The 134,696-nt window shown below is 42.5% G+C and overlaps 2 protein-coding genes across 2 annotated transcripts; both read right to left on the reverse strand.

Annotated features, from left to right (window-relative positions):
• Window positions 1-2,213: 2,213 nt before the first annotated feature.
• LOC115208318 (integrin alpha-5) lies at window positions 2,214-58,851 on the reverse strand. Its single transcript, XM_029776270.1, has 30 exons — window positions 58,474-58,851; window positions 32,514-32,644; window positions 27,449-27,549; window positions 26,959-27,082; window positions 26,631-26,692; window positions 26,127-26,172; window positions 25,370-25,495; window positions 24,845-24,889; window positions 24,253-24,296; window positions 21,470-21,526; window positions 19,733-19,785; window positions 18,772-18,983; window positions 18,314-18,505; window positions 18,144-18,189; window positions 17,792-17,905; window positions 15,993-16,048; window positions 15,437-15,597; window positions 14,752-14,889; window positions 12,579-12,646; window positions 8,571-8,721; window positions 8,198-8,290; window positions 7,801-7,880; window positions 7,439-7,519; window positions 7,062-7,167; window positions 6,730-6,888; window positions 6,295-6,405; window positions 4,555-4,668; window positions 3,863-3,964; window positions 3,540-3,662; window positions 2,214-3,048 (listed from the first exon to the last, which is right to left on the reverse strand). The coding sequence occupies exons 1-30, from the start codon at window positions 58,680-58,682 to the stop codon at window positions 2,965-2,967; spliced, it is 3,189 nt and encodes a 1,062-aa protein (XP_029632130.1). The 5' UTR covers window positions 58,683-58,851; the 3' UTR covers window positions 2,214-2,964.
• Window positions 58,852-75,825: 16,974 nt separating this feature from the next.
• Window positions 75,826-107,706, reverse strand: LOC115208320 (bridging integrator 2). The gene is made up of 12 exons (XM_029776271.1): window positions 107,371-107,706; window positions 105,203-105,283; window positions 99,743-99,797; window positions 96,721-96,815; window positions 88,179-88,274; window positions 87,888-87,995; window positions 87,707-87,792; window positions 82,408-82,483; window positions 82,113-82,195; window positions 81,183-81,867; window positions 80,965-81,057; window positions 75,826-76,259 (listed from the first exon to the last, which is right to left on the reverse strand). The coding sequence occupies exons 1-12, from the start codon at window positions 107,461-107,463 to the stop codon at window positions 76,188-76,190; spliced, it is 1,623 nt and encodes a 540-aa protein (XP_029632131.1). The 5' UTR covers window positions 107,464-107,706; the 3' UTR covers window positions 75,826-76,187.
• Between the last annotated feature and the right edge of the window lie 26,990 nt (window positions 107,707-134,696).

Below are 134,696 nucleotides of genomic sequence, written 5' to 3' on the forward strand. Positions count from 1 at the left end.
ATCAAAGGAAATTGGATGCACCTGAGCTCAATTTGGAGTGTCATAGCAAAGGGATGTGAATACGTCTGTAAATTTCATATTTCTGTATTTAATTTAATACATTTTTACTTTGTCATTATGGGGTATAGTGTGTAGATGGGTGAGAAAAAAAATCAGTTTAATGCATTTTGAATTCAGGCTGTAACACAACAAAATGTGAAATAAGTCTGAATACTTTCAGAAGGCACTGTACTTTTGCTGTGGTTAATTGTTATCCGCTCTTGTTCCTTCTGATCGTGAGAGCTGAAGCAAGGTGCTGCACTATATATTCTGAGTTAAGTTTTTTTTCTCTCACTATAGCTAGTTGTTTCTAACCAATAACAGTGTTGCCATACAAAAATCCAATCCAGGGCAGGCTTCTGACCCATCCACAACCAAAAAAAGTAAAGAAAATGTCATTTAACTTGCGTCCCTATTAAAAAAGCATTGGATTGTTGTAAGCATTGGCTGGAGGGAGTTTCCAACATTGTTAAATCTTTGACGGGGAGAACGGTAGGCAATCGGAACACAGGTACCATGTAAACACAGGTACCACCCTTCACCCAGAAGTATGCACTTCTTCCATCCCGCTCAATGCAACTAAAGGCACACTAATAGGTCCCGTGTGGCTCAGTTGGTAGAGCATGGTGTTTGCAAGGCCAGGGTTGTGGGTTTGATTCCCACGGGGGACCAGTACGGAAAAAAAAAAAAAATGTATGAAAACTTATGAAATGTATGCCTTCCCTAATGTAAGTCGCTCTGGATGAGAGCATCTGCTAAATTACTAAAATGTAAATGTCTAATAAGTATGGTGAATAACACTAGTGTTCTTGCTTTCAGAAGCAAGCACATTAACATTTATCTTCTCAAAAGTATTTGGATAGGGTTATATAAAATGGTACATTTATTTCAAATCAACTTATGAAAAAGATATGACAACTCCCAATATGGGAGAGAATAGTTTTACAAAAAAAAACATATTTCCACTGCATTTTACATAGTCTTCACGAAATTATAAGTGTACAACTTCGAAACATACACCCCCCCCCCAAAAACAACAACATTTCCTTAAGTATGACCAAGTTCCTTTTGTTGAATGCACAAAAAATGGGTTATAAATAGTGATTAGTGGATGCGAGGTTATATCTATCATTCAACTGTAATAAGTATCTAAAAAGCTCTAGCAGTGTATTTACAAATGTGGTCAAGTTGCACAGTAACATAATGCATCAGGAAGTGCATGACAAATGTAATATATATATATATATATATCTAAGCAAAAAGGCCATTTTCATTTTCTCAACAACATCAAAAACTCTCCAGCTAACAACTGGTGGCTATGAGGCAGCACACCACTGTCGGCAAGCTGATATTGCACCCGTGTTGACAGATATGGCGGTATATCGCCAGCAGCCCAGCAACGCAATGACCAACTGATGGTCAACATGAAACTGTTAGCATTGTCAGCTACTGCCGACTTTGTCGATGGTGGGCCACCGTAAGCTTGGGCCAAAATAAGGCAACTCGGAGTAGCAAACTCTCCTTCAATGTGGGGTCTTTCCATACGTCGGGAGGATAGAGGGAGTTTTGTGACATTAGGAAAACATTTATCTTGACTGATACCCTTCCATGTGTCATTTTTTGCTCCTAGCATTCGGAGGTATTTGGCTGTTACCGTTATGCCGCACACTGATTCCCTTCAATAGCACACTTTCTTCAACATTCTCTCCTCATTTACCGGTAGGTAGGTAAAATGTCTACCACCGTACCTGTAATTCTTAAGCAGTGGTGTAAAGTACTTAAGTAAACATACTTTAAATGACTACTTAAGTAGTTTTTGTGTATCTGTATTTTACTTTACTACTCATATTTTTGACAACTTTTACCTTTACTCCACTACATTCCAAAAGATAATAATGTACTTTTTACACCATACATTTTTCCTGACACCCAAAAGTACTTGTTACATTTCGAATGCTTAGCAGGACAAGAAAATGGTCCAATTCACACACTTATCAAGAGAAAATCCCTGGTCATCCATACCGCCTCTGATCTGGCCGACTCACTAAACAAAAATGCTTTGTTTGTAAATGATTGTCTAAGTGTTGGAGTGTGCCCCTGCCTATCCTTAAATAAAATAAACTAGAAAATCGTGGCGTCTGGTTTGCTTAATATAAGGAATGTGAAACCAAATATTTTAGACTTTTACTCAAATAGTGTTTAATTGGGTGACTTTCACTTTTACTAGAGTCAGTTTCTATTAAGGTACAGTATCTTTACTTTTACTTAAGTATGACAATTGTGTACTTTTTCCTCCATTGTTCTTAAGTATATCTTTGTATGTATACGCATAGATTCCATTTGGATTACTGATAGTGTTATTATAAATGGATTCATTCTGCCATTCGTGATTTCTTGTTTCAAGTTAATAAAATGTAAAAAAAAGGTACTTGTTTGAAATTTTTGCTGCACTGTTAGGAGCTAGTCACACAAGCATTTCACTGCACCCACTATAACATCTGCCAAACTGTGTACGTGACCAATAAACTTTGATTTGATTTAGGTAAAGATGTATTTGGTGAATTAAACAATTGAATGAATGCTCCATTGCCCCATCCAGTGTTGCTACTTTGATGGAGATTTTCCCAAAGCAAAAATCAGGATTTTAAAGACATTATTGTCCATTCAACCATGCCAGAAAATATTTTTTCAGGATAGCTCTTGTTGTAGTTTAGGCCAGACATCTCATTATGTGTTTGCCTGCTTGAGCATTTCAATGTAGTACGAGGCTGAATACCAGTGAGGTCCAAGTAGTACTCATCCTATTGATATTAGTTGAAGACTGCCCTTCATGCATGAGTATTCTGTAGTTCATTTGGAGTTACAAGTTCAGTCCAACGCAATGACTTTCCAGTTTTCAAAACGACGTCTGGGATGGTCCATCATTTAGGCCTCCGAAGAAGCCTGGGGTTTGAGTTGAGCTTTCTCCATGGCTGTACCATAGGGATCGGATCTTTTGAAGAAGCCCATCTGGAAGGATGGAAAGAGAAAGGAGACTTATTACAATTTCAAAGGCAATCATTACATGGAATAGCCCTCAGATGTCATAGTACCAGTTCAGTTAGATTGCATTTCATCGTTATTTGCTAACATACGCTTTCAAGACTGCACATTTTGAACACTTCTAATCTTGATATTATTTTATAGTTTTTAGATATTATTTTAAGAATGATATGCTTCTCCCTAGCTGGCAAAACCGGTTGCAATGATATCATGATGACCTCTTATGGGACTTCATGGTCAGGTTGTATACTGGTTGGAAAAGGATTTTCTATATGTATTTTTAGCAACCAGACCCAGGTTGTAATAGTATGACGTCTATCCTATGACAACATCTTTATCTGGTTATATAATGTATTCCCAACCATAAAAACAGTTTACAAACAGAACATTACGTCATTATGACGTAACATGCATGTGATTTTGCCCATTGGGTTTATTGTCCTTTACGCTACACTTACCTTGTATAGTACATATATGAGCAGGGCGAGCAGCAGCAGTCCAGCCAGTATGGCCAGAATGATGATCCACAGGGGTACAATGTACTGGCTCTCCGGCTTGTTCCACATCACTGGAGTCAGGACCTGCAACGCAATGATATGTTGTTACCGTTGGGGAGTGAGAGGTCACTTGGAAAAATTGTGACATTACTCATAAAAATGTTTTTTTTTTTTAAATGTTTTGTGTGCACTTCTTCAAACGATATCCCAAATCATACAGACAGGACCGGTCTAAACCATCAAAAATCTAAAAATGAACCGTTTAATAAATAAATTGCACTTGCCTTCGTGGATCCACTGGGTTTGAGTTTGGGAGCGATGGCATAGGGCATGTTCTTGACTCTGTACTGGGCAGAACACTCCAGCACATACTGCTTGTATGCCCTCTGTAGCATTAGTTCAAAGAAAAGAAATCATGAGACAATAGATCATCTGAACTACTTAGCCAAATATCGCCAAAGTGTGTACAAAAAAATCCAACACCTTTCACTGTAAAAACAGACACTCTAAAAAAATGTTTTATATGTTTTACAAATGTACTACAAGGAGAGGGCAACATTGTACCATCGACTAGCAGAACCTACAGTGCCTTCACTTATGTAAATTAAATATTTATGTATTTCATTTTGAATAGATTTTCAACAACAAAAAAATAATTATGGGGTATTGTGTGTAGATGGGTGAGATAAAAAACAACAACTATTTAATCCATTTTGAATTCAGGCTGTAACACAAGAAAAATGTGGAATAAGTCAAGGAGTATGAATACTTTCTGAAGTAGCTTCATTCTTCATTTGAACTACCAATAATAGCAGTGGTATTATAGTACTAATACTACATAAGGATTGTTAGTACCAAGTTAAATTACATTTGATCTACATAACACAATATACATGTCCTATCCAAATGATCATTTAATATAAACAGTACTGCACGGTACATGACAGTAGTACAAACTACAGTCACGCTCTCTCACCTCGATGAAGGTCTCAGCCCAGATGCGTGAGCGGACTGTCAGAATGACACTGCTTCCTCTCTCCAGTAAACCCACATGACAGTGCAGCCTCCAGCACTCCACCGTAGAGCATGACTACGGAGGAAGGAAAACAGTAATCAGTACAGACCACCAATACATGACATTCAGTCAGTCTCACAAACAGTTATAGCTAACAATCTGTGATTATGAGCAGTAAGAGGCTATTGTGAACTTTTGCCTTTGGGGCATCATTCAAGCCAACGTTTTTTGTAAACAATGAGCAACTAAACTTAGTGCATCTTCAAGTTTTCCATAAAGAGCTAATCCCTTTGCTTTTAATGAAAGGGAATGATACTAGGTTATAGTTTTGTGCCCTTTGTGAAAAGTGGGGAGCCATGGTTAATTTGTTGTAAAACGTTTTGTGGTCATTCGTTTATTTTGAAGTGAAAGAATACTGAATGACGGGGAGAGAGGGAATGAATAATGACTGAATAACAATGGGTGGAGAGCATAAAGGAAAAAAAAAAAAAAAAGAGAACCGTTTTGATTTGACAGCTGTTTTGAGAAGTTTATTTCACATACAACGACGCTATATAACTTATAATTACGAGCAGATCTTATTATGATAGATATCCTCATATCCCTTTTACGAGAGAATCATTTCCTTTCAGTTGGTCTTTTGTGGTATTAGCGAAGCCACGGTTGGTTCTTAGTGTTTTGTTTGTGGTAATTCAGCTCATAAGGCTATCGTTAGGACATGAAACGAAAGCCTAGACTCAAAAAGAGACTGAATTACAATGAAAAACAACAAACAAAGTAAAAAGAACAGACAATGACTTCAAGAGAGAAGAGGTTAGGCAGGCCAATAAACATGACTGCTGCACCAGCAGCGTTCGAGGACAGTCTATTTAACAAGCTAGTGAACTACAGGCCTCACATAAGAAACTCATTATTACCCCTTAACTCTCTAATCTCTGTGCTCCCGGACTATGTGCCAAGTGACTTCATTTAACAGTCGGTATCTGCTGTTTTACTGTTTTTAGAGTCAACAGACCTCAGCGGCCGTGTGTCACTGTTCACTCCACATGGGGTTAAGCATGTCGAGTCCCTAAACAAGATGAGTGAGGGGAGGGGGAGAGAAGAAAAGGGAGAGAAAATAAGGAAATATGATCAATAAATAATGAAGAAATGAGAGAAAAGAAAAGGTAAAAAGGAGAGAAGATTAAGGGAAGAAGGAGAGAAAACATCTCCCGGAATCTTCATATGGGGATCAGATGAACAGCTCTCGAGAGGCACTACTGGCTGGCTTTATAATGCTGTAGGGACTGAGAGTGTGGTCAGTACTGTCAGTGGATGACTGTGTGAGTGCGTGCATGGTCATGTTTCCATTTGAAGAATTTGTAGCTACAATGAGTTTTGTAATTTATGGGTCTGGGCTGGTGGTTTCCTTTCAGCCATACATGTATTCACTCTCACAGTACAAGCCAACAACATCACACTAACTCCACTACCCCCCCCCCCCCTTCCCCCTCTAAAAGCTACTCCAAACATGAGGTGAAGCTTCTCCCTCTAAAAGCTACTCCAAACATGAGAGGTGACTGTAGAAACCAAGTTGACCTGCTAACCCTTTTTTACCTATTAAAAGTACCACTAACGGGTCACAACACACACACACACACACACACACACACACACACACACACACACACACACACACACACACACACAAGGCTGTCTCACCAAGTTGCTTTGTTTGGCCAGAGGATCCCTGTAGACCTCTCTCCTCTGGATGTGGTGTTCAGGGCTGACCGTCTGTGAGGAGGGAGGCTGTTCTGTTGTAGGAGGCTGGAGCTGGCAACACACACAGAACACTACACATGTACCATTCCACTCATAGACACATAACACAAACTCTCATATGGTCAATGTGACTCATAAACTTGGGTAATATTGGACTACTGCATATCCTTGGCGTAAATACTGCGAATGATTATGTGACACCACACAAAATAAATGACAATGTATTCGGGTTGGGTATACAGTATCTGGGATGAGTGTCTGTGGATGTAGATTATGAGCAAGCGTGTGCATCCAGTATGATTGTGTGTGCATGTGTGTGCCTGCCTGCATGCATCTATGCATGTGTACATGTGTGCATGTAAGTGTGTTCCTCACCTTGAGTTTCAGTGCATTGAGGGTGTGGTTGGAGCTGCAGTTAAGTGGTCCCTGAGTGATGACCTCCACAGGGTACAGAAGGTCGTGACCCTGAGCTCTCAGAGGGCATCGCAGCTCCAGCACCGACTGACTGATCATACTGGGCCCGTTGTTCACCAACTTACAGAGAGAGAAAGAGAGCAAGAGAGAAAGAGAAAGAGAGAGAACCCATGTTAGCATACTGTGCCAGGAAGCTGAGATAAGCATTTGTTCAACCACCTAACCCTACAACTCCACTTGACCCCACTTAACAAAATAACACAAAAGCAACTCTAGTGGCACATGTTGAGTACCTCGTAGACATGCTGGATCTCAGACCCAATGTCCTGCTCCTCTCGGAGGCTGTGGCTCATCCTCCAGTTTGGGGGAGGGAAGAGGAGCTTGTCCGGACGAGAAACGCTTCAATCGAGAAAAGGAGAGAGAGTAACACCGTAGGACAAAGGACAAAACAGTAAAAGGACGCAGTGCACATAACCAACAGAACGTGGTACCGAAACATTATTTCAAATGTAATTGGGGCTGGGGCTGTTGAAGTCCAATATATTGGTACCCAGTCACTGAGTGTAGCTAAACAGGGAATATGTCATTAGTATAGTGATGGAGACCACTAATTCATTTGTTTGTTCGTCCATCCATCCGTCTATCCATCCATCCATCCATGCTGACTCACCCCTGTAGGATAACATCAGCTACCACAGCCACCTCAAGATCATAGAGCTCAACATCACTCTGGGAGCTATTCTCATTTTTACTGGGTGGAGAGAGAACAGAGAAGTGTAACACTTCATTTAGATTGTACCAAAAAGATGGTTTGTAGATGTTCACTTAACTGTCGACAACATTATACCTAACTATCCACGAACCCTAAGCTTAGCTCAAGTCAGGACACGTAAGTATGGAAGTATTTAGGAGGATTGAGGTACAAAAAACATTCAACCTCACACCAACATTTAACTAAATATTAATACAGTACACAGTAAAGTGATTTATAGTTTCTACAATTTCTGTTCTGAAGGTACAACTGTGACTTACCTGCGTATCTGGAGCTCAAACTGCACCGTATTGTAAGTGTCCTTCAGTCGGGGCACAGTGAAGCGGAGGCCTGCCCACAACTGTGAAGATCCACACAAAAGACACACGATCAACCACAAAGACACTAGAAATACACTGACCTCAGATCTGTCAGAAAGACAGTCCGTCATAAACACACACACACACACACACACACACACACAGTCATTAACAGGATCAGTCTTGGTCACACAACATCACTCGTAAAGACAGATAATTGTACAGACATACAGAAACCCACAATCAGAAGGACAGCAGTACCATATTGCTTCAGCAACATTGGAAGTTCCTTTCCTAACGATAAAGCTCTATTTGACTTTGAATTTAAGAAACAGTTAGTCCATGATGGTCCACTTACACTTGTGCCAGACTTCATAGGGTTTCCCAGGTCACAGACCAGATAGCGGGTCTGATTCTCTGCCTCGTAGCTACAGGTTAGCTGAGTCAGACTCTGCTTATGAGATCCAAGCACAAACATGGAGAGGGAGACATAGACTTGACTTCACACTATTTGCAAATTCTTTCTAACCATTTATATCATTACCATCGTTTTAGTCATCAGGCCATCGTTAGTATCAACATTATTACATTGATATTACTTCAATTATGGTCATTGTCATGTGGATATTTATTATCTTAGCATTGTCATTTTTGTTAGAAATATTAGCCGTAGCATCGTTTTGAGTTAGCATTTCCCCTAAGAGGGACAAGACAGACGGTTGGTCCCTCACCGCATTGTTGCGGGCTATACCACTGTAGTCAGCCTCTGGGGGAAGCACCATGTAAAGCTCTGCCTCGTAGGCCCCGCCCTCTCCCTCGTTCCTGGCATTGAAAGTCAGGGTCAGGGAGTTATCGTCACCCAGATATACCTCTGTCCTATCGCTAAGGAAACCACAAGAAAATACAACAACGTAAAACAAAGCAACAATAAACATGTCATCCCCCATGAATGATGCAGCGCCCCCCTTGGGCCAATCAGTGTAACTAATGTAAATGACAAATCTTTATGACAAGATGCATTATTCACCAACGTTTCGTCACAATTGGGCCAGTGGTGTCTGTGATATTGCATGTGACTAATGATTACTATAGCTCCTCCCTTAGGCCAATCAGTGTCATTTTGTAAATGCCAGATATTTATGGAAATACGCATCAATTGCCTAAGTTTCACTAAAATCAGCAGAATGGTGTCTGAAATATCGTGTGGGTTAGCTAGACTCATATCCCTGAGCATGTGTGCCAAATTTCATCACTCTGAGTCAAACAAATCAAGAGATATATACCTGTTATAGCACTACCGTAGGTCGATATGAATGTTCTTGCATATGTTGAGTTTTGACATTGTTTGCAACATGTGTACCAAATTTTGCATAGAGAGACCTTTGTCCATAGATGCCACATATCAAGTTTTGTGCAGATCGGTCAGTGTTTTTCATAAAATTCTAATTGGCGGAAAATCCATAATGGCGGACCTTATGGGGTCCCTGAGGCAAATTTGTTCCTTGTGAGGACAGGGACCTATGTAAAAAGGTTTAACGAAACGCAGAGGAGGTGATAACATCGCTACTCTATCACTGCAGACTTCAAGAGAGGAGGAAAAGTTTAAGGTGGTGGGGGAGAGGGAGTTTGAATCAAATACAAAGCTTTTAAGATATTATCAGATACAGACAAACATGTATATGAAATGTAATCAATTTATAATTGTTTTTTAAATTATACGAGCAAAAAAATATTCAATTTAATTTGGAATGGCAAGCCAGACAAAATTAAACAGGCCTATTTATATAATGAATATGAATTCGGAGGACAGAAATGATGAACTATTAAAGCCTCCCTAAAGGCTTCAGTCATACAAAAGTCATACTTAAATCCGAACTGGTTCTCTAGCAGATTAGTAAGAATGTCTAACCCCATGTTCAAGAATGGCCTTTTCCCCTTTATTCAGATTACAACCTCTCACTTTTGGTTATTTGAATTATCTCCAAAATATTGCTATTTTTAAAACAAGCCATAGAAAATTGGTTGCAATTTCAGTTTAATCCACTAGATAAGACAGAACAAATATTACAACAAATATTATGGTTAAACTCAAATATAGAAATATAATTGATAAAAAAGACTTCCTAGAACACGATGATCACTCTGACAGAGCTCCATAGTTCCTCTGTGGAGATGGGAGAACCTTCCATAAGGACAACCATCTCTCCACTCCACCAATCAGGCCTTTACGGTAGAGTGGCCAGACGGAAGCCACTCCTCAGTAAAAGGCACTTGACAGCCAGCTTGGAGTATGCCTAAAGGCACCTAAAGGACTCTCAGACCATGATAAAAAGTATTCTCTGGTCTGATGAAACCAAGATTGAACTATTTGGCCTGAATACTAAGCGTGATGTCTGGAGGAAACCTGGCACCATCCCTACGGTGAATCATGGTGGTGGCAGCATCCTGATGTGGGGATATTTTTCAGCGGCAGGGACTGGGAGACTAGTCAGGATCGAGGGAAAGATGAACGGAGCAATGACAAGAGAGATCCTTGATGAAAACCTGCTCCGTAGCGGGGTGAAGGTTCACCTTCCAACAGGACAACTATCCTAAGCACACAGCCAAGACAACGCAGGAGTGGCTTCGGGACAAGTCTCTGAATGTCCTTGAGTGGCTCAGCCAGAGCCCGGACTTGAACCCGATCTAACATCTCTGGAGAGACCTGAAAATAGCTGTGCAGGGACGCTCCCTATCCAACCTAACAGAGCTTGATAGGATCTGCAGAAAAGAAAGGGAGAAACTCCCCAAATACAGGTGTGCCAAGCTTGTAGCGTCATACCCAAGAAGACTCAAGGTTGTAATCGCTGCCAAAGGTGCTTCAACAAAGTACTGAGTAAAGGGTCTGAATACTTATGTAAATGTGATATTTCAGTTTTGTTTCATTTTATAAATTTGCAAAAAAACAAAAACTGTTTTTGCTTTGTCATTATGGGGTATTGTGTGTAGATTGGTGAGGGGGAAAAACAATTTAATACATTTTAGAATAAGGCTGTAACGTAACAAAATTTGGGAAAAATCAAGGGGTCTGAATACTTTCCAAATCTACTGTATAATTGAACCCAGAGGATGTACTACACAAAGTACCAATAATAAAGGGCATTTATCTCTAAGACAGGCCTCAAGGTTGTGAACACAAAACAACCTCACGCATGGGAATTCTCGGGAAGCAAAAAATGTAAGTCCTAAAAAACAAGCTGTGTATTACATTCCAATGGTGATAGGTCGTCGAAGCGGCATAGTGAAAGTACTGAATCATAGACGCTTTTTTGACTGACTTGGTCTCGTGGAAACAGAAAACACACATTCCCCAATTTTCCATGGGAAACTCTTAACTTGATTGTACTCTGCCGCTAATAAAAATCACATGGCGAAGTTCTGCAATACACAACTCAAGACAGAACAAGAAAAGAGCTAGAGCTACTAGTTTGTGAATGGCCCCAGTTGTTCCATTCAGCCTATAGTGCAACATACCCTGCTGTTGTCCACACTCAAACAACAATGATTAACCATTAATAACCATGAGCAAGTAAAGAGTCGTGAGGATATGAGTTACTCTCCTTGGAATAAAAGTGCATTTCTTAAATCAAGGACAAATAAACATACATGTATATCAGTGACCACCAAAACAGTCGATCACGATCACGACTGGTCGATCTCCAAGCCATTCCTAGTCGATGACTAAACATTTCTGTAAAACCCCCAATGATAAAGCCTTGCATTCCTATTATTATAATTTTTTATTTTTTTGCTGTTGGCGTTAGGTGCACTTGATTCAGCTACCCTAGGCAAAGTGTTCCCATTATGAACCATTTCATGTGTTTGAAGGTAGAACTCTGCCTACCTGGCAGTCCCAGAGAGCAAATCAAGTGCACCTACTGTATAGGCCTACTGCTGGCCAATCAGATGGCTCAGATCACCGTGTCTGCTCAGTTTCCTCGCACCATAGACTGTAAAAAGAAGCCTCAAACGCACAGCAAAGATGATAATGTGAGATTTAAAAACTTTTAAAACCATGACTAGAGAGAGACTCAACGAATCCTGCAAAGAATTGCTGTTTTTATGAGTAAGTTCATGTTTAAGTTATTCAGCACTGTCAATACTTTGTTCAACAGTTTTACAAGTCATTAAATGCATATTTTCCCTACTTCCACTCACGCTACAACCAGCGCTGCAGCTGCAAAGTGTTTCGATAAGCTATTATTTGTGGCTTGTGTCTTTTTCAATATCGAGGAATATTTCACTTTCTCTGGTCATGGGAGAAACAACATGAATTGGTGCATGAGGCAGAAATAATGCAGGGCGACTTAAGTTTCGCCAACAGCTGGAAGATTGTGTCCCCTTTTCTCAGCGCAGGGAGGGAGGGAGAGAGGAGGGACGGTGAGACGTGTAAAGAGGCAGCCTCAACGCTGCTCCCTCCCTCCCCTCAGACTGACCATCAGGAGCAGGCCATCACCAGTAAAATAAAAAAAAGCAACCTTTAACACAAAAGCCCAACTATAGACCTCTCAACAGTCTGTATTAAATTGTTTCTTTCCTATTCTTCTTTCTTGGTTGACACTGCTTTGAGAGGACATGACAGGTGAAAGCAATAGGCTGAAGACCTACTGAGGCCTTTCACCTATCGATAGGTCAAGAGGGAGAGGGGAGAATAACAAGGTAGGCTATTCCGGAGTAATGGAGAGGGGACTTCAGCTCACCCATAAACAGCCAGTTTGAGGTCAGGGACACAGATGTTGTCCTCACCACAGTCCAGCTGAATCTGGGCCTGCAGAACAGAAGTGTGGAGAGAGAGAGAGAGAGAAATGTTAATGGGAGAGAGAGGGAGATATTTCGATTTGGAGAAGAACTTTATTGGCACAATTCAGTTAGCTCCTCATCTTAGAATGCAAAAAAAATGCACTTCTACTGAAAGAGAGAGAGAGATATTTAGAGAGAGCAAGAGAGTTGTGTAATACCAAGAAAGACATTAATACAACTCATTAAGATTTTCAGCTTATTACGTACTACCAGTATATTTTCTTAAGACTGCAAAAACAGCATACAGTTCTATGACAATTTACATTGGTTTTTGAACAACCACTGGTAAATTTACCACGGCAATACAGTTTTATGAAGACTAACGCCTTAAATGAGAGAATGAGGGGGAAAGGTAGAGGAGTGAGAAGTAAGGGAATAAGTGGAGGGCAGAAAAAGAGAAAGCAAATGAGGGGTGAAAGAATGAACGGAAACAGTGTTTTGTTTTGGTGGAATGAGGAGAGCAATGATGTTCGAGAAAGGTAGACAGACTCCAATGTGAAGAAAGGAGGGATTGGGAGAAAAAAGAAAGTCTTGCTGCTTAGTGAGGAGAGGAATTGGTCTCCTAAGCAATTTGTCACTGAAGTGTAAAGACTTTACAAACCACAGTAAAATATAAATAGAATATGATTAGATTAGACCGTATTCCCCTTCCCTCTCTTCCGCCTCTCTCCTTCTCCAACATTGCTCTTGCTCTGTGCACTGTGAACCCATTGTTACAATACTACCCCATCCCGGGCAGCAACATGTGGAAAACATTAGACCCAAAAAGAATTCTACAAGAGTGCAGAGTCGGCATGGCGGTCACTCACTCCGTATCCATGGCGATGGCTCATTTAAAGTCCTCAATGCTATCGTTCACTAAAGTCCATGTGGTAATCGGTCAGTCAGCACAAGATCACAAGACGGAGGAGCGCACGGGGACTAGTAATGTTCACACAGAAACACCAAGGGTTGCCCTTCTCTGCTTATCTTCTCCCCCACTTACTCACTGTCATGTTCTTTCATCCCTCCATCTCCGTGGGACAAAAAGGGCGGTAAAAACTTTATTGTTGAGAAGTGCAAGAGAACGAGGTAGAGAGTGCAAACATATTTCTGTGTAATAATGTAAGCATGGAAAGTCTGAGCTATTCCCAAAAGCTGTTCTAGCTAAGTTGTATTGGTTTCCCTGCCAATAAGTGAGAGGCTCTGAGCACACACAGACTTTTACACAGACACACATGTGCACACACACATGCTTATACTCACACACACACATAAACACATGCACATGCCCCAAGCCTGGCTCGTCTGGCTCGCAACATGGCGGAGACCAAAGGCTACATACATAAACAAACCACAACCAGATGGCTAGCCCCAGTGCTCCACCCAGAAAGAGCTGTCAGTTCTCCCTCTGTTTAATCACATAGCCGTGACTCAACCCTGAGGATTCTTTTCTCAATTCGGAAAAGCTACCACCATAGAATTGGAAAGAGGGCCCACCACGTTCTTTGCCATTATCGCATATGTGACAGCATGGGTAGTGCCATTGAAGGCTTTCATCTTAAGTAAAGTAAAAAAGGCTTTGTAGCAAGTGTGCCGTCTATCCAACTCTATGGCTGCCACATATTGTAATTCTGTGCTTTGTGTATCAGGACTAACCCCCAACCTTTAGACATATGGGGACCAGCACTACTGAAGAGTCGTCCATATTTAAACTGGCCACTTATGCCTTTCTACTTCAACAAGTCTTTATGGCGCAAAATGTAGATATTGGGGGATTTAGACATGGTGCACAAATGTGCAAGTCTGATCGTGGTGAAGTCTGATAGTTTTGGACTACATTGTTCATAGTGCACCTATGTTCATACCCTCTATACGTTGTGTGGACTGGCGTTTCAGTAGTAGTGTCATGTACATACCAGCTCTGAAATGGAAGATATGTGGTCTGGTAAATATGATGATATTCTGGAAGTACACGCTCTCTGCTCTATAAGGTGTGATGTCTGGCAAGGTTGGGGTAAATTCCAGTTCAATTCAGTCAATAAACAGAAATTCCAAAATGTTTGCTAATTGAATAGCGTAGTTAATACATACCTTCTGCTCTATAAGGTGTGTTGTCTGGTATTTTAGAATGGGTCTCAGGCCATGGAGGTCCAGTGGAGCGAGAGGGTCCAGGCTAAAGTTGAGTGTGACGTAAATGGGGGAAAGTTTATCCCTAAACTCCCCTTCACTCTGCAACACACATGGGGGAAGAAGGGCAATGGCATCAGCAACACACTCAAGAGGAAGTGAATCGGTGTGACAGTGACTCATGTTCATGATGTGTAAAATAAACTGTTACTTTACTTATTGTCAACTAACTGGTTGAGATAAGACACCGTGTGCCTCTAGATGTTACAGATCAGAGTTACAGATCAGTGTAAATGTACAGCGTAAGGGAAAATGTTAACTTTCAGTCATATTGAAACTATAATCAAAAAAACAATTAACTGTAAAATGTAACATTAAATGTTTCAATTTACTGGCCTTTGAAGGCTGGATTCGAAATAACTAGGCAACATTTTCCCACAAACTTTAAGTCCACCTTGAGAAGAGTTCATTGGATCATTGTCGTATTTATGAACGGGCAATTTTTCCAACGTGTCTTTGAACAATTCTGTAACACTTTACTTAAAGCCTGCAGGTTTAATGCTTTATAACTTGTTTTAAGCACGTCCGAGTCTTTAAAATGTCTTAGCAAGGTCTCCCAACATTTCTTTGAGTGTTTGAAGTGACTAACGCGCAGGTAGACGCGGGTGTCGTGGCACGTTCGTCCTCCGTTGGCCATGGTGATGGTCTTCAGTAGGCTGGGCTGGTGGCTGTCCAGGAACAGAGTTCTCCTCACTAACGACTCCTTCTGGGTCTGCTTCAGATGGTCCAACTGTACCTCCACCACAAAACCTGCACCACACACACAGGGTGGGTTACATACACATGCACACACACACACACGATAGAACACAGAACTATACTCACAAAAACAAACCCATTGAAACACACATGCATTTAATTACATAGTCAGTTATTGTGGATACACTAACACAATACACACAATTACAAATACCCATTCCCAAGTGCAGACACACACAATCACACTCCCACATACTCAAACATAAACACACACATACACTCACAAACCTTGCAAAGTTTGCCCTGTACTTACTCTATTGTCTTTTTATCTTAATCTTAACTGCTAAATTGACCACAGTGAGTTCAGGCATATTTGTGGCCACACAAGGGAAGGTAATAGGGAACAGCTGTGTTGGGGTCTTTCAAAATGAAAACACTGGGCTCACCTAGATCAGCAGGGAGGTGCTTCCCATTGGCCGAGAGGCAGAAACTGAGGTTGACACTGGAGGGGGTGAAGACAGAGAAAAAAATAGTAAGGGGGACTATTTCAGTATACGGTATATTCAATCGATCCATATAGAGCTCTGATACATACGGTGATAATATACAATACTACTGCATTTTGAATGATGCATTCCATGTAAAAAAAAAATGCTACATTTGAATAGATACCCTGTAATGGAAATCTATTAATCTTGTAATCAAGTTTGAACATATGATCAAGTAATAGGACTGGGCACCCCTCAGAGCCTGGTGCTTCTCTAGGTTTCTAGGTTTCTTCCTAGGTTCCTGTCTTTCGAGGGAGTTTTTCCTAGCCAACATGCTTCTACATCTGCATTGCATGCTGTTTGGGATTTTAGGTTGGGTTTCTGTATAAGCACTTTGTGACATCTGCTGATGTAAAAATGGCTTTAAAAATCTATTTTATTTAATAGTAAGAAATCTCGGAGAAGTTTCATCTTATTGGTACATGCCCATCTAAACCCGTTGAATGTAAATGCGCTCAATCTTTGCACAGAATTGAAGCCCAATTCAACCTCTCCCCTTTAATAGAAATTACCCAAACTTTACAAGCAGAGGCAGAGAATGTGTGTGTTTGATTATGAGAGTGTGCATGCACATACAACATCTATATGCTCCACTGTAAATCTGTGTGTGTGTGTTTGAGTGTGTGTGGCCAATGGTCATCTGCCTGCGCACGTGTGAATGTGCGTGTGTGGGTGTGTCACCTCATGCATTCTGTGTCCTAGGCTGGTGTGCCAAATAATATGTCATTCAAAGTGAATGCCAACCCTCTCCACCCTTTCCTCTGTCCACAGCACCCCACCTCTACTCCTCCCTCTGCCTCCCCAAGTCTCCCAGCAACATAAACGGTAATCAAGACACAAACAAAAGCGACTTGTTCTGTACTAAAGGCGGATACCAAGATACCAGCCACTAGGCATAACTTTTTTTGAAGAGTCTAAAAATAATTAATGTTTTACTTTAATTTATGGAAGGAATTTTTGTGAGACTAAAAGCAGGGAAATGTTCCCTTGGCTTGGGCTCAGAATATAGACTTCGCCATTAAACGCTCACACTGGACCGGAGACTGGAAAAGCTTGTCAAACATGGTGTCATTTGACATTCTCAAGTGGTGAATACCGGACGTTTTGTCCATTGACATGGTTTAAGAGTGGAAAATGTACTACATATGTCTAGCACTTAAATTTATATTGTTGCTGAAGACAGTTTCCCTCCTATCAAGGTTGGTCTGTATGAGGCTATAGTAATATCCTAGTCAATGATAGTGGTGGTGTCCGGAAGTACAATTGACATGTTACTGATAGCTTTTGCTGTACAAGGGGACTCTCAAAATGAAGTGTTACCGGCTAAGCTTGACTTCACAAAGATCTTAACCCATGGAATATCAGCAGTGTTTCAACCAATCAGATTTATTTGAAAAGGAAAAGGGATGTACAAATTTGTTATCTTAATTTGATCAATCTGTTGTCACACAGAATCTTCCTGCGCAGCAGGAAATACAAATTGTAGTGTATTCAAGGTTTTAAAAGGCTTCTAAAGGGTGCAATTTACACTTTAACATTTCATACTTTATTTGCCCTAACGAAACATTTATCAAACTCTACAAAAATGTCCATTAATTATAATCCACATAATAATTTACATTTCCCGTTACTGCAGGATTATTTTCCTGCTGTGAGAAGCAGGGTCAAATTAAGACAGAACATCTGTATCAACATACCAAGAAACAGAAATAGTCTCGTTCCCATTGGACACCGTACAACTCTTCTCCTCTGGATTGATCATGGTAGGTTGCAGCGTAAGAGAAGCACTGGCAATGACAATAGGCCGAGCCCTGATAGAAGAATAGCAACCAATTGGAAGATGTGATATGATTGCCTTAATCAAAAGCTTTGATTCCAATACTAAAATAATTGTGTAATTCAAAATTGCACAAAGGTCACATATTAAACAATAGTTTGAGATGAAGGTACATGCTTAATTAAAATACAAATACAAAAATGGGGTGTAATTGGTCACCTAGCTAATTTGCATGGGCAATGAGCCAATAATGTTCTGGTGAGAGGATATACCTGTACAGAACAGCCTTGTCAGCCCCAAAAGCACCTACGATGAGATCTGCACAAAGATGACCCCAAGATTAACACTAATTCAAGAACAATGTGATGCCTTCTGAAATAGGAAAAGGCTAAATAATTTAAAACAAAATTGGGCAATTGGACTAAACCATTTTCTCTTTTACCTGGGTAGCCATTATGATCCAGATCTTTATTTCCGCGGAGGGCGTAGCCAAAACTGGCGGGAAAGGTGCCAGAGGCCCATTGGCCAGATAGAGTCTGAGTGGGCATGTCCATCAGTCCACTGGCATGTCCATTATAGATGAGGACCAATCCCTGTTGGTCGTCTCCTCCAAAGGGACAGCCGATGGCAATATCTAAGTTAATCAACAGAGTTATGACACTTCAGGATAATGGTTTATCCCCACTCCCTCCGCCCTGATTTTAGTTATGTTCTTGCATGAACGATTGAAATGTATCACATATTGTTATGTGCGGCCTTTAGGCATCAAATGGGAAAAACTAAGGAAAGGTACTAACTGAACTTGTTCAATATGAAATCCTTAGCTTCAATTTCTATTGCAAAATGTTTTGCTACAGTGTTCATTAATGAATATGACCCAAGATTTTCCAGAGTTCTCACCGTTGAAGCCGTCCTGGTTGAGGTCTCCCAGTGGGGCCAGCGAGCTGCCAAACCTCCCGAAGGCCTGGCTCCCCCCCAGGTGGGGCAGCCTGGGTTCAAACAGCAAGGGTCGCCGCTGCAGGTACACATAGACACGGCCCACCTCCTCCCAACGCAGTCCGTCGGAACCCCTCTGCATGAACATGGGAGCTCCCACCACAAGGTCTTCCATCCTGGGGTAGAGAGAGGAGAGAGGAAGAGATGATGTGTGCTCATTCAGTCAGCTGTTCATAAAAATATATATAGCGTCGTCCGGGTTTGGCCGGGTTAGGCCATCATTGTAAATAAGAATTTGATCTTAACTGACTTGCCTAGTTAAATAAAGGTAAAATGGAAAAGATATATATATATATTTTACGGTTATGAATGTTATTTTATTTTCACGACGGTCTTCATCCAAAACCGTCGGTTACACGGTTATATGGTAATTGTGCCAGACCTAGAGAGGAGAGATAAATAACTCTTTACTTCTCCTGATTTAAAATGGACTAGTACTTTAGGTCAAATCAAGGCCTCTAAAGTTGAGCTAGCATGCATTAGTGTAGTAAGTGTGATGTCCTGAGTTTCCTGACTATGAGTCTAATAGGATAGGGAAAGCGGAATTGGCCAATAGAGAACCTGAAAGCAGGAGAAAGGAAGTGTAGGAGTAGCTACTGTATGACAAGGAATTTTCATGACACATGACAGAGGGAAATTCATGACAATGGGATCTTCTGACATACTGTATTTCACCTCCTCGCTCTCCATCTCTCTCTCCTTTCTCCCTTGTTAGCATACATTGTCCGTCCAAGTCTGCCTGTCCAAATCTTGCCATACCTGCCTTCTTTTTGCACACTTTGTCTTTCTCTCTTTATCGCTCGCCCGATTTTTCTTTCTCTCTCTTTCCATCTCTCTCTCCTTCTCTCTATGCTAGCTCACTCACCCGTCGTTGTTGATGTCCGTGGCTGCCACGGCGTAGCCGAAATAGGACCCCATCTGGAAGACATTAGAGCAGACAGAGTTAGCGTGTAATCACTCCGGTGGGCATAGTATCGCTCTTTCTTTCTCCTTCACTCTCTCTCTCTCTCTCTCTCTCTCTCTCTCTCTCTCTCTCTCTACTTCTCTCTCTTATATCCCCTCGCCCTAGAAGCCTCTTCAATCGGGCCCCCCAAATCCATCCCCCTTGGCTCCCTCTTTCCTCTCTGTTTTCTCTAAGCTCAGTGCCAGAGCTTCTGTAAGTTACATGAGAGGTAGGAGGTAGGAGTTCGGAGGAGGTGGGGGACTCAAGCCGCTATAGGCATCTCAGAGAGAGAGGGAGGATTGGTCACTCAGTGTCTATATTATGCCATAAATGATGGACTGTTGTCAAGAGTTTTATATCACAGCTATTATCCCCTGGTGAATGACTTCACCAGACTAATCGACAATGTACAGTATGTTGGTCCTTCTATAAAGCTGAGAGGTAGTGATGTTAGAGCTACTGTAGTGTAGCTACCGTAACCCAACACATAGCGACCTCGTCAAAAGGTTTGGATCTCTTGGCGTAAATCAGCTAAGGTGTTGGGTTAACAGTCCCTGGACCTGGGTTGGAGTTCCCGGTCTCAGCTAACCCCGAATTCGCAGCAGTATACTCGAACCAGCGAGATCAATTTCACGGTATGACTACTTGTATAGAGACATGTAAAATGTACGGCACGGAGACATTGTTGACACAGCTTTGTTTACACAGCTGAGTCCGACGGTGCAGTCCAAAGCACTCATGTGGAGAGTAGTCAACCTAAAGAGACCGTCAAATCAAATCCAACCAGGAGTTCATTTCAGATCGTTCTCACTATGCAATAAGCAGTTAGCAGTCCGTTAGCAGCTTACACAGAAAGTATACATACAAAGCACACATACGCACGTACAATAGTAGTTGTCTTGTTCATCAGCCATGGAGAATTTAGAAGACTACAGGAGTAACATGCAATAAACCATGTCACATAATTAAAAAAATCCAGCAATTTAGCCAATGAGGAATCCAAACCCTTTGGCACAATGGTGGGTTGACATAAACAAGCTCCCCACCCCCTTATTTTGCAACACAAAATCCTGAGTCAACATGCAGCTGTAATACTGTTTGTGTGTGTGTGTGGACGTGTTTAATTATACTTGTGGAGACCAGTAAACAAACCAAAATTTGACCAACTGGAGACATTTTGTTGGTCCCCACATGGTCAAATGGTATTTCTAGGGGGGTTAAAAGTTAAGGTTAGAATAATTTTTAGGTTTAAGATTAGAAGCTAGGGTTAGTTTTAAGGTTAGGAGCTAGGGTTAGGGTTAAGGTTAGGTTTTGGGTTAAGGTTAGGGTTAGAGTTAGGGTTTAGGGAAAATAGGATTTTGAATGGGACTGAATTTTGTGTCTCCACAAGGTTAGTACAAGACATGTGTATACACACACACGTGTGTGTGTGTACTTGGATGCATTCGTGTGTGTGTGTCTACGTGTGTATGTGATTGCGTGATTCACAACGTATGGAACACATAGGGCTTTGTGGGCTCACCTCTGACCCAGGGATAAAGCGTTATCTCCTGGGGGCAAATTCCTTCAGCCCCCCTATATATACCCACATATCAAAATAGAGGCGCCAAAAGTCCAGTATAGCCTAGCCCCCTTGCTGTTAAGTAGATTTGCACCAACCTGTTCTCCGGTTAGGTTCAGCATGGATGTCAGGTCTGTTCCATTGAGTATGGACACCTGCATTGAGAGAGTTTCGAAAAAACCTTCAGTTATCAACCATGATTGTAGGAGAACCATCATGAAAATGACATGCAATACTGTTGGTTGTATCTAGGGCTGTGGCGGTCACAACATTTTGTCAGCCGGTGATTGTCAAGCAAATAACTGCTGATCTCACTATAATTTACCTTTAATTAACATAAACACATTTAGCATCTCCTGTATTCCACGCATAGCCTACAAGCCACTGATGCAGACCTTTGGAACATCTACATTTTAAAAAGTCTAATAAATCCATGTAATATAGCCTACACCTTCACAATAAATCCATTATTTATTTGAGAGAGGTCTAAAGAAACATGATATGAAGAAAATGTAGTCTATTTCAGAAGAACAGAATAGCATACTCTGCATTGTCCATATTTTAGGCGGTGATCTGACTATGTCATATTGCTGTGGGCTGTGGGCTACACTAGTTCATTTAGCAGACAAGATTTGCTTAGAATTCCGTGGAATTATTTTATAGTATGAAGAATACAATTGAACATAGCTGAATAAAATACAAAGGATATTTTCTCCAAACGACTTGAGGGAGTGTGCACATGAGGCTATTCTGTGTTGAGAGGTTAACAAGGAAACAGCTACTCCTATAAACTTCATTTAGAGTTATTTATGTAACTTTAGTTGTGATACCAATGTTGGGCTCTATGTTTAGATTTTAATACATTCTAAGGCTGCATGATGGGACTCTAATGATGATTGGAAAAAAGTTGCATGAAAGGCATGAGCTCTGCTTTGTTTTTTGCACAGGCTGTACACACTTGATAATGCACTTGATAATGCCTCGAATTTCCCGGCTGCATCCCCTTTGTGTGGCCATAATCCCCTTAAACAAATCTATGCCTTTTGCGGTCAGTGGCCGTTATGCCCTTGGGCTGAATATAATCATTATAATTCCTTTCTCCCCACTGCTTGCCGAAGCACCTCTCACTCACATGGCTCTCAATCAAGTGATCGGGTCTTTCTCACAGGCTACAAGGGAAGACAGACACATTTGGTACGCAACTGTCCTTCTCCAATTCCGAAGCACATATTGAAGATATTGGAAGAACTGTCCACATTTACTTTTTGTCAGCCAACAAGATGAGTAGGCCTAACGAACACCAAAAGCACTAGCCTATGTACATAGTACAAAAGTTGACCTATTTTATTCTGTGCGAGAAATAAATATTCCAAGCATAGTTCAGGACAGTTGTGGGATGCGATAGATCCCAAATTAACACAACCACTAGCATCAAAAAACCTGTTTTAAGCAATGAGCCTGACGCAACAGATTAAAACGTTTAGCTTAAAATGTTGATAAACTATTAGGCTATTTCTTCACATTATAAGCGCAGCAATGCGCACACGGCGCGACTGTTCCATTTACAGGAAAATACCATTCTCAAAAGTGACCACAAATGTGATTTTATTATAAAGGTGTATTTTTATGGTAAAAATGATCTTCTCCAAACTTGAAACTCACGTGTTGCGTATGTATGCCAGTTTGGCTCTACAACCATTGTAAAGCGGATTAATGTGCTTAATTTTAAGAAGTTATTTGGCCACTTTAGTTGTGATACAAACTTCATCAAAACATATAGGGCTATGGGCTAGGCTACATGAGGTGTGGGACTATGATTTGAAAAAGTCGGAAAAAGCATGCGCTGTTTCTTTTATGCTGGGCATCATTCACAAGTGATAATATATCATTCACAAGTGATAGGCTAATATTGTCACCCATCACACTATTCTTGATTTAATCTTGTCTTTACATATACTAAATATTATAAGTGTGAAATTTGTTTTGATTTAGAATGGACCATTATTTTGCACCTGTCTCGAAACAGGGGCAGGGGAAAAAAATACATGTAATCTATGTACTTAAATAGAGAATGGAGGATGCTTTTCCCATGGTTTATATACATGCCAGCCAGGTAGGCTATACTCCTGTTTTAAAAAGAAGCAATGTGCTCAATATTAGGAAGGTTGAGAAATAAATATAGTAGGCCTTGCCTATAGAAAGCTGATGGGATTCTCCTCTATTTAATAGAGGCCATCACTCTATTTTCTCACTCAATTGCATAGCCTATAGCAATGTTGCGCAATATAAGCTCATGGGCTCTCATGAAGTGTTTGATTAGATTTTCGATTACATTTGCGTTGATGTCAGAATGATTAGAGGGACAATAGAGTGCGGAGTACCAGGCAGTTAGCAAGTTTGGTAGGCTACTAATGACCATCAGCCGCATCAGAGCTTGGAGAAGCCTAAATACCGTGACTCAACGGTAACATGGATTTTGACTGCCATCTTGACTTAAGACGGCTAGTGTGGCGGTAATACGGTCACCGGAACAGCCCTAGTTGTAACACATGCATTTATGAATATGTATGCACGTCTGTCTTGTATAAGAACATCTTTCTTTAAATCCCTCTCTTAATTCACTTCCAGAAGTATTACAATGTTATTGATTAAAGCATTGCTGCGGTTAGAGCTTGCAAGAAAGGAATTTCACTGTACTTGTGCATGTGACATTAAAACTTGAAACTTTTCCCGTTTCATATATTGGCGTTCTCTCACCCCCTCTTCTTCTTCACAGTAACATTCCTCTATGTCATCCTTAGGTCATCCCTATGTCACCCCTCATTAACTTTCATCTAGAATGAATGATGAAATATGTATAAAATATGTGAGGACTCCTTACTAAACCATACAACATGAGTCCCTTGGGGACTCCCGTGACGAAATCTGCAAAGACAGAAAAATGAGAAAGAGAGAAAGGAAGTTCAAGAGTTGAGGTCAAGCTAGGGCTAGGACTCCAGGCACTTCCAAATATGAACAACCGAGGGGTTAAAACATCGCTGATCATAAGCAGTGTTTAAAATATGAAAAGCTGAGGTTTGCTTGTTGCAGGTCTGTGGCAATAATTTCATTCAATCTTAAAAGCTCAAGGAACTGAAGTGATACGGCAAAGCACACCATGCAAGTTTTTCATTTATTTTCAAACAAGCAGAACATCTTCATGTTGTGGCCTTGAGTGAGCTACTTAAGTACAGTCGACTCCAATGTCATGTAATAAGTAGGTTATTACATTGTGCTCTGACATTCTTCTGATATACTTGTGTCCTCTAATGACTAAAGCTCTAATGATTAGAGCACACGAGTATATTAGTGCATAGGGGACTTTAGATGGACTTCCGATAGTTAATAACTATTAGACAGAATTATGGGGTAAGCAAACCCTAAGCCCAATCATGCGCAAGCCAGTCAGTTGGCACTGTAAATATGACCCTCACCTTCAATGTTATCTCCACTGAACTCCCCGCCGGCCACAGAGTAACCTGGAGAGAGAGAGAGAGAGAGAGAGATACAGACAGACAGACAGACAGAGATACAGACAGACAGACAGACAGAGATACAGACAGACAGACAGACAGACAGACAGACAGACAGACAGACAGACAGACAGACAGACAGACAGACAGACAGACAGACAGACAGAGATACAGACAGACAGACAGACAGACAGACAGACAGACAGACAGACAGACAGACAGACAGACAGACAGACAGACAGACAGACAGACAGAGGAGAGGGGGAACAGAGAGCGAGAGAGAGGGGGAACAGAGAGCGAGAGAGAGGGGGAGAGAGAGAGAATGGGAGAAAAATTATGGGCCAATAAGAGGGAGTAGTGCAATGCGAAATCGGGTAAGGCAACTACTTAGTGCTCTGGTCAAAAGTAGTGCACTGTGAACTGAATAGGGTGTCATTTCAGACGCAACTTCTGTCTAACTCCTATGAAGAAGTGGACCATGCTCACCCAGGTAACTGTCGTCATAGCTCCCCTGCACCTGATGGGTCTGGATCTGTCCGGTAACAGAGAGCAGGAAGTAGGAAGGGTAGTAGGCCTTGACTATTTCCTTTGTGGTGGCTAAGATCAGCTGACCTGTGGGAAGGACGGATGGGGATAAGGGTCAGAGGTAAAGACGAGCTGTGACTTTTGAACTTTGTCTTATGGGGTTTTAGCTGCAGTAAAATGACTGTTGAAGTTTGGCTCTGAGGATGGTCTAGGGCAGTGCTTCTCAAACCTCTCCTTGGTGACCCCCAGACATTTCACAATTTTGTTGTAGCCCTGAACTAGCGCTCCTGCTTTACCTAGTCAAGGGCTTGATGATTAGTTGACAAGTTGAATCAGGTGTGCTATCTCTGGAATGGATTAAATACATGGAACGGCTGGGGATCCCTGAGGAGAGGTTTGAGAACCACTGGTCTAGGGGGTAACCTCGCCGCTTGGCAACCATATGTACGCATCTGTGCAGGTTTTAATCCCTCTCTGTCGTTATGCTGACATAAATAATATCTCTCTCGTGTCTCTCTACACTGTATCTGTCTAATAAAAAGGAAACGTTTGAAAGAATGGGAATTCCTAGTCTAAAGAAAAGGGGGGAAAAACGAGTTGATGTATGGTTTTCTAGGCTAAACTGTATGCTATCTCTACGTCCTGCAGTTGAACCAATTCATATAAATCCACATATGGTCCCAATAGGATCCTATCATAAATCCAATAGTGCACTTACCTTGCCAGTAAAAGCTTCCTGGTCCTCCAAGAACAATCTTCCCATCCTGAAACAAACAGAAAAACAACCACTCTGATGAGAACCTTACCTATCAAGCAACTTTTTATCAAGAATATGTATAAGGGGCTTTCAGATATAACTACATTTTAAGTCTTATGTCGCTAAACATACAGAATTCATACAGTGGGGTGTTCCAGAAAGCAGGATCCTTCAGTTAGCCAGCTAACTTTGATAAGCAGTCAAATATATCTCATGATTTGCTGATTCATTTAGAAAGCTAAACTTGAATATAGGTTGTTGGCTGTCGAGTCAATTACTCCATGCTAATTTCAAGTATATATTTCTCAAAAGGATTAAGTTATATCAGAATTTCTGGGACAGTTAGCTGGCTCATTGATCCTGATTTCTGGGACAGCCCCCAAGACATAAGCCCCCATATAAAAAGCTCCCAAGATAATCTATTTTGAATTGTTAATGAATTGTTCCTTTTCCTCTTGAACATACCTTGGTGAAGTCAGCACTGAACCCGCCCTGACAGTAGCCCTGTCCGGCAGGACCATGTCTCTCTGAGGTAAACGGAAGAGAAGCAGAAAACATTGACGAGTCACACTGAAAGGCTACTACCCAAATGGGCTAGCCAGAGCTGTATCATAACATGTGCACACACAAATCTCCAATTGACATCAGTGGTCAATTTACAAGAAAGTTCAAGTTGGAGTCAGGATTCAGCCCTCACACAACTCAAAGTCGTGGCTGCATGCCTTGGCACTACTTCATTCAATTGACTTCAGGTACAGTATTTTGGATCAGGGTGTCATTTGCAATACTGTACCTGTGCGACAGGGTGCGTACTCCACAAATGTCTTGAGGTTGTCCACGGAGAGGTAGCAAGTTCCTGTGGCGTCAGAGAAGGGGTCGTCGTGTTCCGTTCTCCAGTAATACCTCGGGGCACAAGCCTTGGACACATTCAAGAGAAGGGTATAGGGGTTAGACAGGGTTAAAATTCAAAACAACACATAAGAAACTCAACTGTCAACTGTCAGATGCATTGTCTTCCGTCAGATGGCGTCATTCTAAAACCACCGTTGCGCTATCTGATGGAAGACAATGCTGTCAGATGTTCATAGGCATCAGTGACACACTGTGAAAAGCTTTTCATGACTGGGGCTATGGTCGACTTGTGACAGTAGTCAAATAATAAACAATATCAAAATACACATAAAATCATCAAATCAATCAAGTCCGTATTGGCTTTCTGATGATCAATTCTAACTGGAGAGCTAGACCTAATTCTCTCTATCCCACAGAACATAGTATCTTACCAGGACAGTGTTGCCATGGGAACGCACTGTCGCCCCAAACCACTGATGGGACTTGAACTCCACCTGGACGTCGACGTCGTTGACATGGAAACGGCGATCTCCTGGAAGATGCCAAAGAAACGCACCTTTACATTTATAATACAATACTTCTATGAATTTAATAGCCTAAAACAGGGATGTGTGACTTTCATGGGTTGGGGGCATCAAAAAAATGTAACTCATTATGAGGGGCCACAGTGGCTTGCGGGTCTGCATACTCATTTCCATACCCACACACGCAGTCATAGCTGGCCCTAGCCTTTTGGGGGCCCTAAGTGAAAATTTGTTGGGGGGGGGGCACCTTGCGAGCAAAACATTTTAGCGGCTCCCTTCTTGACAGCGGAGAGAAATGTACATTTTAGAGTTAATTTTCCTACAATTTTACTCATTTTACCATAGGGCGTAGAGAAAAAATTGCGGTTTAAAATATCTGCATTTTCCCACTAATGGTATGTTTCCACCAAATGGACTAGCTGCAGACAGAAATCAGTGCATGATGACGTAGTGCACACAAAATGTACCAAATAAAAATATTAAGTTTAAATTGTTTCCATCGCATTTTCAACTTTACCGATAGTTTTGTCACAAAAACAGTTGCGTTAAATAGCAAATGTGCCTATTCTGGTCTTGGCACCTGTGCTCTAGCCAATAGCTCGCAGATACAGTGCGGGTGGACAGTTTGTGTTGTCTAGTCTACATGATGAGATTATTATGGATAAAAGCGACAATAGTTTTATTTGTCAAATGGCAGTCAAGCATCGATCATCGTGTCACCAGAATAGGACCCCTCAATATTTCTTGGAAAGCAGCATCTAGCTAATCACTGTGCACTTTCATCACCCTGCGAAGTTCATAACTTATTTCATCTGTATCCTAATAAACTGCATGGTTTCTCGAGTCATAGTGGAAGGACCACACACCATATCATCGCGTGACTCCTTATTTGAGAGCAAAACTTCCAAACAACCATAGTTATGTCTATTGTAACTATGTCTCCACATGATCCCCCATGTCATCTATGTTTGATGTTCCTGTTACATGTCAGATGGTTCCATGTGTGTCCTTGGGTTATTTGCATTGATGTTTTTATAACCTCCGTCTCCAGGCCTCAACTCTTAATCCATCCACCATGCTATTGGCAAACATCAAACTGTTCAGCAGGACTTGGAACGCGTTTTTACTGTAATCGAAACATTTGTCCTTCGTAGTCTGGTCCCGGTTTTATGAAGGCGTGGGGGGTAAAACAGTCTCCTGTGACAGACAAAAACATTGAGCAGCTGGCTTTGGGAGAGTACACCCAACATTTCTGGGTGGTAACATTAGGTCAAACTTACAGTATATATTAGTGATGTTGAGAGAGAATGAACACGAATGAGGACAAGCCTTACTATGAACACCCTTAAATGTTCCTTAAAAGGGATAGTTCACCCAAATTCATTAAAAAAGCATGTGTCGTCAACTGCAGACAGTCAATCTATAACGACACAGGACAAGACCCAAATGCAGACACAGGAGGCAAATGGTTCGAGTCTCCGATATTTATTAATAGACAAGGGGCAGGCAAGAGGCAGGTCGAGGACAGGCAGAAGTTCGTAAACCAGGTCAGAGTCAGATGGGTACAGGACGACAGGCAGGCTCGATGTCAGGGCAGGCAGAATGGTATGGCAGGCAGGCTCAGGGCAGCCAGAAAAGGTCGGAACCGGGAGGACTAGAAAACAGGGACGAGGCAATCAGGAGTACGGAAAACTACGCTGGTAGGCTTGACAAGACAAGACAAACTGGCAACAGAAACAGAAACCACTGGTATAAATACACAGGGGATAATGGGAACAAATGGGAAACACCTGGTGGGGGATGGAGACAGGCACAAGACACGTGAAACAGATCAGGGTGTGACACAATCCTGGCCAATAGACTACTGACAAGGTAAGAAAAATCTGAACAAATTTTGAAATGTGGATGAACCATCCCTTTAATGCAGTAGACTTGGGTGTGTGGTTTGAGTCATTTGTCTGACTCATGGACTTGACAGGTGACATTAACCTTCCCTAACCACTGCAATGCCCTATGTCTGTCTGTCTGGCTGGCTGCTGGAGTCTGTACACACTATGCCTTTTGAACCCTGAGACCTGCATGGGAAAAGCTGCACTGCACAAAACCGGGAAAGGAAGTGTCTGGGGCAGTGTGTGTGTGTGTGTGTCTACTGTACCTGTCTGTCTGTGTAAAACGGCTGTCAGCTAATTTCCTGAATTCACATATCACATCAGCTGTACCTTCAATTTGGAGAGTGTACATATTAGGGGGTGTGTGTGGGCATGACTGCATATGTAAGCCTGTGGATGTGTACATGTTTGTGTACATAGTTTGTGTTTGTAAGCAGTGCATGTGTCTATATTTGTGTACTAATAAACAGTTTAGGTACACGAGAATGCATGCATCTAGTTTTTGTGTATGCATGTTTGTGTGTCTGAATATGTGTATCCAGTGTCTGTATGTGTCTATGTAATGTACAGTATGTGTGTATGTGTGTGCACATGCATTTGTGGGTGTGTGTCAGTATGTGTGTATCCAGTGTGTGTATGTGTATATGTAATGTGTAGTATGTGTGTGAGCGTATGCGATAACGCACGCTCTCTGATCCTCAAACTGTGGACCTTATCACTTCCTGCTTATATCTGATGTGGCTGTGACCGCTTCACTGGCAGGCAGAGCTAGGGCAGGCAGCCCAGGGGTCCTTGTCCCCATAATGACTTTGGCCCAATGAAGTATAATAACAACTGGAGACCCAGTCCAAGATGTCCGCCCGCTGTTCTCAAAGATATCTACTCATGTTCGCATTCGCTGATTCATAGACCGTTTATATCCGGGTTGCATCCAGTTTATACGAACCGACATCACATGCACTCATTGTGCAGAGTGCGCAGCGCGAGCAGCAACGGCGTAATCATGTCATCCAAAAACACGGCAGACATTGGATGAATATAAAAAATGTATATCTTCGGGCTGTGAGCGATGGGACAATAATGAGCCTCAGCAACAATTATTTGAATAATTCAATGGATGTTTTGTGCACAAAGGAATTTTCAAATCTGATTTCTCTATGTGGCCGTGTATGGAAATTGTCTTCCTGGTCTGGGCGTCAGTAAACTGCAGTACCAAAGCAAAACTCTAAGTGCAGTCGTAACCGTGTTTCTAGACCAGAACCCTGGCCCATTGCTTTGACCTAATTAAAGTTACAATACTGGGCTTCAATCCAGCCAGGCAGGAAATCAACCAAAATCCTGTGGAGACTGGATGTAGTGGATACAGAGCTTTAACTAAACTTTACCTCAAACTAGGGGCTTTAGAAAGGGGGAAGATGAGACAGGGCTCACTCACTACTAAGCACAGGAGGAGAAACTTCAAAGAATGGTTTAACTAAAGACAGAGCACCGTTGGGGAAGAATCTCTAAGCCTTGACAGAGAGGTTTGCCATTATAACCTCAGGGTCATCATAGCCAGTGAGCTCACTAATAGAAGCCTTATTCTTTAATGGCTGAAGACACATTTTTATGTATATGCAATCCAACTTTAACTGGAGGTATGCTATGAAAGCCTTGCGGTATACATTCTTTGTAAAATGTACGTATGAAACCTTTGTGACACCTGATGTTAACATTGTTAATCGGGAAATTCATTAGACGTTTGTATTAGACGTTTGTACAAGGAAATACACATTATGGCAGCTGAGGTAAGCAGTTGACATAATGCTGGGGCGGCAGGTAGCCTAGTGCTTAGAGCTTTGGACTAGGAACCGAAAGGTTGCAAGATCGAATCCCTGAGCTGACAAGGTAAAAAATCTATCATTCTGCCCCTGAACAAGGCAGTTAACCCACTGTTCCTAGGCTGTCATTGAAAATAAGAATTTGTTTTTAACTGACTTGCCTAGTTAAATTAAGGTCAAATAAATAAAAAAAAGTAAATGTTGTAACCACTAGTTAAACAACACGGCACAAGAGGCAGTGCTGTATCATGAATACAGTCACAGGTAAATGCCGTTGTTCTGCCCGACACGATAGCGGAGCCTTGCATACATTATCACTTTTATAAAACTGTTACCAATATATTAAAATAACAATGAATTACATATTTTTATTAGAACTTTATTTTGATAAGTCAATTGATACAATTTCATTCTTCCACCAAAATATAGTCCGGACAAAAATCTGGTTGTTAGTTCTTTTGGCCATATCGCTACAGACGTGAAAGGACTGGTCGTCCGTACTAAACAAAATGGTTGCTATGCAGGCTGGATAACGTTCTTGTCACTTGCTAGCTAGCCAACTTCAGCTAACTCAGTCACGTCAAACACTGAACTTGGAATGACAGTACACAAGCTGAATTTTTGTTTGTTTGAGCTTTTTTTCTATTGGTATTTACTTGGATATATCCATGATAATGTCGTTGATGCGTGATTTCGACTGGCTTAGAAAAAGTTGTTTTGTCTCGTCTGAGCACCGTTCACTCTATGTACGGTACTACAGAGATCCGAAATTTCAAAAGTGAAACATGGTTTCCGAAGTCGGACTTGCAGACAGTGAGGCTTATATTAACCCCCGCTGTACCAAAATAAATGCTAGGCTGGAAGCAAGGGGAAATTATGTGCGAGTTGAAATAAATACAAGAGACGATTCAGACAGCAACATGAACATGACATTTTGATAGAGGTGCAGTGATCATTTTCAGATGGAACTGTTAGCAGGCATAGATGTGTCAGAACGCTGCTCGTCCAATCAGCATCCAGGATCCAAACAACCAGTTTTATAATGAATGGTAATGTTACTTGTTTTCTTATGAAGGAGTAATAAAGTAATTCTCCTCATCCCCTCAAACAGGTTAAATAATCAACAAATTAATTTACTCAAAGGCTTTGATCTATGATGGAATAGCTGAGAGAATCACACAGTGGATAGTTGACACGTTAGCTCTACGGTAGTGCTACTCATTCACTACTAATTCCACCAGGTTATTCAGCCAGGTACCTTACCTTCATTGTCAAAGTGGACGACACTGCAATTAGATTGGCCCTGGCTCCAGGGACATAAGTACACAGATCCACCTTCGTTGACATTCGGTTGGCTGGTGTTAGCTTTGGGAGCACCAATCAGAATGCTGACACTACAAAGTTAAAATAGAACACAAAAACACAACATTAGTGCACAGTTAGGCTAAAATACAGCATCCAAAAATAACAAGTGGGAGTACAGGAAGCATTTACATTTGAGTCATATAGCAGACACTATTATCCAGAGCAACTTACAGGAGCAATTAGGTTTAAGTGCCTTGCTCAAGGGCACATCGGCAGATTGTTCACCTAATCGGCTCGGGGTTTCAAACCAGCGAGCTTTCGGTTACTGGCCAAGCACTCTTAATCGCTAGGCTACCTGCTGCCCCAAGTAATTATTTTTTATTGATTTGGCTACTCTCCCTTCATGGATCCGTGCATTCAGAAGGTATTCAGACCCCTTCACTTTTTTCACATTTAGTTATGTTACAGCCTTATTCTAAAATTGATAAAATTATTGTTGTCACGGCTGTCGTATAAAGTGGACCAAAATGCAGCGGGAGTCTGTATACTCATCTTCTTTTTTATTGGCAGAAAGAAGGAAAACCAAAGCAAAACACACGTATACAAAAACAACGACGACAAACAGTCCTGTATGGCATACAGCTATACACGAAACAACTACCCACAAAAACCCATGGAAAAACACCCCTACTAAATAGGACCTTCAATTAGATGCAACAAGGAACAGCTGCCTCCAATTGAAGGTCAACCCAATAAACTAAACATAGAAATAGAAAAACTAGAACGAACATAGAAATATACTAACATAGAACATTAACCAAAAAACCCCGAAACACATAAAACAAACACCCCCTGTGTCACGTTCCTCGTATTCTCCCTCATCGGAAGATATGTTGAAATCACTCGATGACCAATACGCAGCGGGTTGACTGTTCCACATCATATTTATTATAGATGGAAACGACAAAACAAAATAAACACGCAAAGGAGAAAGGTGACAGTTTCACAGGTGAAACGAAACACAGTGCAAAATACAATTACCCACAAACACACAGACAAACACACCCTACTAATATAGGACTCCCAATCAAAGGCAACTCAACACACCTGCCTTCAATTGAGAGTCCAGCACCCAACCTACACATAGAAAACCTAACCTAGAACCTAAACCAACACTCACAACCCCACTATACCATAACCAAACATAACTCTGCCACGTCCTGACCAAATATAATACAAAAATACCTAAGTATATGGTCAGGGCCACCATCTCTGCAGCACTCCACCAATCTGGCCTTTATGGTAGAGTTGCCAAACAGAAGCCACTTCTCAGTAAAAGGCACATGACAGCCCACTTGGGAGTTTGCCAAAAGGCACCTAAACGACTCTCAGACCATGACAAAAAGAATTCTCTGGTCCTGATGAAACCAAGATTGAACTCTTTGGCCTGAATGCCAAGCTTCACGTCTGGAGGAAACCAGGCACCGCTCATCACCTGGCCAATACCATCCTTACGGTGAAGCATGGTGGTGGCAGCATCATGCTGTGGGGATGTTTTTCAATGGCAGGGACTGGGAGACTAGTCAGGATTGAGGGAAAGATAAATGGAGTAGAGTATAGCGAGATCCTTGATGAAAACCTGCTCCAGAGTGCTCAGGACCTCAGGCTGGGGCGAAGGTTCACATTCCAACAGGACAACGACCCTAAACACACAGCCAAGACAACGCAGGAGTGGCTTTGGGACAAGTCTGAATGTCCTTGAGTGGCCCAGCCAGAGCCCGGACTTGAACCTGAACGAACATCTCTGGAGAGACCTGAAAATAGCTGTGCAGCGGCGCTCCCCATCCAAGCTGACGGAGCTTGAGAGAATCTGCAGAGAAGAATGGGAGAAACTCCCCAAATACAGGTGTGCCAAGCTTCTAGCGTCATACCCAAGAAGACTCAAGGCTGTAATTGCTGCCAAAGGTGCTACAACAAAGTACTGAGTAAAGGGTCTGAATACTTATGTAAATTTGATATTTCAATTTTTTAATTTTTTATGTGCAAACATTTCTAAAAAACAGTTTTTGCTTTGTCATTGTGGGGTATTGCGTGTCGATAGATGAGCAGGAAAAAACTATTTAAGAAATTTTAGAATAAGGTGTTAACGTAACAAAATGTGGAAAAAGTGAAAGGGTCTGAATACTTTTAGATAGGTCAGAAATCCAATCCCACCCAAAATACAGTTGTAAGCTTTTCACAAAGCCTTTTGAATAGGTATTGCTGATCTAGGATCTGGTTCTCGCCTATATTTTTCATTATGGTCTGAAAGGCAAAACTGATCTTAGATCAGCACTTCTACTCTGAGACAATTTGTGAATACAAGGATCCTCTCTATGCAGTGTGAGCATCACCCTCATTTTAGACGTCCCCCAACTCTCATTTTAGAGGTGCCCTATCATTATCATCATCATCACCAATCTGTCCTAACGTTCCCCATTAGATCCGTTTCAGGAAATAGACTTGCGCAACTAAGGTTATCATTTGGGAGGTTGTTCCTCTGAGCAAAAAAGAAAGAGCAGATGATGACGGTACTGAATCTGGGGAAAAGATAAAGGATAAAGGGCAGATCATAGCAAAGGCTAGTTCTTATCTCCATTGACTCTACTGGACTGATAGAGGAAGGAGAAGGGTGAGGGGGTAGAAGAGAGAGAGAAGCATGGGAGCGAAGGTGGGAGAAACAGGAAACCATTTTTGGGGGGGGGTAGATCAGCTTTAATATAACTTTAATATTGCAGATAGATTGTAGATTCCATCAATGTAATTGTCTGCATCATTTCCAATCCCCCATATATTTTTGTGTAAATATATACAGTACCAGTCAAAAGTTTGGACACACGTACTCAATCAAGGGTTTTTCTTTATTTTTTACTATTTTCTACATTGTAGAATAATAGTAAAGACATAGAAACTATGAAATAACACATATGGAATCATGTAGTAACCAAAAAAGTGTCTAAATATAATTTACATGTTTGATTCTTCAAAGTTGCCACCCTTTGCCTTGATAACAGCTTTGCACACTCTTGGCATTCTCTCAACCAGCTTCCTGAGGAATGCTTTTCCAACAGTCTTGAAGGAGTTCCCACATATGCTGAGCCCTTGTTGTCTGCTTTTCCTTCGATCTGTGGTCCAACTCATCCAAAACCATCTCAACTTGGTTGAGGTAGGGTGATTGTGAAGGCCAGGTCATCTGATGCAGCACTCCATCACTATCCTTCTTGGTCAAATAGCCCTTACACAGCCTGGAAGTGTGTGTTGTGTCATTGTCCTGTTGAAAAACAAATGATAGTCCCACTAGGCGCAAACCAGATGGGATCGTGTATCGCTGCAGAATGCTGTGGTAGCCATGCTGGTTAAGTGTGCCTTGAATTTTAAATAAATCACAGACAGTGTCACCAGCAAAGCACCGTCACACCTCCACCTGCATGCTTCATGGTGGGAACCACACATGCGGAGATAATCCGTTCACCTACTCTGTGTCTCATAAAGACAAGGCGGTTGGAACCAAAAATCTCACATTTTGACTCATCAGACCGAAGGACAGATTTACGCCGGTCTAATGTCCATTGCTCCTGTTTTTTGGCCCAAGCAAGTCTCGGTTTCTTATTGCTGTCCTTTAGTAGTGGTTTCTTTGCAGCAATTCGACCATGAAGGCCTAATTCGGTCTCCTCTGAACAGTTGATGTTGAGATGTGTCTGTTACTTGAACTCTGTGAAGCATTTATTTGGGCTGCAATCTGAGGTGCAGTTAATCGCTGTTTTCTGAGGCTGGAAAATCTAATGAACTTATCCTCTGCAGCAGAGGTAACTCTGGGTCTTCCTTTCCTGTGGATGTGTCCTCATGAGAGCTAGTTTCTTCATAGCGTTTGATGGTTTTTGCGACTGCACTTGAAGAAACTTTTAAAGTTCCTGAAATGATAGACTGTCGTTTCTCTTTGCTTATTTGAGCTGTTCTTGCCATAATATGGACTTGGTCTTTTACCAAATAGGGATATCTTCTGTATACCAACCCTACCTTGTCACAACACAACTGATTGGCTCAAACACATTAAGAAGGAAAAAAATTCCACAAATTAACAAGGCACACTTGTGAATTGAAATGCATTCCAGGTGACTACCTCATGAAGCTGGTTGAGTGAATGCCAAGAGTGTTCAAAGGTGTCATCAAGGCAAAGGGTGGCTACTTTGAAGAATCTCAAATATAAAATATATTTTGATTTTGATTTGTTTAACACTCTTTTGGTTACTACATGATTCCATATGTGTTATTTCATAGTTTTGAAGTCTTCGCTATTATTTTACAATGTAGAAAATAGTAAAAATAAAGAAAAACCCTTGAATGAGTAGGTGTGTCCAAACTTTTGACTGGTACTGTACATATCTTTATAAAATATATTTTCCTTTATTATTTTCCACTAACCCTACCACCCCTCCCTTAATTGTAATAAACTAATGAACAACAACACTTAGACTTCTACTTCCAGCTTATACATACATATACATTTTATGGACACAAGCTATTTTACAATAGTTATATTTTGTTTGTTTTTAGTCCTCTCCTTCCTCTACCCTCAACCTCTCCCATCTATTTCTGATGTCCATTCAGTTTGATTTCTATTTGCCATATATTTTTAACTGTGCTGTTTCCCAAAAGTTCTGAACCTTTGTATGGACACAGTATATTTTACATTAATTATCTTGTTGTTATTAGTCCCACCCTTCAGCTCCATTCAACCTCTCCCATCTATCTCTTAACACCATCCCTTTTGGATTTCTATTTGCCATATATTTTTCAACTGTGCTGTGATGTTTCACAAAAGTTCTGAACCTTTCTATTCTTAGTTTTTACAGATTGTAAATTAAAGATAAACAATTTTGCTAAAAGTATTATAATATTATCCATCGATTGACTATGACTTTTCAAATCACCCAGTAGTGCTATCTGCAGAGATAGCTCCAGGTAAATGTTGCAATTCTTCAGCCATTCCTGGACCTGTGACAAAAACAAGCTACATATGGACAGTACCAAAATAATCTAATGACTCTGGTCTCTTCACAGCAAAATTTGCAGAGCTGGGAAGGTTGTATCCCCCATATTTATAATATTCTATTGGTTGCAATAATTTCATATAATAATTCAAATTGAAAAAAGTTTTGAAACTGCCGTTGTTTTGCGTATCAGTTCATAAACCATGTGCCATGGAATCGGTACATCGAAAATCTCTTCCCAACTATTTTGCAATCTATATGGCACAGCTGTCCATTTTTTGGTCCCAACCTCTTAAGGATCTGACCCTTTTTTTTTCGCCTAAAATGACATACCTAAATCGAACTGCCTGGAGATCAGGACCTGAAGCAAGGATATGCATATTCTTGATACCATTTGAAAGGAAACACTTTGAAGTTTGTGGAAATATGAAATGAATGTAGGAGAATATAACACATTAGATCAGGTAAAAGATAATACAAAGAAAAAACAGGATTTTTTTGTACCATCATCTTTGAAATGCAAGAGAAAGGCCATAATGTATTATTCCAGCCTCTATGCAATTTCGAGTTTGGCCACTAGATGGCAGCAGTGCATGTGCAAAGCTTTAGACTGATCCAATGAACCATTACATATCTGTTCTAAATGTTGTATCAAGACTCCCCAAATGTGCCTAATTGGTTTGTTAATACATTTTCAAGTTCATAATTGTGCACTCTTTGACTGTAATAGCTACTGTAAATTGGACAGTGCAGTTAGATTAACAATAATTTAAGCTTTCTGCCCATATGAGATATGTCTATGTCCATTTTCAAACAGTCCATTTATATTTTCCAATGGGGCTATACATTTGGGTGAGGTTTTTTTCTCACCTGAGTTGCCTCGTTTCACTGCCAAACATAAAATTAAACCATCTAGTGTTCAGCGAAATAATAACACAATGTAGCCTAGTCAAATACAGGTAGCCTAGTCAAATAATTAACATCCAATCACATTAACCATTACTCTCTCGGGAATTCCACTAACGGTCCATATGTAGCCAAACGTAGCTGTGCTCTGCCCCTGATGGCACAAAAGCCATGACAGGGAGACATAGTGGAGTGGTAACGCGCGTGCAAACAGTTGCTCCCGACGCCAATTGGGTACACTGCAGCATCCACCGAGAGGCTCTTGCTGCCAAGGAAATGCCTGACAGCTTGAAAGATGTGTTTTGGACACTACAGTGAAAATGGTTAACTTTCTTAAAGCAAGGCCCCTGAACTCATGTATTTTCTGCGCTATGCAATGATATGGGCAGCGACCATGTAACGCTTTTACAACATACAGAAGTGCGCTGGTTATCAAGGGGCAAAGTATTTACATATTTTTTGAATTGAGAGACGAGCTTAAAGTTTTCTTTACTGACCATAATTTTCACACTTACCACTTGCATGATGCGCGTTTCTCACACAACTGGCCTATCTGGGTGATGTTTTTTCTTACCTGAATGATCTGAATCTAGGATTACAGGGACTCTCCGCAACTATATTCAATGTGTGGGACAAAATTGAGGCTATGATTAAGAAGTTGGAGCTCTTCTCTGTCTGCAAGGACAACACACAGGTCTTTCCATCATTGTATGATTTTATGTGTGCAAATGAACTCAAGCTTACGGACAATGTCAAATGTGATGTAGCGAAGCACCTGAGTGAGTTGGGTGCGCAATTACGCAGGTACTTTCCCAAAACGGATGACACAAACAACTGGATTCATTATCTGTTTCATGCCCTGCCTCCAGTCCACTTACCGATATCTGAACAAGAGAGCCTCATTGAAATTGCAAAAAGCGGTTCTGTGAAAATTGAATATAATCAGAAGCCACTGCCAGATTTCTGGATTGGGCTGCTCTCAGAGTATCATGTGAGAGTGGATTCTCGGCCCTCACTAGCATGAAAACTAAATACAGGCACAGACAGTGTGTGGAAAATCACTTAAGACTTGAGACTCTCCAATACAACCCAACATTGCAGAGTTATGTGCATCCTTTCAAGCACACCATTCTCATTAAATGTGGTGAGTTATTCACAATTTTCGATTAACAAATAAGGTTTCATATGTAAGATGGATAAATAAAGAGCAAAATTATTGATTATTATTATATTATTATTTCTGCCCTGGTCCTATAAGAGCTCTTTGTCACTTACCACGAGCCTGGTTATGACAAAAACTCACACTCATTCTTATTTTTAATAAATGTATCGTATAGTGTCTATGTGGCAGGCTTACAATGATGGCAAAGAACAACATTTGAGAGTGCACTGACCCTGGTGCTAGAGGGGGTACGCAGCTGGAGGTTGAATGTTTGAAGGGGTACGGGACTATAAAAAGTTTGGGAACCACTGTCGTAGAGGAAACTGGTATACTTTTCTATTTATTACAATTTTCTTTAACCAATTTTGGTCTTTAATGCAGGGCCGACAGACAAGTTCCTTACTTTTCCCCCCTTCCACTTGTCTCTTCCATTTTTGTGGTAATGCTGCAATTAGTTGTTGAAAAATCATGTGTTTTTAATCAATTAGTACATTTGAGTTTAACCACAATATTTGTTGTATTATTTGTTCTGTCTTTTCTGGTGGATTAAACTGAAATTGCAACCAACTATATGGCTTGTTTTAAAAAAAGAGGTTGTGATCTGAATAAAGTGAAAAGGCAATTTTTGAACATGTGGTGAGACTGAAGTAACAGGAAACCCATTCTAGTCCAGTCTACTTCCAGTGGGCTCAAACATCTTTCCACAATCAAAAAGACTACATATGCAACATTAAGTTGTTCAGATAGTATTCCACCGAAGAAGCTAAACACGGCACATATTTCATTGAGGTATTGGGCTAAAGAGGGGCTGGGGTGGAGGGTTTTGGGTTTGTGGTTAAAAAGTATTTGGTTTCCGAGGGTATGAAAGGATAATATCTAGGATCTCTGGATCCATCTACCCATGCCTGAGAAATAAGCTACTGAATCAAGATTTGATTCTGCCCGACAGGACTATCAAGTGTACCTAGACTGAATTCACTGGGCAAAAACGGTTTGAATCAACGGTGTTTCCGCGTCATTTCAACCCCCCAAAAATCAATGTGATGACGTTGAATCAACACGAAAACTGGTTGGATATGCAAAACGTAATCAACGTAAGTGTCACGCCCTGACCTTAGAGATGTTATTTATTATCTATGTTTGGTTGGGTCAGGGTGTGACTCGGTGTCACGACTTCTGCCGAAGTCGATGCCCCTCCTTGTTCGAGTGGTGCTTGGCGGTCGACGTCACCGCTCTTCTAGCCATCATTGATCAATTTTTCATTTTCCATTGGTTTTGTCTTGTCTTCCTACACACCTGGTTCCAATCCCATTAATTACATGCTGTGTATTTAACCCTCTGTTTCCCCTCATGTCCTTGTCGGAGATTGTTTGGTGTTGTGTATTTTGTATAGGTGTGCGACGGGTTAGTTTACCCATGTTTATTTTTATGTATGTTGGTTTCTTGGAGTTTGTTTTATATAAATTAAACTACTCCAGTTACACCAAGTTGGTTTCTCCTGCGCCTGACTTCCCTGCCACCTACACACACGACAATGACAGAATCTCCGACCGGAATTATGAAGTCAGCAGGAGAGAATACCCTGGACATGGAGGTGGAGGAGCGCGTCCAAGAGCATGCGAAGAAGCTTCACCATCTGTGCGCCGCCATGGATTGCATTGTCCAGAATATGGACCGCTGGGAGAGACAGGGAGTTCTTCCAGTGCCTCCATCAGTCCAACCGGGGTCTATACTGAGAGCCCCTTCTCAATCTGAACCCGTTGGAATCCGTATATCCATGCCTCAGGGGTACGACGGAAATACTGCCGGCTGTCAGGGTTTCCTCCTCCAATTAGACCTTTATCTGGCCACGGTCCAGCCAGTTCCATCAGACCGTGAGAAGAGTTTTGCCCTCGTCTCGTGCCTCACCGGGAGAGCCCTGGAATGGGCCAGCGCTGTGTGTGGAGGAGGAAATGCGGTGTTGGACCGTTATGAGGAGTTCACCCGCCGGTGAGCGCCTCTACCATCTGAGGCAGGAGACGAGGAGCGTCCAGGATTTTGCCCTGGAGTTCAGGACCCTGGCAGCCGGTGCGGGATGGAATCACGGGGCCCTGATCGACCATTACCGCTGCAGTCTACGTGAGGATGTCCGTCGGGAGCTGGCCTGCAGAGACACCACCCTCACCTTTGACCAGCTGGTGGATCTGTCCATCCGGCTGGACAACTTGCTGGCTGCTCGCGGACATCCAGATTGGGGTCTGGTGGTTCCATCCTCCCGCACCCCCTCGCCTATACCCATGGAGCTGGGAGAGAGGGTGCACAGGGAGACCGGAGGGGGTTCCCGCTCCTGCACCATCTGTGACCGCAGAGGTCACACTGCTGGTCGGTGCCGGGTAGGTTCTTCTGGGAATCGAGGTAGAAGGCAGGGCGCTTTGGCGCCACCCCAGGTGAGAAGGCACCATTCTCATCCAGAGCCCTCTGTTGCCCATATATTTGTGTCGTCACTTTTCCAGATTTTTTTCCCCCCGCGTTCCCAGCATAAGGCGCTAGTAGATTCAGGCGCGGCTGGGAATTTTATTGATCAAGCGTTTGCTCATAGTTTAGGGATCCCCATTGTACCCGTGGATGTGCCTTTCCCCGTTCACACATTAGATAGTCGACCATTAGGGTCAGGGTTTATCAGGGAGGCCACAGCTCCTTTAAGTATGGTGACACAGGGGGGTCAGAAGGAAAAAATGTGTCTTTTCCTTATTGACACTCCTGCGTATCCCGTGGTGCTGGGTCTACCTTGGTTAACTTGTCATAACCCCTATTTCTTGGCCACAGAGGGCTCTCACGGGGTGGTCGTGAGAGTGCTCAGGTAGGTGTGTAGGGGTTTCCGTTGGTGCTACTATGGTGGAAAGTCCAGACCAGGTCTCCACCATGCACATTCCCCCTGAATATGCCGATTTGGCTCTCGCCTTCTGTAAAATGAAGGCGACTCAATTACCACCCCATCGACAGGGGGATTGTACGATAAATCTCATGGTAGACGCTGCACTTCCCAGGAGTCACGTGTATCCCCTGTCGCAAGCAGAGACGTTGGCTATGGAGACATATGTCTCCGAATCCCTGCGTCAGGGGTGCATTCGGTCCTCCATTTCACCCGTCTCCTCGAGTTTCTTTTTTGTGAAGAAGGATGGAGGTCTGCGCCCGTGCATTGATTATCGAGCTCTCAATAAAATCACGGTGGGGTACAGTTACCCGCTACCTTTGATCGCTACGGCGATTGAGTTAATGTACGGGGCGCACTTTTTCACCAAACTGGATCTCAGGAGTGTGTATAACCTGGTGCGTATCCGAGAGGGAGACGAGTGGAAGACAGCATTTAGTACCACCTCAGGGCATTATGAGTACCTCGTCATGCCGTACGCGTTGAAGAATGCTCCATCAGTCTTCCAATCTTTTGTAGACGAGATTTTCAGGGACCTGCATGGGCAGGGTGTAGTGGTGTATATCGATGACATTCTGATATACTCCGCTACATGCGCCGAGCATGTGTCCCTGGTGCGCAGAGTGCTTGGTCGCCTGTTGGAGCATGACCTGTATGTCAAGGCTGAGAAATGCCTGTTCTTTCAACAGTCTGTCTCCTTCTTAGGGTATCGCCTATCTAAGTCAGGAGTGGAGATGGAAAGCGACCGCATTGCAGCCGTGCATAATTGGCCGACTCCTACCACGGTGAAGGAGGTGCAGCGATTTTTAGGGTTTGCCAATTACTACCAGAGGTTTATACGGGGTTTTGGTCATGTAGCTGCTCCCATTACCTCACTGCTGAAGGGGGTCTGGTGTGCTTGCAGTGGTCGGCTGGGTCGGACAGGGCTTTAAGGCAACTGAAGGCTCTGTTTACCATCGGTTCCTGTTTTGGCTCATCCGGATCCCTCTTTGCAATTCATAGTGGAGGTGGACGCGTCTGAGGCTGGGATAGGAGCTGTGCTCTCAGCGCTCGGGTACGCCACCTAAGCTCCACCCCTGTGCCTTCTTCTCTAAGAAGCTCAGCCCGGCGGAGCGAAACTATGATGTGGGGGACCGGGAGCTGTTGGCTGTCGTCAAGGCTTTGAAGGTGTGGAGACATTGGCTTGAGGGGGCTAAACACCCTTTTCTCATCTGGACTGACCACCGCAATCTGGAGTACATCCGGGAGGCGAGGAGACGGAATCCTCGCCAGGCAAGGTGGGCCATGTTTTTCACCCGTTTTGTGTTTACCCTCTCTTACAGACCAGGCTCCCAGAACGTTAAGGCAGACGCACTGTCCCGGCTGTATGACACAGAGGAGCGGTCCATAGATCCTACTCCCATAATCCCAGCCTCTTGTTTGGTGGCAGCGGTAGCGTGGGAACTGGATGCGGACATTGAGCGGGTGTCACGTGCAGAGCCCGTTCCCCCTCAGTGTCCAGCTGGGCGTCTGTATGTTCCATCTGCTGTCCGCAACTGATTGATCTACTGGGGTCACACATCACCCTCCTCTGGTCATCCTGGGATCGGTCGGACGATGTGCTGTCTTAGTGGGAAATACTGGTGGCCCACTTTAGCTAAGGATGTGAGGGTTTATGTTTCCTCCTGCTCAGTGTGCGCCCAGTGCAAGGCTCCTAGACACCTACCCAGAGGTAAGTTGCACCCCTTACCCGTTCCACAACGGCCATGGTCACACTTGTCGGTGGATTTCCTAACCGATCTTCCACCTTCACAAGGTAACACCACGATCCTGGTCATTGTGGATCGTTTTTCTAAGTCCTGTCATCTCCTCCCTTTGCCTGGTCTCCCTACGGCCCTACAGACTGCGGAGGCTCTGTTTACACACGTCTTCCGGCACTACGGGGTGCCTGAGGATATAGTGTCTGATCGGGGCCCCCAGTTTACATCAAGGGTCTGGAAGGCGTTCATGGAACGTCTGGGGGTCTCGGTCAGCCTTACCTCGGGTTTTCACCCTGAGAGTAACGGGCAGGTGGAGAGTTAACCAGGATGTGGGTAGGTTTCTGAGGAGCTTGTATTTTGTATAGGTGTGCAACGGGTTAGTTTACCCATGTTTATTTTTATGTACGTTGGTTTCTTGGAGTTTGTTTTATATAAATTAAACTACTCCAGTTACACCAAGTTGGTTTCTCCTGCGCCTGACTTCCCTGCCACCTACACACACGACAATTACACTCGGGTGGGAATATGTATGTTTTCTATTTCTTTGTTTTTTTGCCGGGTGTGGTTCCCAATCAGGGGCAGCTGTCTATCGTTGTCTCTGATTGGGAATCATACTTAGGCAGCCTGTTTTCCACCTGAGTTTTGTGGGAGGTTATTTTCTGTTTAGCATATGTGCCTGATGGAACTGTGCATTTTGGTTTTTCCCTTTTGTTATTTTGTTTGAGTGTTTCTTGAAAATAAATATCATGAGCACTTACCATGCTGCGCTTTGGTCCACTTCTTCACCTTCAGACGACCGTTACAGTAAGGGTATTTCGTCTCAACTTTTAACCTGAATCCTAAATCCATTTTTTGTTCATTTCATGTTTCAGATTAGTTGACAATTTAACCAAATGTAAATCAAAATTAGTCATTGAACTGACGTCTGTGTCCAGTGGGAAGCATGTCTTTTTGGGAGTTAGCAGGTTTTTATGACTTTGCAAGATGGTAATCGTAGACACAGTGAATATTAGGCATTGGGGATCCTTATAGTTTCCTACGAATGAGAATGGAAAATGTTAAATGGGAAAAAGTGGGACTGAGAATTAACTGAGCTAACGGTCTGAAAAAAAAGAGTGTGTGGGGGGGACAGAGACAGAAAGATAGAGCGAGAGAGACAATCCGTCTACCCTTTCAAGGCAGCCACACAAACAGCCGAGCACAGGGGAATTGCAAAGCTTTAGATGTCAATGAATGATGACATTAACAGAGATCAGACAGCCTCCGAGTCAAGGGGCCCCCAAATGTCTGGCGAGCATAAGAGGAATATTTACACGGCAGGATTAACTTTCCTATAAACCATTTACTATGCAGTCGCTCACTCTTGAGGACTGCGTTTTTGGGAACCGTTCTCTTTCAGATACACTCTCGAGCTCCCCTGTGATTTCTCAAAGTGTTGAGTTGCTAAGTGCCCTTTAAGTCAATGATATACAACTAAAAAGAATATGAAAACATACAACAAAGGAAAACCATACCATAGAGTAACAATGTCAGAGTAATGACACATGAATGAGTCAACTTGAATCTACTGGCCAAACATATAGCAACACAGTTATGTTATCCACCTCGATTCAAATAATATGGTTTTCTTTCAAGTACTTTGAGTACTTTGATTGAGCTTGCCTGGAGTGCTATATGGGTAGGGCTTGCACCTTTGAGTCTATTCCATTGGTTCCATGGTGCCAGGCAAGCCAAATCCAGTGGTGTAAAGTACTTAAGTAAAATACTACTAAGTAGTTTTTTGGGGTATCTGTACTTTACTTTACTATTTATATTTTTGACAACTTTTAGTTTTACATAAAATGATGTACTTTTTACTCCATACATTTTCTCTGACACCGAAAAGTACATTTTGAATGGCTAGCAGGACAGGAAAATGGTCAAATTCATGCACTTATCAAGAGAACATCCCTGGTCATCCCTTTTTCCTCTGATCTGGTGGACTCACTAAACACATATGCATTGTTTATAAATCATGACTGAGTGTATGAGTGTGCCCCTGGCTACCGTAAATAAATAAAAAAGTAGAAAATGAATATAGGGAATTTTAAATGATTTATACTTTCAATGATTTATACTTACATAAGTATATTTTAGCAATTCCATTTACTTTTGATACTTGAGTATATTTAAAACCACATATTTTTTTACTTTTACTCAAGCAGTATTTTATTGGGTGACTTTCACTTTTACTTGAGTAATTTTCTATTAAGGTATCTTTATTTTTCTCAAGTATGACAATTGGATACTTTTTCCACCACTGGATAAATCAAGTGCAACTAAAGCATTTGAAAGAAAACAAGTACTATTTGAACCCAGGTCTGGTACATAGGAATGGTTAACCCCCTCCCCTTCAACTGATGTCATCTCAGGGTGTTACTGCAGTTGTTGCTCTGCCTAAAAAAAGAAAATCTAAGGGAAACACTGCATTAACATTGCTTATTCACCAAAACCATTCTACAGCTACTGCTCGTTACATATTATTGCCCGACACCCTCTTTACCAAAACAACGGCCTTCTATTTTCACCAGGCTTATTGACTTACACTGTGGATGTCGCCGATACACAAACAACAGTGGCATGCTGAAAAACAGCAAACTCTGGATAATGCCTGTATGGCAAAACAATCTAATATGTGGCATGCATGAAATTGAGCAGAACATTTTCGGGCGAGTGTGTCACTCTTTGTCTCTCTACGACCGCAACTGCTCCACCTATCCCAACTTGATTTATATGACCCGAAACAAGACAGACGCTTTTGCAACAGGCATATGATAACATTTGGGAAATCAAAACAGCAACAATAGCCAGCTATTCAATAATTTTCTTTATTTCAGCATAAAGACTAACATTGTCCAGTCCTAACCAGTGTCACGTCTACTCCCGCTCATCCCCTCCTGTGTTCGACGTCGCCGGTATACTAACCACCGGTCCTGGGATCCATCATTTCGCATACCTGGCATCAATCATTACGCGCACCTGCACGTCATCATGAGGCACACCTGGACTCCATTACCTCACTTATTACCTCCCCTATATCTGGCACTCCCTTAGGTTCTTTCCCCAGTCAGTATTGTTCCTTTGTTTGTGTAGACACTAGTGTTATGTTGACTCGGTCCATGTTTGTTGCTAAACGTTTCACCTGCTTCTCAATTCTCAGCATCTCTGTTACAATGGAAGCAGCAGGAAAACAGAATATATCCCAGACGGTCGACAAGCAGGGATACCTTCTACGTCAACACCATGACCAGCTGACACAACTGGGGACGGTTATGGAAGAGGTTCTTCGCAGTGTGCAACGTCTCAAACATACCCGGGAGGAGTTGTCGTCAACTAACGGAGGATACTCTACAACCAGTCGAGCCAGCACAACAGCCCATTCAGCAACCAGCTCAGGTAAGTGATACCCGTTTGTCCCTCCCGAATAAATATGATGGCACCCCATGTAAATGCTGTGGCTTCCTACTTCAGTGCTCCCTCTACTTTACGCACCAGATGGTAGCACCCACCACCGACAGGTCCAAGGTTGCCACGGTTATTTCTCTGCTGACTGGGTGGGTGTTGGAATGGGAGAGAGGAGGAGCTAGATTCATATGAGGGGTTCATGGCTCTGTTCAAATGCATCTTCGATCATCCCCCGGAGGGCAGATAGGGGGCTGAGTGCCTACTCCAATTATGGCAGGGGGACCAGACAGCTGCCGAGTATGCGCTCACCTTCCGGACAGTAGCAGCATCCAGGGGATGGAACAAACCGATGCTTTCTACGCTACTCAGAAGCGGTCTGCACAAGGAGGTCCAGACGGAACTATCCTGTCGGGACGACAACCTCTCCTTGGACGCACTCATTGCAATGGCCATCCGTCTGGATAACCTACTTCAGAAGCACCGGTACTCTCATCGCTTCTCTCCCTCCCTGAGTGAACACTCCGGATCAGAGCCTGAACACACGCCTCCCAGCGGAGTGCCGGCGACAGCCGGGGCTCTGTCTGTAATGTGGTCAAAGAGGGCTGCAACGGTGTCAGGCACTTCCTAATCCGGGATCCACAAGAGCAGAGGGACAGTCATGCGATTTATTTTTTTATTTATTTTTTTTTGTATTTTTTTAAAAATTATTTATTTATTTTTTTTTTTTTTTAAATTCCACCTCCTGGGGAAGGAGTGAGTATTCCATCTTTATCACTTTCTCTTTTTGGTGTCCATCACACTAGTTGACTGTCCCTCATGTACTGTGTCTACAGCGTTAGTGGATTCTGGTGCCGCGGGGAACTTTATTGACTAGACCCTTGACTCCTCTCTTAACATCATCATACCTGCTCTCCTCTCCTTTCCCAGTTCAAGCCCTCGATAATCGGCCACTAGGATCCAGAACCATCACACATCACCCAACCACTCACCCTCACCATGGAGTCCATTCATCAGGAGAACATCCCCAGTTCACAAGATCGGCCTTTATGGCTTCAGTGCCATAGCCCCACCATCTCATGGTCGAGGATGAGAATCAGACTGGTCACCCGAATGCCGGAGGACCTGCTTCCCCCATCTGCTGTGGTTCCACGTTGATTGAGAGTCCTGTGGTTGCCCTTCAGCCCAACATCCCGGAGGTATACCAGGACTTGCGGGAGGTATTCTCCAAGACCCGCGAACTGTGCCATCGAACTGCTTGCAGGGTCTGTGCCTCTGCGCAGACGCATCTACCCTCTGTCAGTGGCTGAGACCCTGTCCATGGAGCATTACATCCAAGAGGCACTCCAACAAGGTTTCATCCGCACGTCCACATCTCCTGCGTCGATTGGTTTCTTCTTCGTAGCCAAGAAGAATGGAGGGTTACGTCCATGTATTGATAACAGAGGACTCAATGAAATCGCCATGAAATACCATTACCCTCTCCTGTTGGTGCCGGCAGCCATTGAACAGCTCCGCGGGGCCCAGTTCATTACCAAACTGGATCTACAAAGTGCATACAATCTCATCCGCATCCAGGAGGGGGGATGAATGGAAGACTGCGTTTAGCACGATGTCTGGCCACTACGAGTACTTAGTGATGCCATTTGGCTTAGCCAATTCTCCGTCAGTGTTCCAGGCATTCGTTAACGAGGTGTTCAGGGAAATGCTGGGATGCCAGGTGGTCGTGTATATTGACAACATCCTGGTCTACTAGGCTACCCTGGAGGATCACATCACTCACGTTCGAGCAGTCCTGGAAAACCTGACTAACCACCTGTTCGTCAAGACTGAGAAGTGCCAATTTTAGGCTACCAAATCAGCCTGCAGGGAGTGTGGAAGGACGACAAGAAGGTAGATGCAGTCAGGTCATGGCCAGTCCCAACCACCATAAGGGTTACAACGGTTTTTGGGGTTTGCCAACTTCTAATGCCGTTTCATCAGGAATTTCAGCTCTGTCGCCTCACCTCTCTCCTCAAGGGTGGCCCCCGTAGGTTGGCGTGGAGCCCAGCAGCCAACGAGGCCATCGCCCCATTGCTCAAACACCCAGATCCCAGGATATAATTTGTGGTGGAGGTGGATGCTTCAGAGGTGGGCGTAGGGGTAGTACTGTCTCAATGACAGGGTAATTGACAGAAATTGTATCCATGTGCATATTACTCTGTCTCCCACAGAAAGGAATTACAACGTCGGTGATTGAGAGCTCCTGTCGGTGAAGTTGGCATTAGTGGATTGGAGAGACTGGCTGGAGGGAGCCAAGGAACCATTCGTCATCTTCACTGACCATCGGAACCTGGAGTACATACGGACAGCGACGAGGCTGAATCCGCACCAAGCAAGGTGGACCCTTTTCTTCACGAGGTTTGACTTCACGCTGACCTATTGCCCAGGTTAAAAAAACACCAAGGCCAATGCCCTGTCCCTTCTACGATTCGGGAGAGGGTCCTGTCAAAAATCCACCTATAATGTGGACATTCGCCAGACGGGTATGGAGAGCCTATATGGAGAAGCTTGGGGTCACGGTCAGCCTCACTCCTGGGTATAGGCCTTAGTCCAACGGGCAGATGGAGAGGATGAACTAGGAGCTGGGGAGGTTCCTGAGGAGTTGCTGTCAGGACCGGTAGGGAGAGTGGGCTCGATTCCTTCCATGAGCAGAGTACGCCCAGAACTCGCTACGTCACTCCTCCACTGGGTTAACCCCCTTCCAGTGTGTTCTGGGTTTTCAGCTGGCCCTCCGTGGACCCCAGGCCAGACCGAAGCCCCTGCGGTTGATGAGTGGTTCAGGCGTGCACTTGAGAACCAGTGTGCCATCTACTGTCAAAAGGGGCAGGCAGACCACCGCAACGCGAACCCCCCCCAACAAGGTGACATATAGGTTACAGCTTCACAGTGACTACTGTGTCTCACCTTTTCATGTTTCCCTTCTCAGGCCGGTGGTTCCTGGTCCTCTAGCTGATGCTGTCCCCCACGACACCCCTCCGCCCCCCCGGACATCGATGGGGTCCAGCCTATGCCGTCAGATCTCTACTGGACTCCCGACGTTGTGGGGGTTGGCTCCAGTACCTAGTGGACTGGGAGGGGTATGAACCCAGAGGAGCGGCATTGGGTTCCAGTGGAGGACATTCTGGATCCCAATATCATCCTTGATTTCCACCTTCGCCTCCCGGACCGGGATTCATCATTACGCACACCTGGCATCAGTCATTACACGCACCTGCACGTCATTATGAGACACACCTGGACTCCATAACCTCCCCTATATCTGGCACTCCCTTAGGTTCTTTCCCCAGTCAGTATTGTTCCTGTGTTTATGTAGATGCTACTGTTGTCTCGTTCCATGTTTTATTAAACATTTCACCTGCTTCTCAACTCTCAGCGTCTCCGTTACAACCAGATTAAAAAATGCACCATGGGGGGCAAAAAGAGCCAACTCCTACAAGGCGACTGAATCAACATTTTCATAATGGCTCCACAACACACATTCTGCCCCCCAATGCTTAACTAAGCAAACAGAGGGAGACTTAAGCAATTTCCTTCCTGCTGGTGTCAGACAACGTGTACATTTAAGTCAATGGCATAAAACCAGTTCTGCCTCAGAGGATGGTAGAAGGGGCACTGTGACAGGCGGAGTTGATATAGGCCTCTATTTGTTTAAACATCACTCAGCTCAGCCCCTATGCCAATATTGGCTCAGCCCATATGGTGACCCTCAGATTTGAGTAAATGGGTTGTCCTTGACAATTAGTGAAATGAGCATTTGCAACAAGTGACCTAACCCTTGACTTACATGATAGGCCTAATGATAATGTCACAGCTAAATCTCTAGTGGTCCCATTGTAAACTAGACCAACATAACTAACTTGATGCCCTTTTCTCAGGATTAGTCCAACCATAGTATGACACTGTAGTTGTTCAAAACCTAGGTCTAGGGTACGTCATCTCTCACTTTTTGACCAAGCTGCCTACATATAACCTCATCCTCACGCTCAATTGCTACCATGAGATTAACCTACAGTACATGTACAAAGGCCGTGCTTACTCCCTGAGTAATAGTGCAAGATGATACTTCAGTTCAGTCAAAACCATTGGACTTCCTCTCTGCTGATGGTCTCCTAATGGTAATTTAAAAGAAAAAGGAGTTGAAGTTCACTATAATAGATGCCTTCCGGCCCATGCCCTTTTATCTTCAGCTGCCATGATGCTGTTGATGACGATAGTCGTTCTAAATAGTCTGTGTGTCCGACCTAAAATGTAGGATAAGCCTTTGCCAAAATTGCTGAAAAGCCTATTCATTAGAATATTTTTTTTTATCAGCATAGGCCTGGAAATATTTGAGTTTTTAGGGGAATGGTGTTAAAGTTTCATGACATTTTTCCTTCTACTGTAGCCTATATCATTTTATATCAATGAATCCGTAAATATGACAGAATTAATGATAAACAAGTGAACTTGAAGTTTAATGCATTTGTCTTGAAAGGATCGGGATGGGGTAGGGGTGGTACAGCAGCGATGCGCACTTGTCAAAGTGTTTATGACAATAACAGGCCTACAATGCACTGCGTCATTTGTGTACATGTGATGTATGAGGTGCGAGCACATTACACAAATTCAGTTGTTGATTTGATCCGTGAAGGTTGTGGTACCACTACATTCCTATAACATTAGTTGGACAAAAATAATGCAACTCTTGAGTACCTAATTTTATGGGCTAAGACAAAAACCCATTTCAGTTGGTAGAACAGGCCTAATTTTGTTACTTAATTTCAGCTGTGAATGCTAAGATTTTTCTTTTAGTAAAAGGTGGAAAGTGGTGTTACCTGCTGTGGGCATCAGCTAAGTAGGCCTAGCTACGTGTTTGAATCCTATTTAATCTCACTCACCAATTAGTAAAACAGCAAGGGGGTCCTTCTTGTATTTGTCAAAGTCAATGACATCCCTATTCACCCAAGGATTTGAATTTCCTCTTAATATATATTATCCAACTCCCACAAAATGCTGAATATGTATGTGTGTAATATATCACAAAATAATAGCTGAATAATGACAAATGCTCAATCTGGTACAAGCCTAGTTACTGATCAGAGGCTCTGCTGAAGAAAGTGAACATCTGGCAAATAGCTTTCTTAGCTGAGTTATACAAATTTCAGAAAGAAAATGTGATATATTACCTGTAAAAAATGTATGCCAATATTTATATGACCCTCTTTCAAACAGCCCCTTATTTACCGAGTGATGCAGTGGTCTAAGGCACTGCATCTCAGTGCTAGAGGCGTCACTACAGACCCTAGTTCGATTCCAGGCTGTATCACAACCGGCCTTGATTGAGAGTCCCATAGGGCGGCGCAAAATTGGCCCAGAGTCGTCCGGGTTAGGGTTTGGCTGGGGTAGGCCGTGATTGTAAATAAGAATTTGTTCTTAACTGCCTTGTCTAGTTAAATAAAGGTAAAATAAAAATAAAATACCACTTTCTTGTAGGTATAACCTTTTATACATATCAGTGGGTAACTGGCAAATTGTTTTTTTTGTTTTTTTTAAACCGTGGGGGCTGTTTGCATTTTAAATTAGGCAGGTGTTAAACAGTGGAAGTGTTATTGAATGTACAGACCCGATACCTGTATTTTGATTACAAGGTCTGTGAAAATGCAGGAATCGTGATTAGGTCTTTAGGTGGATTTTAATTTGCCATGTGTTTTACCCCTTACCCCGTTCAGATAGATCAAAAAACAGGCAAAAAGAAGCAGGAATGGTAAATGTGTGGGATTTTGGTCTGTGTATGAAAGGGATATTACAAGCAAAGACAAGGTTCTTCAACATTTTCAGGCAAACTGGTGACCCAGAAACCACCATCATCATACGTTAGCAGAAGAAAAAAAAGTATCATCAGGTGAATGATAATGGTAAGGAGAAGTAAACAACATTTTAAAATTAATTGTTTTGGTCGATAGCTTTACATTATTTTGACCTCTCTACATCATAACATAGTCTATTAGCTAGAAAGGAAACTCCAAACACATTTTCGCTAAGAGCAGCTGTTACGCCTCGATCCCACCTACAGCGTCATTGCAATGTGTGACATCAGGGTCAACATTTCTAAATGGTTTGATATACATTTAAAGATGATTTTCTTTCCGTTTCAAATGTGTAGTTACAGGAATAAGAGTCCAGATAGGCTCAATGAGACCATAACTCCTAGCAAAACAAAACATCTACATGTCATTAAAAATGTCACATGAAACATGGACACTGCATCTTTCTTTGTCATGCCTAGTAGCCAGGTCTGTTTGTGCTTTAGTCAACTTGTCAATCATGTATAGCCCTTTTGAATATTTCAGAAGAATATAAAAGATAAACAACAGGATTTCTATATCTTTTTAATAGTTGATATAAGAATTGAATACATTAATATAATACAATGGGTTCTGTCAACAAAATCATTGACAATAATAACCAATAATGAAATCATTATAATCAGTAAACCATTGAAACCACACACCCTTGTTTCAATCCAAATACCGTAATTTACGGACTATTAAGCGCACCTGAATATAAGCCGCACCCACTGAATTGAAAAAAAAAAACGTATTATTTTGAACATAAATAAGCCGCACATGTCTATAAGCCGCAGGTGCCTACCGGTACATTGAAACAAATGAACTTTACACAGGCTTTAACGAAACACGGCTTGTAACAAAAATAAATAGGCTTTAACGAAACACGGCTTGTAACAAAAAATAAAAAATCAGCAGTAAGCTTTAGTTGTCTTTTTGCACTGAGTCAATTCTTCACGCTGCTGTTTCCAACGTCTTATCATCGACTCATTAAGACCAAGCTCCCGTGCAGCAGCTCTATTTCCTTTTCCAACAGCCAGATCAATCGCCTTCAACTTGAAAGCTGCATCATATGCATTTCTCCGTGTCTTTGCCATGATGAGGGTGACAAAATGACTACCGTAATCAGAATGATGGGAAGTTTGAGAGCGCTCGATTTAATCTAAACAGTAAACAAAAAGTTGTTTGACCTTAACCCGTTCGGCAATTTCATTGGTCTAATGAAAGCTTCATGCCGCCAAAAACTGAGCACGTCACAGAATGTGTTTTTTTGCAACAAAAAAAATTGAAAGCGGGAAAAATCCATATATTAGCCGCGTCATTGTTTAAGCCGCGACGTTCAAAGCGTGGGAAAAAAGTTGCGGCTTATAGTCCGGAAATTACGGTAGTTAGATGTGCAACTGCTAACTTCAGCTAGGGCATATCTCTAGTCTAGTAATAGATACTGTTGTTTTGGCTGTATAGCATCCTTTAATAAGATGACCAACGGTTAGCTAGGAATCTAGGATATATCAGTTAGGCTTGGGCGGTATAAAGTATATACCATATAGGGGGGTATTTTTCAATACTGTTGAAACTATATCTTTGAAGTTTTCCGATACGTTTTAATCTTTGTAGCTATTTTTTAAGTAAATACCTGCTGTCAAATTATGCAATGCGTTAGGAGATAAAGCAGATCGCGTTCTTATTTCACCTGTCACTATATTTTACATTATGAAACTTATGTAGTTACCCAGAACAGTTGAGCCAGTCATGCGTTTGTTTGTAAATAACACAATGGGAGAAAACGGTCCAGCTGTGTCCAGCTGATATATTGAAAGTCTGCAGTGTTTTTTTGGTCCAATAGAGTGATCAGGGACATGCAACTATAGTTTTTCTTCAGAGAAAATACATTAGCTCAATTTTCATCAGTGCAACACTATTTTGCTGGCAGCCACACAAGTAGATGTAATTTTTTTGCAAAAGCGATGGATGGCCTTCTTATTTCTAATGTTTAGGCCTATCATAGAAAAAGTGTTACCACCTACATTTCCAAATGTTTTGCTTCAAGGTAATCATGCATTTTACAGGAGAAAAATAGGATGGCTACACCGAGAAAAGTAACAGAGAAAAGTAGGTACACATCAGTCAGAGCGTTGTCTGCTGATAGAATGCCCGTTTGTGAATTCTCATCTGAGTTTAGAAGTGCAACTGAAGCACGAAATTAGTCTGATGCCAAGCAGAAATTACAATAAGAACAATTTTAGATCTGCGTTTACAAAACGCAGCAAGATATATCTGAAGTGTTTTATATTTTTTTCCTGAGTGAAAAATGCTGAATTCTCGTTATACCCCTAAGTATAACTTGCTATGTAATAAGTAAGTGGCTAAATTCATAAGTTAAATAAATTAGTAATACATTTTCTATGTTCTCTGCTCGTTAGCTCCTCTCCCCTCTTCTCCAAGCAGAGCAGGCAGGCCCGTTGCCCTAGCGACTCCAGACTCCACACAGACACAGGTCTGTGTGGAGTCATATATATATATATATATATCTTTATGAGCTGGATTGCCTGTCTGCAATTCGTTTATGTTCATTTATGCTGGTTAGCATATTTAGCTAGCAGCCTCCATGGAAACTCGCTTTTACTTTTGCTAATTTTGTAAACATTCTGGTTTATAGATGCACAATGGGCTTTTTTGGCGCCCCCTTGTGTACTAAACCGGTAATACTGTAAATCCCGGGGTAGAGAAGGACGTATGATGATATGATACTGCCCAACCCTAATATCAGTCAGCTAACCATTTACAGTAACAGCAGTTCATTAATAAGTCTAATACACAATAAATATAATGCAGAAATTGAGAAATCTTACCTTATCATGGCACTGTGGCACAGTATGAGCAACTATTAATCAATGAGTTAATACATTATAGATTTATAGAATGCAGTTTGAAGAGTGACCTACTTTGAAATGAGAGGAAGTGTTGGATGTGTACTTGACCAGGCATTCCACATTTAACCCCACCTACATTTGAACATCAAAATATCGAGTAGTTTTGGGGGTTTTACTTTATTCAAAACGAATAATCAGGACGTTTTCACGTTCCAGATTGTTCCGTTTTAACTTGGAAAACAAAAGGTATACGGACCTTAATCTTACCTCAGGAATATTAATTTAACGTTGTCTATAAAGTAGACTAACTACTGTATCTTGACCACCTTAACAACATATACACTAAAATGTTCTGTTAATCCTCGAGGTCAACATGAATTCCCACACTTTGGCTGTTGTTAAATTGTGTGGAGTATCACACAAGGTCTTCATCACTTGACTGTCATTCAGAAAATCCTTTCCTGAATCAGCTGTTGCGCGATAATGTCTCCATGTAACTAAACAGCTAGACATCAAACAACTTTTATGCGTAATTATTGAATAATCCTGTTAATGACAGTATCGATTTTTGTTTCATTAATCATATTAAAGTTACTATTTCTGTTTGAAGTACTGGATTTTGCAATCACATACATTATTTTGGATGTGTGCCCATGAAAACGGGTTTCACACCTTAACATAGGGAGATACGAAATGTTATGAGTATACAGTACACTTCCCGAGATCGCCACACACAAAAAAAGAGTCCGGCAGCAATACCCAGGAATTTCACAAGATCAAGGTCAATGTGTGATTAAATTGTTAAATACTTAGTATATGATATAACAACAAACAACATTATCATAAATGTAAGGAAAGAAAGGTAGTGTTTTATGTAAAACGATTTTTGCCAAGGCATGAGAAAGGGTTTAAACATAGGTTTTGTTTCACCTCATGAATTATATTGAATATATCTATGTTCCCCCTTTATATCAATGTATTCACATTCTTTTTTTAAATTAGTATTATGAATGACTTTGTAACAGCTCGAAACAGTTGTCCACTACGAGAAATGCTCACTGGAACCCTAGTTTATAAAAACAACCAAGTACATTCATTCTCAATGGAACGTTGCGTTTGCCTTGCAGCTTTCTGTGTGGATAAATCGAACATATGCATCAAATTATATAAGTAGAAGGCTTGACAGAAGGTGAATGTTGAACTTTTATTCCACCCATGTCCAGATGATTCTGCGTACCATTTTGCGCAAAAACACTGTAGGTGTGTTAGGCATTAAGCTGGTTAAAAAAAGGTTAGCTATGTGTTGCCAAAAATGTGTTATGTATTAGCTATATGTTGGTGTCCGAGTCAAGAAAGCTTCCCTGCAGCCAGCGGCACTTGACTGGTAGCCTATTGGCGGGTGCTTTTACAAAGCCTATGTCAGATACTCCAGTGAGTGTAATTTGTGTAATAAAGTTGACATCATTTGAAAGAAGATATTCTCCTCTTTTATACTGTAGGTATGTAATTCACAATCCGTCTATACTGTTTGTTGCTAGCTGTATTCATACAAACTTTGATTTAAACATATATATTTCCCCCTTTTATATATATATATATATTTTAGTGGACCCCTGATTGAATACCCCTGAGCTAAAACTTTAGATAATATCCCCCCTAAAGCGGTGTGGTATTGTAGGGAAGAAGGGGCAGGAGCTGTGGCGGTGGGCTTGTCAAAAACGTGTTCCCTTTGCCTCTATGTAGCCTACAAACCGTTATTCAAATCGTATGTGTAGGCTTGTTAGGCAGCTGTATAACATGGTAATGCAGTTTAGGCCTAAACTGTGATATTAGACTGTGAATAACAACAATATCAAAATAGCCTATATGGAATCATTAAAATAATAACTTTTTAAGTGAATGAAATTGTGTATTATTGTGCCGAACAGTTGCCTAGAACAATATAAAGAAAGCGAAGCTAACCGAGGGGTAAAATGAATAAGCACTCACCTAGATGAATTATTGTAGAAAACATCCACCGAATAACCGAAAAAACTGTCCTTTGGTCCAGTGTAGACTACGCGGTTTTCCGTTTCCAAGTTAAACGTTACGCACTGCTGGATAAAAACCAATGTAAGTACAACGAACAGGGCGCAATAACCTGGATTTCGCGGGGTTGAGTTTACTGAAATTGTTGCAAATTGCCGTTCAGTGCCCATTTCTTTTGTGCGTCTTTTCTTTCATCGAATCGCTAGATACTGTTTAATATGTTGCGAGGTGTGAAACTCATCATTCGCCTGCGTAATATGTTTGGTAATGCATATTCCAGCAGAGACCATTAATTCCTTGTGAATTGAATAGGACCCAGTTACACTCTGCTTCTCACTCTCATAGGCTACTTGATTTAGACTCGGGGAGGGAGACACATTTTGGGGTGGAGCTTTGGATATTAAACTTGGGATGTGGGAGCACTCATTACCTGTTTTGGTGTGTGTGTGTGTGTGTGTGTGTGTGTGTGTGTGTGTGTGTGTTCTATGAGATGGAGGCCTATCAAAATCGATGAAAAAAAGCCTAGTTATAATTTTGTGAAGATATAATGCATTTTCAACAGGGCACTTCATTTAAAGACAAGGGGTGGGGAATGGTGGGGCAGCAGAGATGAACACAGAAATATAATTAATAGAACCTGCGTCCCCATTCAAGTCAATGGTGGCATAATGAGTGGACTGGCAGCCATTTCGAGTGTACCCATCCCTAGGGGTACGTTCGTAAATTCACTCTGGCTATCTAATCTGATTTCAGAACATGTAATCTGAGTGTGCCAGAGCGCAGAATAACTGATGAATTTATGAACGCTGGCCGGTGCCAGTAAATGTCGGCAAATAAACGTAGTTAAATTGTTGCCAGCATCACAGTTACAGTCACCAATGCTCTGGATAACATGAAAACAGCCGTACGAGCTCTTCTTGGGCAAGTAAAATGGTCACAGTGAGGTTCTCTCATTTATGTCTGGAAGTAGCTAGCTAGCGAACGTTAGCCAGTTAGCTTAGCTGCTTGATTGCCATTGTGAGGTCAGAACGCTTAGATCAACCATACTCCTCAGCCAGAGCGTCCAGTGTGCGCCCTAAATGCAGGAAGTATACGCTTCAATGTATGCTGTGATTTGTTAAATCAACTCAACTGACATTACAAAAAATACATTCCATTGCATGAGCCACACCAGTTAGCATACTTTGAATGAACATTCTATTACCATGGCAATCCAGCATCAGTTGATAGTACATTCCAAATTACCATGGAAATGATTGCATCACTATACCAGGCAGCCATTACGAGGGTACCCAGGGCCATGAGTTTACAAGTCAAATTGCCTGGGTTAGAGCTTCCAAACCCGTTCTATTCATTCTATTTCTATGGGTGCGTTCGTAAAATTCACTCTCGAGTTCCAGAGAGCACTCAGAGGGCGCTCTGGGCGTTCATAAATTCAGAGCGTTGTCAGATTGTCTGTTCGTTCACACTGGACGCTCACTGGACACTCTGGCCAAGGAGAAGGGTTGATCCAAGCGTCTGCAAGAGTTCGATCCTTCTATCCAATTTCAAAATGGCAGTGTACGTAACTGCAAGATGTGATGGATGTGGCTACAGTATATAGATACACTTGAAGTTATAATTCAACATATTGCCAAATGTAATGGATCAAGTGAAGTGGCAAAAATTAAGAACCTGAAATTAAATTAATTTAAAGAAATTAAACAATGTTATTTATTAATTCTATATCAAATATATGTAGTCACATCAGAACAGGTTTATGTTTGATATAGGCATATCAAAACAATTATTTACAAGTTCATTATTTGTAGTAAATGAAATATATTGACTTAAATTATTCAATAAAAACTATTTAACATTGTTTTCTGTTTTTGTTTGTTCAACTGTGAACTATGTAATGTGGGCATACAGAGAGAGATGGGGGGGGGACAGCGAGAGAGCTGCAGAGGAATAGTAAATGCTGGCTCCATCGCATACACACATCTTGAGGTGGGGTGCCCTACTCTGGTCCAGGGGCTTGGGGTGGGTTTGGGTTTTAGCCTACAGCTCATGAGACAACAGGACAGGAATGTAGTTCCGCTTCTACGATGCAACAGACATCACCCTCTCTTCATCATTGACATCCTGCTCTTCTTCCTGTTCACAGTGTAGCATTCCCAGAAGCACACCATTAATGCTATCATCATTGTAAAGGCAAATGTTGTGTAGCACACAACATGTGAGTATGCAGCGTGGGATCAGGTCAATGTGGTTCATATCAAGGTACGTCAGGTGCCTGAACCTTCTCTTCAGGTGGGCGAAGGACCTCTCTATTGTGCACTTTGTGCTGCAGAATGAGTTGTTGAAGCTTTTTTGAACTCATGATAGATGGCTGTTGTCTTATAAGGGAGCCAGCAACCATGGTTGTAGAGGGTAATCTGGATCCCCCAGGATGTGGGTGTCGTTGGGCACCATAGAGTGCGGGTTGGCGGTAATCATCTGGTGCAGGTCTGAGTTCCGATAGACAATTGCATCATGCACATAGCGTGATATGCATTAAATACACTGGTGAAAAGCATTTTGTCGTCGCAGACGACAAAGTAGCCTGGTTAAAAAGGCTTCTTCAAAGTAGCCTTGTTAAAAATGTATTTGTGGAATTTCTTTCCTTCTTAATGCGTTTGAGCCAATCAGTTGTGTTGTGGCAAGGTAGGGTTAGTATATAGAAGATAGCCCTATTTGGTAAAAGACCAAGTCCATATTATGGCAAGGACAGCTCAAATAAGCAAAGAGATACGACAGTCCACCATTATTTTAAGACATGAAGGTCAGTCATTGCGGAAAATTTCAAGAACTTTGAAAGTTTCTTCAAGTGCAGTTGCAAAAACCATCAAGCGCTATGATGAAACTGGCTCTCATGAGGATCGCCACAGGAAAGGAAGACCCAGAGTAACCTCTGCTGCAGAGGATAAGTTCATTAGAGTTACCAGCCTCAGAAATTGCAGCCGAAAGAAATGCTTCACAGAGTTCTAGTAACAGACACATCTCAACATCAACTGTTAAGAGGAGACTGCGTGAATCAGGCCTTCATGGTCGAATTGCTGCAAAGAAACCACTACTCAAGGACACCAATAAGAAGAAGATACTTGCTTGGGCCAAGAAACACGAGCAATGGACATTAGACTGGTGGAAATCTGTCCTTTGGTCTGATGAGTCAAAATTTGAGATTTTGGGTTCCATGACACGATGTGTCATGTCTTTGAGAGACGCAGAGTAGGTGAATGGATGATCTCCAAAAGTTTGATTCCCACCGTGCAGCATGGAGGAGGTGTGATGGTGTGGGGGTGCTTGCTGGTGACACTGTCTGTGATTTAGCACACTTAACCAGCATGGCTACCACAGCATTCTGCAGCGATACACAATCCCATCTGGTTTGCGCTTGGTGGGACTATAATTTGTTTTTCAACAGGACAATGACCCAACACACCTCCAGGCTGTGTAAGGGCTATTTGACCAATAAGGAGGGTGATGGAGTGCTGCATCAGATGACCTGGCCTCCACAATCACCCAACCTCAACCCAATTGAGATGGTTTGGGATGAGTTGGACCGCAGAGTGAAGGAAACTTTTCATTTTCCACTTGTTCTGTCTTATCACACCTGGCTTCACTCACCAATCACTTGTTTATTATTTAACCCTCTGTTCCCCATGTTGTATTTGTGAGTGATTGTTATTTGTTACGTGGATGATTGTCAGGCGTTGCACTTTTGTTTTAGACCATGTTTTTGGCACTTGTATGTGTTATGTGCTGTCATTTGGTAACCGGTATTAAAGTGCGCCTGTTTATTATATTTCACACTCCTGCACTTGACTTCGCCTCCCATATACACGCATTACAGAATCATTTAATAAATAAATGAAAACATAATACAAAACAAGAAACACGAACAATGCACAGACATGAAACAGAAACAATGACACCTGGGGAAGGAACCAAAGGGAGTGACATATATAGGGCAGGTAATCAAAGAGGTAAAGCAGTCAGGGTGAGTCTGATGACGCACAGGTGCGTGTAACGATGGTGACAGGTGTGCGCCATAACGAGCAGCCTGGTGATCTAGAGGCCGGAGAGGGAGCACACGTGACAGTACCCCCTCCCTGACGCGCGGCTCCTGCCGCAGGACGCCGACCAAAATTACGATCCCGGGGATCAGGAGTGGACCAGACACCTCTGCTGAGGCGTGGGAAACCTGTCAGTCCGGCTGAGACGTGGGAACATGGCGACCTAGAGCGCCGGAGAGAGAGCATACGTGAAGGTACCCCCTTCCTGGCGCGTTCGGCTTCAACCGTAGGACGCCAACCAAAGGGACGATCCCTAGGATCCGGAGCGGACCAGTCGCCTCCGCTGAGGTGCAGAAACCTGACGAACCGGCTGAGGCGTGAGAGCCTGATGAGCCGGCTGAGACCTCCCTGGTTGCCTCGGTCGAGGCATGGGAACCTGTTCACCAGCTGAGGCATGGTAGCCTATCGAGCCCGCTGAGGCATGAGAGCCTATCGAGCCCGCTGAGGCATGAGAGCCTATCGATCCCGCTGAGGCATGGAAACCCGTCAAGCCAGCTGAGGCAGGGGATCCTTACAAACCAGCTGAGGCCTCCCAGGTAACTCCGGTAGCTCTCAACATTCACTCTCTGAACTGTCAGCGCACTCGTTAGAGAATAACATCTCACCTAAGGGAAGCATCAGGAAGTATTTTTGTATTGAATTTTTTTGTATCAGAGTAATGACGTCGGGTCCGGGAACTGCTACAGGCTCTCATGTCTCAACCAGATCGCCAAGCTTCCCTGCCTCAGCCGGCTCATCAGGCTCTCATTCCTTAGTCGAATCACCAGTCTCCCCTGCCTCAGCCAGCTCGTCGGGCTTTCATGCCTCCGCCGGATCGCCAGGCTCCCCTGCCTCAACCGATCTGTCAGGTTTCCCGTGCCCCAGCTGACTCGACAGGTTCCTGTGCCTCAGCTGTGCGTGACAGGTTCTCGCACATCAGCAGGAGTGACCGGTCCGCTCCTGATCCCCGAGTTCGTCCCCTTTGACGGCATCCTTCGGCTGGAGCTGCACGTCGGGGAGGGGGTACTGTCACGTATACTCCCTCTCCGGTCTCTAGGTCATCAGGCTGCTGATTATCCTTCACACCTGTCACCATCGTCTTATGACACTCACCTGGACTCCATCACCTTCTTTATTATCTTCCCTATATCTGTCACTCCCCTTGGTTATTTCCTCAGGTGTTATTGACTCTGCTTTCATGTCAATGTGTTGTTTGTGTTTCGTGTTCATTGTTTATTTTATTTATTAAAACCTTCACTCTCTGAACTTGCTTCCCAACTCTCAGCGCACTCGTTAAACTAACAAGATCTCCAAGGGGCTGGACGATGGTTACAAAGGTCGAGTCAAGTGCTGCCAAGTAAGGTTCCAGCCTCGTAGACTGGTGGAGGAAACGCAAATAGTCTGGATTTCTTATAAGCTTCCGGATTAGAGTGCCGCTCCTTGAAAGCAGCAACTCTACCCTTTAGCTCAGTGCGAATGTTGCCTGTAATCCATGGCTTCTGGTTGGGGTATGTACGTACAGCCACTGTGGGGATGACGTCCTCGATGCACTTATTGATAAAGCCAGTGACTGATGTGGTGTACTCCTCAACGCCATTGGAAGAATCACAGAACATATTCCAATCTGTGCTAGCAAAACAGTCCTGTAGATTAGCATCTCCTTCATCTGACCACTTTTTTATAGAGTCACTGGTGCTTCTTGCTTTAATTTTTACTTGTAAGCAGGAATCAGGAGGATAGAGTTATGGTCAGATTTGCCAAATGGAGGGTGAGGGAGGGCTTTGTACGCATCTCTGTGTGTGTAGTAAAGGTGGTCTAGAATTTTTTTCCCTCTGGTTGCACAATTAACATGCTGATAGAAATTTGGTAAAACTGATTTAAGTTTCCCTGCATTAAAGTCACCGGCCATTAGGAGCGCCGCCTCTGGATGAGCGTTTTCCTATTTCCTATTAATCTATGGGATTAAGGTCTGGAGACTGGCTAGGCCACTCCAGGACCTTAATGTGCTTCTTCTTGAGCCACTCCTTTGTTGCCTTGGCCGTGTGTTTTGGGTCATTGTCATGCTGGAATACCCATCCACAACCCATTTTTCAATGCCCTGGCTGAGGGAAAGAGGTTCTCACCCAAGATTTGACGGTACATGGCCCCGTCCATCGTCCCTTTGACGCAGTGAAGTTGTCCTGTCCCCTTAGCAGAAAAACACCCCCAAAGCATAATGTTTCCACCTCCATGTTTGACGGTGGGGATGGTGTTCTTGGGGTCATAGGCAGCATTCCTCCTCCTCCAAACACGGCGAGTTGAGTTAATGCCAAAGAGCTCCATTTTGGTCTCATCTGACCACAACGCTTTCACCCAGTTGTCCTCTGAATCATTCAGATGTTCATTGGCAAACTTCAGACATGCATGTATATTTACTTTCTTGAGCAGGGGGATCTTGCGGGCACTGCAGGATTTCAGTCCTTCACGGTGTAGTGTGTTACCAATTGTTTTCTTGGTGACTATGGTCCCAGCTGCCTTGAGATCATTGACAAGATCCTCCCGTGTAGTTCTGAGCTGATTCTTCACCGTTCTCATGATCATTGCAACTCCACGAGGTGAGATCTTGCATGGAGCCCCAGGCCGAGGGATATTGACAGTTCTTTTGTGTTTCTTCCATTTGCGAATAATCGCACCAACTGTTGTCACCTTCTCACCAAGCTGCTTGGCGATGGTCTTGTAGCCCATTCCAGCCTTGTGTAGGTCTACAATCTTGTCCCTGACATCCTTGGAGAGCTCTTTGGTCTCGGCCATGGTGGAGAGTTTGGAATCTGATTGATTGATTGCTTCTGTGGACAGGTGTCTTTTATACAGGTAACAAACTGAGATTAGGACCACTCCCTTTAACTTCTACAGCCAGTGGAATCGCGTGGCGCGAAATACAAATACCTCAAAAATGCTATAACTTTAATTTCTCAAACATATGACTATTTTACACTATTTTAAAGACAAGACTCTCGTTAATCTAACCACATTGTCCAATTTCAAAAAGGCTTTACGCGAAAGCAAAACATTAGATTATGTCAGGAGAGTACCCAGCCAGAAATAATCACACACCCATTTTCAAAGCAAGCATATATGTCACAAAAACCAAAACCACAGCTAAATGCAGCACTAACCTTTGATGATCTTCATCAGATGACACTCCTAGGACATTATGTTATACAATACATGCATGTTTTGTTCAATCAAGTTCATATTTATATCAAAAACCAGCTTTTTATATTAGCATGTGATGTTCAGAACTAGCATACCCACCGCAAACTTCCGGTGAATTTACTCACGATAAACGTTCACAAAATACATAAATTATTTTAAGAATTATAGATACAGAACTCCTTTATGCAATCGCGGTGTCAGATTTTAAAATAGCTTTTCGGCGAAGCACATTTTGCAATATTCTGAGTAGATTGCTCGGCCATCACAGGCTAGCTAATTTAACACCCACCAAGTTTGGTGCTCACTAAACTCATAATTACTATTAGAAAAGTTTGATTACCTTTGCTGTTCTTCATCAGAATGCACTCCCAGGACTTCTACTTCAACAACAAATGTTGTTTTGGTTCCAAATAATCCATAGTTATATCCAAATACCGCCGTTTTGTTCATGCGTTCAGGTCACTATCGAAACGGTGACGCGCGAGCACATTTCGTGACAAAAAATTTCAAAATATTCCATTACCATACTTAGAAGCATGTCAAACGCTGTTTTAAATCAATTTTTATGCTACTTTTCTCGTAAAATAGCGATAATATTCCAACCGGGCGACGTTGTATTCATTCAAAGGCTGAAAGAAAAAAATTGAGAATTCTCATGAATGCGCATCTCCAGTGTCACTGTCCCCAGCCTGACCACTCACAAAATCTCCTGCTGTTCTTTGCCCAGAGACAGGAGACACGTCATTCCACTTTCTGGCGCCTTCTGAGAGCCAATGGAAGCCTTAGAAAATGTCACGTTACAGCAGAGATGCTGTATTTTCGATAGAGATGCAACAGAAGGATAACAAATTGTCAGACAGGGCACTTCCTGTATGGAATCTTCTCAGTTTTTGGCCTGCCATATGAGTTCTGTTATACTCACAGACACCATTCAAACAGTTTTAGAAACTTTGGAGTGTTTTCTATCCAAATCTACTAATTCTATGCATATTCTCGTTTCTGGGCAAGAGTAGTAACCAGTTTAAATTGGGTACGTTGTTTATCCGGCCGTGCAAATACTGCCCCCTAGCCCCTGTTGGGGCTCCTAATCTCAACTCGTTACCTGTATAAAAGACACCTGGGAGCCAGAAATCTTTCTGATTGAGAGGGGGTCAAATACTTATTTCCCTCATTAAAATGTAAATCAATTTTTAACATTTTTGACATGCGTTTTTCTGGATTTATTTGTTGTTATTCTGTCTCTCACTGTTCAAATAAACCTACCATTAAAATGATAGACTGATCATTTCTTTGTCACTGGGCAAACGTACAAAATCAGCAGGGGATCAAATACTTTTTTCCCTCACTGTATACACAGTATTACATGATAGGAATACAGTTTGATATACACATGCAGTGAAAACAGGACAAATATACGCCCCCCCCATTGGATCTTTAGTGACCACAGAGTTGGGTCACCCGTTTAAAGTCCCATCTTCAATTTCATTGAGGAACATTCCATTGTTAGTTTGTACTTCAACATGATCAAAATGAAATAAATATTGTAAAAGTGAATGGTATAAATTACAGTGATCTGTCTTTTAACTTATGGCCTTGTTCATTTCAGCAGCATATTTCTCTTTGGCTTTTGTTTGTCTTTCCCCCGGTGGCATTCATACAACTTTGTGCCCACAACTTGAAACAGAACACCACTGAATGGGAGACTTTTACTCTCCCAACTGCATTTCTTTTCCTGCATTGAAGTTCAATAATATTCTATATTACTGAGGCTTGTAGAGAACCTAACAATGTTCGGAATCCCGTATGGAATACCAAAAAAGAAAAGATAACTCATCTTTTTGTCCTTTCTCAATGTTATGAATTCTAGTGATATTATTGATCCCGAATGTATTTAGTTATTTGGTCCTCAAACTTGCCATTTCAAAAATGAGGCGTTTCTCCACTAACCAGAATACACATCATCACACTCCCTCATCTGATTAGTCAGGTAGACTGGCTTCTGACTGTGGCTCTGGTAACTAGTGATGACCCGGAAAAACAGGAGAGAATAATGACTGACCTTTTTAAGTTTTGGCTCCTTTCTGTGGAAAAAGAGCACATTTCAGGACACAGTGTGCTGGGTAATTCAAACAGTCTGAGGGAAGCCGTTTAGAACACCTATTGCAGCTTTCACTGCAATTACTCTGTCATTATTTTGTAATGTAATTGCTCATTAAGTATATGGGATTTTATTTTACTCTGGCTGACTTTGTGCAAAGCACGACTGAGAACCTCAAAGTACCTAGAGGATTTTATTGGTGCCTGTTTTCACAGTCAGATGTACTTACACACACACCACCTCTGACATTTCCCTTGTTTCTCTGCCATAAACACGCATAATATGCAACAAATCATTATTTCAGACATTGCACAGAAATAGGACATTAAAGGTTGTCTACAATGAGTATGTTTACATGCACACTAATAATTCAATATTAATTTGATTATGGCAGCTGGCCAAGTATAGCATTACTCATGTAAACACCTTAAGATGTGGATGTCGATTAAGGCAGCCCTCCGCACCTCTCCGATTCCACATTGTGGAAGCTTGGCGAATTACAACAACGGTTAGGCTATTTTCAAACAACTTTCCCCCGGCCGTCCCTTGCCCCCTTTCTCAACAAGCCAAAAGTCACTCCCCCTTTGCACACTTTCTCTTTCGTTTTAAAACGTGTAGATTTGTTTACATAGGCATAACTAGCTAGCCATTTTGTGAGTGAGAACAGGTGCGTGGTCAGACTTGAAAAGTTCTGTTGTTCAAAATTTCCTTCTCTAACCTATCGACTTAATAGAGTGGGGACTTGGTGCCATGTACGTTCTGCCTGGCTGGTCTGTCCCTGTATAATTTGTAATCTAGTGCTACCAGCAATGATTGGGCTTCATAGACTGGTGGTGAAAAGGAAAAATGCTTGCTTGCCTACATCAGAATATGATTCTGGTAGGACTCAATATGTGACTCGTTTCAGGAAACACGTTCCACAAGGCATTTCTGCCAAAAGAAAAGTCACAGGAGAGGCATTTGAAATCTTTTTGGCAGTAATGCAGTAATGCCTTCTGGAACGTGAACTTTCATGTGCCTTAATAACAAACTTGTGTGCCATCTGTAAATATGAATACAATTGTTAAATTGCGAGCCTAGTGGCTGGCTTACTAGCTAACGTTACGTGTATGATCTGTGTAGTAATATTATTTGTGTCTCAGAGCCATTTGCATTGCTAGTTATAGCCTAATGTTAGCTAGCTAGCTAACATTGAACGTAGTGTGTTAGTTACCTGTAGATTAATGCAGGGCAGTAACGTTATGAGTTGGGATTCTGGTTAATTGGTTAGTTAGCTAGCTACATCTCTAAATAAGACTCCACTATGCAAGTAACCATTTCACTATACAGTTTACACCTTCTGTATCCTGTGCATGTGACAAATAAACTTAGATTTTATTTGATATAGTGTGTGTTTACCAGAGATGGTAATGTGAAGAACAACATGACCTGCACCAAAGTCAAATTAGGATATAAAGTTAGGCCAACCAGACAGTGTCCAAGTTCTAAAATTCTCTGGTAGTATGCCCTGCTTTTATTTCGTCAGACTCACAACCGTAAGCTATTTTCTGTATTTAGCTTTCCATTAACTTGTAAATAATGGTCTTGTTGTGAGTTTCTTTTCCTGTAATAATGAATACAAATTAGCTAAAGTTAAGACGTTGTCAGCTATATGATATGGTCATTATTTGAACTGGCTAGCCAGCTAACTTAACAAGCTAGAAACGAACCAAAACATTGTTTAGAAAGTTGCTTTTAGTAGCCTGGTTTGCTAGATTGAGATACACTTAATACATTTTTAAACAGATGTGATTATTGGTGTTAAAATACACCAGTTATGCTATTTTGGACCACCAGGCTGCTGATGTCATGCATGTGAATTCTTAAAGAGATGGGTGGGGATAACGCTTAAGAGGGTGTGAATGATGCTGAATGGGTGTAGACAAAGAATAGCTCACCAGTAGGTGTACTAAAACATTCAAGCGCCATTTTTTCAAAAGTGGGGTTACAAGTTTATCAACTTTCAAAGCAGAATTACTTTCCCATTGTTCCTCAACTGTAGTGTATGATATACAATTTTCTAGCTCTAAGTCTCTACTTTTATCTAATGTAAAAAACACAATTTCAAATGTTGCTACATAAGACCGAATCGAACAGGTCGGTCACATATCAGCTGTTGATCTGTAAAAAAGTTAAAATAATAATTGAACACAGACAAGTCATAATGAATGCATCATGAAATCAACAAATGTGTAATCCTCCTTCGGATGTGTAAATGTCAAACATAGCCCTAATACCAGGATTCCCAACCATCTCCTCTGTGACCAATATTTTTATAAATGTTCTTGTACTGCCCAAGGACAGTACTGCAGTAATGCATAATGGAGCATTATCTGTAACCAATTGCTAAATAGTGGGAAGGATTCTTGAGAAAATATGTAACCAACCTGAAGTTCTTGTATTTATGAAGATCTTTCAGCCACTTTGATTATTGTTGAAAAAATGCATGCATTGCAATTGTATGTTTCAGGACCTGCGGAGCGGTGTTATTCACCATGTGGTGAATGAACACACATGGACACTGGGACATTTCGAACATAACTGCCTAGGGGACAACTTCACTAAGGAATGGATGAAAAAAGGGTTTGGGTTAGGCACATCAGGCTTTCACAGACATTGTCCTCAACACAGTGTCATTCCCCATTTTACGTATTGCAGATATGATTTCACAGACTCAGGGACAAGTACTTGCTCACGGCAAAGCACAATACAGTATGTACAATATCACTCAACCATAATACATAAATGAGAGTAATAAATAAGACAAGATAAATATGACTTACAATAAACTCCTCATATGTGTCAGCCCTTTTACAGAACAACCAAAAGTGGTTGACAACCTCCTTCAACCACAGGATGAGTTCTGCCTGGCCTTTAATCTGTGCTGTTTAGATATAACAATTCCAACACTGGAGCAACATCTTCACACCATGCCACATATCAAGAGAGTGCTTTATTCCGCTGTGTTCTCATTTTCCTTTTGCTGGGGCTGAAAAAATATGAGATGTATATATTTCTAAAAGGATTGAATCTTGCAAAATAAACATTTTAGATGTGCATGGTCATAACCAAACTTACTCCTTAAAGCAGAAATCTGAGTGTGTGCATCTGTGCAGATTTATTTTAGCGGGATCTCTGTAATCAGTTGATCCATGGTCCTAATCCATGGTGACAGTTTCTTTGGGTCTCCCTCTTGTCAATGTTCACTACGGAGATGATGTCTCTGGAATCATTCTCCAATATAGTGTAGGTGCAATACTGTGCAGAGTAGCCTGGCGAGTCCATGCGGCCATCAGCTGAAATTGTAGGAGACATTGAAGTAATCAATAAAAAACCATTACATCCGTGTTAAATAATTGTGGTGTACTGTAAGCACACAAACAATTAAGTCCTACCTAGGACTACAACACTGTCTTTGGTTCGCAGACGGTCAATGATCACATCCCTTTTCTCCAACAATTTTATTGGGTCCACACAGTACGAGTCTTGAATGTTGAAAAAAGTGCTACTGGAAACCATCCCCATGTTCATGAATTTGAAAAGGAGGACAATTTTTGAGTTGCTGTCCCCAGAATCTTAAAACTCGTCAGACTCCTCTTCATCAGAATTTTCATTCACCTGTGATTCCTTTGAAGGACTCCAGGTCTCATTGGCACCACTCTCATCAGCACCAACTTCATCATCCCAATCGATGCTATCACAAATAAGACATAATAATATAATGGTACATTGTAATTACAAACAACAAAAGTAAGCACACTAGCACATCACAAATACTAAGAAAAATCTTACACACTATTCATTTAATTCTATGGTCTCTTCGGAGATGCTCATATTCATCAGGCTAAATAAACTCAGCAAAAAAATAAACGTCCTCTCACTGTCAACTGCGTTTATTTTCAGCAAACTTAACATGTGTAAATATTTGTATGACCATAACCAGATTCAACAACTGAAACATAAACTGAACAAGTTCCACAGACGTGTGACTAACAGAAATTGAATAATGTGTCCCTGAACAAAGGCTGGCTCAAAATCAAAAGTAACAGTAGGTATCTGATGTGGCCACCAGCTGCATCTCCTCCTCATGGACTGCACCAGATTTGCCAGTTCTTGCTGTTAGATGTTACCCCACTCTTCCACCAGGGCACCTGCAAATTCCCGGATATTTCTGGGGGGAATGGCCCTAGCCCTCATCCTCCGATCCAACAGGTCCCAGACATTCTCAATCGGATTGAGATCCGGGCTCTTCGCTGGCCATGGTAGAACATTGACATTCATGTCTTGCAGGAAATCACACACAGAACGAGCAGTATGGCTGGTGGCATTGTCATGCTGGAGGGTCATGTCAGGATGAGCCTGCAGGAAGGGTACCACATGAGGGAGGAGGATGTCTTCTCTGTAACGCACAGCGTTGAGATTGCCTGCAATGACAACAAGCTCAGTCCAATGATGCTGTGACACACCGCCCCAGAGCATGACAGACCTTCCACCTCCAAATTGAAAAAGGGATGTTTCTTTAGAAGGGATAAAACAGTTTAGAAGGGATTTCAATTTCTCAAACATATGACTATTTTACACCATTTTAAAGACAAGACTCTCGTTAATCTAACCACACTGTCCGATTTCAAAAAGGCTTTACAACGAAAGCAAAACATTAGATTATGTCAGCAGAGTACCCAGCCAGAAATAATCAGACACCCATTTTTCAAGCTAGCATATAATGTCACATAAACCCAAACCACAGCTAAATGCAGCACTAACCTTTGATGATCTTCATCAGATGACACTCCTAGGACATTATGTTATACAATACATGGATGTTTTGTTCAATCAAGTTCATATTTATATCAAAAACCAGCTTTTTACATTAGCATGTGACGTTCTGAACTAGCATACCCACCGCAAACTTCCGGTGAATTTACTAAATTACTCACGATAAACGTTCACAAAAAACATAAATTATTTTAAGAATTATAGATACAGAACTCCTTTATGCAATCGCTATGTCCGATTTTAAAATAGCTTTTCGGCGAAGCACATTTTGCAATATTCTGAGTAGATAGCCCAGCAAGCACGGCTAGCTATTTTGACACCCACCAAGTTTGGCCCTCACCAAACTCCGATTTACTATTAGAAAAGTTTGATTACCTTTGGTGTTCTTCGTCAGAATGCACTCCCAGGACTTCTACTTCAATAACAAATGTTGGTTTGGTTCAAAATAATCCATAGTTATGTTCAAATATCCTCTGTTTTGTTCGTGCGTTCAAGACACTATCAGAAGGGTGACGAAGGGTGACGTGCCCGGCGCGTTTCGTGACAAAAAAAATCTTAATATTCCATTACCGTACTTCGAAGCATGTCAACCGCTGTTTAAAATCAATTTTTATGCGATTTTTCTCGTAAAAAAGCGATAATATTCCTACCGGGAAACCCTGTTTTCGTTCAAAGACGAAAAAATAAAAACATGGTGTCGCCTCGTGCAGTCGCCCCAGTCTCATTGTTCTCTGATCGACCACTATCCAAATGCGCTACTGTTTTTCAGCCAGGGGCTCCAAAGGCATTCAGCATTTTGCCGCCTTCTGAGAGCCTATGGGAGCCGTAGGACGTGTCACGTTACAGCAGTGATCCTCAGTCTTCAATAAAGAGAGTGTAGAAGCCCAAGAAATGGTCAGAGAGGGCACTTCCTGTAGGGAATCTTCTCAGGTTTTTGCCTGCCATATGAGTTCTGTTATACTCACAGACACCATTCAAACAGTTTTAGAAACTTTAGGGTGTTTTCTATCCAAAACCAATAATTATATGCATATTCTAGTTTCTGGGCAGTAGTAATAACCAGATTAAATCGGGTACGTTTTTTATCCGGCCGTGCAAATACTGCCCCCTACCCTAGAGGTTAAGAAGAAATTCTTATTTACAAGGACAGCCTACTCCTTCCTCCCCATCGGGCAATTGAACACCGGTCTCCCACATGCCCTGCCCGCACGACACAGGGATTCTTTAGCTAAATAGCCCAGTACTGTACTGCCGACCGTCACATTGTACAGCGCCATATTTTCCGTTCCATCCTAACGGAAACCCAGAGGGTTTGTCGTTTTTCTTGGAATAGAAACACCATAATATTAATCAAATTAATTAAGCAAGTACCAGTCAAAAGTTTGGACACACCTACTCATTCTGTAAGGTTCTGTATTTATTTTCTTAGTTAACTTTGTGTTTTGTTTCGTTGTGTTCTTGAACGTAGCCGTTTCTTTGTGTTCTTGAATGTAGCCCTGTCTTTCATTTTTGTTCATTGATTTCACCTGTGTTAGTTACTCACCTGGTCTCATCAGCTCCTTCTTTATTTCAGTTCATTCTGTTTGTGCCTTTGTGAGGTATTGTTCGTTTTGACTCTACTAAGCCTTTTCCTAGCTCGTTTGTGAGAACCAGTTATAGCCTTCAGTCCTAGTTTTGATTCACCTGCCTGTTTGCCTTCCTGTGTATGACCATTGTCTGCCTGTGACAACGATTCCTGCCTTCTGCGAAGGTGAAATAAACACCTGCCGCGATCTGCGTGTGAATCTACACCTTTTTCTCCCTCAGTATACATTACACATTCCAGGATTTTTTGTTATTTCTAAAATGTTCTACATTGTAGAATAATAGTGAAGACATCACAACTATGAAATAACACATATGGAATCAGTTAAGAACAAATTCTTATTTACAAGGGCAGCCTACTCCTTCCTCCCCGTCAGGGAATTGAACCCAGGTCTCCCTCCGTGCCCGAATTCTGTAGTACAGACATGGCCTGCTCTCCCTTATGAAGGGAATTAGGCACTTTACCATGTTTACCACAGTATGTATTGTAGGCTGTTTCCTTGTCAGACTGCACAGTCACCTAATAAACAAATGCAGATGGCTTATATCTTCTAAATGCATTATTATCCAAATGTAAAAGCATATGCAGTACTGTATTTCTTCAGCATCTTTATGCTTTCGTTAATAAAATAATGATTAACTCTTTCAAAATGCATATGTTGATTTAGTTAAGGATCCATAACGAATTACTATGGGAATAAATATCACTGATTTACAGAAATATTGGAACAAAGTTGTCTAATGAAGGCAAACAATTTAGAATCCTCCAATCTTCTTATGCAGTAGCCCGCTCCCGACCGTCACGTACATATTTTCCATTCTATCCTAACGGAAACCCTGAGGGTTTCATTTTTCTCAGAACAGAAACACCATAATATTAATCAAATTAAGCCAAATTTCTTAAAAATCAATCCCGTATACTATGTTATTACAAAAACAAAAATGTACATTCTCTGGTAATGCCAATATGGAAGACTATCAAATGCTTCTCACAGATGCCCTCTGGTGGTCAAACTAGCCCTAATTTGCATTAACAGAATGGCTGACAATTAGATAACGTGCCACAGAATGCTGTAGCAGCCCGCAAGCTGTGCTGGAGTATGACACAACTTTTAAATTAGCAACAACTGTAGGGCATTAGGATTTATAAAGTCCATGCTAATATAGCTTCAAAATCACTGCAAAAAGAAAGGAAAAGAATCAAGTGGAAAAGGCTTGTCTCTGTAGTTTAAGTGTTAGACCGCTACCGCCACCTTGTGGTGTAAAGTGGGATACACAGGTGCTTGACTACTTAGGGCAGGGTTTCCCAAACTCTGTCCTCGGGACTCCAAGGGGTTCACGTTTTTGTTTTTGCCCTAGCACTACACAGCTGATTCAAAAACCAAAATGTTGCACCCCTTGGGGTCCCGAGGACCGAGTTTGGGAAACGTTGACTTATGGAAAAGTAACTGCCCTGAAAACAACACATGAAACCCTTTTTAGACAGAATGGTAAGTATGCTGAAATCTAGTTTTTTTTGTTACTGCTCTTTGAACAACACCTCCACTGCTCTCACGCTTAACTTTATTAAACTATACATCTTTCAATGGCATCAATACAAAAAGTGTTTCTATACATTTCAGTTTCTAGACTTACACAATACAAACAAGGGCAAAATACTGTAGATTAGACAATCATGTGTTAACAATCCAGAACATTCTGCAAAAATCTCTCGGTAGGTATGAAACTCATCAGTATCTACCAACAAGTTGCGACATGGAAGCATGTGAGTAATAATCACATGGGGCTTGCGTTCCTCTTTTTTTCTCTCTTTTTTTAAGAAGTCCTCCACACCATCTTGGTCCATTGCCATTTTGTGTGCAGCTGTGCTGAGTCATGACAGCAGGAAATGAAATGCCACCATTGGCTCATTCTGAATCTGATAGATCTCCCTGCTTGATACAGGTCTTCTCCCTCACCCCCTTCGCCATGCTTTCCTGCTGTAGTGGGTAAGGGTTAACAAAAAACACAACCATGTTATTCACATTTTAGTAGAGATCAGGGCCCATATTCATAAAGTGTCTCAAATAGGTGTGCTGATCTAGGATCAGGTCCCCCCTCTCATTCATTATGATCTTAAAGGCAAAAATTATCCTAGTTCAGCAATCCTATTCAGACGCTTTGTGAAAACAGGCCAGGTTCTGCTATCTTGGTAAAAAGGGAACTCTATAGAGACTCTTGTAATTTACATGGATTTGGTGTACATTGACAAGCACATTTAAAGTGACATGCATATGGGCAAACTGTTTTCAACTTCGGTGTCACTGAAACTAGATCAGTCTGATGCACAGTTGTAATTCACAGCGCTAAGTTAAGACTGTGACCTTTAGTATTACTTACTTAGTGTTCCTATTTGGAAGTTACACTACACCAAGGAGCAGTGTTGCGATTGGTTACTTGAAAAAGTAATATTAGTTGTTACATTTAACAAAAGTAAAACGTTACTTTCCACACAAAGTAATATTGTAAAGTAATGCGTTTTCACTAATTATATGTGACCTGTTACAGGAAGCTAGGCATATGTCACTACTTCACAGGAGAGGCATTTGAACGCAAAATGCGTTTTTGGGCAGAACATGGAACATGTGAACTTTCATGTGTCTTAATAGCAAACTTGTATGCCATCTGTAAATACAAATAATATTATTACTTTGCATTACTTTCATGAAAACTTCTCAATCTCACTGTTTGTTTGACTGTCGGAGGGAGCAAGGTGAGCCTCGCACGCTCTACCAAAGATAGTAAGTAGCCTAACTCAGGTTTGACCACTAGTTTCTCTTTTCATCTGTGGAGCTGCTATTACTGTGCTAGTCTACAAGTGCTACACTATACAGTGCCTTCAGAAATTATTCATACCCCATGACTTATTCCATATTGTTGCTACAGCCTGAATTCAAAATGTATTTAATAGATTTTAATTTACATATTCATACCCCTTTGCTATGACACTCCAAATTGAGCTCAGGTGCATCCAATTTCCTTTGATCATCTTTGAGAGTTGATTGGAGTCCACCGGTCACCAATTGACCTAGATATTGTGTGTATGTACTGATATGTAGGTTGTGTGACGTTTTACATTTATTTATTTCAGTCCTTGACTAATAATGTTCTGTACAATATATTATGTCATGTTTCAGCTGGACTCCAGGAAGAGTAGATGATGCTTTTGCAGTGGCTTATGGGGATTCTAATAAATACCAAATACAATTGGTTGGATATGATTTAGAAAGAAACACACCTGTCTATATTAGGGTTGTCACGGTACCAGTATTGCGATACAAGGAAGTCAGGAAGCAAAACATGAAGCAGACTCAATTTGAGAAAAACAGTCCTAATCGGAAAAAAGCCTGTTGTCACCGAGAGTCTAATTTGTTTATTTTGCAAACTATAGCACACTATTTCACAAAAGTAGGTTTTAAAAGGACCCTAGAGTTAAGCCTTCTTTGTGTTTTCTTTTTTTGCTAAATCTGGTATCGTTGTATCGCAATACTGGTATCGCGACAACAGTAGTCTATATAAGGCCCCACAGTTGACAATGCATGTCAGAGCAGAAATTATAGCATGAAGTCCAAGGAACTGTCCGTAGATCTCTGAAATATATACAGCATATATACAAAGGTATGTGGACACCCCTTTAAATTAGTGGATTCAGCTAATTCAGCCACACCCGTTGCTGACAGGTGTATAAAATCGAGCACACAGCCATGCAATCTCCATAGACAAACATTGTCAGTAGAATGGCCTTACTGAAGAGCTCAGTGACTTTCAACATGGCACCGTCATAGGATGCCACATTTCCAACAAGTCATTTCGTCAAATTTCTGCCCTGCTAGAGCTGCCCCGGTCAACTATATGTGTTATTGTGAAGTGGAAACGTCTACGAGCAACAACGACTCTGCCGTGAAGTGGTAGGCTACACAAGCTCACAGAACGGGACCGCCGAGTGCTGTAGTGTGTAAAAATCGACTGTCCTCGGTTGCAACACTCACTACCGAGTTCCACTGGAAGCAACGTCTGCAAAAGAACTGTTCATCCGGAGCTTCATGAAATGGGTTTCCATGGCCGAGCAGCCGCACACAAGCCTAAGATCACCATGCGCAATGTCAAGCGTCGGCTGGAGTGGTGTAAAGCTCGCCGCCATTGGACTCTGGTGCAGTGGAAACGCGTTCTCTGGAGTGATGAATCACGCTTCACCATCTGGCAGTCCGATGGATGAATCTGGGTTTGGCGGATTCCAGGAGAATGCTACCTGCTCGAATGCATAGTGCCAACTGTAAAGTTTGGTGGAGGAGGGATAATGGTCTTGGTTAGTTTTTCATGGTTCAGGCTAGGCCCCTTAGTTCCAGTGAAGGGAAATCTTAATGCTACAGCATACAATTATATTCTAGATGATTCTGTGCTTCCCACTTTGTGGCAACAGTTTGGGGAAGGCTCTTTCCCGTTTCAGCATGACAATGCCCCCGTGCACAAAGCGAGGTCCAAACAGAAATGGCTTGTCGAGATTGGTGTGTTAGAACTTGACTGTCCTGCACAGAGCCCTGACCTCAACCCCATCGAACACCTTTTATGAGAGAGAATTGCCAGACAGAAGCCACTGAGAAAAAGGCATGATAGCATGCAAGTTTGCAAAAAGGCACGGGAAAGACAGATCAAAAGGCAAAAGATTCTGTGGTCTGATGAGACAAAAATGTTACTCTTTGGCCTGAATGAAGCGCTATGTCTGGAGAAAACCAGGCAAAGCTCATCACCCGTCTAACACCATCCCTACCGTGAAGCATGGTGGTGGCAGCATCATGCTATGGGGATGCTTTTTCGCGACAGGGACTGGGAGTCTGGATACAGGGAACGATGAATGGAGCCAAATACAGGTTGATGAGAACCTGCTTCAGAGTGCAAATGACCTTAGACTGGGGGGCGTATATTTACGTTCCAACAGGACAATGACCCCAAGCATACAACCAAAGAAACGCTGGAATGGCTTCAGAACAAGAATGTGAAAGTCCTTGAGTGGCCCAGCCAAAGCCCAGACTTGAATCCCATTGAAAATCTGTGGAAAGACTCGAAGATTGCTGTTCACCGCCACTCCCCATCTAACTTAACAGAGCTTGAGAAAATCTGCAAGGAAGAAAATCCCCAAATCCAGATGTGCAAAGAAGACATACCCAAGATGACTCACAACTGTAATCACCGCCAAAGGTGCTTCTACAAAGTATGGACTCAGTATTGACTCATGTCTAAAAACATGTTTTCATTTTGTCATTATGGGGTATTGTGTGTCGATCGGTGAGATTAAAAAAAAGATTTTGTCCATTTTGAATTCAGGCTGTAACAACAAAATGTGGGTTGAGTCAAGGGGTATGAATCCTTTCTGAACGGACTGTATATGGGCTGCTTTATTAGCCATATATCTGTACAGATGTAAAAAAAAAACAAAAAAACAATTCATTCAAAATCTCTCAAGCCGCCAGCTCTGATTATAGACCGCATGTACAAGGACCAATATAGATGAATAGAGGGCACACTTGCCACTAGATGGGAAAGCCCTCTATGGACTTTGCGATCACAGAAGCGATCAATTGCAAAGATCAGGTGCATTCGAATAATATCATGACATTTTTATTCGGATATCCGGATAGTCGAAAGATATGTTTTAAAGAAAACATTTTGTTTTGGGGGGGGGGGGGGGGGGGGGGGGTGAAACTTCAATGGAGACTTGCTCGCACGACTCAAGAGAGCCAGTGCTTGTTTCAGCAGAATGGTGGGGAGGGGTGAGAGAGGAACAGGGGCCAGTGTGTGTGACAGTCTATGTGTTTGCACAGAGGGAGAGAGAAAGTAGCCAAACCGACTCACGCCATTTAGACAAACTTGTTGCTGCCATAGGTTATCATACCATCTGGTAGAGGCTAGCTAGCTACAGTAGCCAGCTAAGTTAGCTAGCTAGCGAGATAAAGTAGCGAGGCTCCATTCATATATAACAACAGTATACCTGTTGGTTGATCATTGTGGCCTACTTCTTATTTAGCCAACTCAATTCCATAATTTTTTGTCCATTTTGCATTGATTAGAAATCTCCCACTTCACTTGCTACACATGAAGCCTGTGACTGTATCGCCGCTTTGATTGACCGACAGTAACAAAAAGCTACACCTATGAAGGCTACCGGTGTATCTTTTTTAATGGGGAGCTGTCATGAAACTGTTGTTTTATACAAATGTCAAATGTAATGGTCTATCCTTGTAGGCTATGCATCAATGTCAGTTTTATTTCATTTTAGACAAACCCTTTTCATTGTTAAAATAGGCCTATATTTTTTTTATTCTCAAATGAATATTCTCCAAGTAATCTAATACCAATGTCCGTTCGGAATATTCAAATAAATGTGCCCATTCCTTATACATTTCTATGGACAGCAGCTGTCATGACATTTCTCCAAACAGCCTTTCTCTGCCCGCTCGAGAACTAAATTAAGAAATAAGTTGAGATACATTTGACAAAGTAACTGTAATAATATTACCAAATGTGAAAAGTAACGTGTTACTTGTAACACTGTTACTCATAAAAGTAATGTGATTACATAACGCATTACCCCCAACGCTGCCAAGGACACAGAGGCTGACATACATACAAATATACACACAAACATACCTTCTCCTCTGTGTCGGCGAACATGAGAATCACGTCTTCCACATCAAACTGCAGCGTCCCGTCTTCTGAAGCCTGACCCTCAAGCGCCACTCCCTGATATCAATCACAGCACCACATAAACAACTGTTAGATACTATTAGCATTTCTGCTGAGTGTAACGTTGAATTAAACCTATAATATATTATAAAGAGAGTACCACTACTACAAAAGAGAATCACCTTGATAAGGATACCAGGTGGATTCTGGGAGTCTGAGTAGTTTCCAGTCCTCTTTGCATCACCTGCCTGCAGGGCCTGGGAAGCCCCTTCTCCCTCCTCCACCTTCATCTCCACTTGGCTGGCCTCCGCAGGGGGGGAGGAGTGCCTCTCAGAGGGGGGGAAGGAGCAGCGTGGAGCAGGACGAGGTGGGGGCTTGGCTTTACTATTCTCTGGAGAAACAGGCGCACTCTCCTGCTCGGTGTCATGTGTGACGTCGCTCTCTGTGGACATTGGAAGAGCCTCCTGACTGATTGTGACTTCACACCCAGTCACCTCTGACATTTGAACTTGCCCTTTTCCGACAGATTGGCTAGGGCCCTGCTCTTCTGAAGCCCCACCCTCTGGGACATCACTCAGACCCTCTGATGCAACGTCGCTCCCGACCCCGTTGTCGCTGTCACACGCCGACCGTCTGTTGGGCGTAGCAGCGCCGTTGGAGCACAGCTCGTCTGAGAAGTCGGACGTTTCTGACGTGAGGACGCTGTGAGTGCCCTCTCCTGCGAGGGAAACATGCTCCTCAGAGATAGTATCTTTGCTGTTTTCGGGGGCTGCGGATGCTTGGAGCGATGTGTGGTCCGAGGGGAAGGCAGTGTTACAGGGGATGGGTGCTGAGATGACCAGGGATTTCTTCTTCTTGGTCTTGGTGCTAAGAGAAGAGATAGAGGGTGAGTTGATCTGGCTGGTGTCAGAACGTTTGGTCTGATATTCTCAGATAATTTCCCAAATTTCAGACGTATTGAGAGAAAGTCACGAGTAAAAAAAATTTTCTCAATTGAAAATAAATTGACTGTTGACTTTTACTTGATTAGCAATATACACAGTATATCACATATGGACTATGAGAGGTTAAACCAATGTGATACATTTCTCATGGTCATCTAAATCACTGACCTGTTGAGGCCCTTGATGATGAACGCTTTTCCTGAATGCTGAGTCTCCAGGTTCTTCATCACACTGTAAAGCTCATGGTTCAGCTGCAATCAATAGTGGTTATTCTATTAGTCAATATCAGTTGACTTGCAGTACATTTCTTAATCTGAACAGTGAGATGCCATACTACATCACACAGAGTAACATCTATTATTTATATCAGTGATACAGATGTGTCAAAAATACTAACAGCTTTATTCCTTTTGGGAGAATAAAATCCATATTTAGAATCTAGAAGAAAAAAAAAAAAACTCACCACGCTCATTTCCTTATAGAAGACATCCCTCAGGTTGGAAATGTTTTGAAAGACGGTCACGTAACAGCCAATCCGGCTTTAGACAAAAGGGAAAATATTCTGTTACACTGGAGCCACTTGGTGCAAATAAGTTCAGGCTGTTTGCAGATAGAAATATACTAGACACAAAGAATTCTTTATTCTACACTGAATAGAAATATGAACTCAACATGAGACAATTTCAAAGATTTGACTGTGTTACAGTTCATAAGGAAATCAGTACGTTTAAAAATGATTGTATCAGGCCCTAATCTATGGATTTCAAATGACTGGGAATGCGACGCATTTCTTTTGAATAGAGTTGACCACGCTGTTGATTGTGGCCTGTGGAATGTTGTCCCACTCCTCTTCAATGGCTGTGTGAAGTTGCTGGATATTGGTGGCAACTGGAACAAGCTGCTGTATACGTTGATCCATAGCATCTCAAACTGCTCAATAGGGGGTCATGTCTGGGGAGTATGCAGGCCATTGGAAGAAGATGGACATTTTCAGCATCCAGGAATTGTGTACAGATCCTTGTGACAAGGGGCTATACATTATCCTGAAACAGGGGATGGCGGCGGATGAATGGCACAACAAGGAGCCTCAGGATCTCGTAACGGTATCTCTGTGCATTCAAATTGCCATAGATAAAATGCAATTGTGTTCGTTGTCCGTAGCTTATGCCTGCCCATACCATAACCCCACCATGGGAAACTTTGTTCACAACATTGACATCAGCAAACCGCTCGCCCCCACACGACACCATCTGTCCGGTACAGTTGAAACCGGGATTAATCCGTAAAGAGCACACTTCTTCAGTGTGACAGTGGCCATCGAAGGTGAACATTTGCCCACTGAAGTCGGTTGAGAAACCGAACTGAAATCGGGTCAAGATTAGCTTCCCTGAGACTGTTTCTGATAGTTTGTGCAGAAATTCTTCGGTTGTGCAAACCCAAAGTTTCATCAGCTGTCCGGGTGCAATTCTCAGATGATCCCGGAGGTGAAGAAACCAGATGTGGAGGTCCTGGGCATGCGTGGTTACACGTGGTCTGCAGTTGTGAGGCCGGTTAGACGTACTGCCAAATTCTCTAAAATGATGTTGGTGGCGGCTTATGGTAGAGAAATTGACATTCAATTCTCTGGTAACAGCTCTGGTGGAAATTCCTGCAGTCCGCATGCCAATTCCACCCTCCCTTAAAACATTGTGGGATTGTGTTGTGTGACAAAACAGCACATTTTAGAGTGACCTTTTATTGTCCCCAGCACAAGGTGCACCTGTGTAATAATCATGCTGTTTAATCAGCTTCTTGATATGCCACACCTGTCAGGTGGATGTAATATCTTGGCAAAGGACAAATGCTCACTAACAGAGATGGAAACAAATGTGTGCATAATTTGAGATAAATAAGCTTTTTGTGCATATGGAACATTTCTGGGATCTTTTTTTCAGTTCATGTAACATGGGACCAAGACTTTACATGTTGCGTTCATATTTTTGTTCAGTATACATGTTAGTTCATTTCTACCATGTCTGCTCTACACATTCTGAACACTCCATCCCATTATTGACTGACGGAATTCCAATTTGAGCAGCAGCAGCTGAAAAATGAGCTCCTACAAATATTTAAATTTACATGGTTTTTAGAGTGAAGTACATCGGAAAAAATCAAAAGAAAACTGCAAGACTGAATAGGAGAAAAAACAAGAAACAAACAAAGATAGGCTTTTGAAAAAGTTACTATTTTTCATAAAATTGTAGTTATCTTAGCTAGCTGAATTGTTTACCAGTTGCTAAGCAGTTGCTAGGGACTCTTTTGGAAGAAGCTAGCTAGCTAACAAAGAATAACAAAGAAAATCTAGTTAACAGAAGAAAAGAAAGAGAAAATCAGGACAGAAGAAAAAGGATATCAAAGTGAAACAGTTCTCTAAAGACACAAGAGACAATAATACAAGAAACAACACTTCTGTAGCTTGTCAACTATGTGTCTGTCTATCCCTGTTCTCTCCCCTCTGCACAGGCCATACAAACGCTTCACACCGCGTGGCCGCTGCCACTCTAACCTGGTGGTCCCAGCGCGCACGACCCACGTGAAGTTCCAGGTCTCCGGCAGCCTCTGGAACTGCCGGTCTGCGGCCAACAAGGCTGAGTTCATCTCAGCCTATGCTACCCTCCAGTCCCTAGACTTCCTGGCGCTGACGGAAACATGGATTACCACAGATATAACACTGCCACTCCTACTGCTCTCTCCTCGTCTGCCCACGTATTCTCGCATACCCCTAGAGCATCGAGCCAGCGGGGTGGTGGCACTGGAATCCTCATCTCTCCCAAGTGGACATTCTCTCTTTCTCCCCTGACCCATCTGTCTATTTCCTCATTTGAATTCCATGCTGTCACAGTTACCAGCCCTTTCAAGCTTAACATCCTTATCATTTATTGCCCTCCAGGTTCCCTTGGAGAGTTCATCAATGAGCTTGACGCCTTGATAAGTTACTTTCCTGAGGATGGCTCACCTCTCACAGTTCTGGGTGACTTTAACCTCCCCACGTCTACCTTTGACTCATTCTTCTCTGCCTCCTTTCCACTCCTCTCCTCTTTTGACCTCACCCTCTCACCTTCCCCCCTACTCACAAGGCAGGCAATACGCTTGACCTCATCTTTACTAGATGCTGTTCTTCCACTAATCTCATTGCAACTCCCCTCCAAATCTCCGACCACTACCTTGTATCCTTTTCCCTCTCGCTCTCATCCAACACTTCTCACTCTGCCCCAACTCGGATGGTATTGCGCCGTCCCAACCTTCGCTCTCTCTCTCCCGCTACTCTCTCCTCTTCCATCCTATCATCTCTTCCCTCTGCTCAAACCTTCTCCAACCCATCTCCTGATTCTGCCTCCTCAACCCTCCTCTCCTCCCTTTCTGCATCCTTTGATTTTCTCTGTCCCCTATCCTCCAGGCCGGCTCGGTCCTCCCCTCCTGCTCCGTGGCTCGACGACTCACTGCGAGCTCACAGAACAGGGCTCCGGGCAGCCGAGCGGAAATGGAGGAAAACTCGCCTCCCTGCGGACCTGGCATCCTTTCACTCCCTCCTCTCTACATTCTCCTCTTCTGTCTCTGCTGCTAAAGCCACTTTCTACCACTCTAAATTCCAAGCATCTGCCTCTAACCCTAGGAAGCTCTTTGCTACCTTCTCCTCCCTCCTGAATCCTCCTCCCCCTCCCCCCCCTCCTCCCTCTCTGCGGATGACTTCGTCAACCATTTTGAAAAGAAGGTTGACGATATCCGATCCTCGTTTGCTAAGTCAAACGACACCGCTGGTCCTGCTCACACTGCCCTACCCTGTGCTTTGACCTCTTTCTCCCCTCTCTCTCCAGATGAAATCTCGCGTCTTGTGACGGCCGGCCGCCCAACAACCTGCCCACTTGACCCTATCCCCTCCTCTCTTCTCCAGACCATTTCCGGAGACCTTCTCCCCTACCTCACCTCGCTCATCAACTCATCCTTGACCGCTGGCTACGTCCCTTCCGTCTTCAAGAGAGCGAGAGTTGCACCCCTTCTGAAAAAACCTACACTCGATCCCTCCCATGTCAACAACTACAGACCAGTATCCCTTCTTTCTTTTCTCTCCAAAACTCTTGAATGTGCCGTCCTTGGCCAGCTCTCCTGCTATCTCTCTCAGAATGACCTTCTTGATCCTAATCAGTCAGGTTTCAAGACTGGGCATTCAACTGAGACTGCTCTTCTCTGTGTCACGGAGGCTCTCCGCACTGCTAAAGCTAACTCTCTCTCCTCTGCTCTCATCCTTCTAGACCTATCTGCTGCCTTTGATACTGTGAACCATCAGATCCACCTCTCCACCCTCTCCGAGTTGGGCATCTCCGGCGCGGCCCACGCTTGGATTGCGTCCTACCTGACAGGTCGCTCCTACCAGGTGGCGTGGCGAGAATCTGTCTCCGCACCACACGCTCTCACCACTGGTGTCCCCCAGGGCTCTGTTCTAGGCCCTCTCCTATTCTCGCTATACACCAAGTCACTTGGCTCTGTCATATCCTCACATGGTCTCTCCTATCATTGCTATGCAGACGACACACAATTCATCTTCTCCTTTCCCCCTTCTGATAACCAGGCGGCGAATCGCATCTCTGCATGTCTGGCAGACATATCAGTGTGGATGACGGATCACCACCTCAAGCTGAACCTCGGCAAGACGGAGCTGCTCTTCCTCCCGGGGAAGGACTGCCCGTTCCATGATCTCGCCATCACGGTTGACAACTCCCTTGTGTCCTCCTCCCAGAGTGCTAAGAACCTTGGCGTGATCCTGGACAACACCCTGTCGTTCTCCACTAACATCAAGGCGGTGACCCGATCCTGTAGGTTCATGCTCTACAACATTCGTAGAGTACGACCCTGCCTCACACAGGAAGCGACGCAGGTCCTAATCCAGGCACTTCTCATCTCCCGTCTGGATTACTGCAACTCGCTGTTGGCTGGGCTCCCTGCCTGTGCCATTAAACCCCTACAACTCATCCAGAACGCCGCAGCCCATCTGGTGTTCAACCTTCCCAAGTTCTCTCACGTCACCCCGCTCCTCCGCTCTCTCCACTGGCTTCCAGTTGAAGCTCGCATCCGCTACAAGACCATGGTGCTTGCCTACGGAGCTGTGAGGGGAACGGCACCTCCATACCTTCAGGCTCTGATCAGGCCCTACACCTCTGGCCTGCTGGCCCCCCTACCTCTGAGGAAGCATGGTTCCCGCTCAGCCCAGTCCAAACTGTTCGCTGCTCTGGCACCCCAATGGTGGAACAAGCTCCCTCACGACGCCAGGACAGCGGAGTCAATCACCACCTTCCGGAGACACCTGAAACCCCACCTCTTTAAGGAATACCTGGGATAGGATAAAGTAATCCTTCTATCCCCCCCCCCCTAAAAGATTTAGATGCACTATTGTAAAGTGGTTGTTCCACTGGATATCATAAGGTGAATGCACCAATTTGTAAGTCGCTCTGGATAAGAGCGTCTGCTAAATGACTTAAATGTAAATTAAATAGGCCCCTGCTTACATAGCCATTTTCAGGGCCATTCTTTTGGAACCACTACTAGTTTACAGTAAGCTGGTCAAGTTCATTACGGCATGCAACTGAAAAATATTTGAAAACATTTTGTAACAGAAAATGAACATTCCTTATTTCATAAGTACAGTAGTCCACCCATTTCAGTAAAATATATATATTTTTCATGCATAATGAACATGACCCTGATGTGCTGTGGTCCATTGACTTTACCTTTGATAGAGAACAGGAAGCTCTTCCCTCATCTCTTTGTTGATTTCCTCAAACACACTCTGGGCTATGTTAAACTCCTCCTCTGCCTGGTTTGAGAGAAATGGCATTCATATGCCTTCAGTAGCTTTATCCAAATACATTAATAAGAAAATATAGAATTTACGTTTAATTTTCAACACACCTTTGTGATTTTGGCATCATCTTTCTTCTTGGCATTCTGCAGCGCCTCCAAGTGGTGACGTGAGGAATCGTAGTCTACTAGCTTCCGACCGCGTTTGGCCAATCGTTCCTAAGAAGCATGGGGAGAAGTGATATTTCTCAACATAATCCCCATGAGTCAAGTGACACGATAAGTCTCTTGATTGTTTGATTGTAAGACAAAGCAGCAATGTAAACACATGGGGAGATAAAAGTTGATGTGAACAAGGTATATTGCACCAAAAACAGTTGATATGAGTACATCAGACGCTACCTTGGCTTCATGAAACTGGCCAGTGTAATTCTCCATGGTGCGGACTATTTGGTCTGTTAGTTTCTCTTCGTAATCGTTCCACAGCAAGTCCTCACTCTGTAGTAGAGGGAAGAAAAGGTAAAAAAATAAATCGACATTTCCAAAAAATTCACCGAAAGAACTGCCTCTGCCTCACCTGAAACATACTGACATGAAAATAATATACTGCCCAACGCTAAGAGAATGTACAGTATAAGAGAATGTTGAAACATTTCAAATCAACACTATTCTATATGAGCACCAATATGGTTTTATTAAGAACTACAACACAGATATTGCTCTTTTGCAACTTGTGAATAAAATCTTTAGAGCCCTTAACAACAATGAATACGCTCTTGGCATATTTTCAGATTTATCCAAAGCATTTGACACGGTGGATAATGAAATATTACTTTCTAAATTGTATTATTACATTTTTTTCATAATAATACATATAATTGGTTATATAGCTATGTTTATTATGATGAAGCACAATTTGTTCATGCAAATGGCAGTGTATCTACCAGGGCCAATACATCCTGTGGTGTGCCACAGAGTTCGATAATTGGACCTTTGTTATTCCTAACCTACAGTATATTCATGAACTTGCTGCTGTGTCTTCTACCATACTTCCCATTCTCTTTGCTGATGATACCAATTTGGTTTTATTACACAATCATTTTGATTCACTAATTAATGAAGCCAACTCAGATATGGCCACATTTTGTGAATGGTTCCAGATAAACAAATTATCTTTAAATGTAAAAAAAAATCCAACTTTATTGTATTCACTAGTAAGAATAAGAAATTCTGTAAAAAAGAACCAGAATATCAATTAGGGGAAATGAAACAAGTCACATCCACTAGATTCCTCTGAGTTCTAATTGATGAAAAGTTAACCTAGAAAGATCATATTCAATTTGTCCGTAGCAAAGTTATGAAATCTGTTGGTATCATCAGAAAGATTAGTGGTTTGGTGATAAGGGATTTATATGTTTAAATGTAATGATTAAATAATTCTACCCTGAAACTTAACTATTAGTGATTATTAGTTATGTAGCATGTATAATGAATGATTAAAGTACTAAACGTAAGTCCCATAAGGTTTAGTAGAGACCTGTGAGGTTTAGTAGAGACCTGTGTGTGCCTAAGAGTATACCGAGAACAATGAAGACTGTTTGGCTCGACCTGGCTAGAACTGAGAAACCTATAATAGGACAGGGAGTACTCCTCAAGGTTCCTCTAATCTCGGGGGAATGGAACGGACAGTGCTGGGTAGTGATTAACAGTGGTGAGAACTCCGGGGAGGGATACAACTCACCTACTGTTTGTGTGAATGTATGTGTGTAGGATATCACATTGTTTGTGTGGAGGTATGTGCGTAAGTAGGGAGTGAGCATAAAAGTAATGTCTTTGTATAATGGACTTCAGAATGTTCTCTGAATAAACTGTACGAACCTTTTGCATAAGCTGAGTCTTTGCCTAATTATTATTAACCCAGTGTCTTACAAACCTTGGGGATTAGTCAAAGCTTATTGTTAGTTATTATCATTTGAATTGAAAATTCTCATGACATTTGGTTCATCAGGCTTCCTTCCTAACTCTATACTATAGCTTAATTTACCCATATCTCATTTACTGTAATATTGTCTGGGCCAATACATATGCCTCCTACCTACACAAATTATTCATAATACAAAATACATTTGCAAGTCTAGCCACATCCTTTAATTACCTGGCTCCATCTGCACCTTTGTTTAAGAAATGAAATATCTTGTCTATTTAGAACATGAATGTACACCAATTATGCACTACAAATACTCATACCTCCCAGACAGTTTACCTAAACCCTTCAATGGATTATTTCAGGTTAATTCTGAAATCTATCTATACAACACAAGACACAGCGATTACCTTCATCCTCCCCACCTCACATACTTAATTCTCTATCAGATACAGAGTTATCATACTCTGGAATTCTTATCTTCACATTGCCAAAACCTCATCATCCCTCAATAACTTCAAGCGAAGACAGGGGGTGAGCTTGATGAACCAAACTAGCCAATAATCCTCTCCATGTAGCCTCAAACATGTTTTTTCTTGTTTACTGAGTATATCATGTACAATTAATATGCTTTGTTTAACTTATATTTGTGGTGTGGTTTTCATATACAGTGCATTTGGAAAGTATTCAGACCCCTTCACTTTTTCCACATTTTGTTACTTTACAGCCTTATTCCAAAATGGATTAAAGAAAACATTTTCTTCAATCTACACACAATACCCGATAATGGCAAAGCGAAAACAGGTTTTTAGAAATATTTGCAAATTTACATAAACATTTTTTGAAAACGTATTTACATAAGTATAACGACCTTTTGCTATGAGACTCGAAATTGAGCTCAGGTGCATCCTGTTTACATTGATCCTCCTTGAGATGTTTCTACAACTTGATTGGAGTCCACCTGTGGTAAATTCAATAGATTGGACATGATTTGGAAAGGCACACACGTCTAAGTAAGGTCCCACAGTTGACAGTGCTTGTCAGAGCAAAAACCAAGTCATGAGGTAGAAGGAATTGTCCATAGAGCTCCAGGACAGGATTGTGATGAGGCACAGATCTGTGGAAGTGTACCAAAAAATGTCTGCAGCATTGAAGGTCCAAGAACACAGTGGCCTCCATCATTCTTAAATGGAAGAAGTTTGGAACCACCAAGACTCTTCTTAGAGCTGGCCGCTCGACCCAGCTGAGCAATCGGGGGAGAAGAGCCTTGGTCAGGGAGGTGACCAAGAACCCGATGGTCACTCTGACAGAGCTCCTCTGTGGAGATGGGAAAACCTTCCAGAAGAACAACCTTTCTGCAGCACTCTACCAATCAGGCCTTTATGGTTGATTGGATAGACGGAAGCCACTCCTCAGTAAAAGGCACATGACAGTCTAAAGGATCCTAAAGGACTCTCAGACCATGAAACCAAGATTGAACTCTTTGGCCTGAATGCCAAGGGTCACTTCTGGAGGAAATCTGGCACCATCTCTACGGTGAAGCATGGTGGTGGTAGCATCATGCTGTGGGGATGTTTTTCCGCGGCAGGGACTGGGAGACTAGTCAGGATCGAGAGAAAGATTAATGGAGCAAAGTACAGAGAGATCCTTGATGAAAACCTGTTACAGAGTGCTCAGGACCTCACCTTCCAACAGGACAACGACCCTAAGCACACAGCCAAGACAACGCAGAAGTGACTTCAGGACAAGCCTCTGAATGTCCTTGAGTGGTCTAGCCAGAGCCCGGACTTGAAATCATGTCCGATCAAACATCTCTGTAAAGACCTGAAAATAGCTCTGCAGTGATGCTCCCCATCCAACCTGACAGAGCTTGAGAGGATCTGCAGCGAAGATTGGGAGAAACTCCCCAAACACAGGTGTGCTAAGCTTTTAGCGTAATACCCAAGAAGACTCGAGGCTGTAATCGCTGCCAAAGATGCTTCAACAAAGTACTGAGTAAAGGGTCTGAATACGTACGTACATGTGAAATTTCAGTTTTTGTTTTACTTTTAATACATTTGCAAAATTAAAAAAAAACAGTTTGTGGGTTGTGTGTGTAGATTGATGAGGGCAAACTATTTAATCAATTTTTGAATAAGGCTGTAATGTAACAAAATGTGGGCTTACAAACCTGTACACCGTTTTTACCATTTTTTTTTTTTTATCTGTACTGTTTTTTCTTTCACTTCTTTGGTGTGAATAATTAAATAAAACAAATGAAAAAGCACTTGTCTTTCAAACTGAAATTCTGGTCAACACACTGGTATTCTTGTCTTATTTTTAATCTCAAACAAACGTTTCTGTCAATATGAATCATCGTTAATCAGGATTCTAACTATAGTCTAGAGATGGACATTTGAAATGATTTCACTATTCAAATATACCATGATATTTTTTCGGATATCCAGATAGTAGAAATACATGTGTTTTAAAGAAAACATTTTGCGGGGTAAACTTCAATGGAGACTTGCTTGCGCTACTCAAGAGAGAAGGTGCTTGTTTCGGCACAAGGGTGGGGGAGAGGCGAGAGAGGACGCGGAGGGGCCAGTGTGTGTGGTAGGTAGGGAGAGGTAGAAAGTAGCCAAACCGACTCACTCTAGTTAGATAACCTATGACATCAACAAGTTTGTCTATCATACCATCTGGTAGAGCACATCTTGACCCCATCAAATCGTTGTAAAGAATTTAGCTAGCTACAGTAGCGAGGTAAGTTAGCCAGCTAGCTAGCTAGCTAAAGTAGCAAGGCTAATTAAGGCCATTTTTCTATATTCCTCGTACATGTCTACAACAACTACATTCATATAAACAGCAGACCTGTTGGTTGATCATTGTAGCCTACTTCTGTAGAAGAGTTAAAATGGTTATTCCATCAAACTTCAAATTATTAGAATATTAATACAGGCGCTCACCTTTTTGTACAATTGTACCACAAACTAAATGACAGGATTCGTACTTTTCTACCTGATGTTTGGCCGAGTTCCACGGCTACCAGTGGACATCGTGTTTGGAAGCACCTTGAAGAGCAAAGATGTTTTGACTCATAACGAGTATGTCGACTCGTTCCAAAAGGTCTATCAGAATCGCCCAGACCAACACCACTGACTCTCAGAAAAAGCAAGCAAAGCAGTATAACAAGAGAGTGAAGGGTACTGGCCTGGAGATTGGAGATCAAGTTCTCTTGGCAAACTGAAAGGAAAGAGGAAAAGGAAAACTTGCCAACTTGTGGGATTCAACGGTCTATGTGATCACATGGAAAGTCTACAGAGTCAAAAATCCTACTACCAAGAAGAGTAAGGTAGTACATCAAAACTTCGTACTGCCAGTGAACTTCCTACCGGTGGGACAGACAGACAAGGTGTCCACAGTCACCTCTACTACTTCAGAGTAGGACATAAATGCAGACAGTGGTGCCGAAAGACCGGTATTCAATATGGATGAGGATTCAGAGGATCGAAGGACTGGTGCCTGGATTCTCGATGGCCAGAACCCTGAGGGGCCACGGAATCTGGCCAGAAACCTGAGGGGCCCACAGAAGCTGAAGCCCCAACATATTCGGGACTGGAAGATGGAGTAAACATGAGTAAACATGAGTAAAGCCGATCCTCCAAGTCCACGAAAGGACATGATCTCCGGAGACGCAGCTAGCTCGAGCACAGGAAGCACCTCAAGGATCCCTAGTGATGTTTCAAGTGATCTTTCCGAAGATGACACAAGTAGAAAAGGGATGTCAGTGAGCAGTCTAGATGGCATCAGCAGTAGAAGTGCATCAGTCAGCGTCTCTAGATGCATAGGATCTACTAAGAAGAGAATGAGTAACCAGAGTGAGGAAGAGCACAGAAACAGCCAGACGGCTGAGCTCACTGATACAGTCCTGGATCCAGTGAAGGCACCTTGAGAACTCAAACTGGAAGAGTTGTAAAGCCTGTCAGAAGACTTTTAGAGTCAACGAGTCAAGTGATTGCTGAGCCTGACAAAAGATTGATTGAAGTCCCATCAACTTTTGTTGAAGTGTAGGCCTAAGTGACAGTACCCCAGTGAAAAAAAGGCCCAGAGGATAGATTAATAGAGAAATAGATCTCAAGAAAGAATCAATAGATTAAGGGAATGAGAAATACTTTATTAGAGGTTATATGTATAAGGGCATATTTCTACCTGGCAAAGTCTCTTTGCTGTCCTTCTGGACAACTTTAGGTTAAGGTTACCCCTGTGAGGAAAAAGTCTTGCTGAAATTAAGAGTGAGTGTAGGAGAGTTAAAATAGTTATTCCATCAAACTTCAACTTATTAGAACAGTACACAACGCAGAACAGAACATCCAGATTAAGGGTCAGTGGCCCAAGCCCGCTAACAGGAGTGTTCCAAGTTCAGACAGAAGAGGGAATCAGATCGCTATGACCGCCAGGAACTTTACTTTTGGTTTATATTTCCATTTATTGTGCTACTAGTACTACCTGTTGATGTTAAGTTGGCAATTACAGTAGCTGGATGATATTAACATGAGCTGCCAACATATGTTAGGGTTGCATTATGGGAGATGTAGTTTTAGCTCTTTAAGATCTGAATGGGATAAATGCAATTTCACTTTGTAGCTTGTTTGTATTACAGTGTTTTTGTACATAAGTTGTATTTTAATACTGTCAACCCTGAAAGCACCTAGCAATGTATTAGAGATGTGAGACAGGATACGTGTTTCACTTTTCTTCATGCTCTTGTCATGACTGTCTCTCCTTGGTGAGGATCAAATGGACCCATCAGCTAGGCAGGATTTGAGGATAGCCAGACCCCCCCCCCCACACACACACACACACAGGAGGGGGGGGGGTGGCCTGTTTTATGACAAATACCTTGCAGAAACTCTCCCCCACTCTGCAGAAGTGGAAGGCTGAAAATCAGAGACTTTGCCGCCAAAACGCCAACATCCAAAAGTGTATAATGAAACAATATTTCTAACAAAGAATGTTGGGAATGATGATAGATGGAATATGCAAAATTAATGTATATTGTGTGATGTCATTAAAACGATCAGAAAGATGTTATAAACGGAAACATTGTAACTTTTTATTTTACCTTTATTTAACTAGGCAAGTCAGTTAAGAACAAATTCTTATTTTCAATGACGGCCTAGTGGGTTAACTGCCTTGTTCAGGGGCAGAACGACAGATTTGTACCTTGTCAGCTCGGGGATTTGATCTTCCAACCTTTCGGTTACTAGTACAACGCTCTAACCACTAGGCGACGCTGCCGCCCTGCTGCTGCTGCCACTTTAAGAGCTTTCACAATGTACATATCAGATTTACATCTAAATGTTGTAAAAATTATAGGATTCATTATTTTTGAAAAGATAGAAATGTGATTTTAGCCTTTAAATGAGATGACTTTTCATATAAACCTGAGCACAGTCATAACCACGCCCACATGAGCAGACATTGTGTCAACAGGACGGAACACCCTCCAAGGCCAGAGTGCTTAAAAGGACTCGCTGAGAATTTAAAAACAGTCCAGAGAACGTGAGAATGTGGTCCACACGTTGAAATGGTTAAAACTACAACACCAGAAAATGGTAAGACCCTCAAACTCTCGATGAGTGAAGAAGGTGAAGACTAGACCACCGTCTGCAGTTCTGCATGTAAAGTAGTCTAGGAAATTGACCAAAGAGAGGAAGACAGAACCCTCTCACCACTGTGTGGTACACCTGAAGGATCCATTCTAAGAATACGCCAGAACAAAAGAAGCCTACAACTAAGGACATTGTGACCTCAGGTGGTTTCAACAGAGAGACGACAGAGAAAGACACCTACGAGTAAATATATGTTACATTTCTAATCCGAATGAGTGGTTGTTAGGGTGCTAAATATTCATATTTACGGTGAGCGTAGTTTCCAAATGTATGTACGATAAGTTCACCATCTTTGTCTCTCGCGCGCTTTATCTTTCCCCATCCTCTTTCCATTGTGTAACATGCCATCATATCGGGTTAGTCCACTAAGGACTGTTTTCATTGCATCGTGTTAGTAATCAATAACCTATACCTTGTGTGTGTGTGTGTGTGTGTGTGTATGGGTGTTTATGTATTTCTGTGTGATTATTTAGTTAATTAGTAAATACATAATTAAGCCAATTTGTGTATCGCTGATTCATCACTTAGGTTAGGGTTTGTGCAGATTTATGAAGTCAACGACGTTCAGAATGAGACTGATGAGGAAATAATTAATAATTGACTGTTATTGATGTAAGAAATATTTAGATCATCTTTAGAGTTTAAGTCGGGAGATAGTAGCTCTGTAAACAACTTTTCCCGTGGTGCCCCAAATTCCTAATGAGTTAATTGTTATATGATTAATTTAATTGAGTAATAATTAAACATAGTAGGTAATTATTCGATAAATAGCAGTCATCACATTAATGATAGTCAGGTCACGACCCTCTATAGAACAACTTGTCAGATGGTGCATTGAAGACTGAAGTATTCCTGTCCTATCTTTTCATAATACCATTGCAGATCTACATAAAAGCCCAAAAAGACAGCTGAGGTGTCGCTCTTTATTTCTTGGTTCTTCTGTGGTACATATAAATACCGCTACACTTTCTCATTTAGCCAACTTAATTCCGTCATTTTAATTCCATTTTGCATTGATTCTAAATATGCCCACTTCACTTGCTACACATGAAGCCTGTGACTAACGGCAATTTGATTGACCAAGCGTAACAAGCTACACGTGTGAATGATACAGGTAGTATAAAAAAACTTGTATTATATATATATATATATATATATATAAAATGGTCTATCCTTGTAGGTTATGTAGCAATGTCAGTTTTATAAACATTTTGACAAAGCCTTTTCATTGTTAAAAATATACCTATATTTTTTCTCTCAAATTAATACTCTCCCAAGTGATCTAATACTAACATCTGTTTGGATATTCGAATAACCACGCCCATCCCTACTATAGACCACAACAAAATACCCAGCTGTGGCCCACCTCCATGATGACAGACAGGTCCTCTCCTCCCTGCCAGTCAGGTTCATAGACGTCTCTTAACGTCTGGGACAGTCGCTTGGATGTCTCATGCATCACTGTAGAGAAGGACAGAAGGAAAATTGACTGCATTTGCCATAAAAATGTTTGTGTGTAGATAACACCACTTGCCTAGCAGATCACTTGTTAACTAGGCTAGGGGACAGTGTCTGGGGATGTTTTTATTACATTTTACCTTTATTTATACAGGTTTATTCTCATTGAGATATTTATCTCTTTTCCAAGAGAGACCTGGTCCAATAGCAGCAAGGGGAACAACGTTTCAGACAAACCAAATTACATATACTCACACAACAATAAACAAAACTATAAAACACACATACAGTACAACAAAAACATATTACATTTAAAAACACAAACATCTTGACTAAAAACAGCTGGCCTAAAAACAATTACACTCTTCTATAATATATACATCGATCAAGTGTTTGAACTCCACCAACGAAACTAGATCACCACATTTTAGAATGTTCAAAAGAGAATTCCAGGACCACGGTGCTAAATAACTAAAACTATTTCTACCATGACCTGTTCAAATATTTGGTACAGTTAGAAGCAAATCAGAATGGGACCGTAATTGATACTTATTTACTGACCTAACTAAAAAAGAACAGAGATAAAATGGCATTTTACCTAATATGGCCTTATAAATCAGTGTATACCAGTGTTTAAGCCTACGCAAGGTCAATGACGACCAGCCAACAGCGCTGTAGAGATCACAATGATGTGTTAGACGTTTCTGATTTGTAATGAACCTGAGGGCTGCATGATACACTGAATCAAGTGCTCTCAGGGTAATGGCTGAGGCCTGCATATATATAACGTCACTAAAATCTAAAACCGACAGTAAATGTACATCGTACCAGCTCCTTCCTGGCCTCAAAAGAAAAACAAGCTTTATGCCGGTAATAAAATCCTATTTTCAGCTTGAGCTTCCTTATCAAGTTGCCTACTAACTAAGGACTCCAGTACCTTTGATAGTACAGACAATTTTGAAATGAGTTGTAAAGTAGCGAGGGATCTCCACCTTTCAGGAGAGGCAGTACAAAAGCAGATTGCCATAACTTGGGGATTTCCTTAACATCAAGCGTAAGGTTAAAAATACATGTTAAGGGGGGAGCAATGATGTCAGCGGCTAGGTGTTGAAGATGAGGGTCTAGTTCATCAGGGCCAAGGGATTTTTTTCAGGGCTTTACACACGATGTAGTATTCACTACATCCCCAGACACTGTCAAGGGTAGTATTCACTACCAAACAAGGTGGGACTACATAAAGTTGTCCAATAAGAAACACTTATTTTCTGCAGCAAAACGTTTTGCTACGGTGTACACCAATAAGGATGTGTCTAAACTTCACAGTTCATGCAGATTTAGTATTCTGATCGTAGTTCTGATCATGGAATTCCGAAGGCGTCATGAGTCTACATTTAAATGTGTCAAACGTGTCCACACTGTTCCTGGATTCCCTTTTCCCGCACTATATTCAAATGCCAGTATGCAGTCTACAAACGGTGGAATGGGTTAAATATGATAACACAATTGGCAGTAGCTAACTAGGCAGCTAAATTCTGTAGCTAGCCAGCAAGCTAGCAAGCAATGCTAAAGTGATTGCAAATGGATTAGCATAACTCTAGCCAGCCAAACATTTTCTAAATATTAGTTAGCTGGCTAGCATTTAAGTCCAGCAAACACTTTCCTCACACACTTGGAACCCATTTCCTCCGACGTTATAATGAAAAGGTGCCTCAGTCCCAAAATACACATTTTCTGGAGAATTGTGGGAGGGGTGCTGATGACATCGCCCACTGTATGCACTTTCGGTAGCCTGATTACATCAAGACTGAGGAGAAATCCGCACATAATCCATCCCTGACCACCTCCTGAAGGGGTCAGCCAGATCTGAACACAATCAGACCCGTCTTTTCAATGCAATCTTCGTATTCTGATAGCAGAAATCACAGGTAAGTGTCAAGTGTAAACCTAATAAATACAACCTGGCATGACAGAAATCCTAATGGAAAGAGCATTAAGATAAAGTTTTGGATTTTAGGCACAATTCTGATTCGGCTACACCTACGCAAGGTCAAAACAACATGGGCTTCATTTGAAGTGAAATGCAAACGGTTGCACTAAAAACAAACAGTACTAACACAATAATTTCTAGCTCAAATGAATAATACATTCATTTGCTGAGTCTGCCCTTTTTAATGGTCCTCAGTTCTTTGCTTTTATAAATGACAGTATAGACAGCATTGCAAAAAAAATAAAAAAAATCTAATAATAGATGGAATTCACTTCCCTCTTTACTTTCTCTCCCATGCCACCAGAGAGGATTTGAAAGTATTGTCAGTTTACAAAAAGAGACTTGGGCCAATGTGTCAAATTTAACACCTTACTGTACAAAATATAGGCCTACAACTACATCAAAGCCAAAATAAGAAAAAAATAATAGGGTAAAGATTTCTGATCTTGTGGCCATGATACACAAAGATTGTAGATATTTGGTTTTGACCTGAATATGGCAGCCTGAACTGCCTAAATTCACAGGGCAACCCTAACAGCTAGAAACAATGACAAGAAACTACCTTGTGGGAATCATAAGTGTCTCGTTTCAGCTAGTTTCATCTTGTTCTTGATACCATGTCTCATTTTGAGGTGTTTTGACTGATTTCATTGGTAATATGGCAAAAAAATTGCTAGCTAGCTAACCAACAACTGTAACAATGTATTTGAGACACAAGTGCTCATTGTGCAAATGTATTTATGTTTTCAATACAAATTGGATAACATTTGTCAACATTCTAAGCCAACCCTGCCTGTTTTGCCAGTTTTGTTGTTTAACAACTTAAAATTAAGCCACCGGTTATGTAATTGATTTGATTAGACTAATCAGAACCGTAGGTGCTCCTGTGCCCATGAGAAACCTCTGCTATGGAGTGAGATGAAATAGACAACTCAGCTCCTACCTTTCACTGCACGGAAGTACGCTTGGACTTCTTTGAATAGTCTTCCCCCATCATTCTGTTGGTTGAAAAGACAGAAGATTCAATGAGCGAGTTGTTATAGTACATCCATCAATCAAAGACCCATTCCAGTAGTTGACGTCACCTTTACAGAAGACAAACCTCCAAAAACACTGAAAGAGAAAGACACCAGGATCTTCACAATTCAAGATGTACAATCATACCACAAACAATAACAGTAAAGAATGTATACTGTACATTCTTTGCTGTTATTGTTTGTGGTATGATTGTACATCTTGAATTGTGAAGATCCTGGTGTCTCTCTTTCAGTGTTTTTGGAGGTTTATCTTCTGTAAAGGTGTTTTAAAGGTGTTTTAAAAGTGACACTGTCCTTTTCGAACAAGGATTACCTTTTTATTTATATTTTGATGCTTCAAGGAGCCAGAGAAACTAACAACAATTTTTTTTTTTATCTGAATAAGGAGTATATAGTTTTACGCAAGGCATGGTGGACCAACCTGGTCTCAGAGCATTTCATATTATTCTCTACGGAAATCCAAGACACTCCATTTTTTATGATATGTTACCAATTACAATTCGTATTATGTTACCAATTTGCAAAATGTATGATATGTTATGAATTCTGTCTAGGTGGCTAACATTAGCTAGTTCACTAAGGTTAGGTAGGCTTGGGGTTAAGTTTAGGAGTTAGGTTAAAGGGTTACGGTCAGGTTAAAGGTTAGGTGAAGGGTTAGCTAAAAGGGTTAGGGGAAGGGTTAGCTAACATGCTAAGTAGTTTCAAAGTAGCTAAAAAGTAGTTTAAAAGTCGCTAATTCGCTCAAATTGACTGTGATGAGATAGATATACACCCACCCATCCACCCCCACCAACAACCCTCCTTTAATTTTAACCTTAAGTAACAATCTGTCTTATGTAACCATACCTAACATATACTAAATGGAATAACATATACTAAATAGAGTGTCTCAGATTTACGTACAGAATAATACGAAATGCTCTGAAACCAGTTTGGGTGGACTTGTTTGGTTAATTAAATGCTAGCGGCCATGACTGAATTCAAACTTGAGTTAGTTTTGGGGTAAGGTTTGATGTGGGTGTCTCGTGTGTGCTCATAAGTGGGAAGAGTGGCAAATTTGTTTTGACTTTGGATAGTCTATCTCTGGGGATAGTTAGGGACCGTCAATAAATGTCAATGTAAAAGGGACAATATTTTCATGTTGTCTCATTAAACGCTGTCAATATTTATATATGAACTTCTACAATTTATAGTTGGTTTAAGATTTTAAGTCATTAACATTTGGAGATATTGACTTTTAAAATATTGTCCCATGTACATTGTGTAATTTCCTGATGATCCCTAAGACCAATAGGGATATCAAATGTCAAACCAAATTGACCATGGGCATTATGATCAGCTTACTGGGTGCTGCCAGCTGTGGGCAGGATTAAAATAAGCCCAACCCACAGAAAACTGTTATGGTACCCTTCGTTTTTTCTTCTCCCAAATCAAATTTTTGGACAAGACTACTTTATGACCAAAATTAACCCATTCACACTTTGTAGTCAATTTTGACACTAGAATAAATGTTTGACATATCAATGCCACATCGGCCATTTTCCAAACAAGAAATAGCTTTTTAGCGTCAGTCGCTCTTTAAAAAAATAAATAAATTGTATATATTTAACCTTTATTTAACCTTTAAGTCAGTTAAGAAAAAAATCTTATTTACAATGACAGCCTACCCTGGCAAAGCCCTAACACGGACGACGCTGGGCCAATTGTGCTCCGCCCTATGGGACTCCCAATCACGGCCTGGAATTAAACCAGGTCTGTAGTGGCTCCTCTATCACTGAGATGCAGTGCCTTAGCCCGCTAAGCCACTCAAAAGCCCCTTTAAGACAACTTTTTCTTAATATGTGTTGATTTGGTGAAATGACCCAAAATACAGATATTTAAAAATGCACACAGGTCTGAGGGCAGTAACAGTTAACCGGACGTCAGAGAAAGCTCCCTTGCAACATACAGTGCATTCAGAAAGTATTCAAATCCCTTGATTTTTCCCCACATTTTGTTACGTTACAGCCTTATTCTAAAATTGATACAAATATACTACATTTTTATCATCAATCTACACACAATTCCCCATAATGACAAAGTGAAAACGGTTTTTAGAAATGTATTAAAAAAAACAAAATACCTTATTTGCATAAGTATTCATATCCTTTGCTATGAGACTCCAAATTGAGCTCAGATTCATCCTTTTTCCATTGATAATCCTTGAAATGTTTCCACAACTTGATTGGAGTTCACCTGTAGTAAATTCAATTGATTGGACATGATTTGATAAGGTCCTATAGTTGACAGTGCATGTCAGAGCGAAAACCAAGCCATGAGGTCAAAGGAATTGTCCATAGAGCTCCAAGACAGGATTGTGGTACAAGCGCAGATCTGTGAAAGGGTACCAAAACACTTCTGCAGCATTGAAGTTCCCCAAGAACACAGTGGCCTCCAGCATTCTTACATGGAAGAAGTTTGGAACCACCAAGACTCTTCCTAGAGCTGGCAGCCTGAGCAATCAGGGGAGAAGGGCCTTGGTGAGGGAGGTGACCAAGAATCCGGTGGTCACTCTGACAGAGCTCCAGAGTTCCCCTGTGGACATGGGAGAACCTTCCAGAAGGACAACCATCTCTGTATCACTCCACCAATCATGACGTTATTGTAGAGTGGCAAGACAGAAGCCACTCCTCAGTAAAAGATACGACAGCCCGCTTGGGGTTTGCCAAAAGGCACGTAAAGGACTCTCAGACCATAAGAAACAAGACTCTTTGGTCTGATGAACCCAAGATTGAACTCTTTGGCCTGAATGCCAAGCATCACTTCTGTAGGAAACCTGGCACCATCCCTAAGGTGAAACATGTTAGTGGCAGCATCATGCTGTGGGGATGTTTTTCAGCGGCAGGGACTGGAAGACTATTCAGGACCGAGGTATATATGAATGGAGCAAAGTAAAGAGAGCTTCTTGATGAAAACCTGCTCCAGAGCACTCAGGATCTCAGACTGGGGTGAAGGTTCACCTTCCAACAGGACAACGACCCTAAGCACACAGCAAAGACGACGCAGGAGCCTCTGAACGTCCTTGAGTGGCCCAGCCAGAGTCTGGACTTGAACATCTCTGGAGAGACCTGAAAGTCGCTGTGCAGTGATGCTCCCCATTCAACCTGACAGAGCTTGAGAGGATCTGCAGAGAAGAATGGAAGAAACTCCCCAAATACAGGTGTGCGTCATACCTCAGAAGACTCAAGGCTGTAATTGCTGCCAAAGGTGCTTCAACAAAGTACTGAGTAAGGGTCTGAATACTTATGTAAAATGTGATCTGTTATTTATTTATTTTATAAAAAATAAAAAAATAAACTGTTTTTGCTTTGTCATTATGGGTTATTGTGTGTAGATTGATGAGGAAAACTATTTAATACATTTTAAAATAAGGCTATAACGTAACAGAATGTGGAAAAAGTGATGGGGTCTGAATGCTTTCCGAATGCACTGTATAAGATGAATCAGAGGACATTTCTATGTGAACACAAACAGTAATTTAGCACAGGGGTTCCCAAACTTTTTAACTCGGGGGGGGGGGGGGGGGGCCCCCTTCCAGCATTGGGGAATATCCCACACCCCCCAGCACACGTGCCACGTCTATATTTATGTGAACAAGCACTGTTCATGACAAACTTCACACTCCTCTTGCTGGTGGAAAGATTTCTTTGGGGTACTTTTACACCTTTTTCTCCCCCAATTTCGTGATATCCAATTGGTAGTTACAGTCTTGTCCCATCGCTGCAACTCCAGTACGAACTCAGGAGAGGTGAAGGTCGAGAGCCATGCGTCCTCCGAAACACGACCCTCCCAAGCCACACTGCTCGCTTAACCCGGAAGCCAGCCGCACCAATGTGTTGGTGGAAACACCGTACAACTGGCAACCGCAGTCAGCTTGCAGGCGTCCGGCCCGCCACAAGGAGTCACTAGAGCGCGATGGGACAAGGGTATCCCGACCAGCCAAACCCACCCCTAACCCGGACAACACTGTGCCAATTGTGAGCCACCTCATGGGTCTCCTGGTCACGGCCGGCTGTCACACAGCCTGGGATCAAACCCGGGGTTATAGTGACGCCTCCAGCAATGTGTACAGTGCCATAGAATACTGCACCCCTTGGGAGGCCCTAGTGGAGAGAAATGTACAGGTTTGAAGCTAATTTCCTACAATTCCACACGTTTTGTTATGGGGTGCAAAGAACATGTTGCAGTTTTAAAGCTAGTGATCTGGACATTTATGACAAATTATAAATAGCTCTAAGGTATGCAATAACTAACATGACAAGAGGAAGTGATGTGTCTTGTGCATTCTACTATTACAACTTTCAAGACTAAATTTAAAGCCGGACCCTCGCGCCCCACAGTTTAGGAACCACTGATTTAGCAGACCTCTGTTTTTTCCAGTGCTTTTTCAAATGAGCGACCAACCAGTGGCTAGTCAGTTGGCCATTTGACAGCATATCAGTCAATGAAATTACATAGAAAAAATAATAATAATGTAAACAAAACATGCAAGGAAGACCACCACCATTCCTAATGCTCAGAGTTTGGATCCTAAAGTTATCAATGCAAAAAGATTTCAGTTGAGTGAATATGGTCCTTATGTGCCTAAAGGCCCACACGGACTGTAAGATTTTTCAGTCTTATGCCACGGCTTTGCTGTCCCAGACAAAATGTACACGTCGTGGGCAAGTTCTTAGGTCATAAACGATTGTCTGACGTCTTCTCTCGTTCAGTATGACAGGGTATGTATAGATCTGATGATTATGTACCACTACGTGTGTTGTAAGCTCCGACAAAGTTCTGAAAGTGTCAGAAATGTTGAGCCTTTATCGTGGAGTTTGGCTAGTGTTACGAGCTCATATGAGTCACCAGGGATCGGGTGACTGACCAATAGGAGGAACACTGCAGGCAATGACACCTTGCTGGTGTGTAGTCGTTCTTTCGATGCCATGCTTGATACGCCCAGTTGACGCAGTTGATGTAGCCTACTTTGCTGAAGTATCCTTGCAATGCATGACAATCGCAGAATGTGACGAGAGAACAAGCAAATCATACAATCTGGCCAGGTTGATAATCAAGATTTGAATTTGATCACATCGCAAAGTGTGACATGTAACATGTGTGACATGTAATAAAGACTGAATCCGACGTACAGTGTGGGAAGGCCTTTAGGGGATGGAGAAACTTGAGCAACCAACAGTAACAGTCAGTATGACTCATATAGGCCTAGTACAGCATGTTACAAAAAGTGGGCTTATCGATACAAACATCTATTGCATCAGTGTTGCAGTTCATCATGGGAGACAGAAACAGCATGACATTGAAGCAGAGCTTTTCTTCATCAGTACCTGTTGTTTGAGAAGGTTCTGGGAGTACTGCTCAAACTGTTCATCTTTAGTCTCCATGTTCTTCCCCAGCTTCTGCATGACCTATGACAGGACAAAAACAAAAGCAGTTGATAGATCCACAGCTTTCTTTCAATCAACATTAATGGGCATGACTCTCTATAATAGGTGTCGTACTGTTGTTCAGGTTGACCTGTGTGAGGTACTGACAATCACCCTTCAAATCTAATTTTATTGGTCACATACACATATTTAGCGGATGTTATTATGGGTGTAGCTAAATGCTTGTGTTCCTAGCTCCAACAGTGCTGTAGTATCTAACAATTCACAACAATACACAAATCTAAAATTAAAAGAATGGAATTAATAAATATATAAATATTAGGACGAGCAATGTCGGAGTGGCATTGACTAAAATACAGTTGAATACAGTATTTCCATATGAGATGAGTAAAGCAGGATGCAAACATTATTAAAGTGACTAGTGTTCCATTATTAAAGTGGCCAGTGATTTCATGTCTATGTATATAGGGCAGCAGCCTCTAAGGTGCAGAGTTGAGTAACTGGGTGGTAGCCGGCTAGTAATGGCTATTTAACAGTCTGATGGCCTTGAGATAGAAGCTGTTTTTCAGTCTCTCGGTCCCAGCTTTGATGTACCTGTACTGACCTCGCCTTCTGGATGATAGCGGGGTGAACAGGCCGTGGCTCGGGTGGTTCCTGTCCTTCATTATACTTACAGTATCTAGGCCCTACATTGTATTCCATAATGATTCTAAACAACTATCGTAACTTACTGGTGTTATGTTCACTATTTTCCAAACCCAGGCCAACAAAATGTATATTATTCCCCTTTCCCAAAAATGACATCTGTTGTTGACCCAAAATGATAGGATGGAACTTGGGCACAATTGAACCGATTTCATCTGACAGACATTTCAAACCACGCTCCCTGTCCTTTTTTTTTGGTTTCAGCAGCAAAGTGAAACTAGCAGAGCAGTACGCCAGCACCAAGGCCAAGTGAACCACAAAGCCACCGAGTAAGAGCAGTGAGGGAGAGGAAGTGTATGCAGAGGCAGGAAGTGGAAGATTATGTCCACATGCAACATCAACAAAATGGCATTAACAGACTAGCACAACATTAATGTGGATGCTTTCTGTTGGGCTAGACAACTAACTTGATATAGGCTAGTTCACAATAAAAGGTCAATTGAATATTATTTGAACTGTTGTTTTTTTTGTCTTTTGAGGAATTACCCTGGGGTCATTGAGGTATCAACATCAACTACATTCAGTAGGTTATGATTCTTCAAACAGATTAAACTCTCAAACCTGTCTAAAGCCCTTTCACAAGCCATCAATTGCTTGGGTCTGTCAGTGGTAAAGAACATGCCAACAGTCAAGAGAGACTGTCTGAAGAAATTATATTACTGTAGTGGACAACATAGGCCTACTGTCACCAATATCATGTAGTTCAACTAATAATTTAACTACATTTTGCAGTAGCTTGGTGGTAATTGTTTTCAGTAGTTAATTACTTTTTTCCTATTGGAACTACACACAACTTTTTTTGCAAAAAGAAAATATCAGTGAAGTTGGCAAAAAAATCCTTTATTTTTTGGCATCAGACCTGCCTAATTTGCACTTGAAACATCGTTTTTGATAGGATAAATTACACATTCTGTTAACATATGACCCCAAATTGTTCTGTTCTTGCAATTTATAGTCTGACATTTCTGATCTATATATATATATGATCATTTTTCACAAAGTAGTTTGGATGTAGTTAACTACGTTTTCACAGTAACTTTAGTTAAGTAAACTATATTTTTTGTAGTGGTAGCTTTAGTGTAGCTTAACTGCTTTTAATGTGAACTAATTGGTAGCTTGGTAAACTATCTTTGCAGAGTAGGTTCCTCCACACTGACCAAAATACAGAAACAGGGCCTGGTTTCACAAAAGCATCTTAAAACTAAGTTAATCTTATGGTTCTAACGAATTTAGCCTGAAGATGCTTTTTGGGAAACCGGGCCCTGACCAATAACAGTTAAGCGTCATTAAGTTCAAGTACCCCAAATGACTGAGCTAGTAGTTGTAGAATTGCCTAATGAATTGTGGCAATCTTGATTTCAGGATAACATAGAGATATCACGTTTCACTAACTTGTTGCTTACCTTTTCCTGAGCACGATTCAATGACTTTTGTACTCGTTTGGCAAAAATTCCAGCCCCAGCCCCAATGTTTTGCCCCATCTTGTTCTCTGCCATAGTTTCTTCTTCTCTCACTCTGGTCTGCTAATGCTTCCTCTTGTGAAATCACTGCTCTGGTGCTTATATCTTTGTTGAAGTACTTAGGGGCGGAGAGCAGAAGAGTCAGTACCAATGTCAGACAGGAATCTCTCTCACACACATGACTTTGCTATACCCATGTAACATTTGTGTCAGCCTTGTTAAAAAGGTTGTCTTGCAGTGAAACGGACACTAGCTTTCCTAAAAATCAGTCGACAGACATCATGAAGCACATGTTCCATCCTCTTGTTGAAACTTGTAAACGAGTCAGTCAATTACCCTGCGGCCGGTCTTTGTATGAGTGTTTAAATTACTATTTTATTTTTTACAATATTCAAGAAATCGCTTCCACAGGATAAAGCCTACACTTAACTCATCATGTTAATCCTACCAGCGTCAAGGTAGACCGCAGGATGAATACAAAATATTATTTATTATATTGACAAGATGGTTGTCCGCTGTAACCATGTAAATAAGTATCGGCGGGAGGACGCGAGATCAGGTGGGAGGGCATATTCTAGCCCAGTCTTTCCAAAACTCTGTGCTGGGGACCCCAATGACTGCACGTTTATATTTTTTGCCGAGCACTAGACAGCTGATTCAAATAATCAAAGCTTGATGATTAGTTGATTATTTGGATCAGCTGTGTAGTGCTAGGGCAAAAACCAAAACGTGCACCCCTTGGGGTCCCCAGGACAAAGTTTGGGAAACCCTGTCAGACGAATCTGGCCAATTATCTTTTGTAGAAAACATCAATATACTCGTAACAACCTACCATTGAAAACTTAAATTTGATAAAATATTCCTCACCTATAAAAATACTGTAGGAATTCACTTCTATCTTGAACAAATTCGACACTCATTATCCCCCCATACAAAACGTCCTTACTTGGTTTGCTTAATAACATCTGCTTAATCTGCATGGTCAAATTTAGGGTGGAATGAACCTTCACCATTTGCCTCTTTCTCTGTGAATACTCACCTGAGAAATATGATACCTTAATTTGTTGTTACATTTTGCCGTAAAGAGCGGCAGGCAGCATCAAATGATGCGTATAGGTAGATGGATAGCCAATCAATGTTTTTTTTCTGTATTGTTTTTTTTCTGGTTCTATGAATGTCAATGATCTAAGAGCAGACCCAACTGCTATTGCATTGGTGCCTATGGGAGATATACCCAGTTGTTAAGTATAATGGAACTGACGATTTTCTTCAATGGTAAAAAGCCTAAGTGACCTATCTACATTTATTCACCATCTTTGGTGTCTTTTGCCAATCAAATCAAACTTTATTTGTCACATGCGCCGAATACAACAAGTGTAGACCTTACCGTGAAATGCTTACTTACAAGCCCTTAACCAACAGTGCAGTTCAAGAAGAGTTAAGAAAATATTTACCAAATAAAGTAAAAAATGATTAAAAAGTAACACAATCACATAACAATAATGAGGCTATATACAAGGGGTACCAGTACCTCACTGCATAGATAATAAACAGCGAGTAGCAGCAGTGTACAAACAAATGGAGGGGGGGGCAATGTAATAGTCCGGGTGGCCATTTAATTAATTGTTCAGCAGTCTTATGGCTTGGGGGTAGAAGCTGTTAAGAAGCCTTTTGGTCCTAGACTTGGCGCTCTGGTACCACTTGCCGTGCGTTAGCAGAGAAAACAGTCTATGACTTGGGTGACTGGAGTCTCTGACAATTTTATGGGCTTTCCTCTGACACTGCCTATTATATAGGTCCTGGATTGCAGGAAGCTTGGCCCCAGTGATGTACTGGGCCGTACGCACTACCCTCTGTAGCGCCTTACGGTCAGATGCCGAGCAGTTGCCATACCAGGCGGTGATGCAACCGGTCAGGATGCTCTCGATGGTGTAGCTGTAGAACCTTTTGAGGATCTGGGGACTCATGCCAAATCTTTTCAGTCTCCCGAGGGGGAAAAGGTTTTGTCATGCCCTCTTCATGACTCTCTTGGTGTGTTTGAACCATGTTAGTTTGTTGGTGGTGTGGACACCAAGGAACTTGAAATTCTCGACCCGCTCCACTATAGCCCCGTTGATGTTAATGGGGGCCTGTTTCGGCCCGCCTTTTCCTGTAGCCCACGATCAGCTCCTTTGTCTTGCTCATATTGAGGGAGAGGTTGTTGTCCTGGCACCACACTGCCAGTTCTCTGACTCCTCCCTATAGGCTGTCTCATCGTTATCGGTGATCAGACTTACTACTGTTGTGCCGTCAGCAAACTTAATGATGGTGTTGGAGTCGTGTTTGGCCACGCAGTCGTGGGTGAATCAGGAGTATAGGAGGGGATTAAGTACACACCCCTGAGGGGCCCCTGTGTTGAGTATCAGGGGCAGATGTGTTGTTGCCTACCCTTAACACCTGGAAGCGGCCCGTCAGGAAGTCCAGGATCCAGTTGCAGAGGGAGGTGTTTAGTCCCAGGGTCCTTAGCTTAGTCCCAGGGTCCTTAGCTTAGTGATGAGCTTCGTGGGCAATATGGTGTTGAATGCTGAGCTGTAGTCAATGAACAGCATTCTCACATAGGTGCTCCTTTCGTCCAGGTGGGAAAGGGCAGTGTGGAGTGCGATTGAGATTGCGTCATCTGTGGATCTGTTGGGGCGGTATGCGAATTGGAGTGGATCTAGGGTATCCGGGATGATGCTCTTGATGTGAGCCATGACCAGCCTTTCAAAACACTTCATGGCTACCGACGTGAGTGCTACGGGACGATAATCATTTAGGCAGGTTACCTTCGCTTCCTTTGGCACAGGGACTATGGTGGTCTGCTTGAAACATGTAGCTATTACAGACTGTCAGGGAGAGGTTGAAAATATCAGTGAAGACACTTGCCAGTTGGTCTGCGCATGCTTTGAGTACACGTCCTGGTAATCCATCTGGCCCCGCGGCTTTGTGAATGTTGACCTGTTTAAAGGTCTTGCTCACATCAGCTACCGAGAGCGTTATCACACAGTCATCCAGAACAGCTGGTGCTCTCGTGCATGCTTCAGTGTTGCTTGCTTCAAAGCGAGCATAAAAGGCATTTAGCTCATCTGGTAGTGTTGCGTCACTGGGAAGCTTGTGTCTGGGTTTCCCTTTGTAGTCCGTAATAGTTTTCAAGCCCTGCCACATCCGACGAGCGTCCGAGCCGGTGAAGTAGGATTCAATCTTAATCCTGTATTGATGCTTTGCTTGTTTGATGGTTCATCTGAGGGCATAGCAGGATTTCTTATTGGCGTCCAGATTAATGTTCCACTCCTTGAAAACGGCAGCTCTAGCCTTTAGCTCGATGCGGATGTTGCCTGTAATCCATGGCTTCTGGTTGGGATATGTACGTACGGTCACTGTGGGGACGACGTCGTCGATGCACTTATTGATGAAACCGACGACTGAGGTGTTATACTCCTCAATACCATTAGATGAATCCCGGAACATAATCCAGTCTGTGCTTGCAAAACAGTCCTGTAGCGTAGCATCCGCGTCATCTGACCTCTTCCGTATTGAGCGAGTCACTGGTACTTTCCTGTTTTAGTTTTTGCTTGTAAGCAGGAATCAGGAAGATAGAATTATGGTCAGATTTGCCAAATGGAGGGCGGGGGAGAGAGCAATGACTGTATATACAGTATGAATGGACAAAGCCATCAATCACGTGACACCATTCATTCATGTGAAGACTCAATAGCACATTGTAGCCAAATGAAGTCGGTTAAGATGGCGTCTCATGGAGACATAACATTTGCAGTTTGAGCTACAGTTTGAGCTACTCTAGGAAGTGACGTTGCAGCCTAGCTCAGTGCTGCCCCCTCTTATTGAGTAACTCAAGTTGAAGCCTGACTGAGGTACTGCAGGCTGCCATTAGCAACTTAATTATCCTTATAATTTCTGTGTGATTTTTAAATAATCGGTTCAAGTTCATACGTCTGGCGTATTAGAAGCAATTATTGGTACCTTGATTGTCTTCAAAACTTTTTTATTTAAAAGGAAGATTGACCGGTCGTCACTAATTAACACAGCCACAGTCATACACCCTGCCTATTTCTACAAATTATCTTCTTAAAATGTGATTTTAAACCTAACCTTATCCCTAACCTTAACCACACTGCTAACCTTATGCCTAACCCTAACCTTAAATTGAGACCAAAAGGCAAAATAAAAAACCTGCAATTGTGGCTGTGGTAACTAGGGAAAGCAGAATAACCTCAAAGATTGCAATTTTTCCATTCACTGTAATAGGGGATCATGTTTTCTGCTAACAAGGCCTGCAGTACTGCGGTCAACCTTGAATTTCCGTAGCTTCAATGAAAGGGGGCAGTCATCATTCTCCCATGGTAACTGTATACGCGGAGAGTGTAAGTGGGCATTGCGAAATAAGTGGGAGGATCAAAATAAGCTGATCAACATAACTGAAAACATAGCTAATTGGGCAGATTGGTTGCCAAGACCGTTTTGCGTGGCTGCTTAATTGCTATTTCCTTGTAACATTTTAGCTAAGCTGGAGAGTCTGGTTAGGATAATTAACCTGGGAGGTTAGGAGAACTAACCTAGCAGGTTATGAGAACTAACCTAGCAGGATAAATAAAAATATAGGACAAAACACACATCACGACAAGAGACAACACAACACTACATAAAGAGAGACCTAAGACAACAACATAGCATGGTAGCAACACAACATGACAACAACATGGTAGCAACACAACATGGCAGCAGCACAACATGGTAGCAGCACAAAACAGGGTACAAACATTATTGGGCACAGACAACAGCACAAAGAGCAAGAAGGTAGAGACAACAATAGATCACGCGAAGCAGCCACAACTATCAGTAAGCTTCAGTCTTTGAATGAAGAGATTGAGATAAAGTTGTCCAGTTTGAGTTGCAGCTCGTTCCAGTCACTAGCAGCAGCGAACTGAAAAGATGAGCGACCCAGGGATGTGTGTGTTTTGGGGACCTTTAACAGAATGTGACTGGCAGAACAGGTGTTGTATGTGGAGGATGAGGGCTGCAGTAGATATGTCAGATAGGGGGGAGTGAGGCCTAAGATGGTTTTATAAATAAGCATCAACCAGTGGGTCTTGCGACGGTATACAGAGATGGTGTCACGTCCTGACCAGTAAAAGGGGTTATTTGTTATTGTAGTTTGGTCAGGGCGTGGCAGGGGGTGTTTGTTTTGTGTGGTTCGGGTTTTTTGGTTTATGTTCTACATTTTCTATTTCTATGTGTTTATCTAGTTTTTCTATTTCTATGTTGGGGTTTTGGTTGGACCTCCAATTAGAGGCAGCTGGTTGTCGTTGTCTCTAATTGGAGGCCATATTTAGTTGGGGTTTGTTTCACTTGTGTTTTGTGGGTGGTTGTTTCCTGTAGTCTGTGCACCTTACGGGACTGTTTTCGTTGTTTGTTTATTTAAGAGTTTTTTCCTTCAATAAAGAAGAAGAAGATGATAAATATACCTGCTGCATTTTGGTCCACTCCTTACGACGCTCGTTACAGAACCACCCACCAAAGAAGGACCAAGCAGCGGAGGAAGAAGCAGAAGGAGAGCTACTTGGAGTCGTGGACATGGGAGGAAATATTAGATGGAAAGGGACCCTGGAGTCAGGCTGGGGAGAACCGGCGACCGAAGGAGGAACTGGAGGCAGCAAAGGCAGAGCGAAGGAGGTATGAGGCATTATATCCTCCATTTCAGGAGGAGAGGAGGCAGCCCCCAAACATTTTTGGGGGGGGGCATACGGGTAGTTTGGCTGGGCCAGGGGTGAGCCCTAAGCCAACTCCCAGTGCTTATTATGGGGAGCGTTTGGCGTGGAGAGCACCGTGCTATGCGGAAGTGTGCACGGTCTCGCCCATCCGCAAGCACAGTCCGGTGCGGTCGATACCAGCCCCCCGCAAGTGCCGTGCTAGAGTAGGCATCCAGCCAGGAAGGAGTATGCCTGCTCAGCACATCTGGCCACCAGTGCGTCTCCTAGGCCCAGGCTACCCTGCGCCTGCTCTACGCAAGGCAGCCATCATTCCTCAGCACAGCCCAGTTCGCCCTGTGCCATCACTCCGCCCGTGTCGGGCTACAGTAACAACTCAGCCAGGACGGGTTGTGCAGGCCGTGCGCTCCAGACCTCCAGTGCGTCTTCAAGAACCAGTGTATCCTGTTCCTGCTCCTTGCACTAGCCCTGTGGTGCGTGTTACTGTTCTGGCGCCTCCAAAGCCAGCCCCACGCATCAGGCCTCTAGTGCGCCTGCCCAGTCCAGTATGTCCTGTTCCTGCTCCTCGCACTAGCCCTGAGGTGCGTGTCAATAGTCTGGCACCTCCAAAGCCAGCCCCACGCATCGGGCCTCTAGTGCGCCTTCCCAGTCCAGTACGTCCTGTTCCTGCTCCTCGCACTAGCCCTGTGGTGCGGGTTACTAGTCTGGCGCCCCATAAGCCAACCCAACGCATCAGGCCTTCAGTGTGCAGTCCCCGTCCAGAGCTTCCGGCGACAGTTCCCCGTCCAGAGCTTCCGGCGACAGTTCCCCGTCCAGAGATTCCGGCGACAGTTCCCCGTCCAGTGCTTCCGGCGACGTCCTACAGTCCGGAACCGGCAGAGACGGCCCACAGTCTGGAACCGGCAGAGACGGCCCACAGTCTGGAACCGGCAGAGACGGCCCACAGTCTGGAACCGGCAGAGACGGCCCACAGTCTGGAACCGGCAGAGACGGCCCACAGTCTGGAACCGGCAGAGACGGCCCACAGTCTGGAACCGGCAGAGACGGCCCACAGTCTGGAACCGGCAGAGACGGCCCACAGTCTGGAACCGGCAGAGACGGCCCACAGTCTGGAACCGGCAGAGACGGCCCACAGTCTGGAACCGGCAGAGACGGCCCACAGTCTGGAACCGGCAGAGACGGCCCACAGTCTGGAACCGGCAGAGACGGCCCACAGTCTGGAACCGGCAGAGACGGCCAACAGTCTGGAACCGGCAGAGACGGCCCACAGTCTGGAACCGGCAGAGACGGCCCACAGTCTGGAACCTGAAGAGACGGCCCACAGTCCGGAGCCCTCCAGCGACGCACCTCAGCCCTGAGTCTCCAGCGACGCACCTCAGCCCTGAGTCTCCAGCGACGCACCTCAGCCCTGAGTCTCCAGCGACGCACCTCAGCCCTGAGTCTCCAGCGACGCACCTCAGCCCTGAGTCTCCAGCGACGCACCTCAGCCCTGAGTCTCCAGCGACGCACCTCAGCCCTGAGTCTCCAGCGACGCACCTCAGCCCGAGGTCTCCAGCAACGCACCTCAGCCCGAGGTCTCCAGCAACGCACCTCAGCCCAGAGCCTTCAGCAGTGGTCCACAGCCCTGAGCCTTCAGCGGGGGTGGGCAGGTTAGAATGGGGACTAAGGTCGGAGCCGAGCCACCTCCGTAGTTGGAGGATTGGGGGGGGGTGTAGCACGGGAGCCGTCGTTGACGGTGGCCACCCTCCCTTCCCTCCATTTAAGTTTGGGGTTTATTTTTGTGGGGTTTTGTTTTGAGGTGCATTCGGGGTCTGCACCTTTGGGGGGGGGGGGCGGGGTACTGTCACGTCCTGACCAGTAAAAGGGGTTATTTGAGTTTGAGTTTGTTTGAGTTTAACGTTTCAGTAAAAGTGCCGGTTTTAGCCAGCCGGCTAATTTTCAACCGCAGTCCCTGGGCAGGTTATTAAAAACAATTACAATATAGACAATCATAGAACAGTGAGCACACGCAGAGTAACATAGGACAAGCAAGACATAGCATACAGACAGAGCAACATAGGACAAGCAAGATGTAGCATACAGACAGAGCAACATAGAACAAAAAGCAACAAGACAAAATCCATAAAAACAAAGTGTTTCCACACCTCACAAGCTACAGACAACAGACAACATGGAAAGCGGCAATACACAGCTAGGGATTATGTTCACAAATCTGATTGACCTTTAGCCATGTCTTCATGCATTTTGTGAAAGTGTGATATGTGGTGCAGTTATGTGTGTCTGATGGCAGTGTATTCCAGACATGAGACGCTCTCACAGAGAAAGCGGATTTACTAAAGGTGCTTTTCCTTAAGGGAACTATACAGTCACCTCTCATGGCAGACCTTGTGGATCTGCTGCCATATGTTTGGATTTTCTGTTTAACAAAAGTACTGAGTGGAGGGGGAGCTAGGCCATTTAGGATCTTGAATACAAGACATGCGTCGGTGTATTGCACCAGATTTTCCCAACTCAGGAGCTTATGCTTTCTGAGGATGTAACAGTGATGATGGCTATTTGTTATTGTAGTTTGGTCAGGGCGTGGCAGGGGGTGTTTGTTTTGTGTGGTTCGGGTTTTTTGGTTTATGTTCTACATTTTATATGTCTGTGTTTATCTAGTTTTTCTATTTCTATGTTGGGGTTTTGGTAGGATCTCCAATTAGAGGCAGCTGGTTGTCGTTGGCTCTAATTGGAGGCCATATTTAGTTGGGGTTTGTTTCACTTGTGTTTTGTGGGTGGTTGTTTCCTGTATAGTCTGTGCACCTTACAGGACTTTTTTCGTCGTTTGTTTGTTTAAGTGTTTTTTCCTACAATAAAGAAGAAGATAAATATACCCGCTGCATTTTGGTCCACTCGCCCGTTACAGATGGCCAGATGGCCAGTTTACAGAGGAGTATAGAGTACAGTGACGTGTCCTATAAGGAGCATTGGTGGCAAATCTGATGGCCGAATGGTAAAGAACATCTAGCCGTTTGAGAGCACCCTTACTTACCGATCTATAAATTATGTCTCCATAATCTAGTGTGGGTAGGATGGCCATCTGAATCAGGGTTATTTTGGCAGCTGGGGTGAAAGAGGAGTGATTACGATAGAGGAAACCAAGTCTAGATTTAACTTTAGCCTGCACCTTTGATATGTGCTGAGATAAGGACAGTGTACCGTCCAGCTATACTCCCAAGTACTTGTATGAGGTGACTGCCTCAAGCTCTAACCCTCAGAGGTAGTAATCACACCTGAGGGGAGAGGGGCATTCTTCTTACCAAACCACATGACCATTGTTTTGGAGGTGTTCAGAACAAGGTTATGGGCAGAAAAAGCTTGTTGGACACTAAGAAAGCTTTGTTGTAGAGCGTTTAACACAAAATCCGGGGAGAGGCCAGCTGAGTATATGACTGTAACATCTGCAGATAAATGGATGAGAGAGCTTCCTACTGACAGAGCTATGTTGTTGATGTAAATTGAAAAGAGTGTGGGGCCTAGGATCGAGCTTTGGGGTACTCCCTTGTTGACAGGCAGTGACTGAGACAACAGATGTTCTGACTTTATACACTGCACTTTTTGAGAGAGGTATGCTTAGAATCAAGGGCAATGGTGACATCATCACCTGAGCGGAAACCAGATTGCATACCAGAGAGAATACTAGAGACATCAAGAATGCCAGTCAGTTGATTATTGACACGTTTTTCCAACACCTTTGATAAACAGGGCAAAATAGAAATAGGCCTATAACAGTTAGGATCAGCTTGATCTCCCCCATTAATTAAAGGACAAACCGTGGCTGCCTTCTAAGCAATGGGAACCTCCCCGGAGAGGAGAGACAGGATTAAAAAGGTCAGATATAGGCTTGGCGAGTATAGGGGCAGCAACCTTAACCTGTTGAGGACAGACGTTCCGCTAGCGCTAGAACAGCAAAGGTAATCCAATTTTTCTAATAGTAATTCTGAGTTTAGGCTGCCCCGACGTTGGTGGGTCTGAATAGCTAGCCTTGATGGCCGAGCTATGTACTCAGAATATTGCAAATTTGCTTTCGCAGAAAAGCTATTTTAAAATCGGACATAGCGATTGCATAAAGGAGTTCTGTATCTATAATTCTTAACGTTCACAAAATACATAATTATTTGAAGAATTATAGATACAGAACTCCTTTATGCAATCGCGGTGTCAGATTTTAAAATAGCTTTTCGGTGAAAGCACATTTTGCAATATTCTGAGTACATAGCCCGGCCATCACGGCTAGCTATTTTGACACCCACCAAGTTTGGCACTCACCAAACTCAGATTTACTATAAGAAAAATTGGATTACCTTTGCTGTTCTTAGTCAGAATGCACTCCCAGGACATCTACTTCAACAACAAATGTTGTTTTAGTTCGAAATAATCCATAGCTATATTCAAATAGCTACGTTTTGTTCATGCGTTCAGGTAACTATCCGAAGGGTGACGTGCCGGCACGTTTTGTGACAAAAAATGTCAAAATATTCCATTACCGTACTTCAAAGCATGTCAAACTCTGTTTAAAATACAGTTTTATGTGATTTTTCTCGTAAAATAGCGATAATATTCCAACCGGGAGACGTTGTATTCGTTCAAACGCTGAAAGTAAAACATGGAGTCGTCTCGTGCACGCGCGTCCAGTGTCATTGTTCCCAGAAGGACCACTCACAAAAACCCCTGCTGTTTTTCGCCCAGAGACTGGAGAGCTCTCATTCCACTTTCTGGCGCCTTCCTAGAGCCAATGGAAGCCTTAGAAAATGTCACGTTACAGCAGAGATGCTGTATTTTTGATAGAGATGCCCTAGTAGGAGAACAAATTGTCAGACAGGGCACTTCCTGTATAGAATCTTCTCAGGTTTTGGCCTGCCATATGAGTTATGTTATACTCACAGACACCATTCAAAGTTTTAGAAACTTTAGAGTGTTTTCTATCCAAATCTACTAATTCTATGCATATTCTAGTTTCTGGGCAGGAGTAGTAACCAGATTAAATCGGGTACGTTTTTTATCCGGCCGTGAAAATACTGCCCCCTATCCAAATCAGGTTTAAAGAAGAAAGGGTCTAAACCATCTTACCCAGATGTTTTTGGGGGTCAAGTTTAAGGAGCTCCTTTAGCACCTCGGACTCAGTGACCGCCTGTAGGGAGAAGCTTTGTAGCTGGATAGGGGAAGAAGAGGGAGGAGCATCAGGGCTAGTCACATTAGAAGGGGTGGGAGATGAGGAAATGTTGGACGGGCAAGGAGGCATGGCTGAGTCAAATAGGAATCCTGACTTTATGAAGTGGTGACTAAAAAGCTCAGCCATGTGCTTCTTGCCAGTAACAAACACATCATCAACTTTAAGGGACATGGGCAGCTGTTAGGAGGAGAGTTTATTCTCCAGGTCTTTAACCGTTTTCCAGAACTTCTTGGGGTTAGACCCACAGAGAGAGAACGACTCCTTAAAGTAACTAACTTTGGCCTTCCGGATAGCCTGAGTGCACTTATTTCTCATTTGCCTGAATGAGAGCCAGTCAGCCAGAGTATGCGTGTGCCGAGCAAAATGCAATTCTTGAGGCGGAGTAACTCTGCAAGATCACGGTCCAACTTTAATTCTCATTTTCTTTACTGGGGTGTGTTTGTTAACAATATTACTGAAAATATCAAAAAAAGAAAGTCCAAGCGTCTTCAGTAGAGGGGATCAAGCTGATTCTATACCAATTTACAGAGGCCAGGTCATGAAGGAAGGCTTGCACATTAAAGTTTTTTTATCAAGCGTCTATGACAAATCAGGACAGGTTGTTTTCCGTATCAGCCATTACTAACGCAGGCTGTAAAACAGTGATCACTAAGGTCATTACAGAAAACACTAGACTGATACCTATCAGGATTATTTGTGAGAATAACATTGAGGAGAGTAGCCCTTTCTGGGTGTTTGGGCTCGTACCTTGTGGGGTTGGTAATAATCTGAAAAAGATTTAGGAAGTCCCATTGCTTTAGGACTTGGTCAGGTGGTTTAAGTATGTCCCAGTTTAGTTCACCTAGCAGGACAAATTCAAATTTTAGTGTAAGGGGCCAGGAGAGAGCTTAGGGCAGGTAAGGTACAGGCCGGTGCTGATGGAGGACGATAGCACCCAGCAACAGTCAACAAAGAGCTATTTGAAAGTTTAATGCTTAAAACCAGGAAATCAAATTGTTTTGGGACAGACTTTGCGGACGCAACCGAGCACTGAAGGTGATTCTTGGTAAAGATTGCCACTCTCCCACCGTTGGAAGATCTGTCTTGCCGAAAAAGGTTATAACCAGAAAGGTTAACATCAGTATTCAAAGCACTCTTTCTTAACCACACCTCAGTAATGACCAACACATCTAGATTTGAGCTGTGAACCCACACTTTCAATTGATCCATTTTAGGTAATAAGCTTCTAGTGTTAAAATCAGTGAAGCAGATATCAGAGCACAAGTCAAAATTTGGGCTAGCAACAGTAGATGGGCCAGTGACTGCCAGTGTGGCGGTAATTCGTTCACCGTAACAGCCCTAGTCCAGCATAAGGAGCAAGGCTTAATCTGTGTTTGGGAAGAATCTATTACCATGGCTTGCTGTGAAGTAACTGTTTTGTAATTGAACTCACATTTGATAACATTGTACACACTCATGTTCTTACAGTAAGTGCAATTTCCCCCCGTTTCCCTTTCAGGCTACAGTATAGTGCCTCCAAACTTGGCTTGTTGTGAGAGTCCTCATCTCCCTCCTTGTACACTCTCCGGGGTTGGCCCCACCTATAAGGCTGAGATGATGAGTCTGCAAAGTAACACAGAAATTGAATCAGAAATGCTGTTGGGAAAGGGCATAACATTTTTAAGATAACAGGTTTGATGTCAGTATTTGCACCCTTGTGAAATTGTTTTACCGCCATAAAGTTGTGGCAGACAACAGAGCTGTGTGCCAGCCACACATTTGTGCACATTGGCCATTGAGGAAGTAGACTAATGTTGATGGCAAATTGGTGAGCCTAGTTGATTTATTTCATGACCCATTTTCTAAATAATTATCGGGCCAAGGGGTGATATGGGGATATTGAAACTCAGTCAGGACTAACTGTTACATGGCCAGGCCAGGTCTCCTTGTTTAGCAGCCCACATCCTTCACAAATGAAGGAAGATCTCTTGTTATGTTTCTTTAATGACCTCCACTTTTTGAATGAAAACCTGTAGTATGTCTGTTTGAGATACTGTACACAAAGGTTTAAAATATATATTGAATAGTAAATGATTGCCTCAATAACTACAAAATGCAGTACTTTATTGCAGGAAAACTTAAATCTGTTTTACCTTATTTCTATCAGCATGTCACATGTGCAACCAGAGGAAAAACAACTCACGACCACCTTTAGTCTACACACAGAGATGTGTACAAAGCTCTGCCTTTTCCTCCATTTGGCAAATCTGACCATAATTCTATCCTCCTGATTCCTGATTACAAGCAAAAACTCAAGCAGAGAAATAACAGACTCGCTCAATACGGAAGTGGTCAGATGTCGCAGATGCTAAACTACAGAACTGTTTTGCTAGCACAGACTGGAATATGTTCCAGGATTCATCCGATGGCATTGAGGAGTATACCACCTCAGTCCCTGGCTTCATCAATAAGTGCATTGATGACATTGTCCCCACAGTATTATACGTACATATCCCAAACAGAATCCATGGATTACAGGCAACATTCGCACTGAGATAAAGGCTAGAGCTGCCGTTTTCAAGGAGCGGGACACTAATCCGGACACTTATAAGAAATCCCGAAATGGTCTCAGACAAACAATCAAAGGCAAAGCATCAATTCAGGACTAAGATTGAATCCTACTACACTGGGTCTTATGCTTGTCGATGTGGCAGGGCTTGCAAACTATTACGGATTACAAAGGGAAACCCAGCCGCGAGCTGCCCAGTAATGTGAGCCTACCAGACGAGTTAATGCCTTCTATGCTCGCTTCAAGGCAAGCAACACTGAAGCATGCATGAGAGCACCAGCTGTTCCGTAGCTGATGTGAGTAAGAACTTTAAACAGGTCAACATTAACAAGGCCGCTGGGCCAGGTGGATTATCAGGACGAGTACTCAGAGCATGCACAGACAAACTGGCAAGTATCTTCACTGACATTTTCAAGCTCTCCCTGACCGAGTCTGTAATACCTACATGTTTCAAGCAGACCACCATAGTCCCTGTGCGCAAGAACGGCAAGGTAACCTGTCTAAATCACTATCACCCTGTAGCACTCATGTCTGTAGCCAAGAAGTGCTTTGAAAGGCTGGTCATGGCTCACATCAACACCATCATCCCAGAAATCCTGGACCCACTCCAATTCACATACCACTCCAACAGATTCACAGATGACACAATCTCAATCGCACTCCACACTGCCCTTTCCAACCTGGACAAAAGGAACACCTATGTGAGAATGCTGTTCATTGACTACAGCTCAGCGTTCAATACCATAGTACCCACAAAGCACATCACTAAGCTAAAGACCTTGGAATTAAACACCTCCCTCTGCAACTTGATCCTGGACTTCCTGACGGGCCGATAAGACAGCCCACATTCACGTCGACAGGGGTGCAGTGGAGCTGGTCAAGAGCTTCAAGTTCCTTGTTGTCCACATCACCAACAAACTATCATGGTCCAAACACACCAAGACAGTCATGAAGAGGGCACAACAACGCCTATTCCCCCTCAGGAGACTGAAAAGATTTGGCATGGGTCCCCAGAGCCTCAAGAAGTTCTACAGCTGCACCATGGAGAGCATCCTGACTGGTTTCATCACCGCCTGGTATGGCAACTGCTCAGCATCCGATCGTAAGGCGCTACAGAGGTTAGTGCATACGGCCCAGAACATCACTGGGGCCAAGCTTCTTGCCATTCAGGACCTTTATAATAGGTGGTGTCAGAGAACGGACCAAAAAATTGTCAAAGACTCCAGCCACCCAAGTCACAGACTGTTCTCTCTGCAACAGCACAGCAAGCGGTACCAGAGCATCAAGTCTAGGTCCAAAAGGCTCCTTAACAGCTTCTACCCCCAAGCCATAAGACTGCTAAACAATTAATCAAATGGCCACCCGGACTATTTGCATTGACCCCCCTCCCGCTGCTGCTACTCGCTGTTTATTATCTATGCATAGTCACTTTACCCCTACCTACATGTACTTATTACCTCAATTACCTCGACTAACCTGTACCCCCGCACATTGACTCGCACATTGAATCAGTACTGGTAACCCCTGTATATAGCTTTGTTATTGTTATTTTGTTGTGTAACTTTTTTAAATGTATTTTTTAATTTAGTAAATATTTACATAAACACATTTAGCATCTCCCGGCTTCCACACATGGCCTACAAGCCACTGATGCAGACCTTTGAAACATCTCCAATTTAAAAAGTCTAATAAATCCATGTAATATAAACTCAGCAAAAAAAGAAACGTCCTCCCACTGTCAACTGCGTTTATTATCAGCAACTTAACATGTGTAAATATTTGTATGAACATAACAAGATTCAACAACTGAGACATTAACTGAACAAGTTCCACAGACATGTGACTAACACAAATTGAATAATGTGTCCCTGAACAAAGGGGGGGGGGGTCAAAAGTAACAGTCAGTATCTGGTGTGGCCACCAGCTGCATTAAGTACTGCAGTGCATCTCCTCCTCATGGACTGCACCAGACATTTGGGAATAGCCCTAGCCCTCTAGGCCCTAGCCCTCACCCTCCGATCCAACAGGTCCCAAACGTGATCAATGGGATTGAGATCCGGGCTCTTCGCTGGCCATGGCAGAACACTGACGTTCCTGTCTTGCAGGAAATCACGCACAGAACGAGCAGTATGGCTGGTGGCATTGTCATGCTGGAGGGTCATGTCAGGATGAGCCTGTAGGAAGGGTACCACATGAGGGAGGAGGATGTCTTCCCTGTAACGCACAGTGTTGAAATTGCCTGCAATGACAACAAGCTCAGTCTGATGATGCTGTGACACACCGCCCCAGACCATGATGGATCCTCTACCTCCAAATCGGTTACAAGCCCAACATTAACCATTGGCTACCTGCCGCTCCATGATACAAACCTTATCAAAACATATAGGGCTATAGGCTAGGCTACATGAGGTGTGTGACTATGATTTGAAAAAGTCTCAAAAAAAGTCGCATTGTTTCTTGTCTTATGCTGGGCATCATTCACAAGTGATATTATATAGCTCACAAGTGATACTGTAGGCTAATATTGTCGCCCATCAGACTATTCTTGATTTAATCTTGTCTTTACATATACTAAATAATTTGTGTGAAATTTGTTTTGATTTAGAATGAACCATTATCACGCACCTGTCTCGAAACAGGGGCAGGGGAAAAAAATACATGTCATCTATGTACTTAAATAGCGAATGGAGGATGCTTTTCCCATGGTTTATATACATGCCAGCCAGGTAGGCTATACTCCTGGTGTAAATAGAAGCAATGTGCTTAATATTAGGAAAGATAAATAAATTTAGTAGGGCTAGCCTATAGAAAGCTGATGGGATCCTCCTCTTTCTAGTACAGGCCATCACTCTGTTTTCTCATGCAATTGCATAGCCTATAGAAATGTTGCACAACATGAGCTCATGGGCTCTCATGAAGTGTTTGATTAGATGTTCAATTACATTTGCATTGATGTCAGAGTGATTAGAGGGACAATAGAGTGCTGAGTGCCAGGCAGTTAGCAAGTTTGGTAGGCTACTAATGACCATCAGCAGCATCAGAGCTTGGAGAAGCCTAATTACCATGACTAAATGGTAACGTGGAATTTGACTGCCTTCTTGACTCATGACGACCAGTGTGGCGGTAATACGGTCACCAGTAACAGCCCTACTTGTAAGTAATAATTTCACAGGTGAGGTCTACACCTGTGAAATTATTCAGTGCATATGACAAATAAAATTTGATTTGAAAATAACAATTTTCTTTATTCTCCCACACTGCCATCAAGACAACTTATTTTCGACATGTTTTGTAACTACAGTTGGACCCATATGCACTATATATACATAAGTATGTGGACACCTCTTCAAATTAGTGGATTTGGCTATTTCAGCCACACCCGTTGCTGACAGGTCTATAACATCGAGCACACAGTCAAGCAATCTCCATAGACAAACATTGGCAACAGAATGGCCTTACTGAATAGCTCAGTGACTTTCAATGTGGCACGGTCATAAGATGCCACCTTTCCAACAAGTCAGTTTGTAAAATTTCTGCCCTGCTAGAGCTGTCCCGGTCAACTGTAAGTTCGGTTATTGTGAAGTGGAAACATCTATGAGCAACAACGGCTCAGCCGCGAAGTGGTAGGCCACACAAGCTCACAGAACGGGACCGCTTTGTGCTGAAGCGCGTAAAAATTGTCTGTCATCGGTAGCAACACTCACTACCGAGTTCCAAACTGCATCTGAAATTAACGTCAGCACAAGACGGAGCTTCATGAAATGGGTTTCCATGGCCAAGCTGCCACACACAAGCCTAAGATCACCATACGCAATGCCAACCATCGGCTGGAATGGTGTAAAGCTTGCAGCCATTGGACTCTAGAACAGTGGAAATGCGTTCTCTGGAGTGAGGAATCACGCTTCACCATCTGGCAGTAGAATGGACAAATCTGGATTAGGCGGATGCCAGGAGAACACTACCTGCCCCAATCCATCCTGCCAACTTTAAAGTTTGGTGCAGGAGGAATAATGGTCTGGGGCTGTTTTTCATGTTTCGGGCTAGGCCCCTTAGTTTCAGCAAAGGGAAATCTTAACGCTACAGCATACAATGACATTAGACGATTCTGTGTTTTCAACTTTGTGGCAACAGTTTGGGGAAGGCCCTTTCCCGTTTCAGCATGACAATGCCCCCGTGCACAAAGCGAGGTCCATACAGAAATGGTTTGTTGAAATTGGTGTGGAAGAACTTGACTGGCCTGCAGAACTTGTGGCTGAATGGAAGAAAGTCCCTGCAGCAATGTTCCAACATTTAGTGGAAAGTTTTCCCAGAAGAGTGGAGGCTGTTATAACAGCAAAGGGGGAACCAACTCCATATTAATGCGCATGATTTTCAAATGAGATGTTTAACGAGCAGGTGTCCACATACTTTTGGTACAGTAAACATGTTTTGGACAATTTGGGACTTCAAAGTAGATTAACAATTCCACAGTCATTGTCACTTTTACTAGTATCTAAGTTTCAGGTTAAAATAAAACTAAAATAAAAGGGTAAAATACAATTAATTAATTTAATCTCTAGTGCCAGGGAAGGAGCTGTTTGCTGGGTGGCTGCGTACTTGCCATCTCAGAATGGTGTTTAGGGTCTGTCAGTTTCTGTGCACACATATACAAGTAGATAAAATGCAAGCAGTGAAGTTCCACACTTAAAGATGCACTATGCAGAAATCGCTCCTCCATTTCCTGGTTGCTAAAATTTGAATATCTGACTGCTGTCAGATATATTTTCCATAACCAAAAATATTGTACTTTCAGCTGTTTGAAGCTGGTGTACAAAACCGAAAGTAAAAGATGCAACAACAAAATGTTAGAAAGGTTAGTATAGAAATAGAGCACATTGACCAGATCTACTGTTTCTTAGACTTGCTTTAAATGAGAATGACAGATCTCTAACACACATTTCTATGTGAATTTGGTAGGTTCGCATCCAAAAATGTACATATTGCAGCTTTAAAAGTTTGAAATCAGGTCATTATCAACTGTGACAACTAGATGATGGCAGAATTCCAACCGTAATAATCACTAGGCCAATAGGCTACTTTTCCTGTGTTGGTGACAGACACTTTCCAGACACTGAAAATAAAGACAGTATAGCAAAATAGTAATACCATGCAACATGTCTGTCTGGGAGTAGTCTGTATCTAAGATATTGTCTGCTGCCAGGTTGCAAGATGTTGAGGGTCCATCAATGACTGTGTGCAAAATTGCAAGTATTAGTAACAACTTGCCATTGTTGTAAGTGATGTCAAAAGAGCAGAATTGCAACACAACCATTATGTCAATGGTCTCTTGATAATTCCTTGATGATAAGGTTGACATCTGATATTTATAATGCTCCTGCAACAATGTTATCTTACATTTGGTGTTGTGTTTCTTCAAAGGAAGGGTGCAGGAGGGGGTGGTGGGTAGCTTAGGCTTCACTAGAGGAATTTTGGTGGGAAGGTGTCCTGAACACTTATCTAAAGAAAATACATGTTCAATACACTGCAATCAAGTGGGCCATCCAGTTTCAGTTCTTCTGTGTTTATCTATTTCTCATTAGGTTTTGGATAAATGTTATTGAAGATAAATATTGAGGATTTTTCAAATAGGCCTAGTAGTAGTGTGAATTATCAACATACTGTGGAGAATCACCTTATTTACATGAACAAGATACTGTGATGAATCAGTAGTTCTTAACGGGCACATATACATCTTTGTCCATTTCATGAACTGACTAATCAACATTTCATGCGTGTGTATATTATTTTCTTATACTTTTGAAATGTTGAAGATACATTTTTACAATCATACCTCTAGTTGTTGTTGTCTTTTGGCAGGAGGGTTCCATTGTGGTCATTGCTTGTGTGTTTAGTTCAGAGCCCTTGTCTAAATAGCATACAGGATACTTTGGTCAAAAATGCAGTTAGGGTTAAGGGTTACAGAGACCAGATCAGATTCAGTGGGTTTATTGATCTGTTACCAGATCAGTTTGTGTCATACCCTCATCACAGCTGCTGTCACGGTATTCCCTCTGTCTTTTCACTGGCCTGTTGTCAGGTAGCGTTTCATCCACGCTTTCAACTGCTGAGTTTGTGTCAGTGTGTATTAGTCTCCACAGCAGGCATCTTCAGACTTGATGTAGTACTGACACAAAAGTGGTCTTCTGTCCTCTCTCCATTCGTATGGCCCTCTGCCAGATCTCCGTGGTTGGTATCCATTTTACAATTGTGTTTCTCCTGTGGTATTTGTACACACCAATCAGGGATGAGCTGCATGGGTCCAATAGCAGAGGTTCTGGTTGGTGGTACAGTTTGCACAGCACCTTTCCCTCTTTCTCAACTACCTCCACAAGCTCACAGCTCTCTTCATCTTCCAACAGGTAGGCCTGGTCCTTGCTCTTTTTTGTGGTTCATTTTTTTGGCTGTTCAATTGGCCTGGTCAGACTCTCCTCCAGTCTGTTAGCTATTTGAGCCATGGGACTCTTTCCTGATCGCACAATCTTCTTGGTTGTCTGCAGGTGGTTTTCAAACATGAAAGCGCTGCAATTGTCCAGGCCACCAAACCTGACAGCATCTGCTGTGCAGCATGATGTGCGTTTTGTAGACAAGGAAGGTGGCCTCGTGAAGTTCACATCCTTTTACAACAAAGTACTGCAGCAGGTTGTGAGCATAGTGGGGATGCTGCTGTACCAGTGTTGGTACTAGTGTTGCAACTCAACTGCAACACTGAAGGTCAAGAAAGGCTGGTAGGAAGGTCCTTCTCTGAGGACAGCCTTCAGCACCAGTTTCCCTGTGTACAAGAGAAACTGGCGGAACTCTTGCCTTCCATTTCTCAAGCTCATAGAGGCCTCGGGGGGTGCGGGCAAAGATGGAGGGGATCGACGACCTCAACTGTAGGAACCTGCTGCTCACCTCCCGCAGCTGACCGGCAGAGATTCTCATCCCTTTTTCCCCTCTACACCAGGTCACCTGGAGTTTTTTGGTGACCCCACGGCAGGCCTGGTGTATGTAATCGATGGGGAAACACAGCACCTTGTCAACTGGGAGGTCAGACAGTGGTGTGTTGCCGTGATGGTTCTCTGGCTACGTTTGAGCGTGGAATTATGCATTTGTGTGCAAGGTTAGGTTAGTTGTCTCCTGGTATGTCACTCGGTTGAACCAGTCCCCCCGTGTAACATTTGGGGTTCTTGACCATGGATCTTGCTGGAGTATCACACACAAAGCATTGGACTGTTATTTTGATGTTCCTCCCTCTGTAGTCCAGGCCATTCGTCAATATCTCATCTAGGTCAGCCACGTGTCCTCTAGGAACACAAGGTTAGTCTGCCTTTTCAGTCCACAGGTCAGTACTGTTGGGAAAATGGTCACTGGACTAAGCATGACTGCTCAGAGGACAGGCCACATAGAGGCAGTCTGTCAACATTAAAAGACAACTCCAGAATGTTGAGGTCAGTCACCTGTTGCAGGGTTTCCCAAACTTGGTCCTGGGGGCCCCCCCAGGTGCCCTAGCACTACACAGCTCATTAAAATAATTAAAGCTTGACGATGAGTTGGTTATTTGTATCAGCTGTGTAGTGCTAGGGGGGGCTGACCTGTTGAACTGGGTAACGATTCAGGGTTTTGAACAACTTCTCCGTTAGTGGGTAGTGGAGATACTCAATGGCTGACTTTTCCACGGTTTCCACTTCTCGAGGAGTTTTGACGAGAGTGCGGGCAGTGGATGTCACTTGTGGATGGCCATGGCTTTGCAATAGTTTCAGTAGCTTATCCACAGAATTGTGCTTTACCTGGAACTCACTGGTCAAAGCAGCCAGATCTACGGCCAATGATGTGCCCTCAGGGATTCTGTCAAGGTCTGATTCATTATTCATTGTTGATGCCCCTGCCATTCCAGGCAGTAGGTGAATCCACCCCACTTCCATAATCTTCCACGACAGGGTCTTCATGAGGGATAACATCTCTTTCCCCAGGCTGCCGTCCTCCATCCCACTTGCATAGCTTTCACATGACTCTCCATGACAGTGTCTTCATGAGGGCTGACATCTACAAATTTTAGAAAACAGTTAAGGCACTAAAGTGTGGAAATTCCTCTCCTTCCCTACCCAAGCTAGTTATACTGAACTCTGCCATCATTATTGGAAAAAATTTGATAGATAATGCTTTTAATCAACATTTTATGTACGCCGTTTATTGTTTGAAAGAAATATCAGTTTAATAGACTCAAGTCAGTCAGTAAACTGCTCGTCCCTCTCCCAGCCGCTAGTCGACTTGATAGACCACCAGACAACCCCCAGTGAATCCTTGTACTCTCTGGAGCAACTGTCTACTTCTGATGTATTGGAACAATTACTTATGATTGATGTAAAAAAAAAAAAATCTACTGGGGCTGATATGCTTGATCCCTTCTCATTACAGCTTTCTGCTCCATTGATTGCGGAAGCATTAACACATATTTTTTACTTGACAATTATAATGAGTACTATCCCTAGAGTTTGGAAGGTGGCCCATGTGCTTCCTCTACATAAAGGTGGCAACCCGAGTGATCTAAATAATTATCATCCCATTTCCAAACTATCTTGCCTAGCAAAAATCCTGGAATCATTGATTAATACTCAGCTTAGATCCCTTTTAACTGCTACGTATTTTCTGAATGTAAAACAGTCAGGGTTCAGACCAGGTCATAGTAACATCTCTGCTACTTCTATGGTTTTAAATTATGTCATGAATTGTTTATATACGAAGAAACACTGTGCTGCCCTCTTCATTGACCTGTCCAAGGCATTCGACACTGTGGATCACACCTTACTTATTCAGAAACTCTACGATTGGCTTAGATCGGGCTGCTTGTAGCTGGTTTGAGAATGATTTAAAATACAGACCACAGTGTGTACTTACTGATGGCGTTAAATCAGGATTTCTAGACATAACAAAAGGTGTCCCACAGGGTTCGATTCTTGGTTCAGTTCTTTTCACTATTTAAATTAACAGCATTGGTCTATCTGTACAAAGCTGTAACTTTTATTTGTATGCAGATGACACTGTTGTATACGATACTACCCCTACGGCAGCTCAGGCTCTGTTGACTCTTAAATCTGCTTTTACTATCATGCAGAAAGCCTTGGTTGACCTGAAGTTGGTACTAAATGCTGGTAAAACAAATGTAACTGAACTACATTTACATTTTAGTCATTTAGCAGACGCTCTTATCCAGAGCGACTTACAGTAGTGAATGCATATATTTCATTTCATGCATTTTTTTTTGTACTGGCCCCCCGTGGGAATCAAACCCACAACCCTGGCGTCGCACACACCATGCTGGCGTTGCAAACACCATGGTAGAGCATGGTGTTTGCAACTAAAATGTAAATGTAAATGTAGTTCAGTTACCTTTGCTTTTGAAGCATGTGGGGACAGCAGAGTGGGATAGGGAGAAATTGAATATGTCCGTATACACACACACACCTGTACTGACCTCGCCTTCTGCACATGCACTCAGAACGCAGAGGGGGCGAAGAAGGTGTTTAGCTTATCCGGAAGCAAGACGTTGGTGTCCACGCCGTGGCTGGTTTTCCTTTTGAAGTCTGTGATTGTCTGTAGACCCTGCCACATACGTCTCGTGTCTGAGCCATTGAATTGCGACTCCACTTTGTCTCTATACTGACGTTTTGCCTGTTTGATTGCCTTATGGAGGGAATAACTACACTGTTTGTATTCTGCCATATTCCCAGTCACCTTGCCATGGTTAAATGTGGTGGTTCGTGCTTTCAGTTTTGCGCAAATGCTGCCATCTATCCACGATTTCTGGTTAGGGAAGGTTTTATTAGTCACATTGGGTACAACATCTCCTATACACTTCCTGATAAACTCAGTCACCGTATCAGTATATACATCGATGTTATTCTCTGAAGCTACCCAGAACTTATCCCAGTCCGCGTGATCAAAACAATCTAGAAGTGCGGATTCCGATGTGTCAGACCAGCGTTGGGTAGTCCTTGGCACAGATATTTCCTGTTTGAGTTTTTGCCTATAGGAAGGGAGGAGTAAAATGGAGTCATGGTCAGATTTCCCGAAAGGAGGGCGAGGGAGGGCCTTGTATGCATCCCGGAGGTTGGAGTAACAGTAGTCGAGTGTTTTAGCAGCATGAGTACTACAGTCGATGTGTTGATAGAACTTTGGCATACTTTTCCACAAATTTGCTTTGTTAAAATCCCCAGCTTCAATAAATACAGCCTTAGAATATGTGGTTTCCAGTTTGCATGAAGTCCAGTGAAGTTCTTTGAGGGCCGTCGTGGTATCGGTTTAAGGGGGATATACACGGCCGTGACTATAACCGAAGGTAAATCTCTTGGGAGATAATAGGGTCGGCATTTAATTGTAAGGTATTCTAGGTCGGGTGAACAAAAGGACTTGAGTTCCTGTACATTATCACAATTACACCATGAGCCGTTAATCATGAAACATACACCCCCGCCCTTCTTCTTCCCAGAGATATATTTTTCCTATCTGCGCAATGAACTGAGAACCCAACTGGCTGGACCGACTCAGACAGTATATCCTGAGAGAGCCATGTTTCCATGAAACAGAGTATGTTACAATCCCTGATGTCTCGCTGGAAAGAAGGCCTTGCCCTGAGCTCGTCAACTTTATTATCCAGTGACTGAACATTTGCGAGTAATATACTCGGAAGCAGTGGGTGGTGTGCATGCCTCCTAAGTCAGACTAGAAGACCGCTCTGAGTACCTTTCCTTTGCCGGCATTGCTTTCGGTCAGCTTCTGGAATCAATCGGGGTGCGAACAAAGGATCCACTTCGGGAAAGTCGTATTCCTGGTCGTAGTGCTGGTGAGTTACCGTCGCTCTGATATCCAATAGTTCTTCCCGGCTGGGAAGAAATAATACATAAAAAACGAAATACTGCAAAGTTTCCAAAGAGCGAGAAGCGAGGCAGCCCTCTCTGTCGGCACCATTACAATCTGAGCGCTCTGGAGCAGGTTTTCATCAAGGATCTCTCTGTACATTGTTCTGTTCATCTTTGCCTCGATCCTGACTTTCTCCCAGTCCATGCCACTGAAAAACATCCCAACAGCATGATGCTGCCACCACCATGCTTCACCGGGATGGTGCCAAGTTTCCTCCAGACATGACGCTTGACATTCAGGCCAAAGAGTTCAGTCTTGGTTTCATCAGACCAGAGAATCTTGTTTCTCATGGTCTGAGAGTCTTTAGGTGCCTTTTGGCAAACTTCAAGCGGGCTGTCATGTGCTTTTTACTGAGGAGTGGCTTCCGTCTGGCCACTCTACCATAAAGGCCTGATTGGTGGAGTGCTGCAGAGATGTTTGTCCTTCTGGAAGGTTCTCCCATCTCCACAGATGAACTCTGGAGCTCTGTCAGAGTGACCATTGGGATCTTGGTCACCCCCCTGACCAAGGCATTTCTCCCCCGATTGCTCAGTTTGGCCGGGCGGTCAGCTCTAGGAAGAGTCTTGGTGGTTCCAAACTTCTTCCAATTAAGAATGATGGAGGCCACTGTGTTCTTGGGGACCTTTAATGCTGCAGAAATGTTTTGGTACCCTTCCCCAGATCTGTTCCTCGACACAATCCTGTCTCGGAGCGCTACAGACAATTCCTTCGACCTTATAAGGCTTGGTTTTTGCTCTGACGTACACTGTCAACTGTGGGACCTTATATAGACAGGTGTGTGCCTTTCCAAATCATGTCCAATCAATTAAATGTACCTAAATACGTTTTTTCTGTTGTTTTTTTTGTAAATGTGCAAACATTTCTAAAAGCCTGTTTTCACTTTGTCATTATGGGGTATTGTGTGTAGATTGCTGAGGATTGTTTTTAGAATAAGGCTGTAATTTAACAAAATGCGGAAAAAGTCAACGGGTCTGAATACTTTCCCAAGGCACTGTACATGTAAGTCAATGTAAAACATGGAGGACCACAATAATAGCCCACAGTGGAATGTTCAAAAGTAACAAATATTGTTTCTCATCACACGAACTGTGACCACTTTGTGTGTGTCACACAAAACATTGGAATAAAACAAGCTCATATTTTTGGTTATTGATAGCTTTTTTCAGTGTCATGTTGAAAGAGTCAAACAATAGTTAAGTGTCAGAACTTATTGTATTTCATATCATTCTATTGCAATATGCAGTTCCAGATACAGCCGCCAATGGTTGAACGCAAATAATCCAGTTTTTGTGCCAGATACAATCCTACCATTAGTTAAAGGAACCCAATCCAATGCAGTGCAATCCACCATCACTGTGTAATGAAACCATGAAAAGTAATGCACCTAAGCTAAGATCTGGTGTTTCGTGGCTGTAAACCCAATATAAGTGTTATGATACACAGAATGCGTTTTAAAATACTCTGAATATTGATGTTTAAGACACTTTTTGGGGTTTCAGTGCATGTAAAAGGTAACATCAAAACACAAAAAATACTGTATGTTTTTTTCCGACAGTGTCTATCATACAATCAAATAAAATTGCAAATTGGCTTTCTTTTGTGTCACTTTATGTATTGTGTATGTTATTTATTTATATTTTAAAGGGCAATTTCACCATGGGGGAATATGGGCTTGTTTTCATCATGTCCGAGGCATTTCTAGGTCATAGGCACAGAGATTAGATTTAGAACAATATCTAGCCTAATAGAAAGAAATATAGCATAAACTTCAACCAGTGACCAGGCCGTACAAATTTACCTAGGTAGGTAGGCAGACAGTATCTAGCTACAGCCATGACTAGAAGGCATGCTTAGGAAAATACCCCATTTTATATTTATTTTTGGTTTGGGGGCCCCCGGAAGGTTGGGGAGCTCCCAACCTTGCCCATTTGGTAACCCGGCCCTGGTCGGACCCCAGGAAGACTAGTTGTTGACATTGGCATTTGCTAACCGGGGCGGCAGCGTAGCCTAGTGGTTAGAGTGTTGGACTAGTAACCAAAAGGTTGCCAGATCAAATCCCTGAGCAGACAAGGTACAAATCTGTCATTCTGCCCCTGAACAAGGCAGTTAACCCATTGTTTATAGGCATTGAAAATAACAATTTGTTCTCAACTGACTTGCCTAGGTAAATAAAATAAAAATAGGGATCCCAATAAAATCTAAATATACACTTGTTTTCCAGCAGATGGTGCTATCAGCCAAAACATTTGGACTGAGTAATGCATTTCTTATTTGTAATGGATTATGACTTTGAACAATACAACAACCATTATATCAAATAATTAATGTAGCCTAATAAAAGCACAAATCCAGAAAAGTCAAGTTTGAGAAAAAATGTAATTTTTATACTAAGTAGCTAATACTTTTAAATGTGGAAATAGATGTAGATGGATAGATCCAAATAGATACAATTCTGTCTTTTTTTTTGTGCTTTCCCCTTTAAGGATTCAAGATAGCACGGACCCTGTCAAAAGTAATGTTATAGCTGTCTGACAATATTGCCTGTTGGTCGGCATCCTCCAACAATGTTATAAATTCTGATTAATATCACGGGGATTATCAATATCAATTTCACTGCTTCATCAATTTAATCGTATAGTGTGGTTTGATCATATATAAATATATTTCTTCAGAGTAGAGTTTGAAACAAGGGTTAGTATACATTCAGGCATGTAAACAGACATACTCGTCCCAACCAGAGACTTTACCAGAGATATTGTATATAATGACGAGATGCTTGTGTCTCCGCCTTAACAAAATTATTCGTTGTCCAAAGAGCGGAAACGGCGGG

Source organism: Salmo trutta, chromosome 14 (genome assembly GCF_901001165.1).
Source record: "Salmo trutta chromosome 14, fSalTru1.1, whole genome shotgun sequence".
Taxonomy (NCBI): Eukaryota; Metazoa; Chordata; class Actinopteri; order Salmoniformes; family Salmonidae; genus Salmo; species Salmo trutta.

Coding starts and splice junctions, on each gene's coding strand:
- LOC115208318 (XM_029776270.1), bottom strand. CDS start 58,682: ATGGGCACTGAACGGCAATTTGCAACAATTTCAGTAAACTCAACCCCG. Junction 18,190..18,313: donor GGATCATAATGGCTACCCAG/GTAAAAGAGAAA, acceptor ATCTTTGTGCAG/ATCTCATCGTAGGTGCTTTT. Junction 7,881..8,197: donor CTATGAAGTCTGGCACAAGT/GTAAGTGGACCA, acceptor GGATCTTCACAG/TTGTGGGCAGGCCTCCGCTT.
- LOC115208320 (XM_029776271.1), bottom strand. CDS start 107,463: ATGGCAGAGAACAAGATGGGGCAAAACATTGGGGCTGGGGCTGGAATT. Junction 105,284..107,370: donor TGAATCGTGCTCAGGAAAAG/GTAAGCAACAAG, acceptor GTCCTGTCATAG/GTCATGCAGAAGCTGGGGAA. Junction 82,484..87,706: donor CTTCCTGTTCTCTATCAAAG/GTAAAGTCAATG, acceptor TTTTGTCTAAAG/CCGGATTGGCTGTTACGTGA.